The sequence below is a fragment of the Scatophagus argus genome, chromosome 17 (assembly GCF_020382885.2).
Source record: "Scatophagus argus isolate fScaArg1 chromosome 17, fScaArg1.pri, whole genome shotgun sequence".
NCBI lineage: Eukaryota > Metazoa > Chordata > Actinopteri > Scatophagidae > Scatophagus > Scatophagus argus.
The window spans coordinates 16,983,669-17,101,076 of record NC_058509.1 but is presented as its reverse complement, the minus strand read 5'-3'; the positions used below and the strand labels follow the sequence as shown (position 1 = coordinate 17,101,076).

The following is a 117,408-nucleotide window of genomic DNA, read 5'->3' as shown; positions in this document are numbered from 1 at the left end:
ATATTTCACTCTGCCATTTTAATTTTTTCTATTTAGCTATTTTCTGTGTACTGAACGTGCAGCTCCTCCCAGTTGCCATAGCAACGCCACAATTAAGCCGTTTAAATAAGATGCACCTAAAGTACCCCAGGTAAGGAGAACATGCTGCCTTTGTTGATTGCGCCTATGCAGTAAATTTGATCTCAGCAGCCATTCAGGCAAGCCTCAATGTTCAGGTTTGGTATTCCTCTGGATGAGTAGGATAACATCAATCAACACCTCCCTTTACTGTGAAAAAAAGGTACCACCTGGTGTTGTCTGCTGAAACACTGGCATATAACTCAGGCTAATTAGACTTAAGTGCTTTTCACTATCTGCAGTAGGTTTTACAGTGAATTTCTTTGCCCATTCAGTGTCTTGTCAATAAAATGTAGAGTTTCGTCTCTAATGGTGCAGGAAAGGGTTGGCTGCCCTCAGATGAAGCCTTTTACAATCTGTAAAAGGCTTCATCACTGATATATGGTTGCTCTAATCACTGATCAAAGAGATAATGTTTGCACTAATGGCCTTAATGTGCACAAATTAGCCAGAGTGATCTCTATGTGTGTGTGCGTGTGTGTGTACACTCTGTTTGAGTGCATGTGTACAAAGAAGTACATTAAAGTATGTCTGATTTCTGTGATTCTATGAGCATGTGCTGTGTGCGCGCGCGCGCGCGCGCGTGTGTGTGTGTGTGTCCTGACAATTAGGGAGGAGACTGACAGAATGGATTTCCTGTTTGAACAAGGAGAAGACGCAGTCATTCAGCACTGTGTGGCACATGTGCATACTCAAACCATCTCAACCCACGCACACATTTGGTTTTCTATCCTTGTGAGAATGAACAATTTTAGCCATTACACAAAATAAGATGTGCTGCTGCAAGGAGTATTTTAGCATAACATTAGCTATGCTAGCAGGCTTTGTGCTAAGCTAGCCAACACACATCCCAAACCCACAGTACACAGAGATCGACTTGTTATCAAAGTTCTCATCTGACTCTGTGTCAATGAGAAAAAAAAAACAAAAAACAAAAAAAACAAAAAACAGTATAATTTCTGCTACTAGCCATCCCTGAGTCAAAGCAATGAAATGTCACATATTATGTCTTGTATGTACTGTATATAAGACTAGAAATTACCAGTGACTGTGAATGACTGGAACAGCTTATTTACTTTCTTGTTGGAAGCTATAGAGATTAACAACTGATCTGAGAGGTTGTTAGCCTAGCTTAACATAAAGACAAGAAGCATGACCAGAAATCTAGCCTAGCTCTGCCTAAAGTTCACAAAAATGCTCTGAAACTTACCATTTAGCTATGTATGTTGCACTTTTTGTCTGTTAGCTCCTATACAAATAATTAGGTGAATATGGTGATTTTTAAGGGGAGAATCTTCACTGGGAGGTTACCTGGTGAGCATATTTTTGCATTTTATGAACCAGGCAGAGGTGATCCCAGAGGTAGATGTGTACAAACTGAACTATTCAGTCCAAACACAAAGCACTGTTATCAGTAAGTTAATCAGTAGCTTTTAACGGTGGAGCTCCTCACTGAGAGCTCTATTGTCAGATCAGCTGTGTTTTATTTTACTTTCTAGTTAAGTATAAAAAATGCAAAACTTTGGATCAGTATTAAAGGCAATATGTTCATTTGCTGATGTATGCAACAGAACAAACTGCATGATCTATACAAATCTTTGAACCAAATTGAAGTGCTAGCAATTTCCAATCTTCATTATATCAACTTATTGCAAATGCCCCTTGACAAATGAGAGACACACAAAAGGCAAAATACAGCCAGCCACTTTTGAATGCAAACTGTTTGCATAAATGAGGTGTAGTGTGTAAGATAACTGATTGTTATGGTGGTGGCCAGCCCGACCCACCAAAGTGAATGAGACTCAGCAATCAACTATCTTACACACTGCGCCTTGAATAATAGATGTAACCCTATGCATAACCCTAATCTATAACCATACCATAAATCTGATCCCTAGCTAAAATGAAAAGATCACAAATACACACACAGATGTATGCACACATCTGGTGGCATGAGTCACACAGCAGATAATGTACAGATGACAGATAAGAAGATGGAAACAGAAGGCCATGGAGATCTAGATACTGTAAGAAAACAGGAGAGGTTTATTCACTTAATGATAAAAATTCAAAGATTAAAAAAGATGTGAGGCGGAAAAGAGAGCAGAAGCTGAGTTATTAAAGCTCTGGTGGTGGTGGTGTTTTCTGTGTCCTATAGCACTGGGTGCCATTTTATCCCAACCAAGCAGATGAAACAGGCCAGCTGTCACTCCAACACCCACCAGTATAGGCCACCAGCTATACACATTCTTTCATTTACATGCACATTCACACACAAACTGTACACACACATGCACACAAACACACATAACCTCGAGTACATCTCACTCCATCACTGCCATACTGCGTCTTTCTCTCCCGGAGGGCCACCTGGCAGCAACCGCTCTCGTCCACCGCAGTACAGGGATCCAATCATGACTGATGGCCTGTCACACACATGACAACACACACAGCAAACGAGCAGATGCACTGCTGTGCTGTAAGCACACACGCAAACACAGTCACTCCCTGCCTTATTGAGGTCAGTGAGGTCTCGGTAAAATGTGTGTTTGTGGAGCTGGAAATGGTCTTCCAGCGTGAAGTGCTGCTCAGCTTTCATTCTGCAACTTCCAGCAAACACTGGCTTTACACAGAGCTTGAACATTTTGTGTTTTATCCTTTGTTTTCACTTGTTGTCTGGTGGGATCTGAACACTGTATTCTTGGTTTGCAGATTAGTTAGATTCAACAGAAAGAGCACTGGGCAGTTCTTTTGAACAGTGACATTCAGTGACAGCTGAAAAGATCTAAGAATTTCAGAAACAAGATCACTGGTATACCACGCTTGAATTTATAACTCTACAAACTGTTTACTGCCAACAGAAAATGTTCATGCTACATGTAAAATTTATTGTGAGTGTTTGATTTGTTTGCCTGATATGATGGAATGAAACCCAGGCTGGAATCGAACCCAGGCAGCTGCGGTAAGGACACGGTGCACACCTGACCAGGTGATCTATAAGGGTGCCTCATCTAAAGCAATATTAACTCAAAGAGCGGTCAAATAGCTGGATATCGTTAGCAAATTATTGTGCCACGAGACAGGATGTGTGGACAATAGTTGCATTGAACTTAACTGCAAATACTTTGCAAATAATGATTTTTAAAAAACTGATAAGCATTCATTCAGAATGAGAGTAAAATATCCAACTATGCTAAACCAATCTGTGATATTTGGCCAATTAGTCTAACTTGATTGGCATGATATTCTGCAATGTGTTATTTTTGTGAAATACCATTTAAAACATCATATATTAACCATACCTCATATATCTATTTAACTAACAAAACCAGTTTTATTTAGTATCATAAACATCACAAGACATAAATCAGTAAATACTTGATAAGTATACAAGTTTGAACTACACAACAAAGTCCCCAGACCCTGAAATCGCTTTCCAGACCAGTAATAATGAGTGGACAGATACAGTATTTCTTGTAAGCTTCGAAATTAAAACAAGTCTCAAAAAGAGACACGTAAAGACATCACATAATAACTTTATTTGCTAGTGGTTTCAATGCATGTACATACTAAAAAAGGTATTTTCTCTCTCCAAATCTCCAAATGTCTCCTATGCAACATCTATTCATTTTTCATTCATGCAATAGTATATTATAGACAACAGCAACATGTCTGTGTAAAAAAAAAATATATGCCATATGAAACTGTCCTTTTTGAAATCCGATTAGATTCATTTGTCTAACCTTAATGGTTCTTCAAATGGAAGTACAAGCAAGAATGATCAAGACGGGTTTTAAGTTTCTTCAGAATTTAATTCCATCAACCGTCTCCTACCCATGCCAGAAACACATGAAGAGCAGCAACAAGTGGTAATGATGAACTGCTGTGCCTTCTGTGCCTCTTGTGGCATGAGCCTCTAATATTGAACACCTCCTGAGACAGGATGGGAATGAATGTATGTTAGTGTTTGCCAATCCATTATCTAGCCAGCCCTACTGCTTATTCTACCTGGGTGGTTGAACACACTGGAGTACATCTTGATAATCACTAGCATGCACTCAAGGCCCATGTGCACATCGATCACTAGGGTGTTCAAGTATAACCCACTGGCTTGCAGAAGGCACAGCTCTGTCTAGAGACTGGGGTTTAGAGAAGGGGAGAAGAGGGGCGATACATGCTCTATTAGTGATTGACTAGATAGAGTATTAGTGAGAGGACAGTGGTGGGCTATTTGCTAATTGAACTTAGACTCACATTATACAACTACTGAAAGTAAAAGATGCACAATTCTCATTTTTCTTGACTTGACTTGAGATTAACTCTGCTGATAACAACTCATTGCTTTGGTGTTCTACTGTTTTGTGAACTGTATTTCCTATATCATCTTGTGTTTATTCCAAAAGAGAGAGAGCTCTCACTCTTCACTTTGGAATTATAAACTTAGGTTAGCAAATACAGAATGCTCTAATAAGTGGAATATGTACAGTATTTTACATACTGTAGTAGCATATCTTATTCCTATATGTACATGTCTGTATACTTGTATAGTTGGTATGTATTACCATGTACTTTAACAATAGGTTTGGTATTTTAAAAGGATGTTCCTCATATTCTGTGTTTTCTTTTTTCCTTTGCAAGTGTTATATCATAATAGTTACATATGTATATATTTTTTTTGCAATATAAAAAGTAGGTTGTAGGGGCTACTCAGTAGTAGCTATAGGGGTGAAATTCAGGTGGAAAAAGTTGGCACTCAAGGTTTCTTCTTTTTATAGCATCATTTCATATTACATCCCAAAAAAACACACACACACACACACAGAAACACACACAATCACAGCATGGATTTATTGATGCACTGCAAAATAAAAATGGATGCTAACTGGTCACTTAGGCCATTTATGTGTTTAGCAAGGGTAATAAAACATTTCCATCCCTGTCAGTTGGTGTTAGTGAATTACATAACCTCTTATTTCCAATAATCAGTACTTTCCAAATTACCATCAAATCTCTCATGCAGCTGACAGAGAAATAGTAAAGCATCTTTTTGTTCTTCACTTCACTCACTTTTAATCAGTTGCCACATAGCCACATGGGCACAGACTAAAGAAATCCATAAGAAATCCAATTCTTTTCCATAAAGAAATCTGCCCAAAATGTTCTGTGTGAATATACATATTACACTGCTTGTAGATTTACCTGTTAATGTCCTGTAAGCATGATTTCTATATTAGTGCGACACAGTTCATCACTCATCATATCTCTGCAATACTGCAGGAATAATTGCTTATAAATTACACCTACCTACTCGTGTGTATGAAGTGAGTTATGGCTCCATTAGTGTAATGTTTGTGTATAATGATGTCAACATAAGACTGGAAAGAAAATTAAGGAAGGACCAAAGCACACTTTCTGGCCTGTGATGATGATTGCCTGTAATTAAAACATCGGTTAGTTGTTAAAGATGAGAGTGGGCTTTGGCACTTGACTGCAGTTTAATTGTAAGTGACTGAAGAAAAAGAGGTTTCATATATGGTCAGTGCACTAAATACAGTGCTCCTACTTTGTACACAGTTAGTTTGCAAGGAGTCATCCCCACAAAAGCTGCTGACTGGACCCCAGGATAACATACCAGACACGTTGATTCAAACATACCTGGCAACAGCCGGGAACATTCGGCCTCTTCTGGTCCCAGCTGCACCTACTAGCAACAGATTAAACAAACCCTGGTGGAAACCTCGTTCATTCCACTGCCTGTGGGAACGATTATCTCGATGGCCCTTCAAACAGAGAGAAGTGCTGCTCTCGACTACATACCAGAGATTATTTTTGCTGGAGCTATTCAGTCAGATATTGAAAAGAAATGTCGGTGTCAATTGTATCTGTACACCATGTCACCATGCTTATCAATACTTAAAATCTGTTTTTGTTACGCAGTCTTCAAAACATTGTTTTATCGACCAAACTCTACACCTTGGACAATGTACATGCTAAATGTTATGTTCTGTATTCTTTTCAGGGTGGTTGTTATGGTTGAATGCCTTGCATTCTAGTGACTAGTAGGGCTTCACTTCTTGAATAACTCCATCTTAATAATTTTCCACCTTGTTCAGTTCTCACATTGCAGCCCCTGCTTCCTGCTCTACCATAGTCAAAGAGAGCTGCTTTATCCTGGGTCAGTTCTCAACACCGCTCTTTACAGACAAAGTATATATGTGTATAAGGACACAAAATAATTCCAGAATGATCATTATAATTCATTATCCATCAGGGTTTCAACATAAGGAGTGTCTCGCGATTGTGCAGTATGCCAGCTTTTTGTACTGACGGTCCCCTCCTCCTTCCATCAGCATCTGCCTCTTTCAGGCTCATATCAAGTAAGACCCACTTCTGCAACCAATCAACAGGAAAATGAAAACCATGACACCATGACAGTATGGTGGTCCTAAGCTCCTGAAACATACACCAATCAGCCACAACATTAAAACCATCAGACACACCTGAATACCATTAATCATCTTTACACTGCAATATTCTGAGGGGAAACCTCTCTTCTGGCAGTTATGTGGATGTTCTTTGACACACACCACAGACCAAAACATGAAAGACCTAAACATGTTTAATTGCCCTGAGTGATACAATACAACACATTTTCTTTGTAGCATCATTACTTTTCCCACATTATGACTTAAAAGCTCATAAGCACACCAATGTAGGAAGAATGAATTCCCATCTCAGGAAATGGGATCATCTGAGGAGCATGTGAATGTCAGACAGGGCTAAAAAATGAAAAGCACTGTGTTGCAATAAACTTCCTTTATTGTGCTTATGATTGGTGTGTGATCATGGAAAAATCTAAGAAACAAATCAGATTTGCTTGTAGCATGAATAAAAAAAAAAAAAAAACAGATCACACTTCATTCTAACCAGAGACTCTCAGGAGAGTGTGTTTCACTAGTCTGCCCTGAGTCAATGTATGTAGCTGCGAGAATGTACGGCACGGTGTTGTCTGCATACATGTTAAAAACCTGTTTTGTCCCTGCTGCTAAATCAGTGATGACCACATGCCTTCACCACCATCCTCCCGGCAGCCCAGCCCTTCCCCAGTGCAACAGCGCTTCTATATTTAGATCAAGGACCCAGAATACAGTAGCCAAGTAATCACCCCCATCCTGTGTGAGTGATGAACTGCTCTGAGCCTCCCTCCAAGGCTCTACAGGGGGCTGAGGAGTCTCCACCAAACAGCACTGTGGTCTGTATCACCTGACATGTTACAATATGACAGACCATCACTTCAGTGTCTGCAATCAGACATACACACACACACACACACTAACTGAGCTGAGAATGTAATAATCTTCAACATGCACATAGATGAGCATGTAAACACAGATAATATAATATTCTCTGTGATTTAATTCATATGCTTCTACAAGATATAGTCTGCATAATTAGGTGGAAGATCAAGCTTGATTGATAAATTGATGAATCTAATATTTTAATAAATTGTAATAACTTTTTTTTACCCAAAAAACATTCACTTTAATGACTTAATAACTACAATAATAACAAATAAAGCAGATATCTCACTGGAAAAAGAACAGTGGCAAGGGAATATAGAAAACACCGTATAGCCCTCTCCCCCTTTAAGATGACTCAAGATCTCAATCTACCCAAACTTGGTTTCCAAGGTAACAGTCCCCTCCTCTTTCTCTCCATCTCCATTCTGTTTTAATTAAAGTGTGAGAGATGCCAAAGGCCAGTCAGCCAGTCTCGTCGTTGCCTCCCTGACTCTGTCCTCGCATGTTTGCTTTGACTCACACAGACCCTTCCATCGCTCCATCCCCACCTCCGGTATGTATGTGTTGCCAGCATTCCCTTTGTTTACTTTTTACTCTTTACAAACTCTAAATTGGTCATTTTCAAACAGAAGCTGCCTTCATCAACCATATACAGAACACCTAAGGCTTGGATTTTAGCAGAATGCGGTTGATAACAAGCCAGTCATTCATGGCAAAGTCAGGAAACATCACCATTATGATGATGGCAATGGAGAAACAAAACTTTACCCCCCCTCCTCCTTTTACATTTGCTTTAACTTGATGTTGAATTATTTGCCCATCCAGCATTGACAAAGCAATAAAAAGGACAAATACTTGTCCTTCATTTTACATTTTGGAGTCTTGGAAATATAGGGACAGGATTATTTGGCTGTTGTATTTTTCTAATGATTAATTTATTGTTGAGTCTATAAAGTGAAGTTAGTTTTGAACACTCAAAAATCTAAAAGCCAAAAAGCATTTGATTTATAATGATATTAAATACAGAAAAGTAGCAAATACTCATGTTAGTAAAGGCATTTTGGTTGATAAAGATGTTTATATAGCATTAGCAATATAAATTAGCTATTTAGCATTCTCTGTGGGTGTGTCATGACCAACCCTTTTCTCAACACATATTGTCATTTGATAACGTGTTATATATATACAGTATGTATATAAAAAAAAATCCTGGTTTGTGCATTAGATTTCTGTCAGTTCAACCAATCCATTGTTCATTGAACTGATTTAGCACACACTTCTGTGTTGGCTGTTCCTTTAAAGGCTGTATATGTATGAAGCATTACTAGTACTTTTCTTCTGTCCCACTTACATCAGCAGCATTCACTTTATTCCATTTAGTCAATCTCATTCGACATATAATAAAAACAAAGCACAATTTAAAGAAAGAAAAGGCTTAATTGACACCCCGAGCATGAACATAAGCTGATTACGATGATCGCATGTTCGAAACAAATTGTGTTTTGCTTTCTAACAATGTGCTGTCCCCTCCCCCACATCCCTGGAGGTAAGATGGGAGGAATTAGATATCCGACCACTCATGTGTCACATCACATTCTTCACGCAAGCGAATTCCAGCTAATTAATGTGTAGAAAGAATAAATCAGAAACATTTGACCTCCTCCCGCTTAAAAATAAGTCCCACAATCCTTTGGGTTGTCAGAACTGCGCAATGGGATGTCCCGATTTCCAACACATAAATGTGTGCGCGTGTGTGATAATTACTGCAGTACAGAGGCTAATTGGGCCAGTGCATATTAATTCATTAAAATGTCTCCCTGCTGATATCCACTTCAAATCTGGGCCTCATCTGCTGGAAGGGTAGGTGTCCTTGCAGGTTCCTGAGAGAAATGCAAAGGATTTATTCTCAGGTAACATCCAGAGATAGAGATGTCTGTCAGAGCCACACATAGATATTCAAAGCTGTCTTCGGCTGTACTTCCTCTTTTTATACAGGCGTGCTTGACACAGAAATACCCTGAGCACGTCCTGTTTTCAAAAGGAACACCTCATCTTTATGACACCAACTTTTCTTCCTGCAGTTAAGATTTATTTTACGAACAGTGTCCGGATGATGAAAGCTTCATCAAGATATGTGTGTTCGTGTGTACACGCATGTCAGAGTAACAAAACAAAAGGCTGTTTGGGCCCATAGGGGCCATTGCAGGGGCCTGGATTGAGAATGGTTGCCATAGCAAACTGCTTAGTATTGACTTCTGGCAAAGACTAAGATCCTTTGGTTTTTGTCTGATCCCTATCCTGTGTGTGTGTGTGTGTGTGTGTGTGTGTGTGCGCGCACGTGCATGTGTGTGTATTTTTAAGCCGTTCATCTGAGAAAGCCTTTTATTACATGTTAAATGAACCAAATGAGCAGATAGCAATCAGCTAAAGGGCAAAATGAGCTTCTGCACAGCAACAGTGAATACAATAGAGGCAGGCTGTGACCTTAAGCCATGGTGTGTATGTCTGGTGTGTGTGTGTGTGTGTGTGTGTGTGCGTGCGTGCTCCCCCTACCTGAGGCCATATCATGCATATGAGAATATAGGACGCCATCAACAAATCCTCCATAGACTGAACAACCAATCAAACTGGAACATTATGAGTCACAATGCGTTTTGTCCATTCTTTCTTCGTGAAAATCTTTGTTATTCACTTGAAGAATACATAATTGAGGCTGTAGGCAAGAAGGCCATTTACAAGAATGGAGAAAGAGAGAGCAAGGGTTGGAAAAAAAAAAATCAAATTATAGTTAATCAATGGCCTCATTTGAAAAGGAAGTGTAAAGACACTGAAGAAATATAGATACATGAGAAAAGATCAAAAATGAAAGAGTGAAGAAGAAATGTGTGATGGAGTCGTGACAAAGAAGCTGGGGAAAATATCTGACCGAGTGGTTTATGACAGTGGGAGAGAGGAGTGATGATGAGGGGATGAGACAAACCAAGTTGGAGGGGGGGAGGAGGGCGAGGAAGGAGCACTGGGGGCCTCAGCAGGGGCAGGAGAGGGAGCTGAGCTCATGAGCTAAAAACAAAACCCCGCCTCACTGAAGAACTGCATTTATACGTCCACTGACATGATTATTAAGATAATCCACAGACATTGTTTAGAGCAGTTTCATTTAAGAACCATTTTCTTTCCATCTAACTACATCCTACTGATGCACAGAAAGAAATGTACAAATGAAATGGGGGTTTGCCCATTCATGCAGTGGAGCGTTTGTGGGGGCGGGCACAGGTGTCAGAAGGGGGAACCTGGCTTGCAGTGTCTGTTCCAGATCATACCAAAAGTGTTTGATAGGGTTGAGGTCAGGACTCTGACAAGTCAAGTTCTTCCTCACTGGACTCATCTAACCATGTCTTCGTGGACCTTGCTTTGTGCGCTGGGCCACAGTCATGCTGGGGTGGAGAGGGCCTTCCCTTGGCTGTGGTATTGTCCAAAATGTCTTGGTATGGTGAAGCATTAAGAATTCCTTTCATTGAAAGTAAGGAGCTTAGCCCAACCCTTGAAAAAAACAGCCCCATCCCTCACCTGAATTCAATAACAAAGAGGGTGTCTGCATACTTTTGTCTATATCATAAATTACACTGGAGAGAAGCCAGACATTTCTACCACTGATATCTCCAAAACTCACACCAAAACAGCCTAGATGGCTAGATAGCACCACAGGTAATATAAATAAAAAAAAAATTAAAAATATGCATTTATGATTTTAGAGTGCATAACAACAGTTGTAATGCAGGGGTGAGCACAACAAAATCCAGATAGAAAGAAGGGCAAAAGTAAAATTGTGAAGTGATAGATGCTGATTTTAAATAGAACTGATGACATAAAAGAAATTCTCAGTGATCAGATCAGCTCTAGGTCAAGCAAGCTCTCACTCTTTCCTCAGATTTTTTTCTTCACTCAGTGTGAAGCTGGCAGAGAAATCAATAATTAGACTCCAGCATCCAACTCAGCCCTCACATTCTCACTGACATATTCTAGGCAGCGTTCCTAACAGCGCGCCTCATTACCCTCCTAAAACTCATTGGGAAGAAACTGAAACTTTGAAGAGAGGTATCCAGAATTTAAGGGAGAGCCACAGTAATTAATTGATGTTGCAGTGAGCGCAGCCCAGAATATTCTCATCGTTAGTGGTGCCACTTGGGAATGCTCTCAGGCAACATGTGCATTACTGCCTATCTATAATTGATGTGTCACGTTCAACACACAGAACCCTGGCTGGGAAGACTTTGTAAAGGGATGTGCCACACATGCCAGATTGAGATAAAGCAGGCTCACACACACACACACACACACACACACACACACACACACACACATATGCGAGGGAGAAGAGAGGTACATGTCTCTAACTGTTTTTCTCCATTCATTACATTTGTTCCATAACGATTAATCTCAGCTTTATTCTCCGACGCCTTCATGCTAATCATAATCATAGCTCTTAGCCAAATCATTCAAATATTCTTTAGCAATTTTATATATGCAGATGCAATTGAAATATTACAACTTCATAGTAGTCATGAGCATTAGCTGGTACTGCTGACATGGTTGCATGTAAACACCAATGACTCAACTAACAGAATGGGTGGCAGTGTGGAACAGTCGCAGGACTGCACACCCATCGACTTTAGGGGCAGTCGCTGGTTTGATTCCCCGTCCCGGTGTCCATGGCTGAGGTACCCTTGAGCAAGGTACCTAACCCCCACTGCTCCCCGGGCGCTGCACGCGGTCGCCCACTGCCCCGGGTTTGCTGTGTGTGTGCACGTCACTTGTGTGGGTTAAATGCAGAGAACAAATTTCGTTGGAGTGAGTTCCCTCCAATGACAAAATATGTCACTTTAATGTTTAATCTTTATTGCTTGAATCATTGGTGTTTATGAGGTTTCTTGATTTCAAAACACAGTTTCAGGTGCACACTCTGTTGGAGTGACCAACATTTTCGAATTTTTCAGAAAGGCCTGAGATAAAGGAAGGATGGTTGAAATTGGGTAGCAACTTGAATGGCCGCAACAAAAATGACAATTTGTTACAAAAAACAATTTTGGTCTAATAGCTAATGCGCATACTCACGTCAACTGTGCGGGGATAGATTTTTTTTTTATATAGCTCACTCGTCTAAATCATATTAAGGATAAAGTTTTGGCATTATTAAGTCTGTGGGCTTTTTGTGTGAATTAAAATGTCTGTGGTGTGAACACAGGAATAGCCTATTTTGTTAGCCTTTTCGAGCTCTGTAGCTTTAATTCGGGTAGGCAAGTTTTAGTAACAAGTTTTTGGATTAGCTCGGAGTTAGGTAGAGTCAGAGAAAGCCAAGATGGCGCCTGCCAGAGGTGCCCACATTGAGTTTCACATGCAGCTCTTCAGAAACCTATGGGTGATGTTCCATCCACTATTTATTATACTTTCAATGAAATGTGAAATGTGATGGTTTTAATATCCGGCTCATAAATATTTCTATGAACATTCTTTCAATTTATACTGAAGTGGAGGCCAAATGCCTCAGTATGCGATTTTCTGTTTAGCAAATCTGCTTAGCAAATCCAGCAATAGTATCTTTGGCGCTTCTATATATACAGTTCATGAATTTCAAATAAAATGAGAATCACATAGTCTAGAACTTGAACTTTACACTTTCAGACACCTTTCCTTAATTTGCTGCTGACTGGCCCTGCTTTTCCTAAAGTGGAGAAGGTGTCTGAGGGAAAAGATTGTCTTTTGAAATGACCATGGCTCATCAAATATCTTTCTAAGCCGCACTAACAGATGTCTACCTCAGCTTGTAGATTAAACAATCAACCATGAACAGTGGAAGGATGAGACAAAGCTACATTAGCTTAGATAATGCAGTGTTAAGTAATATTCAAGACTAGGCTGTGTGTTCAATAACAGTTCAATGAAATAAATCCTCCAAAAATGTCCACAAAATCTATGTAGTTAGTTTTCTGAATGAAATATCACATATATGACATAACAATTTATATTATCAAATACAAACACTAGGTCCATATAGTGTCAGCACATACAAATCTGGTTAGTGCTATTCCAATTGTTTGACTTGTCTGACTGAGTCCTGTGATGTTTCAAAGTGTTTAGAGACTTTGAATATCATTTGTAGCTGTTGGTCTCAAACGTCTGGAGAGTGAGTCATCTCAGCCTGGCTCTGACCCCATAATTATGTCCTCGTCATCTTTGCGTGAACATTTGATTATTCCAAAAATAAAACTACAAGACCACATGCACATTCACCTTCAATTTCTTAGAACTTTTAAGCCCGGAAACTGTGAGTAAAGTCATCATTACTCTCTGAGCTGGTTGCCATTGTTAGCGCATACATATTTTGGCAGAGGCTTATGGATGAGGTCAATCGTTGCTGAGACAACAGCCAACCACATCAGCCGAACAGCATACACACTGTCTAAATGAGGAAAACTCATCAAGGGGATGTTTGTCGTGTACACACACATGTAAGTAATCCTTTCATCCTAATACCCTCATAAAATCATCCATGCTGACATCACTTAGGAGTCTAATGTGTGATCCACACTCCACAACAGTGCTAATGAGTTGCTATTTGTAAGAAACAACTGGGTGACCCATCCCTGACACTGTGCGACACTGTGCTACAAATCAATTATGCGAATGGACACTTAAAACAAGACCGCAATTACTTATTTTAGTATGCATTACAGGAATCGTTTATTAACTCTCTTTTGCAGGTGGCCATGTTTCCTTAGTCTTTTATCATTCTCATTCTGAGCCAGGGTTGCTTCATATGGGTACTGTTTTAATTCAGTTTGTAAAAGCATGAAATTAAGATAGAGAAAGGCAGGAAAACAGTAACAGGTAGATAACTGTGTCATGACAGGCTTATCTGTTTGTGTGCAGGAGTGTGTGTGTATTTACAGAGCTTGGTGTCCTCTCAAGGGTAGAAAGAGGATTATTATCAAGTTTACTGAGATTTAGGTTTAAGGTTCAGTGTACAAGCTTTACATATATATTTAGTGTGCGTGTGTGTGTGTCTAAAATACTGTGGTCAATATACTATACATAGTCTTAGACACCTCTTAATGGGGCTGTTTCTCAGGGGTTGGGCTCGGCCCCTTACTTCCAGTGAAGGGAAATCTTAATGCTTCAGCATACCAAGACATTTTGGACAATGCTATGCTTCCTACTTTGTGGCAACAGTTTGGTGAAGGTCCTTTTCTATTCCAGCATGACTGTGTCCCAGTGCACAAAGCAAAGTCCATAAAGACATGGTTGGATGAATTTGGTGTGGAAGAACTTGACTGGCCCACACAGAGCCCTGACCAAAACCCCATCCAGCACCTTTGAGATGAACTGGAATGGAGATTGTGAGCCAGGCCTTTTGGTCCAATATCAGTGCCTGACCTCACAAATGCTCTACTGCATGAATGGGTAAAAATTCCCACAGAAACACTCCAAAACCTTGTGGAAGGCCTTGGAAAAATCCAGAAGAGTGGAAGCTGTTATAGCTGCAAAGCTGTCTATGCATTTAGAATGCATTATTATCATTAAAGTCCCTGTTGGTGTAATGGTCAGGTGACCCAATTTTTGTCTGTTGTCTATGCAGTGTATCTCACAAACAGAGTAATAAAAATGTTTGTGTGTATGTGTCTGAACCTTGTAGAATTCAACTTGGCCAGCAGGCCTGCGGGACCTCCTGATGTCTGGTAGGAGGTACTGACACATTTGGACCCTCACAGCCAGACTCTGAAACAGTTTCTTCCCCCAAGCCATCAGACTCCTCAACTCTCAGGGACAGGACTGATGCAAATGTACACATTTTTATTATTTTTCCTATTTTTATACTCAATATGTGTACTTCTTTTGTGTAGCACGTTGTTTCTTTGCTCTATGTACTACACATACATGGTTGTAATGACAATAAAAAGCTCCTTGACCTTGACCAGAAAGGTGAGAACTCATCTGTATTCATTTTTTCTTGAACCATCAACCCTAAAATCCAAGAACGTACCAGGGTTAAGGTTAAATGATTCAAAAATAACTAAATGAATGAACAGCCCTCCATTCATTTTAATGAAAGATAAGACAAAATTTGTGTGTGTGTGTGTTTGTGCTCATGGATTACACAAAGCTTTCATCATGCTTTTTCTTATTTCCATTACAGTTCAGATGGCAGGTATATGGATTGCGGGAGCTCACTCTCACCCAAGAAGCAGCACTAGAGTAATCAACCCATAAGTTCAAATTGATTTTCGGCAGAAAAAAAGTTCTACTGCCACTGTCATCAAAAAATAATCTCTCCTCTATAAAGCACAAATAGTGAGTGCTGTCTTTGTGTTGTGTGTACAGCAGAGGTGAGAATAGCTGTTAGGCCGGCAGGATCACTGCTGACCTTGTGAGCCTCTCTGAACAGCCATTCGCAACACAACACCAACATTCAGTATGTCGGCATTTGAGAAATTTCCAGAAAATGTTAACCTGCACACAGGTCACATCTTCAGATCTGAGCTTAAGTATATATATATAAAAATGTAAATAATTTGTCATTGCCTGTCCATTGTGGACATTTTGTTAGGCCTAGGAACAAAATAAATTTGGTTTGGGATATGAAGAGTTTGCAGAGTGGGTTTAACAAACTACTTTGTAAACATGGTTGAAAGAGAAGAGAGTCCTTCAGGTGCCTTTTGGCAAACTCCAGGCAGGCTTTCATATGCATTTTACTGAGAAGTGGCTTCTGTCTGACCACTCTACCATACAAGAAGGTCCTCCCCTCTCTACAGAGCAACACTGGAGCTCTGTCAGAGTGACCACTGGGTTGTTGGTCACCTCCCTGACTAAAGCCCTTCTACCCCGATCACTCAGTTTAGTTGGGCAGCCAGCTGTAGGAAGAGTCCTGGTGTTTTCAGACTTCTTCCACTTACAGATTATGGAGGCCACTGTGCTCTTTGGGACCTTTAATGCATCAGAAATCTTTCTGTACCCTCCCCCAGATCTGTGCCTCAACACAATCCTGTCTCAGAGGTCTACAGACAATACGTTTCACTTCATGGCTTGGTTTGTGCTCTGACACGCGCTGCCAACTGTGAGTGCTTATATAGACTGGTGTGTGCCTTTCCAAATCAAGCCCAATCAACTGAATTTACCACAGGTGGACTCAGCTCAAGGTGCAGAAACCTCTGAAGGATAATCAGTGGAAACAGGATGCACCTGAGCTCAGTTCTGAGTGTCATGGCAAAGTGTGTGAATACTTTTTGTTTTTCATTTTTAATACATTTGCAAAGATTCAAGCAAACTTGTTTCACTTTGTCATTATGCAGAATTTTGTGTAGAATTTTAAGGGAGAAATTTAATTTAATCCATTTTGGAATGAGACTGTAACATCACAAAATGTGGAAAAAGCAAGATTCATCCTTTCCGGATGCTCTGTACTACTTCTACTTCTGCTCCTGAAATGCACGAGTCAGCATTAACATTGCATCGAATGCTGTCCTTTGTCTTGTGGAGAACAGTTAGCAGCATGCACCTGATTATGTTTTGAGTTATTTTTAAGGTTTGATGGTGTTGCATGGCACTGGGCAAATTGAGAATTATCCTCTCTGTGTGAAGGGGTTTTTATCAATCCACAAAAGAACACATGGTGTGATTTCTATACATAATAATGTCTAAGGATGATCTACCTCAGCACTTAAATCATGTCTATGCTGCGTTAATGTGTGTGTGTGTGTGTGTGCATGCAAAGTAATATAATAGCTCCAGGGGAAAAAAAAAGGCCTAAACCATGAAATCAAAATTGTTAATTGCCATCAGACATAAAATTTGACAACATCAATTTGTCTTCTGTCACTTCCTGTTGGTTTCCATGGTGCACTGATGTCCCGGGTCTGGCTACAAAATGGCCGTTGGGCTGTAACATGCTAATGGGGTGACAATCCAATATTTTCAGGATTCATAGCGGAGGCCTCTGGAGGTCGTAGCTCGTTAACTTGGATTGTGAACATCACACCCCGGTGTGTCTGAAATGACTGAATATGACAACTACACAGGGCAAGCACATAAAAAAATCACACTCAAACATACACACAAGGAGTGGTATATCGGAGGAGCCTTCATATCTTAATTCTCCTCATCAACGGGCTTTTGTGGGCTTCTGTAACCACCATTTGCTATAGAACCAACTAATTGTTTACCACAACCTGGCTTTTATTCTTGAAGTTGGTTCCATAGTTAGCAGTGTATTTTGACCAGTCAGTTGTCCCTCAACCCCTAAACTGTTCTCCAACACTGATTTCTGTTCTGTCACGGAGTTCTGTTTGGCAGCATTTCACAGTCAGTACAGATCCAAACAAGAATGGAGACTGTGCAAAGGCAAATTCAGCAGAGGCAAAGATAATAAACATCTATCAGTTTCTGCAATGCAATCATATGCATTTTAGACATCCTGGTATTCATCCAAACCCCCTGCAAATATCACAACACAGCCATGTCCAGTCACTCTTCTCTTCCTGTCACCTGTCTTCTTTGCTTTTAATGCAAAAACAAAAACAGGATTGTTATGCTGATTTCTAATTTTATCGATGAACAGGTATAAATAGTTTTGCAGTCTCAACAAATACAGATACTCATACAATTATTGGGCTCTCTGCACATCCTTACTGTCCGCTCTAACCTCTTCCTAATTATGAAAAAAATAGAATATTCTGTTTTGTAATAAAGTGGTGAAGTTTTCTTCAGCATTTTGTTTTCAACTACGTGTTTATGTGTTCAACTTGGCAGTGTGTGGTAGTATACAGGCTTGGACAATTTAATAAATAGTTGCTACATTTACAGCCTGACTTACAAGCAGTCTTATTAGCTCAGTGATACAGAGCATCCGGAAAGTATTCACACCGCTTCGCTTTTTCCACATTTTGTTAGGTTACAGTCTCATTCCAAAATAGATTTAATTAATTTTCTCCCTCAAAATTCTACACAAAATTCCTCATAATAGCAACGTGAAACAAGTTTGCTTGAATGTTTTGAAAATGTATTAAAAATGAAAAACAAAAAATGTAACATGTAGATAAGTATTCACACACTTTGACACACACATGAATTGAGCTCAGGTGCATCCTGTTTCCACTAATCATCCTTCAGAGGTTTCTGCAACTTGAGTTGAGTCCACCCATGAAGTCAAACGTATTGTCTGTAGATCTCTGAGACAGGATTATGTTGAGGTACAGATCTGGGAAAGGGTACAGAAAGATTTCTGATGCATTAAAGGTCCCAAAGAGCACAGTGGCCTCCATAATCTGTAAGTGAAAGAAGTCTGAAAACACCAGGACTCTTCCTACAGCTGGCTGCCCAACTAAACAACCTGCTCCAGAGTGCACTGGGGGAAACTGCCCAAAAATAAGTGTGCCAAGCTTATAGGATCAATAAGTGTGCCAAGCTTATAGGATCAATAAGTGTGCCAAGCTTATAGGATCATATAAGCTTGGCACACTTATTTTTGGGCAGTTTCCCCCAGTGCACTCTGGAGCAGACTGTAATTGCTTCCAAAAGGGCTTCAACAAAGTGTTGATCACAGGGTGTGAATACTTATGTACATGTTATATTTTTGTTTTGTTTTTTTTAATACATTTGCAAAAAAAATAAAATAAAAAAAAAATAAAAATTCAAGCAAACTTGTTTCACTTTGTCAAAATAAATTTAATCCATTTTGGAATGAGACTGTAACATCACAAAATGTGCAAAAAGCGTAGTGGTGTGAATACTTTCCGGATGCACTGTACAGTAAATATGTGATGTACTTAGGATTTCAGTGATGTAGTAGTCCAAGGGCCCATTAATGGCAAACAATGTCGTAGAATGTCCCTAGACATGCTTAGTCATCATCAATGGGAATTTAGATATTGATCCTAATTCTGCAGTCTATTAAACCAGGTCTGCAGCTGAGGCACAAATCATTTCAATATAATGATTTTGAACTCACCAGTTTTCCCATTAAGTCTTCTAATCTCTGCTAAGGATGAAATATAAGATTTCAGTTTGTCTCAGCAAATTCCCTTTCATCTGGGGGTCATGAAGAATCAACTTGCTACTTCCTATACTTTCATTTTGCTGATGCAGGTTATACTGCACACAAGAGATATTTGTTTTGTGTTGGTGAACCTGTGTCATATTGAATGTCCATCAGCACTGGAAGCTTTGCATCCAAGAACTTCTTTTTTTCTGTCAAAGAAAAATGCCCATCAAGAACTTTGAAGCTCATGTGCTGCTTCAAATACGGTTATCCTTTTCTGGAAAATTATAAGAATATGCACTGTAGTATTTCTGTTTCTTTCTTTCTTTTGTCCCACAAGTGGGTGGAGTTCAAATTTCAGGTCAACTTTTAACACTTTATTGTAAAGGGTATGCAACGTAAAGAAGGGTGAGATTCTGGGCAAGTCAAACAGAACATGTTTTGTTTGTACTATGATTTGGAGATGAAAAATAAAGTCAAGACTTGTACTGTAGGTTTTCTGCTCTCCTTCAGCTCCAGATGAGTCATTCCCCTTGCACTCAACTCATAAATATTACAAAACCCTCCCTCCTCATGCCAACAGGCTGGGCCGCATTACTAATTTAACTTTTATTTTTCTGCTTTCCCTTCCCGCTCACCTCTGTCTGGTGAGACGAGCCAACGAGGTTGGAAGGAGCATAGTGATCAGCTGATGTTCAAGGCAAGCCGTAGGTAATCTAAATCTTACTGTCAAACCCTTGATACAATCACACCGCCTGTTAAGAAAGGGGAGTTCACCTGTGTGACAGCCATATGGGATATCTTTAGCAGGGTGTAGCTGAACACAGTTCAGTTACATGTTCTTTGATTTATTTTGCAGAAAAACAGAAATTAATTACAGAAAATTTAACATTTATTAGCAGATGCATTTTTGTGCTTGATGGCCACGTATTATCTTGTTAATTGGCATCCCCAGTACTGTGGGAGTTACCACTCGAACAACCACAAAGGTCACTCTCTGCTTCACCCAATTGGTCTCCTTGGGTTTTGACAGTTACGGTGTTATTGGACATTGATCCTTCATTATTCATCCTTGGTTTGCCGGGAGGTCAGGCATCGGGCTGGGCTTGTTTTCCAAGGCTGCTCCTTGACAAGATGAAGACTGTCTGCACTCAAAGACAAATGATGCAATATTAATATTTATCACTGGTTTCTATTGACTGCATTGCTCACAGGATTTTTATTTTCTTTTGTATTGACAAGCCAGCAAATGCAATACTTTTGACTTCATGAGTTTGTGCGCTTGTAGCAATTTGGTATGTGTGTGTGTGTGTGTGTGTATGTTATGTAACTACTGTGTAGCCTTGGTGTTTTCCCCACTAGATGCTTTGAACTAGCCCTGGGCATTTAGCCAAGTCTAATCCTCTCCTACAACTTGGTGGCGCTGTTCTAGCTCGCTAGTGAACAACAGCTGTATCGGGTGCTTCCCATCACATCACAGTTCTCCACTATAAATTATAAATGGATACTATGGTGTGTATAGTCTACGGGTATCTACTCTAGTTCTACTAAGGTTCTGTCTTTGGATGCCATGAAAGCACTGGACAGAGTGGAGTGAGTGTTTCTGTTCAATACTCTGGACTCATACAGTGTTGATCCTTTTTCACTTATATATTATTATCCATATTGGTTGCATCATAACTTTATATTCAGGGCAATATCAGAAATGGTAAAGCATCCCAGCAGTTTTCCTGTAAATAGTCCAGGCAGTTATATAGGGATGCCCTTTTTTCCCACTGATATTTGTCGTAGCGCTTAATATTCCTGCCATTGTTATCAGAGAGGATGCCAGTGATATGAAGGTCCTTTAATTAAAAAGTAGAAGTAAAAGTAAAATTAGAAATACCATGATACATGATAAACAGCTCCATTACAATTGTATTTAAACCAATATTATGTTCATATTTTACCTTAAAATAATTAATTCCACTCATTTTTATGTCACACTCTCTCTGTCATTCTTTGCCCTAAGTGCTTGTTCTTTGACTACATAACTGCGGTGTGCAAGTGGGCTGCCAACTGTGTCAATGAAACTGGATCATATTTTCTGGACAAATTTTTTTCTGGTTTTCTCTTTGATGTTCTCGTCTGCTGTTTCAACCTTATGGACATTCCTGATGGACAGAGGGCTTTACTTGTATATAAAGTTACTTCTAACTGTAGCTGCTGTGAGCCAATTAGCTCAGTTAGCTGTGCAGTAAGCTGACTTTTCCAATACCAGACTAGGAGCTCGGAACAATCAGAGAATGCCAGAATTGGCATCTCAGCTCCTGCAGCCCACTCACCCATAGGTGCCCATTTGTGCCTATTCCGGGCAACAGAAAAGGGCTCAGCAGCTTTTAATGGCTATCGTGACCGATGAAATGAAGAAAAGATGTTGACAGAGGATGCTAAATAAAAAAAGAGAGAGACCGATCAAGAAGCTGGACAAGCGTAAATCCCAGGTAGGCTTTTAATTGGTTTTAATAAGATGACTGCAAGACAGACACTTAGGTGGATATTGTTGAACTAGTAGGTAATATTAGCAGGCTTGCTTGGTGTTGTGTTGCACTCGCTCAATGTTTGGCTGTGTCAGCCATGCCTATTCACTAGTTTTTGACCATAACTAATGTAAATGCATGTGTACAGTGGAGCATGTGAATTACAAATCCAAACTGTGGGAGAGCCAAATGCAAAGAACACTAATTACATACAGTACATAATGTTGCTTTAAGTACACATTATGGAGAATGATCCCATTTAGTTTAATATATTATCATATTATTATTATTATTATGAAGCTTTTTTACTCCTTTAAATAATGTAGGGTTATATAATATTATGATCCATGAAAGGGTGCCATGCAGATAAAGTCTACCACTGGAGGGTAGGCAAGATACAAAAGACTCTACAGGTTAAACAAGCTGAATATCCGGTTGTATCACAGGCCATTCTCCATGTAAACATTCTGAAGACACTAATATCCAGTAAGGCTAAACCATACATGCACTTAACTGCACTGTTTATGTATTTTCTCATATTTATGTAGTCCTCCACATTAAAAATTCATAACTAGAGAAACTGGAAAGAGAAAAGCTAGGCCAAGTGTTGTCAGCTACAATATGAGGAGAGTGCTTTCAAAGCCAGAATGCCAAAGACATGCAGAGTGAAAAGCCTCGTTATAACAGGAAACTTTCATCAGGATGGGGGCGATGGGCTCACAAATGAACACTCTTGCAATCCCATTTGCAGCTTTATGCACAGTCACTCGCCTTCATCAGAAAGATGACACTCTTCATGTCAGCACCAAAGACTTTGCTCCTCTGCTTCATTAGTGGAAAGGAAAATGCTGAAGTTTTTCACCTTGGTCTAGAAGACCTTGGAGCATCTGCCAATTTCATGATTAGGTTTTGATGCACAGACTGTTGTGGGGATGGAAAACGCTCTTGTATAGGGTGGCTTGAAGAATACAAAACATGTATAGCTCTATTTAGCAGAGTCCATATTCAATTGTACCTGCCTATACACAGGCACTTTTTTCAACTCTTCAATTCAATTTTCAACACTTCAATTTTACTCCTATAATTGCTTGAGGTCAAATATCCAAAAATAGTTTATTAGAAGTGGTGTTATCTCGCCTGTTTCTAATATTTATGAGTACAAATTTCATATATGTGCAGCTGAGAAGGTTATTAAAGACAGTAAGCCATCATCATCAGTTCAGTCAGTGCTCGCTGCCCTCTCTTACACATTCATTAAGTCGTCCTGTGTTGATCTTACAGGTGAGAACATCCTCTCCTCACAGCCAAAGGAGATTAAGAGGAAGCATTACAGTGAGCAGTCAAAGCATTAGTGAGAGTTGCTCTGTGCATTAAAACTAGCTGTCTCAGTCTGGATAAATGTGAGTCTGTGAAACCAAGCCCAGAAGAATTAAGCATCACAGACACAGGAACTGCTGTGGCCATTTTACATTCTGACTCATTCCACCGGCATTATGTATTCACTCCTCCGCTTAATTGGTTGTAACATTTCTACTGGGATCTTTCTTTTTTTTTTTAACAGCAGTATTGTGTTTCACACAGCCAGAACTTGTTACAGCTATGGCTTGCATATTTAAAATAACTCGTATGAAATATCTTTCAGGGATGATTTTCACTGGGATTACAAGAAGAAAGTCTCTCTTCCTGCCTCGGAAAAAGCTCTGTTATAATCCCTCTATGTGACCACAGGTGATATCAGCCGCTGCAGGATTAACTGTCACACAGTGGACTCGTGTGGAGGGAAAACTGGTTTCCTTTGACAGATCATCTGGTCAGTGAATTTTCAAATCCACATTCTCAAGATCATCCTCTGGAGAAAATAACAAACTTTTTTAGTTGGACATTAAGAAAATATTCATTATATGTATATAGAGATCAGAAACTGACAATGGCAATTATTTTTTAATGTGGTTATCTCAAGATCAGAACTTAATTATTGTGTTAGCTCAAGATAATGAAGCTCATTTTCTCATGACAACAGGTTCATTTATCGCGTTTCACTGAGAAAACAAATGAGATCCTACTCTCGAGATCAAGAGAGATGAATTTTATCATGAGGAAACAACATAAGATTGTGAATAACGGAGCATGACATACACGCACTTTCAAGGGTTGTGAGTTTCAAAGCAGAAGATACAAGCGTTTTTAGGATTTTTTGTCATTTATTGTACAAAGGCTTTACTCTGTGATTTAATAGGAGGTTATTGCTAATTGCTGTAAGGGACGGATGTAACAGTAGGATTATTATGTGGTGCGTGTTTCAACCCAAAAATTTGAAAGTGGGGCAGCCTTCTTTGTGCATAGGTTAGGTAATTTATCCAGTAACCCTCAGGTGGATTCACAGGAGCCATGCTGTCAGTTTGGACATCCTCTTCAGCACATTTCCACCCACAACCACACTGAACCACACAGATTTATTTCTGCTGTTACATCAGCCTGTCATACAGCAAGCCAGTACCAGGCACAGAAGGTCACATAGATCGAAATGAACACTGCAGCTACAAGAACTTATCCTGTGACATAAACCATTTTGGCATAAGCAGAGGCAACAGTGAGTGGAACGTTTTCTCAAAATCAAATATATTCTGTAGATATTGATCAAGATGTGTGGATTAGTTTGTCCTGCTTGAACGAGACAAGAGCAGGCTTCTAAGTTCAATTTTTGTTTTTTGTTTTTTTTTAGAAATAAGTTAATATTCTGTATAATGTATTGAATTAGTAGCTCAGTTGAATTTGTGACCTTTCATGAACAACCATCTCTCGAAATGATATCTCTTTATTGAACACTCAGTCCTCTGAGGCAGAGCTCCCCTGCCAAGCCAGTGTTTGAGGTTCAAAGCGACACTGCTGCATTGTGTTTCCTGAAAAGGCAAATATCCAGTTACATGTCCAGCTCATTCATGGATTTTCCACATCAAGGAGCGTGGGTCAAATGGAGCAGTGGAAAAAAGCTCTGACAGGTACTATTAAAGATTGCTTTTAACATTCACCACCTGTTAGTTAGTGCCAGGTAATTTAGTTGAATAATTTCTGCCATAATAAAACAATTTCCTGTTGCTGTGCTTTTCAGTATCAATAGCTGGCAGGAGTAACCACATGAACCCAAGCTGTTTCCTAGCAACACCATCGCCATGAAGCAATCTTCAAACTGGATGCTGGCCCTTGACTGCACCAGAGCTGTGTTTGTTTGGTTTATTGCTGACTGCAGCGGTGTACTGGGAGGTGAAATACAGCCCCCCCTCCAAGCACTTCATAAAAGTTTTCTTTAACTGTGAGACCTGCAGACCTGAAAATATAAATACTAAAGAACAAAATGGTAATTCACAGGAGAGATATCTGGGTTTGGAAAAATGTTGAATAAACCAGCAGCTGGAGGTGTTGTTATGATGTGCGGACAGAGAGTGGGGAGTTGTAGGAATCTGAATGTAGCACATTTTCTCCCCCATGAAAAAAAAAAAACATCCGTTGGCAAGTTCAGCTTTTGAATTGGCACAGTGAGTGGCATGCAACTCTTGAAAGTACAAGACGTAGGGCAAAAACTCTCCTTAAGAGTCCAATATAAAAATTGACTTGCTTGCTAATGTTAATTTGCATTTCATTGGCTTTTCATTGTTTTGACTGTGTTTTTGCTTTCTTTGTAATGATGCCTTTAACAGATCCTAGCTCATATCTGCAATATGTTGTTCCGCTATCCCTGAAATATGAGCTTGTTTTAATAACTGCTAGATTAAGATGGTCAGTATTTCAATCAGAATTTTTAATGACATAACAACATAATTACAATGGTTTCTCATTTGTAAGGACTCTGGTGCACATTAAGGAGCTCATTTGAAATTTTATTCCCTTTTGTTTTTATTCAGTTTTTCTCAATCCAGAAGATTTTCTGCACTGTGCTGCTCACCAAAGGGCTGTAGACTCCAGTGATCCATGTCTCCTCAAAGCATGAATGTTTTTTTTCATGTTCAAATTAACTAGAATGCAGCAGTCTATATTTTGTGAATTTCTCTAACTCAACCCCAGATTTCTCTAATTCTCAAGCTTATAATCTTCAGTTCCAACTGACTCTGAGTCAAGTGACATCATTTGAAGGTATTTATCAGATCCCCCCCTGACATAAACAGACTGCGATATGTACATGATAAGCACCTTGTGCACTTGTGTATGAATGGTGACTTCAATCTCACATCTTTCCTTTTATTCACATTCCTATGGGCTATGTTTCTAAGACATGGCTTGAATTGCATTCTTACCATCCATTAGACACCTGTCTGTCTCTGAATGGTGAATGACACTGAAGACAGCAGAAAGCTGAAACATTCCTCTTGATAAATAATGAAATAAACTGATTGTGGCTCCTGTCATTTAAGAGTGTTAGCCTTTATCTAAAGTAGACCCCAGTTCTTTATCCTACTTCAACAAAGGTCAAACAGGCCTAAATGACACTCTCCTTTGGGGAGTCAAACTCCACACACAGCGAGGGAAGTCTTTCTAGAATACTGAAATGAAGGTCACTTTTCTGGGCCGCTGTTTCCCACAGTGACCATCCCGCCTGGGGAAGAGGAGATGGAGGATGCAGCGCAACTCGACCGCTGCATGGTTACGCAAGACCAGAGAAAGTGCAACACCAGCAATGAACCCTGGCTCAGAGAAGGGAAAGTGCCAACAGTACACAAAAAAACAGAGAGAGGAAAAAGAGAGGGACTGAAGGGAGGAGGGGGTAATTCAATCACATCAACGTCCTTATTCACAGGGCAAAGAGACAGAGAGCCAGAGTTATGAATAACTAATCAAATAAGCAAAAATTGAGTCAGATATTTGTTCCTGTCTCCCTCTCAGCGAAATAGCAAAGAGGTGAGACAAGGAGACAGATGAAGGTGTAGGTGGAGAAAACACCACGAACAAAGCTGGATATACTTGTACCTTGCCACAGTAACTTTTTCATTCCATGAGGTCAAAACATTGTGAGCATAAACAGAAAAAAAACTGCCATGCAACTTCCAGTCCACCCTCTGAGCTGAGGGACGCACGCATGATCACACACATACATACTATCAGGCCTTGAACACACAGCTCTCAAAGCCTTAAGCTTCTAGGCTGTGCTCCCTATCATCCACACTTGCATGATCACCCGCCCCGGGGTTTGTAGTATGATCTCCAGGCTGAGAGCATGCTTCACTTGCAGATACAACATCAACGATGGTCATCTATTACTTCAGATCAACCCTGTCTCCAAGAAAGAATGTTAGTATTGGACGAACTTGCAAAAATCCAGATTATCTTCATTAATGACACTTTTTAAGTTCACTGACACTTCTTGCAACAGTTTCCATATATACAAACTACATAGTATGGTTATGGGAAAGATCCCGACTATAGCAAATAAACGAGAGTATGGCTAAGGTTAGGCAGCTAAACCACTTGGTTAAAATCAAGTGGTTTAGCTGGTTACAGTTAAAACAAGTCTCAAGTCAAGGGAGCTGCTTTGCAAGGCTGCACATTGGTGCTTCAAGGTAAAAGCTAATGTCAGTACATGTTCACTATTGCAAGGCTAATGCTTGTATGTGCTTGTTAGATAATTTGGTTAAAGGTATGGAGCCCAGTCTTTATCCATACTTAATACTATTCTATTTATTGTGCTGATCAGTTTTAGTTCTATTTCTATTATAATTATTTGGTCTGTAGACATCTAATCTTGGTTGAAGCAGCTGTAACAAACACACTTCTCCTCAGGAGTCAATAAGGTTTTTCTAATCCTGATGATCATATTGTTGCCATTTTTCATTTTGCATTTGAAAAAGAAAGTTTTCAGTAAACAGTTGTACAGAAGTCCATGTACTACAGAGGTTTACAGAAGCACACAGCATCTATAAGCTTGGATTCTATAGCTTGGGCATTTTCAAGAAACAGACTGAGCCACTCTAACATCTATATAATGAAAACACTGCTTCCAACACTGAATTTCTGAACTGAATATAGGCGATTGGATATGGTTTTCAGTGGCTTATATTCGGTTTCAGCGTTGATGGAGGAAGCCACTGGATGTGGTTTAATAGACCACTCGACTGCTTCAGCATAAATCTAACAGACATGCACTAGAAAGATGTCATCAAACCAATGGGAAGTAAGTCAGATGCTTTAATTGGTTGCATTATATCAAGTGATTTAGAGAGGTATGCTCCAAAATGATTAAGTCAGTGAATTTAATCCATTTCATAAATCCTCAAGGGAGAACATGCCTCATTGTTTTCTCTCGCTCATTCCACTTTAATTTCGGAAAGGTATGAAATTATTTATACTCTGCTTCTCAGAGAGCTCAACGTAATCACTCAGCAAGTTTCTTTCATCTGTCTTTCCAATGAAGATACATGTGCATATTTGGTGTACTATGCAAAGAATATCTAATCTTAACTCCTTGTGATGTTAACAGATGTTAAAGGTCCTCACATTCCCTCTCAACTCTTTACTATGAGGGATGAATTCCAACATGAACCGAAAACTCTTAGTTAGATGAGTGATTTATGTCCATTTAGTTTTTCTGTCTGAGTCTGAGCTGCTCTCATGAGTATGAAGTGGGTGGTGCTCGACCAGAGATAGATGTTGGTTAGCAATATTTGAATCGAAATTTGTGAACAGTCAAATCAAATAGGATGAAAACACGCCCACACGGTCCTGATGTAGCACATCAGCTGAGTATTGCCTGTTAAACTCTTTAGAAATAATAGCCATAGTAACGTAACAGGACTGGTAATTTGTGTTACTACAATGATGATGATGTCAGTGATATTTTGAATGAGCTTTTCCTCCTTTTCCAAGTCTTTCATTCATACTTGTATCAGAGTCCTTTCACTGGACATCCCTGGGACCAAAAGTACAACATCCCCATCCAAACATCCAAACAGAGACTTTGAATGCAGTACACTATGCCTCCCTTTTGCGCATGATATGGCACTCACGCTGTGCATGGAAACCGTAATTCCACTCTTGCCAGCCTCCACTTGCATCTCATTCTGTATTTGATTTGTCCAACCCTGCTGTGATCCCTTCTCTTCTCCTTCATTTGTATGCCAGAGTATGATATCTTGGCAATAACAGTTTATTTACTCTATCTATAAATTATTCCTTTTAATCAGACACATAGCTTTCAACTCTGCAACAGTCTTCACTCTGTGTTCACAATCATTTCACTCACCCCATAATCATCTTTGCATTCTTTGAAGAGCTGGAAACTTCACTGCAATGTTGTGATCACATTGTGAAATAGGGGCCTTAATCAGAACGAATCTGAAGCCTTAGTGTCAGAGGGATTCATCGCACAGCAGAAGTGACTGTAGTGAGCAGAGAGAGAGCGCACACTGGCCACGTCAACAGAGTGTGTTGCCTAAATGACTAAAGGCTAATGAGACGTGATCATCTCACGCTGCAGTGGCTGATTAAGAGGCTGAACATCCTCGAGACCTCTCTGCTTCATGTTCCTCATTTAAAATCCATCATGGCATAGATTGTCTCAGGAAATTGTTGCTGCTGAGAGTGCTTGCGTGCTCCCTGTAGGAATGTGTCATTTTTGATAGTCTTGTTGGGGTAGCGGTGAGTACGCAGGCCAGCTGTCCCTTCAATGAGCAGCGGAACTTACTGCGGAGAGACCACCGACTGTGACTCATCTTCAGCCTTTGGAGTTAATAAAAAACTTCCCACAGCTCTCTCAAATTCTGTGAGGTGTGACAAAGTACGGCTGATGTCTGGCTCAGATGGCAAATCTCAGAGTGTGTACGTGTATGTGTGTGTGTGTGTGTGAGAGAGAGAGAGAGAGAGAGAGAGAGAGAAAGAGAGAGACTGCTGGTACCAGGCTTGTCCCATAACATCCACTGTCCAATGTCTGTCTCAGATCTAAAGCCTAAGCCTAACACACCAACACACCAAAAAGTTGAAAAAAGACAACCACATTTTCATTCTCGGCTGAAGAATAAGAAACAATCATGAGGTACATGAAGTTTGTAACTTCAACATCTTTTTCTTTGCTCGTCTGAAGAGATGGAGAAATGATGAAAACATGAGATCTGTGTGGATCAGTCAGCTGATGATCAAATTATGAAAGGGCACTGACGTATTGAGGAGAACCGGATACTGCATTTAAAGACAATGCTCTGTTCATTTTCATGACAGATGTTCACTGGGCAGATGCATTACATCTGTACATCTGTTTTCTTTACGTTTTAAACAGTGTCACAACTTTTTTGGAATTAAGACTGGTCCCATAAGTCCTATACACGATTAGGATGCTTCATCACATCATAACCAAAACGATAAACTATTATAGTAATTACAAATGCATAACTGTACAGCACGCACAGTAGTCTTCCTCCTGTGTCCCTTAAGAAACATTACAGTGATATGTGTATTTCATAATGTATGTGCTTGTTTGTGTCCCCCGTTCAGTTCATATCTTAAGAACAAAAATGTGGCGCAGTGAACTGTGTTATTCTACACACAGCATGATGCGCCATAGCTGTGTTTTCACACACGCGCACACATACACTCACACACACGCATATCTGTGTGCTTTACTAGGAGACAGTGAGAGAGAGAGAGAGAAGAGAGGGATAGACAGAGATGGGAGGAAAGTGGGAGGGCTGTGCGCAACGTCGGTGCCAATAGGCGCTGCGCTGTCTAATTAAACCCCTACCACGTAATCCCAACGAAACCATCCCCCCCGTTTAAATCCACTCCAACGGCGCTCACCAGTTAAACACACTGTCCTCCACTGCTATCCCGTCCAAGACCCGGCCTCTGTAGGAGAGGAAACGTCAGCAGCAGCCGCTCCGCATCGCAGCACCATCACTGCTGCCTCTCGACTGCGCTGTGACATGGTTTGCAGGACTCGGCTGCTGTAGCCAAGAGCCACTTAGTCAGTCAGTCGGTCGGTCGGTGTGTGTGGATGTGTGTAAGTGTGCAGTAAGAAGCAGTAACGACAGTAGTAAGCAGACGAAGATCTCGGTCGGTCTGGCCACACTATTCCTCAGCGGCACCGGAGGAAGGAGCGAGCCGAGCATCTCTGCATCTTTAACCCGGCTGTCCTGCACACCGGCCCCGCTGATCCGGACCAGGGATACCCTCCTCCTCCCCTCCACAGAGACTACCTCGGCTTTATCGGGTAAGGAATGGGAGTCGGCATTCGTATACATCGCAGATGTTGAAAACCTAATGCACGCTCCTAATGCTTTCTGTAATTCTGTCTTTGGTTAAATGAATTCGGCCTCTGGAAAACGCAGATGCGTTTGTTTACCCGCGGAAACGGTGCGTATTTCGGCTGTGTGGTGACAATAAACCGCCGAGTGAGCGTAGCCGACAATATGGGGCTATGTGCAAACATTCCCATGTACCCCCTGCAGTTTGTTTGGCTGCATTAAGACAGATGTTTTGTTTTTTTGACCGTGCCACTCAGGCTGATCATCTTCGGGATGCTTTAATCGAGTTAAACACTAAAATAAAAGGACGAAACCCCTCCTTTGTGCAGCCAATAGAATGATAGCAGTGTGGGCCTGCCATTTTTATGAATGATCTTAACGCGGGACAAGAGACGAGGATGGATGCGCATGGTGGTGCTCTGGATCTTCCAGCTCTCCTCCTCTGTCTTAGAGCCATGTGGTGCTTTTAGCTCTCACCCCCCTGAAAGAAGCAGGGAAGAAGAAAATGTTTATTACATTAACATTCTCTTGTTTTCTGATTTATTTCTACCCACTTTCAATAGCCTAAGCTGTAATATTCCTGTTAAAACCGCAGTGTATTGGCTTGACTCAACAGTATTTTCGAACATGGCAACATTATAGACTGATATCCAGATAGGCTATAGAATTGTCTTATTGTCTTTTAGTGAGAAGTTTATAGAGATTTCAATGAAAAGCTTTATTAATTATATCTAAATATCTTTCAAATATTTTAATAATATTTCTAATATGCTATCTTTGCTGTTGTGTTTTTTTACCTACAGAATAGGTTTAATTCAACATCAGTGAGTGATCCAAGGCAGAAACTTCTATTCTCTGTTAATGAGCCTCAGGTTGGGGACTTTGCTAATTGGGCTATCTCACTGCTTTGTTGATCACAGCCTTATTAACCAATCAGTGTGGTAATAATGCAGCTTGCGGTCTGCTCCATTGGCCCACACCCTCTTGTATCTACCATTTCTGCATCTCAAGTATCACAGAAAACATGTGATTTATTATTTGAATCCATACTGGAGGCAGATCAGATCTTAACTTGCTCATTGACAGTCGTGTTGTAGACTAAATAAATAAGATAAGAGGCAAGGGCCCAGTGGCCCTCGGGGCATACAACATGTCATTTTTAATTATCATCTGTCACTTGGGTGCTCAGGACCTCCGCTCTCCTTTTCCTTGAGATAACATTTGCTTCTGCGTTTTCCTTCCTAAATGCCACGTTGTTGCACGCCTTTGCTGCACTCCTTTCAGATTTAACTAGGTCCTGTCTGACTTCGCATTAGGCACCAAGAAGTAAGATCTGATGCAGAAAGTTGACTGTCATCAAATGTTCAGAGTCACGTCAGTAACAATGCTGGGATCTAAACATTCAGCAGTGTAAATCAGGATGACTACCAATGGAAAGTAGGATGAACTACTTTTCTTTACTACTGGACTAATATGGCCATCATTGGGTTTGATCCGAGGCTGATAAGAATATAGCGTGTGGTGAGTAATTGATATGTCTTTGGAGTTTGTGTTCTAAAGAAACCTGCTCCACTCAGTTTGAACAGGTTGTGAAACAGACAAAATCCTGCTGATGTTTTTTCTTTTTTCTTTTTTTTTTTTTGTAGCAGCAGCATTTAGCCTGCATGTGCTAATGCTAGTCCAGTTGTTACATAAGAAGATAAATGTGTGCTGAGCACCTCTCTCTCGGTCATCCCAGCTTCTACACACACTCGCCTGCACACACACACTTATAACTTGTAGTAATGATGGGAGTCATGGCTCTTTGAAGGGAGCTGGATCTTAAAGGTTCCATTCCTTTCTGAGAGATATTTTAAAGAATGGCTCATCGTTCTTCTTTGTTTTTCTAGGGGAAAGGGATTATTAGGTTTATCTAAGATAAAGAGTAAAATTTTGATCAGATTCAAACATCCCACCAATATAACTTCATTTTTCATGTGTGGACTAAGATTAGCAGCAGTAGATTCCTCGTGTTCCCAGACCTAATGACCATGATCTGTAATGTAAATGTTACCCGGGGTGATCAGAGGTGTAGTGCTGTTTGTTTAGTTAGCATACTGGAGTTAACCTAAGATGTGTGCTCAAACCTGCACATGCATGGTTAAGTTGTAGCTCATTTGGAAGATTATCCGATCTCTGTTCCTACAGTGGCAAGTTTAGTCGTAAATACATTAGCCAACCATAACTGACCACACAATCAAACCTTGGACTGAATTTATGAATAGTTTCAGTGTGTTGAGAAGCTGCCAGGAAACATTTAGCTAAGGTCTGTTAGGGGATAACATAGTGGTTGTAATTAGCAGATCATAAAATGTCAAATCTATGAGATTTTTTAACATTATGAAGCAGAAAACAACTATTCTATATAAAAGTATAGGGGCGTTAGGATGTCCGCAACAAAGAATGAAGTCACACTTCTTCTGTGTGTTGTAATCTGGGCTTCTCTATTCTTTGTTTTGGTAGCCGACCACACATGCATGTTAGTTCATGTGAGTCCCTCTCTGTCCTCCCCACATTCTCTTTCAGCGTGGTAACCTAGGAAAAAAAAACCTTTTCATTTTATGCAATGCTTAATATTCTCACTGTTCACATAAAGGGGAGTGGATTTAGGGCAGCGCTACTTGGTTCCCTTTGTTTGGACGAAAGAGTCGATGAAGAGAATCAGACCATTCACAAATGTAATAGAACCAGCAGAGGTTTTAACCCTGATGCATTAGAGATGTCATAGTTGGGTGTGTCTCAATGAGGCAGGTGATTTTGCCTTGCAGAGAAAAAGGGAAGTGGTTGTGTTATCACTGCTTACTCTTCATGCATGTCTGTACTGTGTGCAGTGCAGCTTCTTTCTGCATCCTACACTGCAGGATTCCAGGAACAGTCTAATGTTGCTCATATTAATGATCCTGCTCTCATGTGACGCTGTTAGAGATCCTTGACAAGATGCCCCCTGACCACATGCATGCATGGACTACATAATTACATGGCCTGAAAGTCACTTTGACTCTAGGCTGCTCTTTTGTCACATGAACACAGGTCAGTGGTGGATCATGGGATATAAACATGCACACTCAGCCTCTTGAAGGACTTTCTTTGTTCCTGGGAGACAAGTAAAACCTTGCTCCTGATGTTCGGGGACATTGGTGGAGTCAGAGTGGCCTCCAAGCTTTTTGTTGGGATGAGTTGATTGTTTTGTGTCATTCCCAGGTTGGTGGCTTGGACCCAAAGTGATGGTATTTGATGACCTGGGAATGAGACTCAACAATTAATAATCTTTCTTCAGAATCTCTAAGGTCGCATAGTGTTGCCTTAATAATTAAACAAAGAGACGGAAACAAATGCTTATAGTAAAACTGCTCTGTGGTACAACACAGTAATGAAGAGGAGATGGTTCTGTTTATCATTAATGAAAGTTATGTTACATTTTGTGTGACTTCAGCACTGTGTTATTAACAAATGTCACTTTCCCGCAAACCATCATCACCATGATCCTAATGGAGACGATTGCTATTAGCTATTAAATATAGGACAATGTTCTTGCCAAAGTTGACTGCAGTTAAAATACATAGAACAACCTAGGTGTACATTTTTCTCTTTCAGTTTTGTGATATATGACAGTGAAGGAAGAAGCTTGACTTTATTACACTGCTGCAAGTGTGACTTTGACAGCACAGATTGTGGTTCATCTTCTGCCAACAATCAAATATGGTTCATTTTTAAACCCCCGAGAACTTTCAAATCTTACATATTTAATGGAAAATTAGAAACGAAGTACATTCTCAGTTATTTATTAAGAGTTTAACACTCAAAACTCAACTATTTTGTATATTAGGAATGTGTGAGTACGGTTTCAAATGACAATGGTATTTTCAAAAAACTGTAACACTTTCAAGGGGCACTCAAGAGATTTAGTATTGGACTTCCTTAAAGTTTAGGAGACCCACTAGAGACAGATTAAACTAAGAACGTTCACAGTCATTATATCAGAGACCAACATATCCTTCAAAAACACTGATAGTCCCATAGTGCAACTCAGTAGCATCTTTAATTAGACCCTTCATCCTTCCTAAATGCTCAATTCTGCAATCTTAAGGTCTCAAGTTTGAGCCAAAATAACCCTGATGACATCATTATTACATCACCAGGGTTATTTGCCCAGATTTGACAAAGCTCCTCCAGGGCTACAGAAGGCAATATCTGAGGTCAAGTAGCCCTCCACATGGCCAGTGAACTGAATTTCAGATGTAAAATAGGTCGAGTATCCCTTTAATGAAACTACTCTTTTTTTTTCCTTTCCCGAGTGGTAGAAGAAAAAACATTAATCTTTACCATGAAACTAGTGAGAACCAGAGGGGACCTTATAAGCCTCCTCTCTATGTTGCTGTGTTTTCATATACAGGGGAGTGGGAGGTCGCCTGCATGGGTTGACACGAGGTCTGTGTTTCCCATGCGCGCTGCCGACTCTATAATCTGTCCTGATCCTGCTGGGAGGGGTGTCTCCTGCCCATCAGTTATCCAGTCTGATAAAGCCTGTGATAAGCCAGGAGGGCAGCTGCTCGGTTGGAGGTGGGGTACCAGTGGAGATCCTGGACTCCATGAAGGAATATATTCTTGTGTCCCCGTAGTTCACCCATGTTGGCTACACTGCTGTAACAAACTACACCTGCAACACCCGTTTGACAGCCGCAAATATTGTTAATGTTAATGTTAATTACCTCATACGTAGTCTTGCATCATGTTATTTGCCAATGCACTGAGCATTGATGATGATTAAATTAAATGAGAATAAAGATGCATCTGATATTACCTCAGCGCTACCACCGGCACTGTCCTTTGCCTTCTCTCCCATTTCTTCTCTGCCTTGATTGTTTGGGGAAGCTCATGGCTGTAGAGTATATATCACATATATCCTCTAATAGTGTCAAAGCCATAATCTCAGTTACCAACATTTTCAGATAACTGACTCAGAATACTGAGAACTTATGTGTACTAAAATTATAATTTATAAGTTTTGCAGCTGATACATGAGCTGTTTTTAAAATGATTAGTTCAGGCTCCCCTCCATGTACATGCATGCACACACACACAAATACTTTTACCGTGTTAAAAATGCGCTCCGTCTCTCCCCATCCCTCTCTCTGACTGCCGTGTCAGTGCTTCATTATCAAATTTGTTCCACTTTCTTTTTGAGTAAATGTCCAAATCAGTGAAATTCCATACCATGTTTTCACTGCTACCTGCACCCAGACAGATTATCACATCTCTCTCTCTCTCTCACACACACACACACACAAGCACACTGCCAGCGTTACCTTGTCACTGACGCCCAGAAGCCACGTAGCTGAGTTAAGGTGGGACACACACTGTCACCACAAAAAGCCTTGAGCAAAGACACCATGCAAGGGAAGGTGACATGAAAAAGGAGTGTAAGAAAAGAAAGCTTTTAAATGAATAAATAAATCAGTACCAAGTGAAACAAGAGAGAAACAAATAGCAATCCATGTGGCTTAGAGCACAGTAAGGGATGAGTTTGGTCCTTGGCAAAGCATCCTTCCTGTACAAAGCAACCTGGGAATGGAGGTTGTTGTTTATGTTTAGATTTCTTGCTCCCTCGGTTATGAATGAATTGCAGTAGTTTGCTTTTAATGAACAAGCCCAGTGATGGAGGAAGTACTCAGGTCTTTCACTTACATACAAGCACCAATACTGCTGTGTACAAGTACTACAACCTCGGTGAACTGAAAGAATCAACACTAGTAGCTGTACTAAAGTGCAGTTCTTGAGTAAAAGTTTCACTGCTGAACAAATCACATATGAAGCACAAACAACACAACTGTTCAAATCCTGGTTGTTGGGACATGCTGCTGACTCCAATCAAAGCGAATCCAATCAAAAGACAGTGATCTGGAATAATTTGATGGGACTGGTAAGTGACTCTTCTCTTTACCTTCCAGTGCAACATGTAAAAATAAATTGTAGAATAAAGCAGGATGAGCAAACCACCACAAAGGAACAGTGATTTAAAGTAGCTAATGAGAGGGGATGGGGGGAAAAAAAACTAGTTTCGAGCAGCGATTTGTCTTAAATGACAGTAATTCTTCGCGTTGACCTCCTGTTCTCTGCTCCCCTCTCCTCTCTACTGGCCATTAGGAGGCTGAGAGGGCAGCCCGTTACTCCCTGAGCTCTGCATGTGGTTTGGCTAATGAAGTCAGGGGGGAGACAAGCATGTGAGCATGTGTGTGTTCTTTAGCATAAAAGGGCCTCCCGCTCTCAACTGATAATGTGTGGTGGAGAACACACACTCTCTGCACACCCCACTGATACCTCTGTTGAGATCATATCTCAAAGTGTCCTCTTCCTCTTTGCCTCTATCTATCTTCTTCTGTCATCTATCACTTCTCTCCCAGACCACAAGAATATTTCTCTTCATTTTACTGCTTGACATCATTTTTCTCCGCATCTCTCCCACTCACTCATTAGATCTCTTCCTGTCAGTCTTTAATTAGCTTTTCATCTTCTTGCTGTACTTTGTTTTAGTTCTTCTTGTCTGTCTGCTCATTTCTGCCTGATAGGATGTAGTTTCTACCTAAAGGGACAAATAGTTCAGTTAGTTCCTTTATGCTGAAAAGCTGTACAGTAGTAGCATTATAAAAACATTGCCTTTTGTCGTGACTCTCTCCCATGACTCTTGACTCCTCGTGGGGTCCCCTCTTGATTTAGATGCCTCCCTCACACCTTTCAAACATATCCCCTTTGTTTGATATTTTAGTTTTTACTGTCTTTGGTCTGCTGGTTTGTTTGATATTTCCTGCCTGGAGAAGATTGGTTCTCCAGGCTGGTTATAAGCTTGCTCTCTTGAGGTACTGATCTCTTTTACTTGGCCTGCTGGAGTATGACCAGAACTCGCAGACCCAAGTACAGCTGAGAACTTTTCACTTTTCATTCAGTGCTTCTGGCATTGTGGAAATGGAACCAGGCACTACAGTTTTGAAGATAGGACCTTGAATGCAACTCACCAGAACCAGGAATGTTGAAAAGGATTAGACTCCACATCTACATCCCATACTCCTGCCTTCTATGCTCACTAATGTGCAGCCTGAGGAATAAAATCAAGCAACCCAGTGCAAAGTCTCTGACGAGGTACAGCAATGCCTTCATTTTTCGTTCAAAAAGCAGGACTCCAACTCCAAATTACCCATAAGCACCACAGTCTTGTGTCACAGAACTCTTGATCTGGCTGTAGTGGGCATTTATTTTGGAAGCAAGTGAAAGAAAGATGCAAGAAGGCTTTCAGGATGTATAGTGTATGTATAGTGTGACTATGTAATACAGAGGCCCTGAGAGGCAATGTTTTTTTTTTTTTGGTCCTTAAAAAAGGTTTTAATATTATTGAACTTTTTTGTGTGAAAGTTTTGGCAGGTGATTTTGTTTATTTATTCATTCATGTATTTATTATTGTCAGGATCTGCTCAGATTTTTTTGGCACTGTGAAAGGTTTGGCTGGTGGAAAAGGTTTGTTTTATCAGGATTATTTTTCAACTAACAGACTTGTTGGTAACAGTTATTTTGTTGTGAGAGCTTGTTTTCAGCATTCCCCAGAGGTGCTGTCTATATTATAAGCCAAAATCAAATTCAGTTGCAAAAATGTTATAAGCCAGTTGTATCACACTAATGTCCACCCTGAAATAAGCCCATCAACGTTAATTCATGTACTGATGTAAAACCATGTGTTGCAGTGTATTTCATATATAAAATAGACATATTACATACCTGTCTAAGAGGAAGAGTACGAACTCAGGATTAGTTTTGAATCCTTTCACATCCTGCAGTTCTCTCCATCCGTTGGATGTCTGACAGAGGTTGACTTGTGTTCTTCTCTCTGCTCTATCACTTTTCCTTTTTTTTCTTCCACTGCTTCTACATCAGTGTTATCCACAACCACAAAATATAATGTGAAAAATCTAATTCTCTGAAATCTCAGAATGGACCTCCTCCAGTTTGCTTATAAGGCAAGAACGTGTGCGCTCACTCTTCACAGATGAATTCCATATAACCGCACATGCTTATATTCTTTCTGTATTTGCTATTACTGACTGCCGTCTGTGAGCCAAATTGACCCTCTGGGACATTAAAGCTGTAATCTATGCCCGAGCAGAATGTGAGGAATTTTATGGAGGAATAACCGCCAGCTGTGTTTCCATCTCAGCTGCATAAATATAAACAGAGTAGTGGAGTTTTTGCTTGTATTTTTCTTATATGAGAGCAGAACAGTATTTCAAAAGGGAGATAAAATGTTCCAGGTGAAAAAATTATAACCTGTTTCATACTCTGACAGCATCAATTAAGCTCAGCGCTTTCCCCCAGTCAGCCTCTAGCATGGCTCTCAGGGCAATAACCGAGGGCCAATCAGAAATAGAAAAATCGATCTGGCGCCGGCTGGCTTGGATGCGTTTACAAGCAGCCGTAATGACTGCAGACTCATTTCTTCAGCTGCTGGTGCAATCACATAGCAACCTTGTTCTGTGGAGCTGTGAGGAAAAGAGCAGCATTATTCTGTGTAGTCTGCTGAATTAAATGTGCTGTCTGCCTCTCAGGGCACAGCATGATACTCTCATAATGTGAGCTGCTATAAAGCTTATGTTTTTTTTCTTTGATGTTTGTTTTTGGACACTTTTTTGCCTTTATTATGATCAGAAATTTAGTTGCAGCAGTTCTTTACTGTTGCTGTCACAGAAGAGGCTTCAATATAGGGAGGTCCAAGCGATTAATGGAAGCCAGGGCTGGAATGTTTCATGCATTTTTCATGTTTATTTTTTTTGTATCATTCAGTCTATTCAGTGTTTCTGACCAAAACACATTGTGTGCACTGGTGAGGTCTGACACACATGCAGAATTCATGTATGTATGTAATTTCTTGCTCATAAAACATTTGCAAAGTGAATTTTTGAAGATTGTTTTGTGAAGATTTTACATCCAGCATTGTTTACATCATTGTTTGGCAATCTTCTTTTTCCATTTGCTGGCATATTGCGACATTTCTTTCAGTGTCCTCAGCTGCCATTTAGTCAAAATATATGCATTTCATGTCACCGCTGCAATTAATCTTGCATGTGCATGTGCTACCCTCATTTGTGTTCATACCATCCAAACAATAACAGGGATCCATTTGTAAAGGCAAACAGAGTGTGATAAGCACATTAGCTGTCAGCTGTTAATAGATCAGCCTCTGTCCTTTACATTTGGCACATCTGTAGCAGAATACTCACAACAAGACACAATAACTGTGGTCTAAAATGAAAGCAGTGACAGCAACTGAACTGAAGCTTACAAGGCTGTCACTGATCAGAGTGCTGTGCAAGCTGTTACACTCCACAGCAGAGATGTGAGATGTACACTATATAGACAAAAGTATTTAGACATGCCTTTTTTGGGGGGGCTGTTTTTCAGGGAAAGGAAATTTTAGTGCTTCAGCATACCAAGACATTTTGGACAATGCTATGCTTCCAACTTTGTGGCAGCAGTTTGTCGAAGACCCTTTTCTATTTCAGCATGACTGTGTCCATAAAGTCCATAAAGACACGGCTGGATGCTCAGTTTAGTGTTGAAGAAGTTAACTGGCCCACACAGAGCCCTGACCTCAACCCCATCAAACACCTTTGGGATGAACTGGAACAGATATTGTGAGCCAGGACTTTTTGTCCAACATCAGTGCCCGACCTCACAAATGCTCTACTTGCTCAAATACAAAAACTCTGATGGAAAATAAGATGGAGGTGGAGAACAGGAAAGAAGCAAACCATTCAAGAAAGGGAGACATAAAGAGAAAGTGAAGATGATAAAAAGAGTGAAAGAGAGAGCTGCAGCTGAAAGTACAGATGTGCAAAGGTTAGGGCTGTTGCATCAGCATCAACATCATGTGCAAACGTATAATACATGCAGTGTCAAGTAAGGCAAACCAACTCAAACATGTCGCTCCAAATTATTTGTTACTCGAAATAAATGGATAACTAATGACTAATCCACAGGAAAAGTCATTCTAATGTCACATAATTTTGACTGGTTTAAGGGTTCTTGGATGCACGCAGTGTCATCAGCTGTGGTTTGGATTGTTTGATAAATTGACTGATGAAGTGCACCCCTTCACCAGAGCACATTGTGAACAAATCGCTGTGCATTCTTCATGTCACCTGCTTGTAAACATGCACACAATATGGCTACTGTCAGGGACAATGTTGCATGGATGCTGGAGGAATTTAGTTACGCAAGGTGGCTTTTGAGTGTGTGTATTCCCATTATCAATGGCACCTGGTTAAAAGTTAAAACGTTACTGTCACAGGCCTGGTCTGTACCCTAATGTAAGAAACACTTTATACATACTACTCACACACACACACACACACACACACACATACATACGGGATATAGTCTTTTCATAAGGGTTACCTTCTCTGGGTTTAAGTCTTGTTAAGAGGGATTTAAGAAAGAGCTAATTAAATATTTGTATGATATTTTTGTAGTCATTTTAAATAACATCATGTTATAATTTACAATAAATGTAAATATAATGTGCAGAGAGTTTGTACTCATTTTTCTGGGCCGATCCCCTCTAGCATGTAAATGTAGAGGCTAATTATTCAGAGCCAAATTAAGGAGCAGTGCTGCTTTTCATCATGACAGATTTTCTATTCACCCAGGTGTAGTAAAAAGTCACACTTTCAGCAGTTGTGATCCACAGCTTTGTGGTAAAAATAAGAAAGTGGGGGAACCAGCAAGGATGTGATTCTTTGCTCGGTATCAGCAGACTGAAGTGTGAACTTCACAGCCGAGCCTGCAGGAGATGAGGGGGGAAGACGGAGAGCGGGAGCATAAGAGAGTCTGTAAGCAAGTCGAGGAGTTGTCTGAATGTGTGATCTTCCCATCTGACCCTGGGGTGAGCCCTGCACGCCAGCACTGTATAAATCGCCACACTGCATTGTGGAATATCTCCATCACGCAGCTCGTGGGCCTCTGTTGGTGTGACGTGATCACTTGTGAAGGGGAAATTCTCGCTGAGCTGGCTCTTTGTAGGGGGCTGCTGGTATTTTTAGATCCTTTCTCTCTTTTCTCATCCCCAGCACAGGAATTATGAAAGTGAGACAGCTATTATGTGGCGAGGTGGTATGGCATAGTTTTCCAGTCACCCCTCATTGAAGCATGACATTTACGTTATTTCTCCACCTCCCTGCACATCATATGCTGCGTGCCTCTGCCTTATCTGGACACTAAGGGGCCTTTTGAGCCACATTAGTTCTAGACATTGTGTATCCTGACATAGCATCATTTAAGTTCCACAGTTAAGATACCTTTGAGGCATTCAATTTTCCCAATTTTTCCCTGATTTTCCAGAGAGATGTTTTGAAGGTTCTTTTTGAACAGAAAACCTGCTGAATTCTGCAGAGATGTGTCATCAACTATATTTGATCAAATCTTCCAGGGATAGAGAGAAGTTGCACGAAACAAGCAAGGATGAGTGAGTTAGATTATGGCTGCGAGAACGCGAAGTGGAGGCCAAATCCTCTTTATGTAAGTATATTAGAAAGCAATGTCCTTTGCCTTATATTAACGTGATGACTTTTAGGCAAGAGATCTGTGGCCTCTCCCCCACTCCTTTTGTTTTTCTAACCACAGACCAATTCTACTATGGAGGGATACGCATCAGAGCCCCAGTCAAAGTAATCGCTGAGTGTAACACACCAAGAGGATTTGCAGATCTTCTCAGGACAATTTTGCGTTATGTAAAGATAACAGGATTTAACATAGATAGAGTAAAAGAGCAGCACAAGATATGCTATGAGTCTTCTGCCATAAAAAATATGATACAATATGGGAAACGCGCACCCACAGTTCACCTACACATATACACGATCTGTAAACACGAATGATGCCAAAATTGTAGTTATCTGTATAAATTCATTCAATACATTCATGAGTCACACATTTCGAGGGATGCGTGACCGCCATGTGTTGGTGCGAGGTGGAACGTTGGAGTAAATGGGGAGATGGGATCGACAGCCGTCTGTTCTGGTGTTTTTCATTGCGTGATTAGAAACTGTTATACAGTAAATCAGATGTATGCAGGAGAAATGTGCCAAGTGGGAAAATGAAGAGAGAGAGAGATACAACGAAGAGTGTGTTTGAAAATGAAGTGGAAAGATAGAGAAGGGAAGACAAAGAGCGAAAGCCAGAGGGGTCGTAACCTTGTCATCAGTGTGTGTGTGCCAGCAAGCAGCTGGAAAAGACTAATGCTCCTGCCTTCCCCATCTGCCTCTCACACCCTCGACTCTCCTGAGGTCCACATGAGCACAGCTTTCTCTTTTGTTTTTCTCACCATAACATGACTTCTCCTCTCTATATCGCCTTTTCTCAGTTTTTTAGTCCATGTGTTTCACATTGATCTTCCTTACTGCTGACACTCTCTTGGGTCCTGCTTGGCCTTAAATAGCTCCTTGTTGTTGTCCTATGTCAGTTTGATGACTGATGAGATTTGGATTGTAATGAGATAATGATAGGTCAGAGTCAGGTGATTTTCATCATGTGATCTTTGATGTCTTAGTTACCTGACCTATGGCTACAGTTTTGTTAGGTTTAGGAAAGAAACTTGTAGATGTCAGTTCAATCGATGTTTACCTCCTGTTTCACACGGGACTCGAGCACTGGTCTCCTGAGTGAAAGTCATGGGTTTCTTTGACATATCCGCCAAAAAAGAGACAAAGCCTTTCTATAGATATTGCATTGGATCAGTATAAAACCGAGTGAATTATACTTCAGTGAGCTACCCAGTGAGGATTTTCCTTTATCACAAGTACAGATATTGACACATTTCACTTGGATGATACTCAAACAAAGTATACTTGTACAGCACAGATAATCTACCTATAGAAGGTAGATTATCTGTACTGGTTTCTCATTTCAGTCTAGTACTTGCTCTACCCTAATCTTTGGTGCAGGTCAGTCTAAAACAAACAATTCTGAAAGCATGCAGTCACTGTAGCATCACAAGCTGTGTTTACGTTGTAAAGCATCATTTCATTTTACTTTTTTTTATTCTTAGCTCCAAGTTACCATTAGTTGGTTGAATCAGTTACCAGTGGCAGTTGCACCTGACAGGTATTGGGTGTAAATTTTTAGTTACAAGAAATCGATTTTTTTTAAAAAAAAACAACAACATTTTAAATGATGATGATAAGCCACAACTTGTCAAAAAAGTAGTGATCACCTATGCCCTACATAGCTGTCTTTTTTTTAAAGCACTGATTTCTCATCACAATCCTTGACCTGAATAAGCGAATGATTGCCTCCAGCAACAAAGAAAGTAAGTTGATGGTGGGATGATGATTGCCATCTTCATGCTGTGAAATGTGTGTTCCTGCAGTGTGGGTTTTTGTGACTGCGTGCAGACTACTGTGTGTGGTTGCCACACGTGGCTAGGAATGTCTTCTGGGCTCTTGGTTCCGTGCAGCTTGCTGCGGTGGGACATGAACTAAAATATACTTCCCTGCCTCGAAAGCCATTCACCCTGGAGGCCTCTCTCAGTAAGGGATGTCCCGTTTATTAGAGCCCTTGGAGAGCTTAAAAAAAAAAAACAGCACAGTAACCCTTTAAGCTCAGTGCATGTGGGAGAATTCACGTCCCAGGCAACATGATACCGTTGGCAGGTTGAAAGGAGAGAGGTTTGATTGAGTGTCCTATTTAACTTGCCCTTACAATATCATTTACACCGAAGCTACAACTAGACCTAACCACAAGCTTTCCATATTGTCCAAACTGCCGAACAGACATTAGAGGAATAACATTTCTCCCCTGATGCATGCAGGTTTGTAACTTACATGAGTGTTTTGAATGATTGCATTGTATTTAATGGATATGCATACTTGGACCTCGTTAAACCTGAGCACTTAAATGTCAAGAGTTAGAAAGCAACTGCTCTCAGCCTCTATTACCCCATGTCTTGTCCATTCAGCAAGGCAACTAAATCAGGACATCATGACAGCACTCATGAATCCCAGCACAACATGATGCATCTGAACCCACTTTTGGGTAGTTTAGTAACAAGGAGAAAGGCCAGAAGGCCGGGTTCTAGTGGCCGTGTTGCCAGTTTGCGTTGGCAGGAGCAGGACGGAAAGATCTAGAGCAGCAATACCATGGGAGCTCAGGCTGCAGCAAGCAAGGCCCAAGGCATTTAGCAAAGATCAAGGGCTGTTAAAAAACGACAAACTGACATCGGAGACAGTTTGGAGGAGAAGGGAGATAAATGGAGGAAGCAAGAAAAGAAAAAGTAGAGGCTAACTGAGAGGACAGGGAAGACGTGGTGTTGTTTGTCAGCAGATCGATTGCAGCTAAGGATAGAACTACATCAGGATTCTCCTTCACCTCAACAGCAGAATAGCTACGTTTGTGACCCCTGGGGGGAATCTGTGGAAGCAATAGATTTATTTAGGGGTCAGTCTGACAGACAAAATGTCAATTATATCTTCAATGACAATTTTGCAATGCTATTATTAATAATACAACCACCTTTATCCAACAAATGGGCCAACTGACTTTCTAAAGTGCCTGAAAACTTGGTTTCACATTGTTTTTATATAAAATATCAATGATTGAATAAGCAACAATTAGTTAAAGTCTGGAAAAAAAAACATCATTGCATGTTATCTATTAAGACTAACTGTGTGGGTGTGGTTGGAGGTTTTTTTAATATTCAATTTGATAGACAGCAGGCTGGCAGCGGCCGACATCAAATGTCGCTCAATTCTGATTTTTGCAATGTAGTGACATCACCCACTTCCAGTGAGCCCCGACCAGTTCCAGCTACAAAGAATAGCTATTTGGATAAAAGGAAACAGACCAAAAGGGAAAAAACACCAATACAGGAATTTCTCATGTGAAATCTTCAAAACTGTAGAATGAATACTTGCTATGTATTGCTCATATGAGTTAGAAGCTCCTGTTGTAGCTCCCATCACTGTTGAAAGAAAACACAGTTGTAAGCTTAGCTATGACATACACCATGTTGTAGCATAAAGCTTACTGAAGGAGCGCAGTGACAATTCGATGATACAGTCATGATGCTAAAGGCTAACTCCTGTGCAGATAGGTGGCTGCTAAGCGATTAGCCTTATAGGTGTAGTTTTGTGGCATGAAGAATGAACTGTCACCGTTGGTGAATCTTTCAACTGAGTGATGCAAGTTGAATCAGCAAAGTGATTTCGACCTCTGCTTCATGGAGCATCAATATGTGCTTATGCATTTCATATCAATTGATAATGGCTCAAGTAATCTGTCCATAATTCTTACTTCATCAGCAGAATTACCCTATTAGTCATATCGCTGCTACACATTAGCACCAAAGGGTTCTGATCATGACTTGACTTAAGAACTGGTTTGTCCTGACTGGTACTTACTGGACATGATTCATTACCATACCTTGAAAAAGTATTTTTTTTTCTCTATTATATTTTTCTTTTTGGAAAACAATGTGAAAAAAAAAGTCTAATGTTACGGAAGGTTCTAACACTTTCTGGTCCGAAAGGCCCAGAAATCAACCTGACAACTAAGATGGTGCTCAGTATTTGTTGTTGAAGTCCTTCTTCTTCTTTGAATGTATTTCTACACTGGTGTGAGTTTAATCAGAGCATGAATATCTGTTATAGCTTCCTGACAGTCATTGGACAGAGCTGTTCAGATGTCTCATGTGTCTAAAAATATCAATGTGCTCTTGATGAACTGGAACCGGGCTTCTGAACTGTGACTAGCTCAGCAGCTGAGGCCAAGTTGTCTCCAAGAGGAAGACAAGCTAACTTGTGGCTGCATCTCCCCCATGGGAGTGAGGCTGCTGCTGATATAATAAGTTGTCTGGGTGGAGGGCCACGATTCAGAGTGTCAGCAGACGAGCCTGCTGTTTTCAGTCCACTCAGTATACAGCAGGTACTATGGATTTTCATATATTATTATGTTCAGGCCCTGTGCTAGAATTACACACTCTCTAAAGGTCATAGCTCTGCACTGAGCAGATACTGAGACGAAAACAGATGGAGGGAGCAAGGGAAAAAGTGTCATTAATTATCCATTAGCGTTCCTCTTGTTTTGTTTAATGTCTTTATTTAATCCGTTCTCATCTTCCTTTCTCTTTCTTTTCCTTCCAAGTTGTTCACCTTCACTAAATGCAGTAAACACTTTCTACTCCTAACCTCTCTTAGACTCACATATTGTGTAATCAACAAATGTTATTGCTTGACTCCCTTTGATGCACCAACTGTGCAGACGCTTTGCTCGTCGTCTCCTCGAACCTGGCCCTTCCCACACAAACACATGGTGTGCTACAGTCAGTCAGCCAGAGCTCCCACCCCTGCTGTGCATACACAGACAGATGCAGTGCTGACCTGAGCCGTATGTTGGTGAGTACAGGTCTTTCTCAAAGCAACAGTTCTGAGCGCTGGACCAAATGCTTTATTTACTGCCTTCATAACTTATAAAGCTGTGGTGTCTTAGCCATTAAATAAAATACTTACCCACACTTTGCCCTCTGCGAGCGCTCACCTTGCTCTATTACTGTGCACTTTATTCATTTGGATGTATGAAATTGCACCAAATGTATTTTGTGACCAGCTGCTAAGTGGGTACAAAAATATGTTAAAATTGTGTAGTTGCAGCACAGTCTTGAATGCATATTGCTTTTGTCTTTGACTCAGCAGGACAAACTTCACTCACATCTGCACAGTGTACATTTGCTGTCATTTTATGCAAATATCCACTATAATTTAGCATTTACATGTAATAATGTCATGATAGAGAGGTAACAGTGATGCAGCTGGAAGACTGAACTGCATAAATTCAGCCTTTACAGATTGTGAAGATGAGCTTCCCAATGTAAATATTTCATAAGAAATGGCTGTGAGGAGGCTTCCCACAAGTCCTGTGTCTTGAAAAATATGATATTAATATTGTATGAATGAACATCTTTTCTTTCCTTGTGGTATGAACTGATATTTATCCCCACCCTGCATGGAAAGAGTAAAGATGTATGCGCATGCAACCCAGTATGCTGACATATTTGTGGATGCATGTTTGATTTTCCTTTCATTCTGATCAAAAATTGAGCAGCCAGAGATGATTTTGTGGTTGAGGGCATCATTAGAAGAAGCAACTCAGAGGGAAGTCGTATGGTCTGGATTGTTGGAAAGCAGTGATACAGTGTTTAAAGAGTCTCACAAAATACTGGCTAGCCAAGAAACAAGGCTTCTTACTGAACAGGAATGAGGGTGGCGGTGTATCATGGAAATAAAATCGCTGTTCAGTGCCAAGAAGGCCCTATGTTCCATGTCGGAATATTTTTACCTACATGACTTAATCGTCCCAGATTTCAGAGCAGAGAATTGTTTCTTATTTACTTATTTGGAACCAAAGTAATGGATAGATCGTAGAAGTTTTCACTTTTCAGTAAATGGTAAACTTGATTGTTACTTCTCGATGGAGGACATTATTTCTTGTCTTTGTGACCCAGATCGAAATAGCGCTGCCCTCCACTGGATATGTTATAAATGAGGTCAGCCTCCTCCCAGATGGGGGTCTTTGTTCCTGAAAAGAAGCCTGCTGCTGTCGTCCAGTGGAGCCAGAAAAAAATGTGTGTTAAAACTCTATATGCTCTCCATTTGGCATGTTGGTGGTACCATATAGTGGCATATACACAATGCAGCAGAATGTCTTCTCTTAGTGATTTATATGACATTAAAAAATGTGGAAGCTGAGAATGACCTTGCTAACAATTATGTTTTTATTGCTGTTATCTTAAGATCACAAGGTAATTATTTTGTTATCTTAAGATGACAAAGCTTGTTTTCTTGAGATAATAGGTTCATTTATCTTGAGAAAATTAAAGGTCAGTCTCTCAAGATAATTTATCAGGAGAAAACGACTTCATAAGATTCATAAGATTGGACCCTGACGTTCACACACTGCTCTGTGGTGCGGGTTTGGGAGTATAAAGGCAAAATGTGGGAACTTTTTGTGAACTTTCAGGATTTGTTGTGTATTAGAATGTTGTCCCTGATGATCTGATGTGAGGGTATTTACCTCTTTTGGTCAATTATTGTAAGGGATAAGCTAACATCCAGTGCCCAACATCAAGCTGATGTGTTACAGGCAGAAGAATGCTCACTGCCATAGTTTGAATGGTATATATGTGTTTAAATAAGTAAGACTGTCTGTTTGTCTGATATGTTGATTAATTATCTGTATCACTTAATCTGACATTTTCTACAGCTAAAGTCAATTTTTAAGATGCTATCTATGCATGCTGAAAAAAGAACTGCAACAACTGTCATTCTCAGCTTCAATGAATGTGGTGGTCATAATGACAATAATCGTCAGTTGCAATCCTATTGTACATGAGATTACCTTGCTAAGCGTCTCTGTATGCTCGGAACAAGTGGGTATCCGATATTCAACGTGTTTATAAGTGGAGAATACATATTTTTATTTGTGTAACAGGGAGTAAATCTTTTTGCAGTTCTCTGAATTTGTGATCACTGGTTAATGCTAAGGTCAGCAGTATGACTGCTCCCATTTGGAGTAATTTTACCATCCCTGGTTTACCTCAGCTCTCCCTTCTATCTGTCTGTCTGTCTCTCATCCTCACTCTGAAGTGAATACCACATAAGCCTTTTAAGCTTTTGCCCCCTGCACTTAAGTGACCTTAAATGTAACTTCATCACATCCTCCCTGTTTTTCAACACTTTCCACATCATCAGCATCTCTACATTTTACACAGTGCTTGTATTAAATGAAAGAAGGATTATCAGAGAGTACCATGAAGTAAGTCATACATGTGTGAATATACGCAAGTCTTTATGTGTGTGTGTGTGTGTGTGTGTGTGTGCGCACACGCTCCCTCTTTGACAGAGAGTTATTATAAGGATTTGGACATGCTCTGAAAACTGTGGAAGTGCAGCAGGAGAGAGAGACAGAGAGAGAGCTCCACACCGAGGACCAGTCCTCGTTCTTATTTTTAACCACTCCATTAATGTCTTTTCCTTCAGACTCTCTGCATCTTCATCAACCCTTCATCTTTTCTCCCTGCTCTCCCTCTGCTTCTCAGCATCTTTTTTTTTCCTCACTGTTTCCCAAGATGGAAGCACAGGGATTTTAGACTTGATGAACTAATTCATATTAATACAGCAGTGGCATTAATGGCACAATATGGAAGTAGGGAATGGAGGAGCAGGATTGACAGGAAAAGTAGTGTTTAAGGTTCATGTTTTAGTCCATTATTTAAAAATGAGTTTTACCTCTGTTTTTTGGCTGTTGGTTATATTTTTGCATTAGCAAACGATCACATAGCTACAGGAAATTGTCACTCAACTTCACAGGGCATTTTAGCATCTTTGAGCTCATGAACTGTTTTAGTTCAATCTCATTCTCCCATCACAATTGTTTTCTGACAGAGCAGGCAGAAAAAGATATATACACATCTGTGCCTTACTTCTCAGAGCTGCAGAACTATATTATCATATCATAACTGGTCACCCACACAAAACACATAACACTGCATCTTCATCACGAGTATTTACAGTCATCATCACAATGACAGGAGAGAGGACAAAATTAGATTACAAATCTTCACCAAGAACAATCTGAAAGAGACAGAGAGAGAGCAGACAGTGTATTTTCCTCCCTTGCATGGCAGAGAGAAGTGACTGAGTTGAAGCTCTGGGAGAAGAAAAGAATTTGACGGGCAGAAATTATGGGTTATTGTGAGGGAGATAAAAAAAAAACAAAAAAACATGCACAGCAGAGGAAAGAAAAGAAATATGGATAAAAGGTATAGCTGCCCAGCGTCTCAGGTGGCCTCTCAGATTGCTGCGCTTTGAGAAGAGGCAACGGGAAGCTGAAAACACTCGAGCGAAGAAAAAGAAAAATCAATGGTGGCTGTCAGATTTCTTGATCTGTTGCTTTTTTCACATGGCACCAGCTCTGTCTGCTTTATTCTAATGCTGCATACCACTCCAACAACCCCTCCCTTTGTTACCTATCATCCTCTCTAGCTTCTTGCTTTCTTTTCGCTCCCTCTCTCCATTTCTCTTCCTCCCTAATGACTGCGCTGTTGGCAGGAGATATGAAGGCGGCATTTTCTCGTCTTATAAGCACATTAAACAGTGGAGAAAAAAACTGGCTCTCTGAAATGTTAAATTGGACTTTAGACTTATCTCCTCTCTCACTCACTCTGACTTTCACTTTTTCACATTCCTCCTGCCCTTTTTCCAGTTTCCCCTCTCTCCATATCAGTCGGTTCTCCACTGCGTTCTTTCTCCTTCCCTTTATTGCAGCTAAAGTTGGGCAGATGTACTGTAACAGGTCTTTTATTAAAAACTTGATATTGGTCAGCCAGTGTCACCAGTGTTGTCTGCCTCTGTGATGAGGACGCTACCTCCCTGACCATAGTTTGTCAACATGCTTTAACGGCCAGGGAAATCAATGGGCCTGGTGTTGGAGGATTTTACTCAACAATCTGTAAAACCTGCAGTGAACCCTGCTTCATTCCTTCTTAAGGAACACAACTCAAACAATTTGAATTACTTTTAGTGTCCACTGATGTGCTATAAGGTGCTTCTGATGGGTTTCTTGGGCAATAACATGACTTTATAAAAAATCTAATTAGAACATTCAACAACACAGCAAATCCACAGAAGTTTTAGAGTTATTTCCACTGCTGGGCAATAAAAAAGATTTTTATCACGTTTCACCTTGTGTGACTAATTTGAAATCCAAACATGGCAAAAATGACAGCTTCTAGTTTGATTTGCATGATGCCACACAATTGTATATTTTGATGCATTTTGTGTGTCATACAAAAAGGTTATGCATCAATTCTAGCCAGTGTTGGTAAAGTGACTTGCAAAAATGTAATCAATAACTAATTTTATATTTCTCATTTAAAAAGTAATAAATACCTACTACCTGCTCAACTGCAAAGGAGTGCATAATGAAACATTACATTAGCCTACGTAAGGAAGGCTTTGAGTCTTGGAGTTATGTAACTGGAGTTATGTTATGTTGCTTTCCTTACTCTGTCAACACATCACAAAAGCTTCCAACAGTAATGCTTTAGAGTTCATACCCTTCAACTCAGAAGGTGAATCCTGTGCCTAATGTCAGCAAGCCAGGCGAGAACATGTAAGGAAGTCGTTAAATTAACACTTTTTGATCTATAAGTTTAATGAACGCACAGAAACAAAGTTGTGATCAACCCTCTTGCTAAGACAACAAACACGACAGCTCTCAAAATAACAGAATTATGGTGATTATTAACTTTAATGTAACTACTGAATTTCAAATTGTAATCACTGATCTGTTACTCAAAAAATATATCACATTACTAAGCAATGGGTTACAGCTCTGCTTCAGACTGATCTTTTTTTGAATCAGGCAAATATAGTCACAGCTGAAACTAAAAACTGCATAGTAGGTGTTGTTAAATGACCTTCTGGAGTTTTGAAAGGTTCATATTTTAGAAAAGTGGTTTGTCACAATATTCATATTTCTCAAATGTAGCAATGATACTTGAGGGGTACTCTCTGCACTCTCATAAGAGCCTAGGCCTTGTCATTTCCCGAAGACTTTATACCACAATAACACAATTTGTCTCTGGAAGCACCTCTTGTCCTTGGAAGTGATTTTCTCTCATCTTATCTTTCTCTATCTGATTCTGTCTTGGTGTTACATCATTTGCTTGCATGTCTTTGTCCCTCCCTTTCCCTCCTTTCTCCTCTGTGCAAGGATCATCAGCCCAGAGGTTGGTGACCAGCTTAGTCGCACTGGAACAGATGTTCAAGGGGCAGAGTCTGCGTATGTGTGTGTTCAGTGTGTGTGTGTGTGTGTGTGTGTGTGTGTGTGTCGACTTACGATGGGGCTGGAACAACAACAACTAACAACCACTGGGCACTTAGACTGGAGAGATGGATTAGTGGTTTATGCCTCGGCATGGAGGGATGAACGATAAAGAGACAGTACGAAGGGATTGGAAGTAGGTTTTGGGTTTGGGGGGCCACCGGGGGATTAAAACAACTGTGGCTGGTTAGGACAGAAACATTTTAGCTATTCTGTGGTTCTCAGACCAACAGGGAGGCATGCAGAGAGCTTTCACAGGTCATAGCTGGGTTGAAGAAAGAAACAAAGCTAGATGGTGGGGAGGGAGAGAGTGGTGAGTGCTTTGAAAAGGTCAGCATGGTAGAACAGCATTTGTTGTAGCAAGTGTAGAACAGTGGCAGGCTGTCTGTCAGTTCACACTCACTTTCTGTGGGATTCAGTGGCTTCACTGAATGTTTATAGTGCTGTCATGTGACGTCCTCATGCTGGGGGTCCATAATGACAGGCTAATTGTGTTTCTTGTCAAATAATGAAGTACAGCATCAAACAGGCATGGTTATTAATATATAAGAGCTCTTTTCAATGTCTGATAATGATTGATCAGCTATCTAGCCACTGCGGACTAAATTAGCATTAGCAGCAGGTGTTCGTTTGCGTCGTGGTTGTTTGGCCAAATGAGCCTGTTTTCTACTTCCAAAAGGAAAAATCAGTGGTTAAAGAACTGAATATGTCCAGGTTACCAATCTCTTGTTTAGAAACAGCCGATATAACTGAACAGTTCTTTTCATTTGTACTCCCTTATGATGCCTGAGAACATGCGTTTCCATAAATAAACATAATGGATTTGTACAAAACACTAAAAAAAACATAAACAAAAAAAGCTTGCTTGCTGTCAGGTGAGAAGATAACAACTTAAGGTCAGTTATAGACCAGTTATTATAGGGCTGAAAGACCAGCACATCAGACTCTCATGGTAGGAAATGCCTTACTTCTGTGTCATATGTTACATGACATTTAAAATCTGTTTCAAACTGTCATGTAGTCTTTTAAAGGGGCACGCCACCAATATTACACATAAAGGTCAGTTTATTCATTGTGCTTGGTGCTGTTCAGCCTGTGGAGGAGCTTTGTTAAATCGGAGAAAATAACCCTGATGATGTCATCAGCTTTATGAAGGCACAATGCTTAATCACTGGATTACCACTTGCAAATGCTGTTTCTGGGGTCAAATGGGCACCGAGGAGTGAATGACAGTTAAGCATGGATTAGAGTGTAAAATAACAGTTTAATTGTTGAGCATTATTGGTACCACACTTAAGCTTTGCTTTTATTTTTTTACACCAAATAGGACCTTCCTTCAGCCTCGATCTGAGATGACACTATTCCTTTTTGATGAAGGTATTAACTTTACCCTACAGTAGAGCAAAGTTTTGCGAATCAGGTCTGTGATAATGTTAGCTGCAAAAGATTTGTGATTTGTGATGTTACCGCCAAGCTCTCACTCGCTGCATGAGGTTCTAGTGAAGGGGATTCAGTTTCAGTTTCTAATATTTCTAACTGTTTGTGGTCTCAACCCAAATAATGTTAGAAACTCTCTCAACATTTCTTTTTATTCACTTCCTTTATTCCATTTTGCTCCAAGCCAATTAATATGACGGTTTGCTATGTATGTCTATATGTCAAGTGGCTCTAATTAGAGAATTCGTGTCTCTCCAATTAAATCTCATCCTTGGCCCCATACTTTTCTTCTTAGAAACCACAGACACACACACACACACACACGCACACACACACACGGGTACATGCTGATTGTTTTGGGGCTGTATTCTCCAAATAACAATGGACAGCGTGGGCGACTATTATTAATTTCTGCAGGTACAAAAGAGTGTCAGTGCGGTTGTGACAGGTCTGTGTTTTTTAAACATTCATCTGAAACACAGCAGTGCACTGAGTGAGTTCTCTGCCTGCTAAACTAAAACACAAATTACTGTTTTACGACGAGACCTACTGTTTTCACATATAGCTTTCAGCTCTGCAGATGCTGCTCAATCACCTCTTGGAGAGAGCTTTATTAGGGTATGCCTTTACCCTTAGATTGTCTGAGGGGCTTAAGACTTACTGAGCTGTGTGGGGTGGCAATTTTCACATGCAGAGACTAAAAAAAAATCATAATTTCACAAGAAGGATATATTTCTCAAATATGTTGGTAAAATAACGCAAGCAAGCGAAACAAGATGTGTGTTGTCAGTTAAATAGTGCAGAATTGTAATTATAGAAACAGACTTTATCTTGTGCTTTTGGAAAAAACGAGAATTTTTTAACATGACAAGTGGAGTCCAGCAAATACACACACACTGTGGATATAAACTGTGATTTTTATGCCACATGGCGAAGGGCCATTGTATTGTTTCCTAATCCTCTGAGTCAGTCGTGTTCACCAGTCCCTGAACAGAGAAGAGCGAGTCATAATTGATGGCATCAGTTCTCCCCTCAGCAGCTTGGAAACTGGCTGCAAGCATAGCTGTCAATGTATAAGCGTTTAGTCTAACGCCTTCAGGATGAGGGACTTAATATGAGTCTAATTTTATTAGCTGAGTAAAGAGACAATTGTACATGTGGGGTTTGTTTCTCTGTATGTGAAGCTCTCGCCAGACAGCAACCTAGACCTCATGTGCATCTGTTTGACTTTCTCAAGTCCATATAAACACAAACAGACCAGCACTCAGGCTCACTTTCCCATACACACTACACATTAAATTGTTGGTGTAATTACCCAGCATGACTGAGTGGAGACTGGAGGTCAGAAAGGTCGGCTGAGTCTGTGGAGGTGTTCGGTCCCCAGTGATACTGTAATTTGAATCCCCAGTACACACACACACACACACCCAGAAAGAAGCAAGTGCTTTGATCGTTGAGCACAGGCTAATTAGTCGTCTAGTCCAATGGAGCAAACTTAACAAGCACAGGAGTTTGACTCTGTTTGGCTCTACAGTATTCAACAGTGTCATATCGGTATATATTAGTAATGGTGACAAGTTTAATCTACATGTACTATGTAATGAGTATCTTATAAAACACCAAGTGTTAATCCTCAGTTCACTCACAAAACAATCCAAACAACCGAACTGTTTGCAAGAAGATGAAAGAGACTTTTTCTTCCAAAATGAAAAGTTGAATCGGTAATAAAATGAACCCTGGCTTAGTTCAACACTGCCATCGTAGTATTTTGTATAAACAATATCTTCAGCTGTCTGAAGTTAGCAAACTTAAGATGCATAGTGATGTGTAACTTTTGTGGCTAAGTCAGTCTTCTGACTTCTTGACTTGTGCTTGTGCTCTAATTACTTCTTAATTACTTTATACACCACTAAAGAGTGGTTTTATTGTGAAAGTAAAACTTGCCATTATCCTGCAATGGCCACTTGTGAACAATAATATACCTGACAATATAACATGGATCTTAATTTTTCAATTCAAAAGTTCACCCTCAACAAAGAAATGATTAAGGTATTTTGATGGATTACATGCGCAGTTTAAAGCCTTAGTGTGTACTGTAGAGACCTTCCTCTTTTTGATTCAGGTGCAAATTCAGGAGGTCTTCACCCCAGATATGGAGATAGACCAATAGATTATAAAATACTGAGTATTTTGTGGGTAAATTCTTATATTACAATTAATTACACAAATTAAAATATTAAAACTATCTTAATGGTGTTGTTATTAATTGTGTTTTAACAATTTTGGTTTCACAGTGTTGCAAGCTGTGAGGAAGATTAGGAGATCTGAAGACACACACACACACACACACACAATACAGCTGACTTGACACACAAACACGCAGATGGCCAGATAAACCCAGAAATGTGATCAGTGGGCCTGCATCACAGGGGTGTGTTTGGGATTATTTAATATTTTACAAATGTGACGCAGCAGTTTAAAGACTTGTGGTTGCATAACATCCCGTGTCAAGGGAACTGGAACACAACACTATGACAAGGCTCGCTTTGATTTCATTTAAATATTCAGTCATTGCGTGAGTGGACAGTCATGCTGTCAGTTTGTCAGCATCTTGTCAATTGTTTGCTTGGTGATTTAATTTGCACAAACTACATTTCTGTGTATTGTAGCTCTGATAGTAATAGATAAACCATATTTTTAAACCTATACTAAACATCTCTTAAGAAATCCTGTTTTCTAATCCATATTTTTTGCTGTTGCTGGGTGACTCCAGTGACGTTTGTTTGCTGACCAACAGTATTTTGGTTCTCACTTGTCACAGGTCATCCTCCTGTCTGCTTAATTGTTGCTGACCTTCAGTGTCTTCATCTCTGACTGACAGGTGTGAAAAGCGGCCTGGCTAGTGTTATAGTCACTGTTGTCGTGAAGGAAACCAAGACTCCTCTCCCGCAGACATGGGGAAACAGAACAGCAAGCTGCGGCCAGAGATGCTGCAGGACCTCCGGGAGAATACTGAGTTCTCTGACCACGAGCTGCAGGAGTGGTATAAGGTACGTAGTCAGTCACAGCCATGGCACCGCTTTGCTTTAATGTATTGGAAAGTAACTAATTGCACTTCCTCACACATTATATTTGAAATACTTGTACTTTACTTATTAGTAACATTTTCATTTCGCTACGTTGAACAATACAGAGGGAAATATTGTACTTTTTGGCTACATTTATTCCTTAGTTAACAGTTACTTTAGAGATTTAAAATATACATACGCAGTATTTGAGCATCTTATGAAATATGCTGCATTGTTACAAATTTATCTACCCAACAGTTTAGAACGTTTGCTTCAACATCAAAATGCAGCTCACATTGTTGCATCAGTAATACTGTCTCATAATAAAATATATAGAATTATGTAAGACTGATATTGTTGTATAAGTAGTATTACAGTTATAGTTATTTTGCTGACAATACTTACTAATTTAGAGCTTTTACTTTATTTACTTTACTAAATGTGAGCGAAAATCAAAGTCCTGCATTAGTATTTCTGTTCATTGTAAATACAAGCTATTATTGCAAGTTGCATTAGTTTGCTTAGACTAGTTCCACTTCAACTCAAATGTCTAGTGCTGCAACACAAAAACAGAATTTCATATTATTTTACAGTTATGTTGCACTAGATACCCATAACACTGACGGCAGCCTCAAAGGTGGCAATGTTTGTCTCCATCCAGGACTGAGCATCACCCATTCCCACTCTGTTACGACTTGGCATGATGAAGTGCACACTGACCTTACCTAACATGCTTATCTGATTTTGTGTGCATGTCTGTTGGTTTGTGTGATGGCTCTATGGCTTTATGCTGAGATTAGACCTATGGAACAGCTGTGCAAGCTGTCCTGAATAAGAGCTGTACATGCTAAACTGTCACCTCCCTCACTTGTGACTTAATCCTCGTTGACCCTGGGTTCCCTCACACAGTCATGACAGTGGTTATGACGACGTCCGCTCTTAAATGATTAACAGCTGCAGGATGCTGGAGATGTCATATAAACTGTGTGATATATTCCACAGGATGTTTACGTGCTTCAGGTCTCTGAGAATTTATCCAGCTTGTCATTTGCTGGGATTTATTGGCAATAAATCCAAGCTTCAAGAAAAGTTGTGATTCTCTCTCACAGTTTTATTGGGAAGAGAACTGTGTTGAGAATATTTCATATGATGATGAAAAAGTAATTCCAGCCTTCAAATCGGGGCAATGACTTTGTCACCTCGTTGCCTCTATTTTAAAGGTCTTTGTAAAAAAGAGCTTTATTTCTGCTGAACAAAGACCGAGACTGACATGACTTTTACGTTTCCTTTCTTCTCAGGCACAATGCTGCTTTATCAAATGTGACTCCTTGAAAAGAAGATAGAACTGAACTGCTTTCAGCTATCCAAGACTAAGCTCCTTATCAAAAAGTATTTCTTTAATCTGTCAGAATGAATCATTACATAAAGTTTTGTGGCAGAAACTTGATTCCTGATTGTTCCAACTATCTTTGGAAAGGTTTTATTTAGGTCTACAGATGTAAAATTTGTATCATAGAAATATTGTCCTGGAGACTGAAGAAGAGAAGGACTTATTTTCACCCTTGTCTTGTCTCATGTATTCTTTTCCTTAGGGTTTCTTGAAGGATTGTCCCAGTGGTACACTGAACGTGGAGGAGTTCAAGAAAATCTACGCAAATTTCTTCCCCTACGGTGATGCCTCCAAGTTCGCTGAGCATGTCTTCCGAACCTTTGACACCAACGGCGATGGTACGATAGACTTCCGGGAGTTCATCATTGCCTTGAGCGTGACGTCACGAGGCAAGCTGGAGCAGAAGCTGAAATGGGCTTTCAGCATGTATGACCTTGACGGAAACGGGTACATCAGCCGTGAGGAGATGCTGGAGATTGTGCAGGTGAGCAAGGAAAACACCGGGTGATAAAGTGGTTGGTTTGTTTAGTTGGGAGCAAAGATGAGTTGAGACATTTGGACCGTGAAAGGGATGTGAATTATTTTTCCTTTTTGAATATGTTGTTTGTAGTAGCTGTTCTTCTTTGGACTGCATGTGACTGAACAGGAGAGCAATGTGCTGCCATAAAGTACATCAGAACAGCAGTCTCAAACTGAAACAACAGTGGAAAACTTTTTTGGAAACAGGGCCATTTTAGCAATTTTTTATGGCACTTGCATAAAATCAGGGGGGATAAAGTTGGGGAGATATCTGAAATTTTAGGATCTGTTATTGGGTCAAAAGTCAAAAGGAGCAGTTCTTACATTTCCCATAATGCAAAACAATAGTATCTTTGTGTTGGCTGGTGTACGCACTTATCTTACAAAATCCCAACATCCGATTTGTAATGCAGAGTGTCTCCGAGTCCACAGCCAGCATCTCTGTGAGACAGTACTTTGACACAGCTGTACATTGACACTAAATGCTAACATCATAGTGACAGTGCTAATATGCTTATATTTACTATGTTAACATCTTAGTTTAACATGTTGACAGTTCACTGGCTTTGCTGGTATTTTGACCAAAGTACTGGTCAAATTAGGTAAATTGCTATGATGATGACTGTAAATGAAAAGTCATTACAGTTCAGTTCAGCACAGATAGAATTGAAAATGTTTTCAGAGTCTGAGGCATGCTCTTCTTCGCACATAAACTGACTAACTTGCATCAAGCATTGCCACAGCACGTTCAAACTTTCCAGAAGCCCACTACTATATATTTTATTCAGACTAAACAATCAACTTTCTTTTTTACCATAATGCTCACTTTAATTGGTATGTTAGCAAGGAAGCTCAAGCACTCATATACAAAGACTAACGGGCAAACTTAATGTGCTGACTGCAGTATTGGCACAGCTAACAGTTTACACGAAGACTGTTAAGTACAGTGCTACATTAGTGCTGTATATAATCCTGTAACTCTTGAATAGAAGAAATAGAGAGTGACCTGTCAAGATATGAGGATCTCACTGTATGTTCTATGTGTGTGTGTGTGTCTGCAATGTGTGTGCACGCTACTGGGTTCTCATGGATTAGCGAGTTAAATTTAACTAGAGTTTATCCCTGAGTGTGCAGAATACTGGGATTATCCTCAAGCTCATTGAGGTTACGCACCGTTGGATGAGAGGAGGGGCCCATTGTGTCACTGAGAGAAAGTGAGTGAGAGAAATTGTCATGATAGGGGGAAGTCAGATTTGTTTAACACATTATTGGACAACAGACTATGTTTTCACCCTGCACGCCCTAATCAAAAGACATGTCAAATAAAATATAGACTGCTTTGTTGAAACAAAAAATGTTTTGACTTATGTCTTTTCTTAAAATTGACTGAAAATGGTATAAGGAGAGTAAAAAAATGTATGACATTTGGATGATGTTTTGAACAGGGCTGCAGTTCCCAGCTGACTCAATCTCTCTTTTGTTATTGTTGATCACTGATGAGTTATGACCAATTTCAGTGTAGAAAAGCTCTGTTCATAGGGTTAGGGTTAGGCAAACTATATTTACACAACCACAGTGTTGCAGTTTGAATAATATTGTTCGATGAACAATATTGGCTGTACCACATTAGAGAGCCTTTGCATTCCATTCTTAACTTTCCTTTCTTTTGAATTTATGTTATTCATGTCCCAAGTCCCAGATGTTTAATGACCCTTTTGTAGAAATGGGGAACTTGAGGGGTTTAAGCTCTTGATGCCAGTCATAACATAACAGTTTTTTCTTCATAAAACATCTGTAAAGCTCATTTAGCATTTAATCTAAGTATCTGTTCAAAACCTGCACTTATCTGGAAGAAACCGTCTCGTGTCTACTGTATTAAGTACACAGAGTCCCTCAGCATTGGCTTTGTTGAGAACATCATTCTAATTTGCTTAGTTTGTGTATTATAAATATATATAGGCATTTCCATCATACCTTTCTGTGTTTCAGTTCCCAGGAAATGTCCTCAATAATCTTATTCCCGTGTCTCAAATACACTCCCAAGGCTCTTCGGAGAGCCAAAATGCTGAAAAGCTTAATAGCATTTTAGTCTTTTACTATTCAAACCATGGTTAAATGTTGAACCACACTGGAGGCTCCTCCTCTTCCTGTCCCTCACCTCAGCACATCCATGTCGTCAGTCATCACACTTCATTATCATTCTTGGTGTTCCTGTTTTCTGAACTAGCAAAAATGTAAAAAAAAAACAAAAAACAACTGCATATTGTTAGCCAGGGTTTGTTAACATTTTGTTGCAGGCAAAAAACAAAAATATATAACCTATGGAATTACACAACCTGAAAGTATGGTCTACCAGTGAATATATATAATGGATATAATGGATAATGGATAATGGATTTTTAGCCTCCCACAACTTTCCTAGTTGTTGTTAATGGGGCCAGATGAAGTCCAGGCATAATGCTGATCTCTTCTTTGACTTTGGCACCTTTTTAAAAAACAGTATTAAATCTGTTTTGACTGACTGATGTATTATTAAACAAGACAGTTTCTTTGTGTCACATAACTGAGATATATTATCAAAATCAGATGACAAAGAAGATTGACAATGCATTGTCCTTAAAGTGTAAAATGTCTGTTTTGCTTTGAAGTATACATCTAGCCATTCAGCCTTTTTGGAGGAAAATATGAACATAGATTTATAGTCCAAGAAATAAAATTTTAGATCTGGAATGTCTTACCAAAAAGCGCAGATGGCTTTTTTGTGCAAGCTACCTTCCCGTCTGAGGGTACTGCTGTGACACTGCTCTGCAGTCAGTTTTATACTGGGTGCTCCCAGTGGAGAAGATTTAATGGGCACATAAGCTGATTGTAGATCAGTGTCTGAGGCCAACTGATACTCGCAGCTTCTCTGTGCTCACTTGCAGAGGTTAATTTAATACTGTCATAAGGGAAGTGCTCATATCGGTCAGCAGATAGAGATGTATTAGATCAATACAGTAAGCTCTGTTCATAAGCTCCCCTTCCCAGCTGGAACATACAGTCTGTCTCACTGTGAATAATGGTGGCTCCACAGCCATACATACCCTGCGTGGGTATTTGAGGAAAAGCTGCCCAGGGAGCAGCTCTTCACTTCAAGAGCAACAAATGTCAGAGAATCATGTGGACTAGAAAGCTTTTTTATAAGCATCTTGAAAGCTGCAACAACTTTATTTTTCAGTTCAGTCATGTTTTAGTTCCCTCCTGTTGGGTCTCCATAATGCGTCCCTGTTGGCTTGAATTCACTTTGTGTTCTTCCTCCCGACCCAGCCTAACCATGTCTCTCTCCTTCTTTCTCTCACTCCATCTATCAGGCCATTTACAAGATGGTGTCATCTGTGATGAAGATGCCAGAGGATGAATCCACGCCGGAGAAGAGGACAGATAAGATCTTCAGACAAATGGACCTCAATAATGATGGTGAGCAGAGGAAATAGCAGCATGGATGGATGAATGTGCTACAGAGAGGGAGAGCGAGCAAGGAATGAAGGATGAATGTGACAACTTATTGAATAAAATCTTTGAAATGCGCTCATTTTACTGGAAATTTAAGATTTTTCTGAGAAGTTAGGAATGCATTTATGAGGTTTTTTTTTAACTTCTGTGTCCTGACAAACAAAACATGAAGAATAATACATAATATCGGAGCTTAGTCTACTACAAGCGACTGAGGTGTTTGAACCCGAAGCGACCTTTCTGACGCGCTAAGTTGTCTAGATTTTCTTTCTTGATCAGGAATGAGTCCACACGTCTCCATTGACTGTTCCGTCATGCGATGTTTATTCTTGGTGCAACAAAATGTGTCCATTCATCCTCCAACATACAACACATGTGCCCTAGGTCCCTTAGCGATGCCCTAGCGGTCAAAAAACCGTCTGCCCTTCCGGAGTCACACAACACCTGATGGCCCCCCGATTTTCCATTACATATATACCCTTTTATGGTCTGAATGACCACAGCGCCCCTTGTGGTACCCATAACAAATACAGAGTCACCATGCTTCCCCATAACATTGCATTTGGCTCCTACACATAAGGCAAATCAATTTGGGATGTCACGATTTGTGGAGCTTAGAAAACACATTCTTTGACCAGATGCAACGATTTCTATCCCATATCCCCAGTGCTGGGCACCTTAAAACATTTGCTTACTCACTCCAAAATATTAAAAAAAATAATATATTTATTAATTTTTTTATGTTATTATTAAAATTTTCTTCTTCAGAGTTCCATGTTGACAATATACAAGCCTTGTTTTTTCTTCTCCTTTTTTTTTTAACCCTGGTTTCTCTTTCTCTGTTTGCCTTGCAGGCAAATTGTCCCTGGAGGAGTTTATCAAAGGTGCCAAAAGCGACCCGTCCATTGTCCGGCTACTCCAGTGCGACCCCAGCTCGGCCTCACAGTTCTGAACCCCACTGCCCTGCTGCAACCGTTTTCTTCCTCACCCTCTCTGTTGCTATTGAAACAGTCACTCAAATCAATGCATGATGGTTCTAGTCTCTTATATCATATTTTATTGTTTGGTTATTGTGTGCAAAGATGGGGGAGGAATTTTAAGGGAGCTAAGAAAAGTCATCTCTATCAGTTTCATTTTTATATTTTGGGAAAACAAATGGACATGTGCACATTTAATGATTGGTCGACGGTGGCGTCCGCTTATGTTTCCCAACTATCTCTCTCTCTCTCTGGAACATTGAGTTTCCAGGCATCTGGTGACAAAGTATGGATGTTTTTGCAGGGTGGGGATGTCTCAGTTTGTCCTCCAACACACATGTATATCATGTATATACTGTACGTCTATATATATCATATGATGAAGTACATTTGTCTTCATGTATGGTGCACACTTTCTGGTACTGAAAGGCAGTATTATGTAGCGTAGCTTCCTGGTCTGATCCGAGCGAGTGATTGGGGTGGAGGTGGGTGGGGTTGGGGTGTTCTTGGGATTTTACTGCTATATGATCTTTCGCTGAGAAAAAGAAGGCCTAAGATCCCATTAGGTTTTTATCAATATCTACAGGCATTTTGTTGATTTTTAAATTTTGAATGTGTTTTTTTTTTCCATTTGTACATATGTTTCCTTCCTTCCTGTTTTATTTATTCATTTTTATTCTTATTGTGCTTTTACTTTGATATGTTGTTAAAGATGACCATATTCTAGTTTACAGTGACAGAGAGAGAGAGAAAATGTGAGTTAAGATTGATCTCTTGTGATTTGTGGATTTGTTAAAGTGGAACTAAAGGGATCCCATGATGCGTTTGATCAATGACACCAGTAGCACATATCGTTTGAGCCGCCATGTGTTTATAAAGTATGGCTGTGCATCTGTTCTGAATGCGTGTCTGTGTGTGCATGTGAATATGCGCTGTATGCTCGGGGCTGACTTTTACAGTATTATCATGTTGTGTTGTTTCTTAATTTGTAAGTATTTTAAAGTTCTTTAACAATGAGCAGTAAATTTAAGATAGTCGTAACTTGTCACTATACTGCATGATCCTTCGAACCAGATGACAACAAAAACGACAGAAACAGTTAACGCACAGTGGTATCTTTTTGTAGCTCTGCAGCCTCCTCAGCATTGTATCAGGCAGAAAAGATTCAATATTTGTCTTGCTTTTGGACAACCCCCCACCCCTGCCCCTCTCTCTCTCTCTCTCTCTCTCTCTTTCTCTCTCTCTCCCTCTCTCTCTCTCTCCCTCTGACAGACAGAGAACTCACTAAGGGCTCGTTCATCATGAATGCTTTTATAACCTCCTGGATTAGTCTGCTTACAGAGCAGTTAGATGAAAGGACATGTTTCAGGAGATAGGAGCAAGTACAGACACTTGTTCTGAAGGGAGTTTTCAGGGTTTCCAGTAGTAATCTGACAGAGATCAGTGGCTGTGTTTACATTAGCACTGACAGAAACTCTTGATAAATATTTGGGATATTAATTTGAAAATATTTAATTAATATTTGGAGCATCAAGGAAGTGAAACACTTACAGAGCAGTCTCTAAAATATAAACAAAATACAAAACTTTAAAATGTGTTCTATTTGAGTTGTGAAACATTTAGCCTCAAGTGAATAAAATATGCTTTAGAATGAAGGCATCCAGTTGAAATACTGTGCACATGAAAACGGAGCCACTGACTGCAGCAATACTTACACAACTCCCGGCTATTAAGGATTTTTTGGCCCCCATTGTCAGTTGTTACCATCTGTACTGTTACCATCTTCTGTTTTCGAGGTTGAACGCAACACAAATTCTGTTTGTGAAGAAGTTAAGCGTTGGGCAGACTGGAGGAAAAGACCTCATTTTTTTAACTGAAGTTGAAACACTATTAATTAATTAATTAATTTTTTTTTTTCAATTAAACCAAAGTGTTTCTTTACATGACGCACAAAAAGGTCAAACCCGTGAACTGAAGACCATCCAAAAGCACCGAAGGATAATTGTTATTATTAAATACATTACTGTTATATTGGAATTTTGGCATGAAATATATTGTAATATTGTATTGTATAATGTATAGATTAAACTGCCCATAATTATACAAAACAGCCCCGACCTTACCAACTGCAACTTTTGTATTACTTGCATGTCAGTGCATCAGAAAAATGGTAATACACAAACTGACATGGACTTGAAAGCAGGACTTGTAATGACATCTATTCATAGAGTGGCAAGTAAATGATCTGAATATTTCTTTCACTACTTTCCTTACCCTAACCAATTAAACCATTAAAAAGGGACGGTGATAATTTTATTCCTGTGATATCAGAAAATCCCTTTGAAATGGCACATTAAACTCCAGAGGCAATTATTTCAGCCTGATTTAGCAGCTCCACAAAGCAGGCTTAGACAGGCCTCACTTTAAGCGCTAAAGAAGGTGAGGAATACAAAAAACCCTTGCAGACTTCAATTACACATGGGTGATTTCTCTGTCTGCCACTTTAAGATCAAACTGACTTTTTCTTCAACTAGTCTGAGAAGAATCTCTATCATACCAGACTGTGTTGCCCAACACTGAATTATCGTGTGAAATGGTGGCAAAATAAACTACCAGTGAGAGTCTGGGAGTTGTGCTGGTGCAGCTGCATTTATATGACATTAGGACTACCCTGAGGTTAAAATGAACAAAACATTTGCACAGGAGCTTCCTAACCAGCCGCACCTCCGCTTTGGGGATCCTATAGTGTCACTGCCTTCTGCTGGTAGGATAAGGAACAGCTACTCCCTGATCTAATACAGTGTAAGCCTTTTTTATTCTCACTGCCTCTGGTGAACTGGTGGATAAATACACCTTCTTCTTTTCTTTCTTCCTTCCTTAACCTCCCTTCCTTTCCCTATTTTTCTGTCGCATGAAAACCTCACATGAGGATGTCATGTTTGTTTCGTTGGACCTGAAAGTGAAATATACCTATGTGTTTCAAAGCTGCATGTGTGGACTGTTTCTTCATTTCTGGTTATTTGGGAATGTATGAAGGCGTGGAGCATTTCACAACCTAAATGTCTGCTCTAACTGCTTAACATTACTGTCAAACGAAGTGTTGCAACCTGTTTTGGAGGTCATGGGCAAATGTGTTTGTGCTAACCTGTCAGAATGCCTACATGTAACCAGTGTGATGTAATGTAACCAGTCATACCTGTCAGGTTACTAGCTGCTGATATTGCCACATGCCAAAATTTGTCGTTACAGAGTTCACATACAAAACACACAAAATAGCTGCATAACTCTGAATAAAAACTTTATTTATTGAAGCAATAAATACAAAAACTTGCAGTACTAGTTCTTCTTGATCTAAATACAACAAAAAAAAAACCACTTTACTGTTGACAACTGAAACAGGCAACACACACCAGAGGTTCAGTCCTCTGTAGTAACAGGTAGAAGGCTCCCCTCCACACACACACACACACTCTCGGTATAGTATATGGTATTGCTTTACTCATCTCTCTGGTACCTGCCATCTTAATGGGTAAATTCAACCACGAAAAGCATAATTTGACCCTTTTTTTCTTTTCTTTCCAAGAGTAGGAAGAGAACATTGATACTGTTGTCTGTGCACTAAATATGAAGCAAGAGGAGGAAATTAGCTTAGCCTGGCATAAACATTGAATAAAGGGGAAAACAGGTAGCAAAAGTACACCTACCAGCAAAAACAAAAGAAAACAATACATATATACAAATACAAAAAAAAAAAGAAAGTTTGACAAGATGTGGTTTACAAGCAGTGACTTCCTGTAGTCTTGCTGTCACTGTGAGATATAATTTAAACTCTCTGCTTAACCATAATTTGTTTTTACATTTCTGCTTAATCAAAGGGGAAACACAGAGTGAAATTAATGAGCTTTTCACATGCTAGTGTACTTCAGCAATTGTACAAAAAAATGGAGTGTAGCCTAAAACAGACAACAAGACTCTCACTGTCCCAGACAAACAAAGTATTAGTTATTGGGTGCTTTAAAGTTGTTGCTAAGTTAGTATTTTAATTTGGAAAGAGCTAGCTAGCTATTTCCCCCTGCTTAAATCTTTACACTAAGTTAAGCTAACCTAACTCCAGGGCCATATTTAACTCAGAAAAATGAGAATGACATCAATCTAACATCCATTTATCAAAAATGTCAAACTATTCTTTTAAGTCTTAAGACTGAATTAACTAAATATGTCTAAAAGCAAGGATGTCCTCACTTTGGTGGATTTTTAAATCTTGATATGAATAACTTGACACTCAGATACAAAAACAGACACACTCACATAACTGGGATCCTGCATACGATTGGGTTTGACCTCAGCTCTGCTACACTGCTAAATAAAATATCTCCAGCTCTGAGTTCACAGTTTTGAAGCACTGATAAGAGAGTATTGTTGTGAGAATGATGTTTGAATTCCAGTATTGTACAACAGCATATACCCTCACAGCATTTAATCTTCACAAAGCTCTGCCTAGTCCAACATTGCTAAATCCAAAAGCTAGACCTTTCCAGAGTACCCCTCTCCAGCAGTTGGTGTTCCTCTCGTGCCTTTTGCTGGCTGCCAGCTCTTGTTTCTTGTATTTGTCTGTCCAACCTTTCTCTGTATGGCTGGCGAAGAGGGCGCCTCTCTGAGGGAGGAAGAGTCCGATGCTGAGGGGGAACATGTCGATGTTGCTGTCTTGGAGGTTCAATATTTCGTCTTGGAGGTTCACGGTACATTCTTGGAGGCTCAGTATAGCGTGCTGGAGGTTCTGTATGGTGAGACGGAGTGTCTTCCTCAATTGTCCTCACCACATTAATCTACACAAACAAATGGATGTTATTTTGACATCCAATCTTAAAATATTGCTGTACTGAAAAAGGCCTTGTGTACCAGATAAAGCATTAATTTTTAAAGCTGCACAGTGTATGGTTGTGTTAAAATCTTACTGCTCTGCCATAGTCTCTCGTCCTCTTCCTGTTAGGGCAGCATGGCAGACCCAGGAAAGAAATGCAGACAGCAAAGCACCGGGAGGAAAACACCATCTGGATGACACAAGTCACGATCAGAGGTACCCAAAGGATCAGAGTGGTACTCTGGGGAGGGGTGGAGGAGTGGAGTTAGTGTTATCCACCAGCTGGACCATACACAACACAATCTGAGGAAAGAGCAGCTTCACATAATCATGGCTGCAGTGTTGGTAATGATGTGATACAGACCCTTGTTTTTCTCAGACGGCTGTGGAACACCGCAAAAACACAGCAATGTGCCTGGGAATTTCAATTTTCACAGGAGGGTGTGAATAAAATATGCAGAGCAGGATGTATCAAAGTAAATTCAAAGAGAAAGAGTTGCCTTTTGTTAGGCAGACTACAAAGAGAATGAACATTTGTGTTTCTAAGTTTGGAGCTTTCTTTGATATTCATGATGGAATATGCAGGAAACAAAAAATGAAAAAAATAAATAAATAAACCTTGCATAACCATCATTACTGCCCCTGAGCAATAATGAATATGTGAACCAGATGTCCAAAACACTCTTTTAGTTGACGTAATGTACCCTCCGGCAGCCATTTTGGAGGTCTCTAGGTTTTAGGCAACTCTGAGTGTACAGCATGGTCTCCGATCTCAGTAGGCAACAACAAATTTATTTACCTCTGTAAGGATTCTGAGTTAGAACTCTGATTAAAGGATGAATCTCGATTATTATGACTTCAGCTTTAGTGCCGGCAATCATTTTTAAACTTCATTTGGAAGTAGGCTAAGCACAAAAATGAGCACACATATAATAATAATGCCAATAAGCCGAACTGAAAGGTGGGAGGGATAGGTTTGTCGAAAATACAAAAACAAGGCCCTAGTCGTAATACACAAGAATTATCCTTTAATGCTGTAATGCTGTTACCTGCTTACAAGCTTAAGTTAGCATGACAAGTGGCTACAGCTTCATGGCTGCATACAATTGCTTTGGAACATTTTGTTAGTTAAGTGATGTTTAGCTGTTAAGTACACAAGCAGCCGCCGTAGGACGAGGAGGCGGCTGCAGCCACACGGCTAGAGTGGCTAAAATATTTAGAGGTAAAACCATTTACATGTGGGGACTTGTGCTACCTGTTTATCTGTCTAATTGACAGTCTGATTAGACAACCTTCAGCTCATTTCTATCACAGTAAATAATGTATGTGCTGTTAACACAGAGATTGCATGACAGTATTCTCCTATTTAATAATAAGACAGGTCACATCTTTCCACTGTTGTTCTGTATGACCAAGTGAATCAAAGTAAGTAAACACATTTGCTGTCAGGAGTGTAAGTCTGTATATTGATGTATTTGAGCTATAAGTAGGTACACTCTGACACTGAGCTGTAATTCAAAATCTATCATGTATGTACCTACAGCAGGACTGCCATTAACCCCTTGCATCAAGTATAAATCCAGCTTAACACAAAGGTCACTTAACTGATAAACTGTAACAACAAGCTGCGCTAAAATGCCAAAGTCGTGCTGATGTGTGGTTGCAGCTGTGAGGCTGAGCAGGTCTGACAGTCCATCTGTAACACACTGGAACAGAACAGAGCCTGAAGTGGGCCGAGAGGGTCAGGTCAGCATTTCTGCCACTAGCCCACCGGCTGCAGAGTGTGACTGACTGAGTGACAGGAAAGACAGACGCCCAGCCTCACACCTCCTTCTCCCACACCCTGTATACCCACACACACACACACACACAAAATGGGGCACAGCCACCATGATGTGGCCCCACCACTCTGTTGTGGTTATGCTGAAGTGACAATGGTCAGCTGTTCAAAGAGCCAGCTGCAGCAGAAAAGATCACAGTTCATGACTTGATCTCGGCGTCTGTGGTACACACTAAGACACTCACATAGATGCGCGTGGGGTCAAAAGGACACTCGTTGGTGATGCTGGAGTAGCCAATGGCATCGGGGAAGCGGCAGTGAGTCAGGAGGCTCCGCCCGCCGTGCTTGATGGCCCTCACCACAGACACGAAGAGTCCGATGGCTGAAGCTGCCGCCATAAGAGCAGCAGCCAGACTGACTGTAAAAAGTGACCATGTCTGGAGAGGGAACAGAGGGATATGAAAAACCATCAGGAATCTAAAAAAGACTACGCTTTAATACTTCCAGTTAGGAAATTGAGGCATCTGCAAATGATGAGAAATGAAAGCACATGAAAACAACAGAAACAAAAAAGAGTCCTTTGCTATTCTAATAACTGAAAATCTCATTGCAGGATCTCATGACCCATCTTTACAGATTTATATCTTCAGTAGGAACATGAGGCCGGGTGCCACAGACAAGCTAAGGATGTTTAAAAATAATGAGAGATATTCTCTCTGTTGGTTTTGGTCCTTAACAGGATTCGTTGATAATAAGAAAAAATCTAAAATAATACCATCCCTATCCAAGCTCCCGGTGAGAAGCATTAAAAAGTAAAGCTATGAGCTATGCACAACAATTAATCACAGTCTGGATAGCAAAACCATGAACCCATCCTTCAATAAATTTACAGAAGGTGAGACACAGGTACGGAAAGGCTCTAGACTTTTAAAATCACTTTGTGAAAATGAGTGAGTTATGGTGAACCTCAATACGAACAATAGAAAATTGTTACAAATCGTCTGGGAGATAAAGCCAGCCTATGTAATCAAGCACAGAGTTAACATGTAAAAGGGAGTGTTACACATGCTGTGGGATGACTGCATGACCTGAATGTGATAACAACACGGATAAGGAGTGAAACTGCTGCTCGTCAGCACTGCCTTGCCCAATTCACAGTTGCTCTTGCTAACAAAAGAGACGGGGAGTGGTTCATCACAGCAGGTTTGCCTGGACTTACTCATTCTGTTCAGCCCAACAGCTGACTAAATAAACAGAGCAGAAGCTGCACAACCCGAGGGAAAGACGAAACTATTCCAGCTCTACAAGAGTTGCATTCAGACACCTGAGGCAACATGGAGGAGCTTCAAAAGAGTCTCTTAATGTCCTACTGAGTAGGAAGACAAAGACAGAAGTTGACAATAAAGTGTGAGAAAGCTGGGAAATATCAAAGAGAAAGCAAGAATATGTGCAGTGCAGGTAGACAGATCAAAATGAGCGGAAAGTGCCTTTAAAATACTGATCTGGCAGAGAAGGAGCGATCAGGGAAGGGAGTAGAAGAGAGAAAACATGGCAGCAGAAATCTGAAAATGCACTGTACACACATTCCTGTCTGTATTATTAATGTTTTTAACACTTCTTGAGAAGATTCAAATAAAAAAATTACAACTTATAGAAAAAAAAGTGATACTAACCAGGCCTTTACTCTTCTTGTTTTTAGACAAGATAATAGCCAGAATGCCAACAACAATTCCCTGCAGAGACACAACAGAGGAAACGTAAAGAATTTTCATATTTGCAACCTCTATATCTACTATACAGAGACAAGGGATGACAGATAATATGGTAATGTGGAACTGCCACAAAATGAAAAATGATAAGATTTCACATCACATATTTCTCACCCAGTTTCTGGACTCTGAGGGTAGCAACAATGGGACTAAGTCAAGAGATTAACACCACAGCTGTGCTATCACTACAAGCATTTCAAGCATGTGTTTAAGTATGCTTGTGTTTTTTGTGTGTTTTTCCAAGGCCTAAAGAAAAAAAATCATCACAGAACCCTTTAACTTGACATCTAATGCCTTTTAGTAACTGGAATATCACCTTGAGATCATCAGATGAACTTGTGATGGACTATTATCTACATTCTCAAAAGGTAAACTCTTTAAATTTTCTATCAATTTCATACGTACATAAAAAGAGATTTCTTCAAAGAGTCGTAGAAGTAGCTTTATGGTTTGATTAAGGGTCTGACCTATTTGCAGGATTTAACACCTATATACATTATTTTAAAGAGGTTTTGAGGCGCTAGTTTAACATACACATGCATGGAAGTTACTTTTACAAAATCTTTTTCACAGCATGAAAAAATATAATTTAATGGCAAACGCCCAAAGCTATTGTTGTCAGATTTATATATATATATAAATAAGTACTTCCAGATCTAAGCATCTTTTTCTGAAGCAGTGGTTGCATTTTTAACTTAGGGATTTCACAATGCAACTACAGCACTCACAAAGTATGAGAAGAGACCACTGAAATGAAAATGCTTTTGCGTTAGAGTTTGTTTTGCTGTCTGTTTTTTGGGAGAAAATATTGTGAACAATTGTTAAATTTCCTTAAATATCATAATATTCCCATCATGTTGCAGAACTGCACTCTGAATCCCAAGCATCTGTGCACTCACCACAAGGCCAGAGGTGAGAGCGATCACATTGGAGATGGCATACTCCATGGCTCGGGCCTGCTTGTGGAGGTTGATGTGTCTGAGCACCACACCGTGCACCAGAGCTCCCAGCAGGAAGTTAACATGACCAATGAGGACCATGGTCAGACCCATCTTCATCAGGGCTTTAGGTTCCTCCAGGTTGGCACAACACACTCCTGAGCAGGAGAGGAAGGAAGAGAATAACATTCCATGAGGCTGAATATAGAGAATCACAATACCAAACAGAGAGGTGCAGCCATTTTGCACAACGTTTTGGTCATCCATGTATTGATCAGGAAAACAAGAGTCAGGTCAAAAGCACTGCGGAGATGCCACTTGTATTAATGATTAGCTGCTATATACATAACCATAGTGCAAGCTGTTCAGACTGGGGCTGTCCTGAATAAGTGTATAAGAACTGAACAGAATGAGAAACGAAACTACATTTTACATTAACTCAAAGCTGGAGCGAAGAAGATAAATATGTATAATGAACAACTGGTGCTAAAATACAACAGCAGCAGACATATTAAGCACGTGAAAGAAATGTTACTTTTAACCTGGCCACTGCTCCCATCTTTACAGGACAATGTCACAATTTCATTTTAGGAATTCTCAGTGATACGCTTCCAGCCCATTCACCGAGACAAAATGCATGCAGAGGTGACATTTTGCATTTCACATAGCTTTCTCACACTACTCCTATGATACTTTAATCATGTGGGAAAAGGATGCAAGTTCAAAATACATTAGTCCAGTCCACTTTTACTTACTTTAGTTTTTATTTCTAATTTAAACCAGTGTAAAATATCAGGGCAAATACTCATTACCCAATATCATCACTCTGATACAAGCATTGATGAAACTGAAATCATTTCAACTTCTCCAGAGTTCATCATCACCACACTGCTGTGCCACACCAACACCAAATAAACACTCAGAAAGTTTTAGCCCAGACAAACAAATGTCTACAGGTTACTTACATTTACATAAACTTCTCTAGTATGTTTATTACCTGTACTAGCCATGTCTGCTAGGTCACCATTCGGTTAAATTGACGGGAGGTGCGATGAGCTTTTCAGCATGTCCCCTCTTCTCTCCAAACCAAATAGCACAGTTGAGTCAGTCGGCGACAAAAACAAAGTGACACCTCTGCTCAGTTGTTTCAAAATAAAATCTTATCCAGGAATGTATCGCTAAATTGTATTCAGCTTGATGAACACATTGTATTATCTAGGGGGCTTCTTGTTTCTTTAGTCTAGCAACTAATTTTCTTCAAGCAACTGTCTAGATGAAAGTTGAAGGAAAATGGCAAGAAGTGAGCAATTGCTTTTAAGTTTTTATGAAGAAAAATACCAAAGTTAAAATTGTATCTGAGTGAAATTTTCTGGCTTTTTAATTAACTGTAAATAAAGGAATCGAGACATGTCATGCTTTTATTTTGAAACCAAAGTTTCTCGTTAAGAGTTGAATGTTAGCAACCTTAATGCAAACGAGCACAGGTGTGTCTGTGAGCACCGCCCTTCTCTCTCGTGGTAAAAAAAAAAAAATGTATAAACGTGTCTTGTGAGTGTATGCTTCACTGTATTTAACTGGCTTTATTCACAAAGTGTTTATTTATTTATTTTTTTTCAAGAAAAAAATAGTTTTTGCTAAACGAGGTGCATTAAGGATATTAAACTACTGTGCTACTTCCGGTATCAGCACCGGGATATCAAAGTCTGGAAAAACAAGATGACAAACCGCTGTGTTTTTTTAAGATCTTGCACCAAAACTGTAAACACAACTGAAGCATTACATTAGGAGGCCATGTGTTTGACGGTCTTCTCTTGAGAATCCACAGGCTCTGTCTCTGAACGTCAGTAAATTTAGGAGCACCAAATAAGTTATAATTTAGGAATAAGGCAGGCAAGCGAATATACTAATGCATGATCACAAAATTATTTAGCTGTGGGAGGAATCGTTCCTCAGATCTTTCCTGAGGACTTCACATCCTACATAGTAGGCTATGCTTTTAGTGCCACCAGGTGGAGAAATGGCGCTATTAAAGTAAAATAAAGCACTTAAAAAAGGAACATACACATGATTTGCTGTGGTTTGAAAGTTAGAAAAAAAACAACAACTTTATTTTCAGTGCTCACATGACAATGTCAAAACACAAGGTGTTAATATTACATATATATTTGTGTACAAAATTTCTTTTTAAATCAAAATACCCTCAATAGAAAAAATGATTCACCTATCACAAATCAATTAAAAGCATTAAAAGAAACAATGATTGCCTATACTGAGTCTCCAGCTATGATGTAAGAGATGACTTGCAGCCATCACAATCCATATTAGCATGGACCTTTTTAGAAGAAGTGTGGACGCTGCCTCGGTGTTTGAGATTCACCACCCGAGCAGCGGTCAGATAGAAAATCTCACAGATGTTGAGCACTACACACACAACAGATGCTCCCACCATGAAGTAAGAGAAAATGGTTTTCTCAGTGGGGCGGGATATGTAGCAGTCCACTATATTAGGACAGGGCTTGACATCACATTGGACCTTCCTGGGCAGCTTGAAGCTGTCATAGATGTAGTGAAGTAAGTAGAGAAAAGTGATCTCAAAGGTAGTCTTGATGAAGAGGCTCATCAGGTAAGTCCACCACAGGCCACCATGCTTTTGGCCTGGGTTGTCATACAGCCGCGTGTCCTCGCCGTGCTTGGCCTGGTACTTGCGCTCCCTCTCTTCCCTGTAGGCCACGTGCAGCACCACCATGAAGGAAGGGCAGGTAACGAAGATTAGCTGGAGAGCCCAGAGGCGAATGTGGGACACTGGAAAGTAGTAATCATAGCAGATGTTGGTACAACCTGGCTGGCGGGTGTTGCAGTCAAAGTGACCCTGATCGTCGCTCCAGACCCGCTCAGCGGCCACCACAAAGACCAGCACCCGGAACACAAAGACCACTGACAGCCAGATACGTCCGAAAGCAGTAGAATACTTGTTGACTCCACTGAGAAGACCCTGGAGAAACTTCCAATCCATGCCTTCAGTTTTGATGGGCTTCTTACAACCTCAGAAATTTAGAAGTCTGTCTTTAAATATTGCAGTGAGGGAACTTTATAAACTGTGGGGCTAAAACAAAAAAGAGAGATAAAAAGAGGTATGCAATAATCCAAAGAAATACAAGGTTTAATAACTGAAATAATACAAAACAAATCAGCTAGGTTTTAGCAAAATACTCAGGAGTTTGCTCCAGAATTTCACAACATATTTTAGCTCAGTGTTCTCTTTTCTTATGAAACCATTTCTTTTAGACCTATGCAACCTCAATCCCGTCTTCTGAAACTCACAGTTAAAAGCATTTTCATTTACTTACAAAATTTGTCACTTTTAACAACTGATGAAATACTACGGCACAAACGCTCGGCAGTGCTCTGAAACACCTGACTTTAGCTTATTACATTCTGAAGAAAGTTTAAGCTGAAGCTTGAAGGTAGAATTTTATTAAATGGTCACTTGTCCTGCCTACCAATGTAGTAGCCCACATTGACTTATGCTTTTAAGTTTCACATTCTGCTGCATAAGAAAGAGAGCTTTAAAACTCAATATGAAAAATATACAATTACAAAACCATACCTAAAATTTCTCTGCTTACCATAAGAAAACTGGTCTTCCACTCAGTCCATCATGTCTGTTCTCTGGGAAGTAGTCTGTGGGAATGTGCTATGCAGGGTTTGGGCAACCTCTCTCCTCCAGTGAGTCTCTGAGATTGACTTGATACATGAATTAGTTCTTGACCATTACCTAGGGGTGTGGCCACTTTTGGCACCCACTCAGAATTTACCTTTTAACCTTTAGACACACCTTGTCAGCATAATTTTATCTTGCAAATGATATTCAGTATGCCAAGAACTCCAAAACCAATCAAAATGTTAAACTCACACTATGGCAGCTTTGTTATGATGGGGTACTCTTACTGAAATTGGTGAATACAATAAAAATACAGTTCAAGGAAACAACAAAAAATGCATCAGCTGCAAAGAATGACTTTGCAAATTAATAAGGGTGAAAATGTACACAGACCTCAGTAGACCTCATTTAGGTGTGTTTGTGTACACTGCTAGGTGACTTGATATCCATTCCACTAGGTATTAGGTGATGTAGAGATATTGTAGTCTTTGATTAATCAGGTTTAAACAGGGCCGCCACCTCATATTTGTTTGTACAAGCGCTCTGGAACCACTGGTACCAACATACTCCTGAGATATGGAGTGCCAGTATCGCAGAAGCAGATAAAGCAAAGGTTTGCTTATTCATTTTCTACAGAATTTTCGACAGTCAGCGCTTTATTGGTACACTCAGTTTTGTGATACTGTCCTTTACGAATCTACTCTTGGTCTTTTGAAGAAATGCAGGATGTGGTTAAGTGGCACTGAGTTGATCTGAAAGTGTAAGAGTGGTTATTTTATCAAACTCTTGTCAATAAAATTACTTCCATCAGTAACCATCATTAAGATCATTTTGAACCCAAGATGTTGTGTTTTCTCTGTATACTTGGAACATGCTGTAATTCACAATATAGATAAATAGTAGTTCAATTTACTCTTTGCTACTGCACCCATTCTGTCTGGGACTGTCTGCCCTACCTGTGCAGATATCATATCAGGATCAGATATTTTTGATGATAACACACTTGACAAAGCCCTTGTTTGACAAGATTGCCTGTTTCCAGTTAATCGATTTAATATGTAAAATTTAGAAATTTTTTGCACAGGGATAATGAAGCATTATGTGGCAAAGCAGATTTCACAGGGCGGTTGTGTGTTTTAGAAAATGTAACCCTCATATTTTGGTTACGTTCATGACATTATGCTTGTTCATCCAGAAGTATTTGCCTAAATTGCATTTGTGTTAAAGTACATACACTGCAGCTCTTGTATCTCAAAATAAGTAAAGCAATTTTATTTTGTAGGCATACAGAATAATAGATCTCACATAACAAATTATCATATAAATAGTCAAAGTACCGTAAATGACCTTCAGTGTATCAGTTTAGATCACAAGTCTTTAAAACGAATACACATATGTTTAGCTCAACAATATTTAAGGACAAAAACAGTGCAGAATTTTGATGTAAAGACATGACCTTTGTAAACAACATTTCCTTTAAAACTAATTTTTGCTGATAAATCTGATTAACAGTACAAAAGCTACCAAACCATTTACTTTGCTCTGTTCTCACAAATCAAATTTGTTTACATGATACATTTCTCTCAGGAGATTGCTATGCTGTATGGTGGGGCTGAACTATGAGCGCAAACTTCTCCATTGTCTTTGTCAGCCATCTTGGCCTTCTCTAGGACAGGCTCGTTGTACAAGGAGTTCGCCTTCCCAGTCAGAGGAGTTCTGGTCATCATGAAGGAGTTTTCTCTCACTGAATGTGGTCCTCCACAGCAGCACTCCCAGAACCTCTTCCCACACAGGTAGAAGACCTCACAAAGAGTGAGGAAGATGCACACCAAGCTGGTCACCACCATGAAGACGGTAAATATTTTTTTCTCTGTGGGTCTGAGGAATACAAGGTCACAGATGAAACAGATAGGGTTAGGTTTGGATTTACTGATTCCTTAATATTTCAGCTGGCCATTGAGATTCAAGTATCTTTAACTTAGAAGCTTGAAGATACCCTTACCTGGCAATGTAGCAGTCCACCACATTGGGACATGGCTCTTCACTGCATTTCACTAATGGTGGGAAAAATGTGGCCTCATAGATGTAGAACAGCAGGAAAACAAACACAGCATCCACCATTATCTTAAACACCAGGCTAAAAAAGTAGGTCCACCAAAGACCCCCTCGCTTCTTCCCTGTGTTGTCATAGAGAGGGACACAGTCTTCGCCGTACTTTAGCCGATGTTTGCGCTCACGTTCTTTTCGGTAGGCCACATGAAGCGTCACAAGGAACGATGGGCAGGTGACAAAGATCAACTGGAGAGCCCAGAGTCGGGTATAGGAGATGGGGAAGTAGTAGTCGTAGCAGACATTGTGACAACCAGGCTGGCGGGTATTGCAATCGAAATCCTTTTGTTCATCTCCCCAGACCTTCTCACAGGCCACCAGGAAGACCAAGAGTCTGAAGATAAAAACGATGGCTAGCCAGATGCGACCGAATGCCGTGGAGTACTTGTTCACTCCGCTAAGGAGGCCCTGAAGGAAGGCCCAGTTCATGGTGTTCTTTCAGATGATCGGTAAGACCACCTTAAAGAAGAGGACGCCCCAAATACGCCAAAATGTGGCTGTCACTCTGCTGACTGCTCAAATGCAGATGGCTCGGACACAAACTGAACTGAGCACGTCAGGCACAAAGGCTCTTTAATATAGTGCTTACTATTACTGCCTTCTTGGCACAAGCTGAAGGGGTGGGAAGAACATTACACAAAGCAAACATACACTCATTCTTCAGCTACAGTAACTAGTGGAGTTAGTGATAGCAAACACTTGGCTTAAGAGGCAGGCTAGATGGGGTTGGGCTAGGCCCCTTACTTCCAGTGGAGGGAAATCTTAATGCTACAGCATACCAAAACATTTTGGACAATTCTATGCCCATGGAAACCTCTAGGGCCTCAAGAGATACATGTAAGAAATGTTGTCAAGCTCTGGGACCATGAAAAGATCTCACATGATATTGTTAGGATACTTCACTGCACACAAATGGAAAATACATGAACAGGTGAGCTCTGTGGGTTGAACCCATTTGTTGTAAACAGTTTCAATGTACATCCTGCTGTTTGTGTTAGAGGCTTAGAGGGCCACACCAAAGTTAATTCATTTTAACTTGAAAGGCTGGTCTTATTGGTTTTTATCAGTTTTGATATTGTCCATTATAGCATCCAAACAAAGGGGTTTAGTACCTTTTCAGGGTTTCCAAACATCCCATGGTTTTGATCAGTACACTGTCACTGAGCTGTCAGTTTTTTATCAAAATTCTACTATTGTTAGAACATGAATTAAATATAAAATATTTGATCAGTAATCATCTGTTTGAAAATGTAAAATTGTACAAGCAAAGAAAGCCATGCATTACACTCCAGTGGGTGGCAGTCCTAAAATGCACTGTCCAAAGGAATGCCCTTTGCCCTCAGTAAACTTATAGCCTATTGTTTCTGTCTTTGTCAATGCAAAATGGACAGAACTGGCAAATTACTCTGAATGAAACATGACACCAAATGATCTAAAAGGAAATGGGAGATGGTCTTTTAGATTTGACACCAGAGATGGAAAAATTGTGAGTGGTTCAGGCTTTGCTGTGGTAAATGTTAGCTTGTCACTCAGGTGACAATCTGACACTGACACCACCTCACGCAGTGATTGTCATGGTGTGTGAAGCTGAGAAAGTAAGCATACTTTGAAGTTCTCTGTTAAGCCCTTATTCTTACTTTCATTCGCAATTATCCCCATTTCCAAACAATTACCACATTTTTGTCCCTTGCTGTGAGAAGCAGCTTTACACTCTTCCTTCACGTGTGGCTGTTCTCTCTTTACACGTTTGATTTCTGATGTGGTAGCATATCACGAATATCAGCTTGTATAGGCTCTGTATGGGTAATGTAACCCATCTGGTGTGAAACGCATGAGTAGCAGATATATTAACTGAAGGTGGGCTTGATAAATCTTCAGCATTAGGAGTCAACAGCTACATGATTTTTTATTACTGTTTTTAGACAGTTACATTAATTTAGTTACATCAGTGAAGATGTGGCCTACCAGCCTATTAGTGTGATCAAATCCAGTGAAAATCAAAATTTCAAGGGATTCCTGAGCAATTCTACAGCATCTTATCATGTCATGTCCTTGCCATTATGTTTATAAGTAGACTATGGGATTTCGGAGAGATGTTAACAACCTAAAAACCTAAAAACTGCCAGTAGGCCATTTGTTGAGGAATATAACAGAATATTTTTTCCGTTATTGTTATTATCATAATTGTTGTTGTTTAATTTGCAAATGGAATGGTACTCTAACTGCAGACAGACGCCCAAGTGTTTCATGGTGCTGAGTCAAGGGAGACAGATTTAGTGACATATTTTTCTTTCATTAACCAAAATAAAAGGATATATTAACTTGTTGAAAATAACGCTGTTTTATACAGTACCGCCTCATAAACTAAATACATGTACGAACACCGCCGTTTTAATATAATTCTAATGTAATTTTTATATAGGTTGACTAAAGCGTAACTTTTAATCTAATTTTGGCATACTGTGGTATTTACACTTAGTTCTGGTATTTTCAGTAGGTACAGTATAACCGGAAATCAGAATTATACTTCTTGCTAGCTTGACAGTGGTATCGGGTAAAGGGTCATAAATTGAGACAGACTCCCCATATTTGCATACAATATTTTCCCACTGCATAGCTGAAAGACAATATGACCCTGCACCGTTCACCCTCTGCTCGTTAATTCACCGTCAGCACCGGACTGAGGTGTTACTTTCTTTCGTGGGTTTGGGCGGACGTCCACTTTCTCTACAGTTCACTATTTTCCCTGCCCTTCTAACCAGCTGCTGCTATCTCTCCACAGCAAAGGGAGGTAAGAGAGAGAGGTGCACCGCTGTGGGACAATCCGGTGCTAGCTACCAGCTAACTTAGCTAGCTAGCCAGCTAACTTGTTAGCAACTGGCTGTGTCCCAAACCCTCGACATAACACGCTAAATGTTTGTTTGTTGACACGTAAGGTTTCGTACATAACAATCAGTCTGATATAACGTTACTGTCAATGTAACATCCGAGGTGCAAGTTTTAGATAAGTTGTTAGCCAAGACAAGATAGACAGTAATGTCTAGTTGACCGGACTCAATCGCAATGTTTCCTATATCCACCAAAATAAAAGAGCAATTTGTGCACGTTTACAATTTCCAGAAATGGAAGTATACCTAAATAAAATAAATGTATGTAAATTAGTTAGGATCTAATGATAGAATTACATTTAAATTATATTGAAATGTGTCTCTGAATGTTTCAAAATGTGCTTATATGTAAGGCTTGCATTAGAGGTGCCTGTGAGTAGGTTAACAGTAGGGTTATATAGATACACAGTAATAAGCTAATTTTAAGATTTTCCTGTGTTATTTAGGTGACTTACTCTGCTATCGCACCTACTGTAAATAATTATTCAATTATTTATTTAGAAATCAGAGACTTCTAACAGTGAGCCATAGGGTGCAGTGTCTACAGGTATTGATACCAGCGAAACAACTTTGGGTAAAAGCTTATGCATGATTTTATGGGAAACTTGGTTTCCAATAAAAACCAGGCGAAGAGAGCTGTTACTATTATTGTTATTATTTAAGGAACCACTCAACTTGAATAAAACGATTATTTTGAAGGTTACATTGCAATACTTCCGCTTTCTATTTGATTCGTACTGTTTAACTTGACGCAAAAAAAAGGCAGCAAGCAGCTATCGATGGGAGGCTGGTGCTCAGGGGAACCAACCAGAGTTGACGGTGTTAGCATAGCCAACATATCCTGCTAGGGAGTCATCTGCTGTTGTAGGTTTGCCAGTATGCTAATAGGGGCAGCTTAACCGCAACACACTGCAGCAAGTCTCCTGTCTGACTCAGTAGAGGTCCAGCCGAGCTGAACTCCGCTGAGCCATGCGGCAGTGGTGTGTCCCCGCTGCGACCCCTCGCACTGAACCACTCCCGGGGCGCCTGTCTGTGTCACCCCCTCCATCAGGTAAGATAACCTCGGTGACACGGACATCTTAACCTTAACTTTCTTTTTAAGCCAAAGGTAGCTTGCTGCTTGGTTCTAAATGTTTTAGTTTTGCAAAGAAACAACCCAGAGTAGCAGTATGTTGTACTGGCGGACTTTAAATAACGCTACTGTAACTCTGATATGTGGTAGGGAGTCCTGTAAACACGCAAAATTTAAAACTGAATTCTTTGTTAAAAAAAGTTACATATGTGATAGGATTGGACGTGAGGCGTCTTAGGAATCTTTGAGTCTTTCTGGTAAATTCGGCAAACATCCCATTTTGACAAGATCAGCTTTTCTAAGGTTGTTGGCTTGTTGTAGCACACCTCTGTGTATTTTGGTGGCAATACTGATCTGTAAAGTGTACTCATGTACTCATACTCATGATTTGTAAAGCATGTTTTGTTATCCCAGATGTCTACCTTTTTAAGTCAGCAAGGTCATCTCAAATAACTAAAAATGAGTTTAATTTGATCTTCACACTGGAGTCTCTATACTAAAGGCTAGGGTAGGGAACTTACAACCCTGGCTGGATAGGCAGAAGAAAAAGATGGATGGATATGACTTGGCTTAGTGGTCCTGATGTTAGGTTATGTATGCCAGGGTGATCTTACTTTAGTTCCACCCTGGACAAATGGAGCAAGGTTAGCCCCTAGCGTCTGTGCCAAGTGTTTGAACCAGTGCCAAAATGTTGAATGACCCAAGGGTTCTTCAGAGGAGAATGCAGTCTGCTTGTTTCCTAAGTTTACTTTTATAAACCAGTCTTGTAATTGCTACGTTTCATTAGCATAACAAACATCATTTAGTCAGATTTGCAGTGGTGAAGTGTTGTACTCAAGATAAATGAACCCCATCAAAAGAAGTGTAGTGTTTGAATTTAGCTATGCATGTCTTTTTTTTATTTTCTATTAATAATCCTTTCATCATTTATCAGTTTGTCTGGAGGTTCTGAAAAAGTTTGCGACACATTATCTAAATTTAAGATCTATCAGAGGAGCTGAGTAGAGATAAATATAGCAGTGTATGTTTTGTTAACACTTTGTGAAGTGTTGGGGTGCTGTTTATCTGGTGAGAAATCAACCTAAGTATACAGACCTTTGATGTATTATAAGTTACTGTTGGTTCAGGCCTCATGTTTCATTCAAAATGCCACTTTCAAATTGATTTTGACAAAAGGTACACCCCCCCATGTTATGTACACAGATGCCAGGATGGAGTGCTGTGAGGTGGAGCCACGCTACACCATCGAACAGATCGACCTTCTGCAGCGCCTGCGTCTGTCTGGTATGACCAAACCTCAGATTGTTCACGCCTTGGAGTCGCTGGAGAGGCTCGACCCAGACCACCGCCCATCACACTGTGACTCTCAACCTGCCCCATCCAACAACACCCCCACCACGGCCGCTCCAGCCCCATCCTCTTCATCATCCTCTTCCTCGTCCTCGCTCTCCCTAGCCTCTGCTACCACACAGACTTCTGGCCTGGATGGTGCCGCTCTGTCCCCCAGCAATAGCTACGAGGCCTCACCCCCACCCCTCTACCCTCCCAGTGTGGCAGTTCAACGCTCATTCAGCTATGACATGATGGGAGAGGAGGAGTGGGACCTGGAGGAGAAGGTGGAGGAGTATATGAGGTGCGCAGGGAAGAGGGAGGATGGTGGAGCGTATAGTTATCAGAAAGCTGAGTGAGGATGAATTAGAAGGAAGACAGAAAGAATGGTAGAGACAAAGAGAGACTATTATAACATGAGATAATGACAGCTACTGTCCCCAGAGGTGCAGGCTTATTCTCCAGAATTTTAGTGGAATTAATTCAGGTCAGGTGTTTAGGGATGACTGAAAAAAGAGAAGCACCAGTGAATAAGGTTAGTCAGAGCAAAGGCTGGTGTGTTAACCACCGTGTAATAGTTGTAATGCCACAATAGGTTTTTGTTACTTTTACAGGAGGGACAGCAACCTGGTGAAAGAAGAGATCAAAAGTTTCCTCAACAATCGCAGGATCTCTCAGGCAATTGTAGGCCAAGTTACAGGTACACCACTGCTTTTTCTGTGATGTTTTCATTAAGTTCTCACAGCTTTTTAAACAGTTACAAGGATACATGTCAATATTGGGCCATAAAAAGTACTGAAATGTCATGCTCGTATCTATGTTTTGAATGTCTATGAGACTGTCTGTATCCATGACAACAGCTTAGTCATTTCATTTGTCACTGGTTAGCCATGGACAAGAAAAGACAAGTGCTCAGTTTTAGTTTCAGTGCTTCACAGGCAGTAGTCATGCTGGTAGAGAAGATATATTCCCATTAATACATGGACTGGGAAAATTAATAGCCTAAAATAGGATTTTAGACTAACATTGTTTCCCAGGTCTTGTGTGAGTTATTAGAAACTTAAAATATGCTCAACACATGGGTGTGCAAGAATGAGTTTTTGTCATTTGTAGATCAGTTCAGAATTTAAGGCGACGGTTTTGATCATTTGCAGTAGTCATCTTTAAGAAAAAGTGCCCTCCCAACTTAACATTTTCTGATTCCAGCCTCTGGAATTTGAGAATTCACTGCTTTTCTCAGATTTTGTGTCATAATTCCCAAGTCATTTTGGGTTTTGGAAAACTGTGATGGACATTTTTCCTTATTTCACTATAGCTAAAAAAAAAAAAGAAATGGAAATCATATGTTGACGTTCAGCATGTCACTTAATACAGTGTTTAGTAGAAAAGCCCTTTGATTTAATGAGTTACAGGCTTTTTGGGTAGAGTTACAACTTTTGTTAATGCAAACAAATGGAGAACAATGCTATAGCTAATTAGCTAATAGCATTTATAATGTAGCTTTTTTCTTACTAGGGGCTTGTGGCCTCCACAGCCAAGGCTCCAACTCTAAGCAATAAGGTAGCAGCATGTTTCAGCATGTTGACTTCAGTAAAATAATATTGCCTCCTGAAAAAGTATTGTACCAGATCACATGTCCTTAATTAAAGTATTGATGTTGGAATGGCTTCATTAGCTTAACAGGAGTATTTCAGAGCTGGCTCTCAGCCCATCTCAGTAGTACAAATGCTACTGGTGCACCATGAAATAAATCAATGTCTTTAAAGTGTTAAGATAACATGCATTGCCTCTGGCACACAGGCATCAGCCAGAGTTACATCTCCCAGTGGCTGCTGCAGCAGGGCCTGGAGATGAGCGACTCCAAACGTAGAGCTTTCTACCGCTGGTACCTGCTGGAGAGAAATAACCCAGGTGAGACGAGGGACAGGTGAACGGATGGTCAAGAAACACAAGTGCTACAGTACAGTGTTGAATTTGACTATTACACATCACCGGAGTGGGCTTATAGATCAATACAAGGATGGGGGACTTTTAAGTACAGGAGGACCAATAATGAGAAAGTGCAGTTCAGCACCTCAAGATTGAATGTCAGGTTAATGAAATTAGATGACAGGTTAGATAAAGTGGGAAGGAAGGCTTGTATGAAAAAGAATATTTCTTGTCTTTCTTGAATGTGAACCACTGCTTGCTAACCTCCTCCCCTCCATCTGCCCTCCTCTTTACTCCCATCGTCCTGCATGGTAAACCCACAACACTCCTGTCCCTCACGCTAACTCCCTCCTGGTCCTTGAGGGCTGTGAGGTCAAGGAAGGACACAAAGACAAATCTATAATTTCAGGGGAAAGACAAATGATAAAGGTAGTTCTGTCACAGGAGATGATAATCAATAGTTTTAAGGTTTCTGGTTTGGAAATGAAACTTAAGTGGATGAATGCGGTTTGTCTGTACAGGCTAGAGTAACAGCTTGTGTTGGTGCTGACCTCTCGATGTCCTAATATACAAGGAATAAAGACACTTTTTGAAATTTTGAATGGTTTTAAACAACATGACAAATGAGTACACGCCATAAGAGCCTGGTGCGTGTCAGACAGCATGCTTTCGCAAGAAATCAAGTCAAATCACATCATTACATTATTGCTTGTATGAAATAAACAAAGCCGCCGATGGACCATCTGCTGACCCTGCTGTCTCCCTTCATCTTTGATTTCCTTTTCCACCCATCCAAGCTTTGCCTGAGCTCCTCTGTAGTTCTCAGCCCTAATGCTGGAGGTACTCTGGTGCTGGTTTTCTTTCCTACATGGCTAACAAACAAATTGTTAACATTGATACTAACAATAACTAATTTTCTCAGTGGCCACAATGCTTTGCTTCTGACAAAGGCTCCTATTGACCTGCCCTTGATGAGTCTAAAAAGTACCAGTGTTGACAGTCAGATTGACTTTTAATTGGCGGAATAAAGGACACTGGAATAAAGTTATTTTTTATTTTTTTACATTTGTTAAGACTGAAACTACCAGGCAGGTCTACAGGAGTTAACTCCCAATTCCATTAGCCATAACTGGTGTCTTTAATCGAATTCCTGGCTGTGGCCTGCCTGACCATTGGTTTTATCCCGACTGAAGGGCTGAGGTGGAGTGAAAGCCAGCACAGCGTGAGCCCCATGCCCAGGGCCAGGGGAGGGGACAGAGACGGGACGGTAGCTGGGGCAAGCGGCAGCCTCCCCAACATCCTCCCCAACCCCAACACCAACCTCAACCCCAACCCAGTGTGGAGCAGGCAGAGAGAGCTGCTGATGCACTTGCTGCCGTGGTACACAGCTGCTGCAGCAGCCGCCCAGGCCCAGCCAGGTAACCGCGCCCTCCCTGCCCCGGCCTCAGCAGCTTGGCACAGGAGACGCCTGTACGCTGCCTGTCCTGCATGCCATTTACCCCGCAGCTATTTTGTCAGCTCGGGATGTATTTCTGCATTCTCACATGGGAGAGATGAAATCCTCTCGAACAGGCCATCGCACCTGCTGTTTACCTTCATATGTGGCTTAGGTTGAACATAGTGGAAGAGCTGTAGAATGTAAGGGTTTCTGCATGTATTGAAAAGTTTTGAATCATTGGATCATATGGAAGGACTGAAAAAATCATTCTAGGCCATATGATTCCTACTTGTTTTCCATATTTTTCATAAATTGCATGGTACAATATAAACAGTGCGCCCTAATCAGTGGAGTTTGACCCTGCTGTCTTCGATGTCATACCTCACCTATCAGGGTCGGAAATGAACATGCACCAAACATAGGCGGATTTTCAGTTTGTCGAGTAAATCTCGCTAGGTTATCCATCACGCTGATGGGTAAATGTTTGTACCAAAAGCTGTTTGTGGTGTGTTGTTTCTGTCTGCTGTCTGTGTTTACACACACACACACACACACACACAGGCACAGTGACTTTCAGGGGCACCTTGGAAATTCTGAAATTAGTACTCAAATGTCCACAAGGGTTGTTTGGAAAACTTCCTCTTTTTCATCTTATTTTCCTTTGCTGAAATACATCAGCCATCACTTTCTTGTTCTTTCGCCGCATCGTTTTTAATAATTAAATGCTGAAATCATAACAACATCCCATTGATTTCTACTGGCAGATTTTTTAAAAATCAAACTGTTATCAGCAAACTTCACAATATTGTCGTGCACTGGCGAAAATCACTTCTGATTGAAATTGTTTCCAAGGTGGCAGTCAATGTTGAGTCCAAACACAATCGCTTCTTTTGTTTCTTTTAAACTCTCAACAATTAAATTGTTGCGTGCGCTTTCCTCTTCAGGGGCCACCTTATCAATGCGGTCTTTGGTGAAGGAGGAACCTGACTGGAGGACAGGGATCATGGCCGGCGACAGAGCAGGGATGGTGAGCGGGCCTCTGAGGCTGCGTAGAGGAAGCAGGTTCACCTGGAGGAAGGAGTGCCAATCAATCATGGAGAGGTCAGTGAGTTTCAGCAGCCCCCTCTTGAACAGAGATTGCAGCAGAAGACCCTTCGTCACGCTAGCTTTGCCTTTTTACACTGAACCAAACAATCCGGGCATAAGGCTGCCCCAGTGTGGGATATTTAGATGGCTTATTTTCTCAATAAATTGATGGATCTTTGGGTCTATAAAATGTCTAAAACTGTAAGAAATCACAGTTCCTAGAAGAAAAAGTAAAACACAAATACACAAATCATTTGTTTGGTTTGACCCATACTCTCAAACCCACAGATAATCAGCTTACAATTGCATGAGATAAAAAAAGTGCAGCAAATCTTCACAGTTTGATCTGTGGATGTTTGGCCTTTTTTTACAGGAATGCAGGATAACTTGAGGGAATTGTTATTAATAACCTTCCCAGGGTGAAATGCCCTTTAGTGGCCTACTGATGTAACTCCCTCTCTCTCGTTTAGGGCAGAGTTTATTATGTTATTTTTTTATTTCGTGTTTTATGCTTCTCTGTAACATTTGTGTCGCAGACAGTCTTCCCATTAAATCAGAGGGGGGAGACAGAGGAGTGTTCCCCCACAGTTCTACCCGCTCTGTACAATTGATTTCTCTATTACATGGTTGCTGTAAGTATAGTGTGCATTCTGCGCACTCACAGTAATCAGACCACACAGGCCTTCAGACAACACTCACCAGCAGTGGCCCCGGATTACGCAATTCTACTGCAGTGCTGATCCTTGTGAGCTAGTTTACACCCAAGGACGATACAGTAGAGGTGAAGATGTGTGTGTGTGTGTGTGTGTGTGTTTGTGTCAGAGGGTGAGAGGCAGAGAGGCCTGGGAGAAAGTGATCCCTGTGTGTTTTGCAATGTGAGATAATAATTCTTTTGCAGCCTTGGGGGAATATAAAGAAGCTAAAAAAGGGGAGAAAAATTTTGATCTTTGACTTACTACTGTATATTTATAGGTCTACAACAGAAATTGCAGAAATCCATGCATCCATCCATTTTCTATACTACTTTATCCATCAGGGTCACAGGGGGCTGGAGCCTATCCCAGCTGACTACGGGCGACAGGCGGGGTACACCCTGGACTGGTTGCCAATCAATTGCAGGGCTGACACACAAAGACAGACAACCACACGCACTCACACCTAGGGGCAATGTAGAGTAGCCAGTTAACCTAATTTGCATGTTTTTGGGATCGTGGAAGGAAGTCGGAGTACCCAGAGAAAACCCACGCAGGCACAGGGAGAACATGCAAACTCCACACAGAAGTTGAATTTTATGTGTCCATCAGTCTCTTCCTTTACAGTGAGGACCTTTCCTGACGCTCCTCCACTTTCTAAATATTGTCATTGGTTGATTATAGAGTTGTTGGGGTGGAATATTAGGCCAGCTATCAGTGTTCAAACTGGTGCCATCTTCTGATAAACTTGCAGCCCGTGTGGCAGTTTGATTGAACTCTTTCCAACGCTTGTGTTATCTCTTCATCTCTTCAGTTTCTTCATGGAGAACCAGTACCCGGATGAAGCAAAGCGAGAGGAGATAGCCAACGCCTGTAACTCTGTCATTCAGAAACCAGGTCCTGTTCCTGCCATAAGTGTCCCGCTGTCGAGTGAATTTGTTCTGAACATATTATTTGATTAATAATTTCACTGTCGCTTTAGTCACTGATCAAGTAGAAATACCAAACATTTGTTTTTTCCATCTTTTTAAATGTGAAGATTTGCCACTCAATTCTATTTTTATAGTTATTGTATTATTGATGTAATGTAATTGAAACCTACACCAAATTTCAAAATTATTTTGTAGCTCAACGGATTGTGGAAGAACTAGAGCTGGGACTGCTTTAACACGTGTAAAATTGGAATTACTTATGTTAAAATAAAAAGAAATCTTGTGTATTTCCTCACACAGGCTGTAAGCTATCTGAGTTTGAGAGAGTCACGGCATTGAAGGTGTACAACTGGTTTGCCAACCGTCGGAAGGAGATGAAGAGAAGAGCCAATATCGGTGAGGACCTGATAACATTCAAATTGACCATAGATCTGCAAAACATCATCTTTTCATGAAAGAACAAAAAGCCTCCTTTTCAGCTTTATGACATGTATCATGTATGGTATTGTTTAAAAAAAAGTAATGTAAAGAAACACTTAAGCTTTCAGTCTATCTGGGGGAAAAAAAAATCACCAAAAAGTAGAGAGTGAACTGGCTGGAATCAGAGGAGGAGGCTACTGGTGATGTTTGTTTTCATTTGTGAAAAGTATTTGTACATTTCATTTCCGCGTCTCAACTCCACTTCCGTCTCTAACGCAACTAGAAGCTGCCATTTTGGAAAGCCATGGAATTGAGGTGCCAAGTCCAAGCTGCCACTCAAATGGTGAAGAGGGAGAGCTGCATGAGTTCGGCGATCAGGTGACTCATCGGTTCTCAGAACAAGTAAGTCAGGTAAGTAAGTAACTGGTGCTGCTAAAGCATTTGCTTGGGAAGAAACACTGTAGGTCAGAGCCAGTGAGCAGAGCCACAATAGCCACGTTAACGGTAAATGAGCCAGGTTGAAATAAACCAGAATTTTTCAAGCTGACCTGTCCAAAAGTAAAACTGCTGCAGGGGACAACAAAGACCGATAAAACCAAGCTGCCACACAGCTCTGTACCAACCAACTGTATGTACCCAGGTTGATACTGAGTGTAAATCCAAATGTTTTGCTTATGCCTTGGTACTTTTCCACAGGAAGAGACATCATCCCTCAGGATTGTTGACCAACAAGACCCCTCCTCGTTGGCTACTACAGAAGTTGCAGCCATGCCGAGCCCCGGCCCTCAGGTCCTGGATCAGAAAGAGGAGGATTCAAAAAGGGAGACTGTGGATGAAGAGTGACTAAAGTTGGTGGAGTCTAGATCATCATGTTTGAATTTTAATCAGATGAAATAGGAAAACAATAATCATCTCCTTCTCCACCCATGGAGGGCCTTTGGGGCCTGTGGCACCCAAAACTCAAAGGGAGAAGGGTGCTGAAGCTCGCTGAGGTGCCTCTGATGGTAAGGAGGCCACTGTATTTATCAACTGTAATCCTGCTTATATTAATGGCAATATACAGTATATATATCAATATATAGTGCATTCCAAGATGGTATTAAAAAGCCTAAATTCCTTAGAGGGAGAATTATGTAAAGGATACCTCACCCATTTTAAGCTAAGTCTTTTTCCTTTGCTACATGCCTTCCTTTAGCCTTTTCAAAGAGTTGCTGTTTGATGGACTGTGCTGTAATGAGGGTACTGAGCCTGCGGGTCAGGTGTGTTCGGGCGTGGGGATAAAGTACGACATCAAGGATTTAGTTTATGGTGATACGAAAGCCCTCTTGAATGTGTTTGACTCCATCTGGTTTGTAAGACTCAGTTCAGTCAGTTGATCAGTCAGCGAGTGTGTTCGCTGTCAAATCAGTAAAGCCCTGAGGGACAACTGGAATCTCAGGTAATCCCAAAAAATGATGGATAAAGACGGTGAAGAGATAACATATGCTTTTGTTTTCTTCATCTTAACTGTGTTTAACCAAAACAGGATGTGTTATTTATACCTTTTTATATTATCAAAACAAGCATAGGAGAATATATCACACTATCTTTGTCATCTGTCTTCTTTGTTATACCGAATGCTGCTGTTTGGTCGTTTTTGTATTCTATTCTCATTTCAAAGCCTGTCTCAATCCTCAACTCAGACAGTGAAGCTGGACTGGTAACACAAGTCTACTCAGAGATTTTCTTTTTTTTTTTTGATTCTTTTGTTTTTAAATGTGATCAAAACCAATCATAATGCATTGTTCTACCTACTACAAGCACCTTCTCTCTCATTGAAGTAAGCTAAAGCTTAATCTCATGTAAGTTTGTATGACTGCAAAGCTGCACTTCTAAGTGGCTCTCACTCTAATCAGTACTGTACCTGCAGTAGACATGTACATAACCCAGAGAATATACACATCTATGGGTGCTTTCCTTCAAATTACATTAGCACTATAGAAACTGTTACTTGTCAAACTTGAAATATTAATAGCTGAATTAAACTCTGCATTACTCAGCCCCATATATTTACTGGCCCAAGGCCTCCAGGAGTGACATCCTCAACGTTCATGAAATGGACAAAGTCGCTTGTTCTCAAGTGGCCCTCAAGAGGGCGCTACCATGTTACCTCCTAATGCCAAAGCTATGCCAAGGTAAAGATGAGCTACAGAGTAAACGGGACATGACACAGTCACGACACTATAGATATACAGTACATAGATGTTTATTTGCTCAGTACAACACTAGCCAACACTAGCTTACCTCAGAATAACTCTGTGTCATGAATGTGACAGCAGCCATTGTTGTGACTGTTTATGATACGGACAGTTTTATGTAGCATTTACGGCGGTGGGGTTCACCCTGTATTGATAACTTATACTCAACTCAGACAGTCCTCTCATCCAGCTCTGGACAGGAACCTGACAGCTGCACGCTGTTTCTGGTTATTATGCTCCTCTCTATCTGCTTTTATCTGATGACGAGAAGACAACAGTAATAAAATTGTCAACAACGGCTGTGATATGTCTTCATTTACAGTATTTTGAGTGAGTATTTTAAAGAGTGATATGGGACTATTCAGTTTCTGTTGCGCATTCCTGAAACAAGTTGCTTTTGAAACAGGTTAGTGTCTTACCCTGTCAGCACATGCTAAGTAAAAATGAATTGTTATTGCAGTTCATAAATTATCAGTTATATGTTCATATTATCACCATTTAATTGAATGCCAGACTAGACCAGTTAAAATGATTCTGTAGTGAGAGCTTCAGTGTTTTCAGATATATTCAGTGCTGATCTCAGGAACAGTGCCAGCACTTTGTCATCCTGTCAGCTGAAACAGAAGCTGAGGCGTCGCTGATGATGTCTGACAGCGGCCAGGAAGCTTAACAATAGGGTGAAAAATTCGTCAAATACAAGTGATGGCAGGATAAGTGTGAGTGTCAAATATGTGCAACCAGAGCGTCCAATATGACATATATTATTTTGACTAAATTACTTTGTCAAAAATGAAACAACTGATGAGGGATAGTCTGATAATTGGATCCTATATTCAACATTTTTTGCTTATAGTGAACATTGATGTGATATACATGTCTTAAATTGATAAATGTGTCTTCTCCTTTCATTTCTTTCTCTTTAACTACGAGCTCAAATTCCCAAAGGGTTATGTTTTGAACAACAAAGCAGTTTGGCCTAATTGCCTCCAAATTTCTCCATTTTTGGTTGCAGGAGCTCACATACACATAAGATGGCAGCATTGTCATTTACATTCCTGTAATGCTGCCTGAAAAGTCGGTTCATTCATTATAGAGACACAATGCTGTGTTATTCAGAAGCAACGGCTTCAAGTTTCATTAGATTCTTCAAGGTTGCATAAGATTTTGGTCAAAACAAGTGTTTAAGAAGCTTCATGTTAATCCAACATCAGTGAGGGTAAAGCATTTCACAGAACATCAGATCTCGTCACTTGAAGTCTGTTTTATTGAATTTGGCACAAAACTAAGTTGTAAAAAGAAATGTAGGAAGGTTCTGCAAGCAGGTGTAGGCAAAATAATTGCATAATTTTAGAAACACGTGTAATGTCTACAAACAACAATAAACACTTGTATACAGTATATGGTTGGCCGAAATAGACAAAGAGTATCATGATCGGTATGCCATCATCACTCTACCTCCTGTGGCCAACCGAGTGGACACATCTGTCATTGTCTGATGTTCCAGGTAACTTCAAAGGGGCAGTTCACCCAAAATGAAATTTCAGTCATTATCTGCTCACCCCCATGCAGATGGAAAGTCAAGTCAAGTTTCTTAGTCCAAAATATTTAAACCTCTCAGACCATACATCTCTGTCATCTTTCTCATCATCATCGCCTTCTTCATTATCATTATTCTCACCGTCAGAGGGTTTGTGCAGAAATGACTGTACTTTCGAAATCACTGAGGACAGCCTCATTGTCAGGGATCATCATCATCATCATCATTATCTTCAGAGGATATGTAGACTGGGAGAGTGTTACCTTCATCTTCACTGACAATCCTGATCAGCTGCAGGGATTCGGATCCCAACACACACTCCAACATACAATTGCAGTGGAGAACACAGGTCACAGACATAGGGCCTGCACCGTCACAACTTTGTGAGAACCCAGAACACCAAATACTGTATGTAACATTATTCGGTCCATAGTCCATTTCGTTAAACCTAACACCAAACAGAAGTTAGAAAACGTAAAGCCAGCAGAGAACCAGTTCCTGCTGTGCTTTCAGCTCCACTGACTCACCTCACCTCAGCTAATAAAGTTCCTGACATCAGTGCCAAAGAGGATGAACTGACCATCAGCCAACATGAGGCCAATCTATAGACTGAGAGTGAAATCCAGGGTTTATGTGCGTGGTTCAGGAAAACACCAATATGTTGTTTCCTGCCTGAAGCAGACTCAGACTATTCCCCAGTTTTATTGCTTTGTTTGTCACTTTGTTTTATTCCTTAGCAAAAGAACACGTTCACTGTAGCACTGAAATCAGTCCACATCAATCAGTTTCAGTTACTGTGAACTAAAGCAACAGGAGATGGAAATAAGAAAAGAGGCCAATTTGAGGGATTTTGTTATTGAGGGAAATAGTGATAATGTTTGAGAGCAAGAACAACTTAAGTACATCAGCCTATATTTACATTCTCAATAAAAAGAAGAAAAGTTCTCTGGTGAACAAATTACAGATTATTTGGGATTTTTTTGTTACATGTTACTATGCATGGTATACAGACATATCAGTGTACTGATATGTCATATTTTCTTTGCTCATCCAAAAGGCTTCTTCAGTTCTAAAAACTGAAGGGGAATCCCAGCTGTTGAGCCAAGGTGTGACTCATCACACCATCATGTGACCCTAAAGACTCACCCACCCTCAGGACCACCCCCACAGTGATGACCACAGTTTAAATACCTGGGACTCCCCATCGTGACCCAGATCACTAAGAATCTACATAGATGACAACTAGAAGTTTTTGAACAAATCCATTAGTTTTTGGAGTTAAATATTGAAAAATATAAACTGATGGACCTCTTAATTGTCCAATGGTGGAAGTGGAGCAAAATGTCTTCACATGCTGCAAGATGTGCTACAAAAAGATTGAAATCTAAAGGATCCTCTGCCAGTGGTGGAGAGTATCCTAATACATTTACTTAAAGTACAGATTTAAGGTACTTGTACTTTATTTGAGTGTTTCCATTTTCTGCTACTTTATGCTTTTTCTCTTCTATAGCTCAGAGGAATATTGCACTTTTTACTCAACTACATTTATCTGGCAACTTAAAGTCTTAGTTACAGATTTACTTTTAAATTTAATCTGTAAATAAATTATGATGTAGTATTACAGGTATAGATAAAACTTTATTGATCTCTGAAGCGAAATTCAAAAGCCGATAAAATACCTTTAACAGCTTCAGCTTAAAAATAATAAACGTGTTAATGCTTCAATAGTTCAAATTCAATAATGCAATAAATGAGAATACTACATGATGATCAGAGCTTCTGTCGTATTGTTTTTCTATCTTTTCATGATGCAGTATACATCCTGCACTGTACTATTCCTAGAGAAAGGATTTCCTCAAATGTGCTCAGAAAATCGATATTTCGTCTCATGTTTATGTTCTCTAACTTGTTAATTGATTTTCAGTTGAGCAGTGACCATGGGGCAAAGCTTTGAGCAGAGTGATAAGAGGTAAAATTAACTCGTCAGAGGAAATTGGCATTTAGAAAAGCATTAGTGTTTATTCCCTGTGGACACAATGATTAATGTAATGTGATGAGAACATGATCAAATTTGCCCCAAATCCCTCAGAAAGCTGTTACGTGCTGAACGTTTGGCCTTGGGGCTGAAATATGGAGATCCACCAAATGTTTTTAATCCATTTATTAAATGAGCATATCAGCGTGTGTGCTTGTCTGTGAAGGCAAAAGCGAATGTGTGTTCATGTATGCATGCTTGAAGGTTTAAACACGCACTTTTACACGTTATATCTCTATGGAATACAAAACTGAGGAGTGAGTCATTTCCTCTTTACCTGTAATGACTGTGTGAAACCACATGAGGGAGACATTGTCTGCTGTTAATTGTGATTGGAATCAGGGAGCTACTGCGACTGTGTCCAGTGCAGCAATTCTGGAGGAAGATGGCTGATTGTTGAGTCGCACTGCCAGGTCGTCAATAACCCAAGTGAAATGTTTTGTTTTTTTTTTTTTTTACAGAGAACTCAGTTTTGTTTTCACCTACTCAGGCTCATTTACAGAATAAGACAATATGATGAGTGTCAGCAATCACATGGACATATTTGCATGTCAAATTAGCACAGCTTTCTGTGGTCGGCTTCTTGTGTTGCAGTAAAAGCCAACCATCTGGCCCGCCAAACAGCCTGAAGCAAACTCTGCATCCTAAAGACAGACTGTATTAGAATGTGCATTTGTTTTCTTAATTTGTGCGGAGCAAACTTTTTTTTTTAGTCCAATTATAGTTGTTTTAATAGCTGATTTGTCAGTGAGATGATAGGTCATTTGTGGCATGATGTGAAGGAGCAGAGCCTGCACGCTAAAGCTCCAGCTACTTGTGCTATGAACTGCATCATCACCAGGCCAGAAACGTTGGAACCCACTTCCAAAAGCAAATAGATCTTTAAAAAATAGCACAACAAGACTAGTGCTGAAATGATTATTTAGTTAGTTAGTCGATCATTAGAAGATTACGCAAAAAGAATTTTAATAACTGATTCTTTGAGTTGTTTATCAAGAGAAAGTGTCTTTGCTTGGTTTCATCTTCTCAGTTGGATTTGTTGATTTGTTGCTCTGTTTCAGGTTATTGTAAGTTAATACCAACAAATGAGATACAGTGTGTTAATTTTTAACTTTAACATAAAGCCAAGCCAGCCATTTCCTCAAGTTATAACTCATTTAATTACGATGACATATACAAAGAATTGAAGCCAAAATATTCCGGATATGAGCGTTGCCATTTTGCATGGATGAATCGTTCAGAGCCCAGAACTTAGCTACTTAGCTGTCAATCGTGACATTTAACCACCTTTTAATAGCTCCAAATAACTAATTAAAACCATACCTATCAGAAAAATGAACACTTGAACATACATCAGCGTGATAATAGATACTTATTTGATGTGTACTTGAGTTTTTACTTTGGTCTACCTCCCATCTGCTAATATGGATTATAATACTGCAGCCAGCCTCCAGTGGGCAATCAAGATATTTGGCCTTCACTTTCAAGTAGCTTTCGCATTGTTCATCTTTCTTTTGTCCCTTTCCCAGGCAGGACAGTAAAACGCCTAGCAGAGAGAGTTTAATTACAGTGGATCAGTATTGTAGTTGCACATTATCACATGTATGCACACACACACACACACACACTTACAAAATAAGCACAAACTCTTGTTTGAATATGCACGTTTATATACACAAACCTGAATTCAGATCCTTTCAGGCACACAAACATAGACACCAAAATACAAGACAAGACACAAACACCTACACATTCATAAGAGCTTTGCTGACACACACACACACACACACATACAAACACACAGCGGTGTGTTTTGTCCATGTCAGGCTTTGAGACCAACGTGGCTCTTCTATCATTCATTCCCTCAGAAGTGTTTTTCATCCTCTTTTTCCCTGTGGAAGACAGAATTCATGACCTGTCACCTTTTTTGCTGACTGTACAGGCCATCTGCTGCCTTGGAAAACGATTTCCCAGCTATTTTAGTTGCCTCACAAAACATTTGATGACACAAGTGGCATGAAAAGTATGCAGTTCAATTTGTCAGTGGTTATTACTCTGTGGCACCGACAGTTACAGTTATGTTTTGATTACGGGCATTTTCTGTCGAGTTCGCTGTCAGTTGAGCAGTTTTTTAAGGCAGAGAAAATTGTTCATTTCTTCTCTTTGGAGATCCATTAAATGTCCCTTCTTGGCTGATTAAATTTCATCTCATTTCAGGCTCATCTTTTAGCGGGTTGTCCTTTTGTGTAGCGAGAGAAAGGAGGTGAGAAACAAGGTGGGGAAACGTTGTCACACAAAGATAAACCAAAGAAGGGAAAGGTTACCTTCAGCCTGGCAGCAGACTGGAGAATTTGTGTGAATGTGAGAGAAAATGCCATCTATCTCCTTGATTTTACACTGTGCTTGCGTCCAATGTTAGTGTGTGTGTTTTAAAGAAAGGCCCGACACTAGCCAGATAGGTCGCTTGCCCTTGAAAGAACAACGCGAGCGTAGATGACTAGGAACCTTTTTACCATGTCCTATTTTGCAGGACAAATAAAAGGAAGAAACACACACACACACACACTCACACATAATGACACACTGTGCCCTGAATCTGTCATGCCCCCCCCGTCAGATAAGAATTTCCACAAAGGACTTGTCGTAATCTCACCATGCTTTTTTTTCCCCCTTCCCGGTTTATTCTTCCTGTAATTCGGAGCATGTCTCAGCAGCATCTAACAGCTTCTCATTTGAACATGAGCAGGTTCAAATGAGCAAATACTCTACAGTGTATCTACAAATACTCTGGCTCAGGGCTTCTCCTCTGAGCCAGGTGTGTGTTTTCTTTTCCGTTCTCCCTCGCTCTTTCTCTCTGGCCCCCATTACTTTTTCTCTTTACTTTGCTCTTTCCAACATCATTCCCCTCAGAAGAGTTGCAGACTTCAAAAAAAAGAAAGCCTTTCATGTTGAAAGAAATTCAACTTCTGGTCTGGTTACCGAAATACCAAACCACCAGCTTTCAAATGTTCAAATAAGACGCAAATGACAGGTACACATATATTTTTAACCTTCTTCACTTCATCTGGGGAAGGCTTTTGTTGAGTGTGTGTGTGTGCTCTTTGCAAACAATTCCTTTTCTTTCACACAGTAACACACGTTCACAGTGGGATCTGCCCAGTGCAACCTTCAATTATTTTCTCCTTTCCTCGCCAAAATGTTCCCGTCCCATCTGGAGGAAGACCAGGAGAGGCTGACCCTATGGGGCCAGGACAGGGACAGTGAGTTTCGCCATTGAAATAAACAAAGTCTGAGCTGAAATACTCTAATAGAAAACATTGGCAATGAAGCATTTGTATTTGAATTTTGATTGTGTAATGTGTTTTTCTGTTAAGGGTGTTTTGATACAGGGCAATATTGATGATATATTGATGATGACTATGATATTTAAAAAATGCAATACTGACATTGTGTCAATAATACACAGGGGATAATACCTTATAAATAATCCAGTACAGACTAAAGGTGTATTCTGAATTTACACAATGAACAAAGTTCAGGATAAATTTGACTTTTTAAATTTTTCTATAGATATTGTGATTATATCATTTTAGTGAATTCTTTTGGCCACAATAATCATCTGCTGAAAATCTGATACTGTGATGGTCCTACAAGGTTTTTTTTTTCTTCCACTCCACTGTCAGTATTTTTTCATTGTCAGTGATTTTGAGTTTTGGCACTGCATACTAATGAAAAAATACCACTGCTCTGGATCCAGGGTCTGCTCTGGACCCAGGGTCTGCTCTGGACCCAGGATCTGCTCTGAGGCCTCAGACGGGCTCTCACATGCACACTCACCTAGAAATCAGCTTCCACTTTTTCACCTGGAACTACAAGTTTAACTCCCTAACCACAGTCTGTTTCTCTCTGCTGTTGTTTTTTCACATACTACCAGGCTGGACTAAAGTTGCACAGGGTTTGTGAGAGCACCAGCAACTCTTCTTTTGCCGGGGTGGGGGAAGTTGAGGAGCTTTCCAAATACGTCACTGAGCCCTCTCAGCTCTTATCAGCTGAAGAGAGGCCTGTATGCACTATCACTATCAAAAGAAATGTGATTTCCGTATTTCAAAGTGCATGACCAATACATTTGTCTGGAGCCTCATGGCCAAAGAGGCTTTTTGTGTTCTCAACTGCTTTTGGTTGAGCCTCCACGTCGATCTCCTTTGCAGTTTCCTGTACATCAGAAAATCCACTGTTTCTGTAGCAGGTGAGGGAATTTCTGTTTTTGTTTCAGCACGTCGCAAGCCACATCTAGCTGCATAGAAGGTGACTGTATGACTACTCACACGATGGATCTTGTTGTGTTAATTATAACATATGATTGTGCAAATAGAAAATCTGTAGGATCCAGTGTCTTCAGTCAAAGACAGGGTTTCAGCTTTTCACCACAGGGTGTGCAGCCGCTCTGCCTTGCCCAGCTCGGTACCTTACTGCTGAAATGCTTTTTGTTCTGACCGTGGTTTCAGGGTGGTTTTGATGTGTTTCAGGAGGATATCTCATCAATGGGGAGAAGCTATTAAGAGTGTGAATAATTCTCTCCGAAGTAGCCAGTGGTAACTTGTGATTTCTCAGCAGCATCAGCTGCCATCAGATTTAAAGTGTGAACAAAGAAAGGCTCTTGAGCTGTGTTGAATCAGCCTAGCCTGAACATCTTTATTTTTCCCTTCATGTTGGCGCTGTTGTCAGGACTGTCCTGTGCAGTCTTCAAAGGGGATGTTAAGCTGCTCCAACCTTTTGAGGATGAGAGATGACAAAGCTTCCCCTGTTGACTCCTCTGCCACAAGAAAGCTCATTTCTTTAATTTGTGGTATATCTTCCTGTAACACAACGCTGACAATGACAAGCTGCTCCTTATGACTCAGATCGGGGGTGCAATCTAAAATAACGGAGAAATACTTTGATGTTTGGATCTCTTACACTGTTTTTTCCAGTACTTTGCACCGATGGAGTGCATTAGTTCATTTTGGATGCTTTTGCTCAGGAAGAGTACTACTGCCAGTTCCACTCTCCACCCCAAGAAATATGCTGCTTCATTACTGGATCAATTTAGCCCTGTGCTCCACCTCTGTCAGAAAATAACCACCATCTGGTTTGTTTAATGTGTCTGTGGACCCCCTTATTGCCAGCAATTTAGTAAGAATTTCACTCCCTCTTTTCCTCTCAGCCATGCTTTACTTATTGTTATTCCCTTTGCAAGATGGACCACCAGTACCTTCTATTCCCATGTTTGTATTGCATTCCGACCTAACCCCATGGACACTGAAGCAGTAATTGTGTTTTTGTTTTTTCCATTCCCTTAGTCCTGCAGAAGAAATATCAACTATTGTTCTTTTTCAAAATACATTTGCCAGTTTTTCCATTTTCACCATTGATAAGATTATTGAAACAGTCATGCTGACACCTTCCAACATTTTTTTAGTTTTGGAAGTGTGAAACTGTCTGAGAACAAACTCATCTTATCTCAAACAGTGGGCCAGTCAGTAGAGTCTATTGGATCAGCTTTTTTTGTAGATTTCTGATGCTGCCTTGTTGAACAGTACGAAGATGGAGAAGATTTTTGCAGGGGGCCCAGGATCTGCAGAGGTGGGATGAAAATCTTTCAAAAGTGCATCTAAAGAGTTTCCACCAGCGTCTTTTACTATCCCTTTTAGCTTTTTGGTTTTAAATTGTATAATTCCTATATGTATTGTCAAGCATTTTTCTATTTCATTTGCTGTTTTTTTAACTTAAATCTTCAACCTTCTACAGCTATTGTTCACCTATTTTCTATTTATATTTTGTTTATTGCCTTCTATTTGTATACAGTTTGTTGATTTTGTTTTTAAAGGATTGTTAAGCACTTTGGAAACATGTTTTTTTCAGAGGTGCTATATAAATAAAGTTAATATTATTGTACATTATAGAAATAAAAAGCCTATTATAGGCTATTAAACACAAACAACAAGAGTAATCACACCGAGTGTTTATGCACTAAACATTTATTCAAAGAGCACCGCTCTCACAATGATGCATGCTGTTTGGGACACATATAAGACTAATTAATAATGAATTGCAAAGGCTTAATTACAAATGTGGATGCAAAAGGAAAAGTATTTTGACTGACTATTAAAACCAGGGACAATGTTGGGGATAGACTTAGATGTCAGTAAAATGTTAGTAAATTGGATTTAACTGACAATAACTCTATTTATTAAATGATGCAACATTACCATCAGCTAAAGTAAGCTAGTAACTCTCTGTTCCCATGGTAGCTACGATACAGTAGATAAACAGTTGGTTTATCATATGACCTCTGTGTTTTTCCTGTATTTCCAGGGAGCCTGGTAGTTGCCTATGCTACAGGCCAGGTCTGCTGACCAAACACTCGACAGAACCATCATCACATCTTTACCCACCACTTTTCAGTGCCTTAATGTTATCAGATCTTAACCATTGTTGTGGCAGGTCAGGAAACACTCTAGGATGTGTCATTTTTTGCTCATATATGGGTTGTTTTGGAAGACCATGACAGACCAGCTGGTTTTCCTATTTAGTGCTGGAGGACTTGTGGGACCAAACACCTGACAAAAGTATTCAGCCTTATCTCTAGATATCTCAACATTTAGACACTTTGTATTACATTAGCATTCGTAAATACGGGCTTACCAGACGCCCTTCCTCATATGATTTCATGTTCCAGCCGCCCCGCTGTTTCATAAGGGTTTAGGCTTTCTGGCAGAGGACACATGAGAAGAAGTGTGCCGAGCTTCAGAGAGTGCTACTCTGCCCCGTGAGAGATAAGACTCGGTCTCTGCCAGCCTCCTTCGCCACACGCTCATCCCTTGGTGAAAAAGATTGAAAAGGAAGATTTGCTGGAAAATTTCAAAGCAGCAAACAGGATCAACAGCTTAGATGGCTTTTTCGCTTCTCAGCAACTTCCTCGTGCCTAATGTTTATGCTTTTTTTAGGATGCTGCTGCTGCTGCTGTGTGTGTGTGTGTGTGTGTGTGTGTGTGTGTGTGTGTGTGTGTGTGTGTGTGTGGTGGAAAGGGTGGTCTTATGTGGGAATTTATTCTCCTGTGTATTGGAGTGCAAAAGATGCCAGAATGCTGTCTTTCACTTCACTGATGATATGCAGCAGCCACATGAAGCAGGAAAGTAAAGATCCCCTCACACACACACACACACACGCACACTTGCACTGTAACTCTTGCCCTTTTACCATCACACACTTTGTGACATTCATATAAATTTACCCACTCAGTACATTATTACTTTTAAAAAAGGCCATTACGATACGCTGCCGCCTATGTCACTTTTATGGCCGCTGCTTGGTCACATGAATGTAAATGAGACTGAGAATACGCAGAGACACTGCAGATGCACAAAAACCAACCAAGCTGATTCTTCTTTCATCCTCAGTCACATTACTGTTTGCTTGGCAAGGGTGAAATAAAACAGCGGTTCAACAGTGCTGTGCTGTTGTAAAGAATTGACTGACTTCATACATTCTGTATGTTTGCAGCAAATGCTTTTCTGCAAGCTGCAAAGTCCATGACACAATCAGAGGCCTTAAATGGATGGATTGGAAAAAGGAGAGGAGGAAAGAAGAGGACTGGCACACACACAGTTGCATTCTGGCTGTTGACAGAGGGCTGCAACAGTCAGGGCCAAACAGCCTAAACATGTCCTCAACTTAATCTAAGAGCAGATGAACTGCTGAAACGCGGAACCAGGACTGGAACAGGAAACTATTTTCCTCATAGGGCTAAGGAGCAAAGCCACCCACCTGACATCAAAACCTCTGTGCATTGTCTGAGTTTTTTCCTAGAAGTTTGGGGCAAATTTGCACTTTGATGACTGTACTTTCAACAGTTTAAAGGACTTCATTTACCAGCAGTTATTTTAAAATGTGGCCAGGGACAGCAGCACACTTTCCTCTGAACTAAAATCCAGCTTTGAATGCCTCACTGTGCCCATCAAAAATTAACTTTGGCAAATATTCACTCAGTAAGACTGAAGTGCCATTGATTTAATGTGTGGTTTAGCAAGAAGTAAAGGAATGGCTAAATATTTTTGCCTTCTTCACTTCCTTTGAAAGTGTTAGGTGAGAAGATTGTCACCACTGTCATGTCATGTATACTCAATAAGAAGCAACAGACAGCTGCCAGTTAGCTTAGGATAAACACAGGAAGTATTGACCCTGTGCAAAGATAGCAAAAACCTTCTAGCACTTACACAAATTAGAATTTCCTGACTTTAGTTTATGTGAAGATCAAACAAAAAGATATAACATATTAGTAAGCTTTAGAGGTGAATTCCTTTACCTCTGGACAAAAACCATGCTAGCTGACATAGTTTGAGTTTTTAAGTTGAACAAAAACACATTCACCTCTTTTATAGTTTCTAAAATATGACTTTCCACATTCATGGTACAAGTGTACAAAAAAATGGGACACAGTGGTGAGAAAATTGGTGTAGATCTTGCACACAAAGATGATTTGGGGGCATTTTCACATATAGACTTCTGTTTATTAGTTCTGCAACACTGAGTGCTACTAGGTCTGTGTGAAGAGTCCATACACCCCATAAAAAGATATTGTAAGTATGTAGCATGTGAGCTGTATGCCAAAAACAGATCAAATTCTCATTAAATTCGGTGTATGACAACCGAGGCTGACATGTCACATAAGGGAATGATCTGTACCTGGCAGGAGAGGTGTGATGCTTCATACCCATGGAAAAAAGGGTGAGATGCAAGTTTAATCCCTTGTGTATATGGAGGGATTGGGAAGAAAGAGAAGCAGTACACATTATTTTAATTCCAGTCACTAACGGTAATGCTAGCAGAATGTATTTAGTCATCATAGTGCTATATTATTCTGGAGTGACTCAGATGAAAGGTGTTCAACAGCTTCTTCTTCACTCACATCTAACCTGATCCTGAATGCAGTTACTATTAAAAATAGATGAGGGGCATCACCATTATCATAGCAAGGGCAAAGCACAATGCCAGCATCCACTTAAAGGGGGTTATACAAGGTTTATAAAATCAGCACTCAAGTTCTTCATGACATAAACTTGGCCTTATTTCCCCAAGAGAAATCTTCATTTTTAGAGCTGTAAACACAGAGTAGTTAGCATTTTTGTTTGCTAAATGATTTAATGGCCAGGATCAAAATGGTGAACAATGAACAGTATAGGCTACAGGCTTTTTACTAACCCAGATTTTTTTCTTATTTTCAAACTTTAGTGAGTACATTTTCAACTCCAGCTATTCTCTAATATCTATTTATAGACTAGTATGATGCATAAAATTGGTTGATTACCTCCTTAAATTGATCAGCAAAATTGATTTAAAGGAGTAATTGTTTGTGCACTGCCCGAAACCTTGCAAAAAGTGCATTTACTATATGTCATGGGTTACCCTGAACCACAATATAGATATGCATTTTAATTTTTGTAACAGTAGCAAAGGTTTAAGCATAAACAACTTGTGAATGTTAAAATTCTGCTATCATGACAACACTGGTGTATACCAATTCCTGTAGGCATTCAGAGGAAAAAGTCTGCAGCTGAGAAATGAAATCCTGCTGTTTGTTCTTCTTGTTATTTGGGCTGTGGGCTACTCCTGTGTGCTGACCTGTGCTGACCTCTGGCAGTATGAGCTGTGCACACTGAGCTGTTGCTCTTCTTTTTTGAATGTGCTTTTGGCTTCCTCTGCTGGACCTCGGTGTGAGAAGGCACCTATGCCCTGGCATGCCCAAAGCGCCAGATAGATTTGTGTTGAAATGTGGAGAAGATATCATGTTGCTGCTCAGTGAGTGCGAGTGGAAGAGAATGGCAGACATGCAGTCACGTTGGGTGAATCTGTGAGGTTTGACACTTTGTTCAGAGATGTCTGGACAGGTGGAAGTCATGCTGTGTGTGCTGATGTGTGTGTGTGCAGTTTTGTGCAGAAGCAGAAACCTCACTGACCAAGAGAGATAATTAGAAACTTAAGCATCGAGACATGATCACATCCAGTCTCCATGAGGCTTACAGTCATTTCCTCGTTTCCATGTCCCTCTGTCGATTATTCTGCTTGACCTTGTATAATTCTAATTATTCTCATTACTGAGTGACTTTAGAGACTTCCCCTAGCAGGTACTGAGCTAACAGCAGAGTCTCAGCTGACCTTGGAGACAGTCAGGCAATGATGGCTCATTTAAACACAACGGTGGCGGTCCTTGGTTGGTGTGTAGGAGGAGGGGAGCTGGGTGGGGGGGCTCACAGTGGGAGCGGGTTTGTCTTTTTCACAGGTAATTAATATGCTTATTAACTCCTCAGCTCACATCATAATCAAAACCACGAGGAGAAAGTGGTGGGGGTGGAATATCTTAATGGAATTCACATGGCTTTAACTTGCAGCATTCAGCCTGATGGCACAGGGAAAGCATGTTAGAGGTGACTGAATCATATCATCAGGCGTGCTGTGTTTCTGGCAGGTATATGCAGCTGTGTGTGGTGAAGTGTGGGCAGTTGCCCTATCTATGGGAGGACAAATTAGATGTGATAGTTTACATGAGAGTGAAGGTTGATTTTTTAAAAACTTTTTTAATCCTTCGGATGTAAGAACTGAACTCTGCCAATTAAGTGTAAATGTTGAGTGTAGTTGAAGTCTTAACTGGTACAGTAAATGCTAAAAGAAGTGTTCATTTGTAAGCCATGAGAATTTCAAAATAAAGGTGTATCTCAAAGATGATGACATGGATCAGTGTTTTCACTTTGCTTCAGTGAAACAGGATCTTTGATTGCTGAATCTAAATATCAATCCACGTTGTTTTTAAAACTGTTGTCTGTTACTGTTACTGAGGATCGCCAAAAGTAAAGAAAGTGTAGTTTTAGAGACTTTTCCAGTACTGTAGACTTTACTGAATTGTAATCCCTGGGTGAAGGAGGAAGGTGAGGGGGATTTGAGGCACAGCTCACAGAAAAGCTTTCTTTAAAATTCAACTAAGGTATGGCCTCGGCTGCTGAGGCTGGACCGTCTGCCTGACCTCGCTAGTGTAGGAAACACTGCAGGTAGTTGAGCAAGTCCATAGAGAATGCAGAGTTTCAGACGCCCAAGGCCACATCAGACCTCATCAAGCCAGCTGTCTGGATCCAAGTGTTGCCTGAGTCAAGAGGCCTCACTCTGCACTTCACCCATGGCTTGTGTGCGAGTGTGTTTTTATTCAGGCATGTGGTGCATTGTTAGTGCTGTGCGTGTGTGCACGTGCTTTTACTAAAGGCCAAACCAGACAAATCTGACTCGACACTCAAAAAGGACCTCCTAACCTCGAAGTGAGGAGGGGATTGAGCCTGCCAAACAATCAGATTACCCACAAAGAAGGGAAATAGGTGGGTTTCCTGGTATGTGAAAAGACAAAAAAACAGTCCCTCAAGGTTGTGACTCTAGGCCTGTTTGTTGTCCATGTAAGCTAGCCTCATCACAAAAATTCATAAAGTGTACGATTTTATTCATGCATGCCTAGTGAGCAGTGCAGCGAGGTGAGAAATAAAACGTTGTGTTTTAAATTAGCAGGTGTGACATGATTTTCCGCTGCGGGTTTGGTGGGACAATAGGCTGAATGCAAAACAGCATGTTGATATTATACATACAGTTATTATGCAAGGCTTTCTCCTTCCTACGCGGCTGTGCGAAAACAAACAGAACATTATGGCTGTGGACCAAGGACAATGCAAAAATGCTGATGTGTAGAGAGGGATCCAGATGTAAGATGTCCTCCTTTTACTGTCTGATCATGAATATTGTTCCGAGGAAATGAACAGGAAAATGTCTCCTTCGCGTAATTATGAATCCCCATGAATAATTTTTAGTGACATGTAGAGCGAACAGTTCACAAATTGTATTTTTCTGTATTTGTTGCGTGCATGAAACAGAGCAAGGGGTAATGATGCAAGGAAAGCTGGGTGACTGTGGCGAAACTCTTTTTCTCAGCACACTCTTTTTTCTTGTTTGCATTCAAAGTTTGGAGTCAGCTGTGTCTGGGGCATCTGTCATGAGGAGCCAAAACCTCTCATTTTGTCTTCCACACCTCAGAGGCCTGCTGATCACACATCTTTACCTCTTGAGAACATGCTGTTTTTGTTTCGCGTTTACAAGGACACATGCACACACACATACAGCCACACACGTGCAGACCTCGATCAAACGGAGCTCTGAAAAGAAGCTCAAAGGCAGGATTTCTCTCCTCTCCTTTACCCTTCTATTTTACCTTTAAAGAACAGCAGTTTTGAAGAAGCACTATGAGAGGTGTCTCATTTACAATCATTAAAAACTGAATGTGGGATGAGCTACGACTGTATTTTTATAAATGCCCTGAAGGAAGAAAGCAGGTGAAGAGAGGGAAAATATCTCAGCGCTCCTGACATTTCTTTACAGAGCTTTAACAGCTAAGATAGGCCTCTGATCTCCATCTGCAGTCAGCCTTTGAAGGTATAATGCATTTCTAATTACCAGACCTAAAACCAACTCCTAAATCCTCTATTGGTTTCAGAGATCATTGATAATATTTGTGCTTTCTAGACACTACTCAGGCAGAGGGAGACAGGAGAGACCGTGTTTTGACACATCAAATGGGCTATGAGCAATGTTTGATGTGGCTGTGTCCCTGAGCCAGACTGCAGTGCAGGATCTGAGTTTTGGCCGTGACGCTCTACCTGATGTGGGTAAAGAGGAGCTGAAATGAAAGATCCACCATGAGTGTTATTCATAAGGTGGACACAGATACAAAGGAGAATGATGTTTTTCACTCTTTGAATACAATTCACAGTACAATTCCAACATGTTCAAATATCTTTCTGCCGGCATAGGCAGTATAGGAAATAACTATGGTGCCAAGGCACAGCCTGGTCTTAACAAATGGCAATGGCAAGTCATTTTGTGTGCTATGGCAAGGCATTTCTTGCTTTTCGCTTGTCACTGTCCGCATTAAGCTGTTCTCGTGTCATTGCAGGCACAATGTCAGACGAGGGTGGTGTGATGGCTGGGACAAACAAATGCAGGACTTTCATCCAGGAGACCAATGTTTGAGTCGTGTGTGAAACATAAAGAAAGCGTTGACCTATTTAAATTATTTGACCAATGTCATGTTACATAACATACATAACGTAAGTAAACTTATATTAACCTAAAATATGATATGCTTTTCCAAAACCTAATCCTGCCTGAGCCCAATGGCAATAAACAGTAGGTCAGCAAGTGAGTTCTTCAGTGCATTATGCAGTATGTAGGCTATCTACATCCTGATTGGCTGTTCAAAAAGACTCCAAGTTTAAACAGTAAGATTCCTGGGAGGATGGGGGTCTACGAGCATGAAGGAGCAGCTGATGTTGACCAAATTACATGATGACACTGAGGTGAGCAGGCCTCCCCACACTGTATGGCACATATCTGTCTACTGTGTTAAATTTTTTCATTCATTCCTTTTCTATACCACTTCATGGTTCACCCTGGACTGTTTGCGAGTCACTCACAGGGCTGGCACACAAGAACAGACAACCACACACTCACGCCTAGGGGCAATGTAGAGTAGCCAATTAACCTAATGAGCATGTTTTTGGTATTGTGGGAGGAAGCCGGAGTACCCAGAGAAAACCCACACAGGCACAGGGAGAACATGCAAACTCCACATAGAAGGGCCCAGACCGGGATTCGAACCTGGAACCCTCTTGCTATGAGGTGACAGCGCAAAGCACAGCACCACCGTGCCGTTTCAGGTTAAACTTTTTCCCCATTGAAATGATTCTATTCATAAAGTCATGTAATCTTAACCACCACCTTGGTACGGACAGTACGCTCTCCTTTGTGGCTCTGTTAAAGTCTATTTAAGGACAATCTTGTTTTTGTACATAGAGAATAACTTGGACTCTACACACACATGGGCTGTTAAGTGCTACAATGACTCATTCTGTTATTAATAGAACAAACTGTTTATACATTCTGTTTGTTAAAACCTGTCTACAAACCAATGAAATCTTCACTCAGTCCACATGTGGCAGTGTGGTAGACGTTTCACACAGCCACTTTACCATTTGCTTACTGATGACACAGAACCAGAGTTCAGCACAAACTGTTACCTGAGCAATCTCCCAGAGGCAACACCGGATATAAAAGCTTAACAAGCCAGGGGGCATTATGCGAAGATATACTGTATGTACGTCTATAAACACCTTATTGGCTTTTCATTTGGGTCCAATGAATGCAGCGGGGCATTATAAATCAGTGCTGTGGGTATATCTGTGGCAGGAGAGTGGAGAACATTTAGATCAGTGTGATGCAGACAGAGAGGCCCCTCAATGTAAAGCATGTTACATGAGAGACAAGCATGAGAGAGAGAGAGAGAGACAGAGAGAGAGAGAGGGAGGGAGAGGGAGAGTCTATGAAAATTACAAATGAAATGCTTAACTGTGAGTAAACAGAACCAGCCGTTCCTGTGCCACCTGGGATCAGAAGTGGCCTACTTACTATCAGCACAAATCAGACCAGTCATAGACTCATATCAGATGATATCGTTCTTTAAAGGGATAAACCAATGTTTGGGACACTGACCAGGCGGTGAAGTTTATGATGTAACGGACCTAATGCACCAAGAGACATGTTGCTGTGGCAGATCATTGGCTCTGATCCTAATAATGATTATTGTAAATTAAAGGTTTTCACAGTGAGTATTCATTGGCACTTTACTGACTCTCATGTAGTTAAGTTATTAGCTGATTAAAACCATTTTAAAGATGTGTCAGTGGAGGACGTATTAAGCTTTTATCAATAATACTATTGATGTGAGTATGTGAGTAAATTCTACTGAGACAGACAGATGATTTTGGTGACTTCATGCTTTTCACTTACAAAGGTTATGTATCTTTGTTAGCTACAAGCGCTCATTTATAATGATCTCTCTGTACCTTATGCTGTATTTCAGAGTATGCACATAAAGGTGGAATAATGGTAACAGCATTTCAGCAGAAGCAGCAGTATAACAGGGGCAGAGCTATTACCACAAAATCACCTATTACACCTTTTTTAAACAAGAAGGACTGGACTCATTTCCCCAATTACTCTCAGCTCTGTCAGAAATAACACAACCTGAAATGTCACATTACTTATTTATCGAAGCAAAAGATGTTGTGATTTCACCTGCCGTGTTTTCTTGACCTCTGGCTTTTTAAGAGGGTGAATTAAGGGTTTTGGCTGTTGGGTCTGTGCCAATCTTCTTTTTCAGGTTTTGCAGTACCAGCATTATATGTAAGTGCTCTCACTAATGGATTTTCCAAGAGCTCCTGTCTCCAAATGGAGGAGCAAGACTACTGCAATGCAAATGAAAGTCTTTTGTTTCCAGAAGAATAGCATAATGCCCCACAATAGTACCAGACAATTTTATATATACAAGATATTCATCAAAATTCTTACTATATATATTCTATATACTATACTACTATATATATTCATTTGCAGGATTTCATTATTACCATATTTAATCTTTTAATCTTGCAAGCACTTCTTCAAATGTAGATGCTGATCATCAACAAAATGATCACCTTGTGGGCATTACAGGGACAGAGAGTGTCTGGGGATGGGATAAAGGGAGAGCTTGTTTTCTGTGATGGGTGGGTGGTGAGGCAGAGATGGGGAGTGAGGGGGAGGAGGATATGGAGTAAGAGGGGGGTTGGGGGGCAGTGTTACAGACCTAAGCAGGTGTGACAGTTCTGAAAGCTTTCATGGGGAAAAAAAGGTTTCCCTGGCCTTGTAGCAATGCTAAACTGAGCGTGACCCTCAGACTGAACCCAGCCATCTCTCTCGCTCGCTTTCGTGCCTAAACCGCCCAAGAACAAGAAAACCCTCCACTGACAGTGTGTAGACTAAAGGATTTAAGCTTACAAACTCCCACTTTCCTCCTACTCGTCTCTCCACCGCTTTGATTGTATCTTTTTTTAGATACAATTGTCAGCTTAAAAAATACCTGTATCTTATAGGGATAAAGACCCCGTATTTAGAAAAGAATCTCATCCTCCAATCAGATTATTTCCACCACAATTATATTTAGTCAATATATACTCATTTCAATTTGTTTTTATGGCAAATGTCTAATCAGAAAAAAACTGGGTGCAATGTAGGGTTGTTGGGGTTTTTTTTCAGCTTGAGGAATGTCAATAGACTGGGTGGGCCACCACTTTGGTCCAGACTAAAGTATCTCACCAACTACTCAATGGATTGTCATAACATTTTGCATACAGATTCATGGATCCAAGAGGAAGAATCCTACTGACTGATGATCCCCTGAATTTTCCAACAATGCCCAAGTCGATGTGATATTTTTTTATTTTTAGTGAAGCCTTGAAACTAGTGGATGAATTGCCATGAAATTTGGAAAAGACATTCAAAGTCGACAGAGGATAAATCTTGATTACTTTGGTGATTCCTTGACCTTCTCTGCAGCCCCACCAGCAGGTAACCTAAAATCTGCAAAACTAATGTTATTCCTTACTCTCAGCTGTATCTGACATTTGATGTCAGTTAGCAAACTATTAGCACATAGACACACTGAACTAAGATGGTGAAAATGGTAAACATCACACCTGCTACACATCAGCGTTATAGCACTGTCACTGTGAGCATGTTAGCGTGCTGACATCAGCATTTACTGCTGCGGTGCCACAGTACAGTATTGCAGTGTTGTTATACTGCAGTTTGTAAAATTTGCAGTGAAAGCTACCATAAGGAAGTGCTAACAATTTCATGACTTTGACTTTTAGTCAGAGTCCCATGATGCTATAAATGCTGTTGCACAGGCTCCTCGCCCAGACTGGGATAAAACTCCCAGGGAACACTGAATCCTTGCCATTTTTTTTGGAATCTGTGGGGCATGGAAAATGGTCAGGTGCAAAGATCTGGAATAATGGCAGCTTATACAAGCCTAACCCCAGTGTTTACCCCTTTCCATCTGCCCCTGTTTACCCCAGACTGTGGCTCTGTATGTTAGGGGACAGGGGAAGTCCACACAAGCAGAAGGCAACAGCGCAAGCTATCGGATTGGAACTCCTCCACCTGCCAAGGGAAGCAAGTCTTCCTTTTATGAGCCAATTGAAATTCAGCTCACAGGCTACCCATTTCGTCAATGACAAGAGGAGTCAGGACAACCTTGCAACCCTCGACACTAATAACACTGTAACGGTCAGAGATAGATCAAGCTGAACGCTGATAGTTAGAGCGGGTCTTCGGCCTCCCATAAGTGTTTATTGCAGACAATTTTTGCCTTCATTTGTTTTGAGCAGATGCATTCCTGGACACAGCTGTGGTCGATCATAATGGTTTTCACTCCGACAGCCGACAGATAAATGACCTGAAGTTTTTGCATCTGCCTGCTCTCGACCTTTGGATTCTCTGACATCCTTTCTCCCATCTCCCATGCATGCTACTGTACATGGTTAAAGACCGAATGCATATGAAATGGTCTGCTCTTGCTTTGTATGCATTAGCCCAGCTCTAACCTCTGACCTCATGTGCTCTATTCACTGGCATGACAGGTTCATTACCACAATCTAAATTGTCGAAATCAATCCTTGAGAGTCTGCACCAGAAATTCTCATCACTGCGCATTTCACTTATATATTAAGTGTTTTGGAATCAATGGAAGGTGTTGAAGAAAATGAGGGATTAGACCAAGAATAGGCTTCTTCTGATGGAACCAGTTTCTGCAATTTGAGGTAAACTCTTTGTTATGATCAGTACTGCCACTAAGGGGCAGTAGAGAGCCTGGAATGAAAGTGCTATATCTTCAGGGCACTCTGTCTGAACTGAGATTATACAAACAAATTAAATGCTGAAGATTTGTCATCATCTATCATTATCCTATTTACATCATTTAATATGCACTTGATATTATGTTTAATATTGTAGTTCATAACAATGTAATACATATTAGATTTGGCATATGGCGGTAGTCTGTAGCTGACTTTCTATTCATAGACTATCTATCTATCTATCTATGATAGGATTCAGGATTCTATGTAATTTTAGCCCAAATATACACGAATACAGTCAAAAGATAAATAATCTTCATTCCCTTCCAGTTAACCATGAAAACCTAATCCTAATCCTAACCTGCAAGCTCCTCTGATTTTATGAAACAGACATAACTGTCTACAATAATATAGTGACACTAAATTACTACAGGCTAATGGTCAAAGAGCACATCTGACTCTGATAAAGCAGAAAATATTATCATTTAAGTTCTTAAACGAATACCGTGAACCCTGTAGTGGGAACCTCAACACCTTCAAGTAGTCTGGACACTTTTATTACAACACTGTACAGCCGGCACACCCTTATCAGTACTGAAAATCTGATATTGGGATTAACGTTATCGCTCCTGGAGGCGGCGCATATTCACACAGCACACAGTAGGCGGCGTTGGTCCGGAGAACTACGTCCTCCTGAGCTCACTTCCGCCGGCTTGAGTCGGATCACTGTTCTACGGTCTCTCACCGCTTTTGTTCTCCCATTTCCAACCAGCAACCGCTGCTGAAAAGAGAGATCCAGCACGTCGGGAAACCACACAGACGCAGAGTAGCGGACCAGTCCGTCGCAGAAACGCCCGGTAGCCACATGCAAAGCGCCGTCAGTACAGAGGATACGCGGCACTCCGTAGTTACATAATTGGAATACTTTTTTTCTATAACTCTTGGGGTTTTTTTCCACGCTTTTTTGTTACAACGAAACTGACTCCCGGTCTGTAAACTCAAAATGGAGAACGACGACAAATACCTCCCCGAGCTTCTGGCGGAGAAGGACAGCCTGGATTCGTCGTTCACGCATGCCATGAAACTTTTAAACGCAGGTAAAGTTGTGTTATATGGATTTAATTTTCTATTGCAGTGCAGTTTATGCAGTTTATGCTTCGAGTTTAAGAGGGGCAATATACGGCTCCTGAATGCACCAAGTAAAACGAAGACCTCTACGCTTTGATCACCATGTGTTTGCGGACCGGACGCATACTGCCCCATCAACGGCAACAGCTACGTGACGTGCTCTTATAGCTCAGTAACGAATAGGGTAGGCGTGCGTATGATACATGGGAGCGTGTAGGGCTTAATTATTATCATAGCTAATGACCAGCGTCTGACATTGTAAATACCCCCAGAGCTACTAGAAGACAACAGAAGGAGACACACTTTCAAATGTTATTCCGTAGAATTTCCGCTTCCTCTCGTGCAGCTGCGTGACGTGTCCAATTTGTTTTCTTCGGCGGTGTCGGGGCTCGTGCCGCCTTTAAACTTGAAGAGTCGGACTCTTTTCGGACAGGCGGTCCTTTGTTTTCCTGTTCGAGACCCTGTTGATCTTGTTGTCTGGCAGCTACGTTGCGCAGCAGCATATAAATGTGCGCCAGTATCCGTGACTGGGCTCATCTCGCTACTTCAAAGCCGAAAGGCGGCTCGGCAGCGGTGATACTAAGTCCCACTGTCTGTCACTCGCTGCTGAAGTGTCCTTGAGCCTTAGCAGCCCCGGCGGCTGTCCTGAAGCTTTACTTCAGAGGGAACGAAAGGAAAAGCTGCGTCTGTTATTTGTTATTTCTTTCTGGTCGTCTGCCAACTCGCAAAACATGCTTTATCCTATTTTGTATACGCTTTTAGAGGGGCAGCACTGTAATGATGTTGCAGTGGACTGTGGGACAGTGTACCACAAAGTACCATGGAATATCCATCACTACCACAAGTATTTATAGGACCATTACAGTAATATTTAAAGAAATAAAAATATACTAAACATCATTAGGATAGCATAAGCCAGCCATTTTGTGCTCTACATAAAGTGATTAAAGCGATCATTTTGTTTTGTCCCTGTTGTTGTCCTTTCCCAGTCATTTTCTGCCACCTGGTTCTTGATCCAAGTATCTCAAGCACCTTTTGGTGGTGATTACGCTGGTCTCTTTGTCTAACAGGATGTGGAAAGTGTAGGCTACATCTCTCAAACTAAAAGTGAGAAGAGATCCAGAAAGACAAAGTGTGCCAGTGTGTGCCGTGGCTTCCCTTGGTTCGACGTCTACCGAGGCTCCCCTGATCTGCAGCTGTTTGACTGTGGTATATCTGACATGTTTGCACATTGCAGACTTAGGAGTAGTCATAGCTGGAAATGAGGCGATGATTTCAGATGATGATGATGATGGTGCTTGTGAGAGCGGTGGGTGCTGGAGACTATGTGCTGTGTCACATGGAAGAGGTGACAGAAGGTGGAGGAAAGCACTGATGACTGATTTTTTTAAAAATGAGGCTGTGAAAAGTGTTTGCTTTCAAATTGTGGTTTAAAAATATTGAAGGTTTGGCACTATAACTTAAGATTATTTTCCTGATTGATCAGTCCAACATAGTGAAGAGTGTCCACCACAAGTTTTCAGAGGAAAAGCTGATGTATTTACATGTCTATTTTTTCCTTGTCAGTAACCCAAAACTAAAAGAAATTTCCAGAAAAGAGAAAATTCCTCCCAGTGAAGATGTACTTGCCAATTATTTGGACTTTTGAAGAAAATTAAATGTGGCTGAATCTGTAATCAAAATAGTCAGTTAATTTATTAATCGACTGTATCAGATTTATTCATTGTGTTGGCAAGAGCCCAA

At 40.4% G+C, this 117,408-nt stretch overlaps 6 protein-coding genes across 17 annotated transcripts in view; 3 read left to right on the top strand and 3 right to left on the bottom strand.

Moving 5' to 3' along the window:
- The first annotated feature begins 30,653 nt into the window (after positions 1-30,653).
- Positions 30,654-64,497, top strand: LOC124074650 (hippocalcin-like protein 1). Its single transcript, XM_046417783.1, has 5 exons — positions 30,654-31,152; positions 57,459-57,627; positions 59,238-59,519; positions 62,905-63,010; positions 63,901-64,497. Exons 2-5 carry the CDS (start codon positions 57,532-57,534, stop codon positions 63,996-63,998), a joined length of 582 nt encoding a protein of 193 aa, XP_046273739.1. The 5' UTR covers positions 30,654-31,152; positions 57,459-57,531; the 3' UTR covers positions 63,999-64,497.
- Positions 64,498-67,304: 2,807 nt separating this feature from the next.
- Positions 67,305-74,520, bottom strand: tmem54b (transmembrane protein 54b). Of its 3 annotated transcripts, XM_046417778.1 has the most exons (7): positions 74,369-74,520; positions 73,333-73,529; positions 72,338-72,397; positions 70,910-71,101; positions 69,249-69,299; positions 68,979-69,125; positions 67,305-68,849 (listed from the first exon to the last, which is right to left on the bottom strand). In XM_046417778.1, exons 1-7 carry the CDS (start codon positions 74,379-74,381, stop codon positions 68,535-68,537), a joined length of 975 nt encoding a protein of 324 aa, XP_046273734.1. In that variant the 5' UTR covers positions 74,382-74,520; the 3' UTR covers positions 67,305-68,534. The 3 variants fall into 3 exon arrangements, with proteins under 3 accessions (XP_046273734.1, XP_046273736.1, XP_046273737.1); XM_046417780.1 differs by lacking the exon at positions 69,249-69,299; XM_046417781.1 differs by lacking the exon at positions 69,249-69,299 and having other exon boundaries at positions 68,979-69,074.
- Positions 74,521-75,492: 972 nt separating this feature from the next.
- Positions 75,493-77,257, bottom strand: LOC124074649 (gap junction beta-3 protein-like). Its single transcript, XM_046417782.1, has 2 exons — positions 76,998-77,257; positions 75,493-76,474 (listed from the first exon to the last, which is right to left on the bottom strand). Exon 2 carries the CDS (start codon positions 76,382-76,384, stop codon positions 75,653-75,655), a length of 732 nt encoding a protein of 243 aa, XP_046273738.1. The 5' UTR covers positions 76,385-76,474; positions 76,998-77,257; the 3' UTR covers positions 75,493-75,652.
- An 817-nt stretch (positions 77,258-78,074) lies between these two features.
- On the bottom strand, positions 78,075-80,735 carry LOC124074590 (gap junction beta-4 protein-like). Its single transcript, XM_046417658.1, has 2 exons — positions 79,035-80,735; positions 78,075-78,910 (listed from the first exon to the last, which is right to left on the bottom strand). Exons 1-2 carry the CDS (start codon positions 79,568-79,570, stop codon positions 78,616-78,618), a joined length of 831 nt encoding a protein of 276 aa, XP_046273614.1. The 5' UTR covers positions 79,571-80,735; the 3' UTR covers positions 78,075-78,615.
- A 954-nt stretch (positions 80,736-81,689) lies between these two features.
- Positions 81,690-93,462, top strand: zgc:91944 (uncharacterized protein LOC436941 homolog). Of its 8 annotated transcripts, none has more exons than XM_046418015.1 (11): positions 81,690-81,932; positions 82,969-83,080; positions 84,305-84,734; positions 85,045-85,130; positions 86,231-86,341; positions 87,553-87,777; positions 88,742-88,898; positions 90,390-90,472; positions 90,808-90,903; positions 91,211-91,338; positions 91,624-93,462. In XM_046418015.1, exons 2-11 carry the CDS (start codon positions 82,999-83,001, stop codon positions 91,768-91,770), a joined length of 1,545 nt encoding a protein of 514 aa, XP_046273971.1. In that variant the 5' UTR covers positions 81,690-81,932; positions 82,969-82,998; the 3' UTR covers positions 91,771-93,462. The 8 variants fall into 8 exon arrangements, with proteins under 8 accessions (XP_046273971.1, XP_046273972.1, XP_046273976.1 ...); XM_046418016.1 differs by having other exon boundaries at positions 82,966-83,080; XM_046418020.1 differs by lacking the exon at positions 81,690-81,932 and having other exon boundaries at positions 81,943-83,080; positions 91,214-91,329.
- Positions 93,463-115,222: 21,760 nt separating this feature from the next.
- The window catches only part of khdrbs1b (KH domain containing, RNA binding, signal transduction associated 1b), a 14,858-nt gene continuing 12,672 nt past the window's right edge, over positions 115,223-117,408 (top strand). For all 3 annotated transcript variants that reach the window (XR_006845912.1, XR_006845911.1, XM_046417990.1), the window contains exon 1: positions 115,223-115,634. Coding sequence is in view for 1 of the 3 variants with exons in the window: in XM_046417990.1 (XP_046273946.1) it covers positions 115,541-115,634 (94 nt within the window). In the remaining 2 variants the exon portion in view is untranslated. The remainder of the gene's footprint in view (positions 115,635-117,408) is intronic.

What these genes read in the sequence shown, in the direction of transcription:
- LOC124074650 (XM_046417783.1), top strand. Translation starts at nt 57,532, where the DNA reads ATGGGGAAACAGAACAGCAAGCTGCGGCCAGAGATGCTGCAGGACCTC. An exon ending in AGATGCTGGAGATTGTGCAG is followed by an intron (nt 59,520 to 62,904) that starts GTGAGCAAGGAA and finishes TCCATCTATCAG; the next exon opens with GCCATTTACAAGATGGTGTC. An exon ending in AATGGACCTCAATAATGATG is followed by an intron (nt 63,011 to 63,900) that starts GTGAGCAGAGGA and finishes TTTGCCTTGCAG; the next exon opens with GCAAATTGTCCCTGGAGGAG.
- tmem54b (XM_046417778.1), bottom strand. An exon ending in CTCTCACCTCTGGCCTTGTG is followed by an intron (nt 72,398 to 73,332) that starts GTGAGTGCACAG and finishes GTGTCTCTGCAG; the next exon opens with GGAATTGTTGTTGGCATTCT. An exon ending in CGAGAGACTATGGCAGAGCA is followed by an intron (nt 68,850 to 68,978) that starts GTAAGATTTTAA and finishes TTGTTTGTGTAG; the next exon opens with ATTAATGTGGTGAGGACAAT.
- LOC124074649 (XM_046417782.1), bottom strand. Translation starts at nt 76,384, where the DNA reads ATGGATTGGAAGTTTCTCCAGGGTCTTCTCAGTGGAGTCAACAAGTAT.
- LOC124074590 (XM_046417658.1), bottom strand. Translation starts at nt 79,570, where the DNA reads ATGAACTGGGCCTTCCTTCAGGGCCTCCTTAGCGGAGTGAACAAGTAC. An exon ending in GTGGACTGCTACATTGCCAG is followed by an intron (nt 78,911 to 79,034) that starts GTAAGGGTATCT and finishes TGTATTCCTCAG; the next exon opens with ACCCACAGAGAAAAAAATAT.
- zgc:91944 (XM_046418015.1), top strand. Translation starts at nt 82,999, where the DNA reads ATGCGGCAGTGGTGTGTCCCCGCTGCGACCCCTCGCACTGAACCACTC. An exon ending in GCTGGAGAGAAATAACCCAG is followed by an intron (nt 86,342 to 87,552) that starts GTGAGACGAGGG and finishes TCCCGACTGAAG; the next exon opens with GGCTGAGGTGGAGTGAAAGC. An exon ending in TCTCAGAACAAGTAAGTCAG is followed by an intron (nt 91,339 to 91,623) that starts GTAAGTAAGTAA and finishes ACTTTTCCACAG; the next exon opens with GAAGAGACATCATCCCTCAG.